We start from the raw sequence: 143,218 nt of genomic DNA, 5'->3' as shown, positions 1-143,218 counted from the left end.
CAGGCTCTGGGAGCATATGGGATGTGGGAATCGAACCCCAGGTCCATTCTTGGTCGGTCACGTGGGGGTAAACATTCTACCACTGTGCTATCTCTCCAGCCCCAATGGCAGGTTCTTTAAGAACATACAGGTCCAAGGTGTTAGTTCAAAGGGCTTTAGTTGGGGCGAAAGCAATAGCAGCAGGAAGGGTGTTTGCTTTGGACACGGCCAACCTGGGTGCAGTCTCTGGCATCCCATAGGGTCCCCAAGCATGCCAGGAGTGATTCCTGAGTGCAGAGGCAGGAATAACCCGAGTGCCACCTGGTATGGCCCAAACACAAAACACTAAAAAACAAACAAAAAAAAAAAACCAAAAAAACAAAAACCAAAAAAAAAACAACAACAAGAGGAAGAAAGGGGCATCAGTCCAGACCTGATGGATGGCACCAGCAGGGCACTCCTCCAGCCCGAGCACTGAGTTGGGCATAGCTCCCAAGATCCCACATCAACATACATTTTGTGTATCCCCCCCAAATAAATAACCTTCATACAAATGTACATTTGATACCACTTACAAAATTTAAACCAAAATAATTTTAAAATAATTCTAGCAAGGAGGGATTTATAAGCACTTTAAACTTAAAACAACAACAACAACAACAACAACAACAACAAACTCTTGGAGCTGGAGAGATAGCACAGCGGTGTTTGCCTTGCAAGCAGCCGATCCAGGACCTAAGGTGGTTGGTTCAAATCCTGGCGTCCCATGTGGTCCCCCGTGCCTGGCAGGAGCTATTTCTGAGCAGATAGCCAGGAGTAACCCCTGAGCAACGCCTGGTGTGGCCCAAAAACCAAAAATAAATAAATAAAACAAAAAAATCCACTACTTTATTTTCCTATTTATGTATTTTTTTCGGCCACATCTGGCATTGTCAGAGATTACTTCTGGTTATATGCTCAGAAATCATTCATGGCAGGCTTGGGAAAACATATGGGTCGCTAGGGACAAACCTGGGTTGGCTGTGTGCAAGACAAACACCCTCCCTGCTGTGCTATCATTCTGGCCCCTAAGCCTGAAAAATCACTTTTAGAATAGTTGAATTTTATTTTTTGTTTTTTGGGTCACACTCAGTGACACTTAAGGGTTATTCCTAGGCAGGCACGAGGGACCATATGGGATGCCTGGGATGCTGTGATTTGAACCACCATCCATCCTAAATCAGCAAGCTGTGCTATCTCTCAGGCCTCTAGAATACTTGAATTTTATAGTGAACCCTTTTCTGTAATTAAATTGGATAAGGAATGCCAGGGAGGTAACAAAGCAAAGGCCTGGCTGGTGCATGTGCTGTGTGTGAAGACCTGAAGTCAACACTCAGCGCCGTAGAGCCCCTGGAATACTGCCAGAATTGGCTCCCAAAAGAAAACAGTGAGACATGAGAGGTGGCTCCAGTTCCTGCCACAGCAAAGCCAGAACAAGCAGCCACAGTCCTGTCTCCTTCTCTGACCCTGTGCCCTGAGCCTTGAGAAGAGAAGTGCAGAAACACCTACTTTTGGAACTCCCACTCTCTGTTGTCCAGCGGACACACCTGCCTCGTCTTGAGCCAGCGGGAGATGCAGTGAAAGTGAAACGCGTGCTGGAAGAGAAAACGCTGGATTAGAGGAACTCCGGGCAGGTGAGGCCGTCTACACAAAGAATGCGAGCAGGGCAGCAGGGGGAACATCTGGACTGAGAAGAGCAACAGAGCAAAGGAACAATGGGGAAGTTTAGCCCCCCACAGCTGGGCTAGGGAGAGCCTTAGCTCAACACAGGTTGGCAGCAGCATCACATTGATTTTGGGGGAAGCTTGATCCGTGTCCGAACATCGGATTCTCTCCTTCCTCTGAGAAGAGATGAAAGGGGCTCCCTGATCCCCTTCAACTTCTGAGGGGACACTACTATTATCCCAAACTGAAGATTCAAACTTCCCCACTGGAGAATGAAAATCTCTGATGCCTCTCCTCTGCCACTGTCCTACCCCGCTGGACTCTGCCCCAGATCCTTTGCAGACGTGTTTACAGACACACCAATTCTGCAAGCTAGAGGTTCTCAACACACCTTACCCAGGTGAGGCACCTGGGCTTACAACTGAGAAGCCGAAGTGACAGTAGAGGGTAGGGTCTTGCCTCGAATGTGCCAACCTGAGTCACAAGTATCGATGGATCTGATCGCAAACCAAACACATTCGAGCAGAGCCAGAGAGAGCTTAATGGACCAGTGCTTGAATGGGGGATGCCTATGTTTGGCTCGGAACCATCAGAGCAGACCCAGTCCCACTGGGTGTGGCCCAAACCCTGTACCCCAATTAGGGACAAATCGTGACAGACACACAGCACACAGGGAGCCGCCATGGCACTGAAGACCCACGTCTTGGTTTGGGCAGGTAGTGAGGGCTGGAGCATAGAATGCCTTGCAGGAGGGCCAAGAGCTGGGTACCTTGGATGCGGGGAAGGCAGGCTGTGGGTCATCCATGCTCCGGATGAGCTGATAGCTCACGGTGTGAATCTCAATTCCTTCCCAAGGGACATTTACTCTCTCCTATTACTGAGCTAGGGACAGAGGAAAAATGCTGAGGCTCTAACAACCATGGAAACTGCTGCTGGGGTCCCGAAGGTCTTTCTGACAGGTCTGTACCCCAACAGGTCTTCCTGAAAGGCACAGATGAATGTGGAAGATTCTGGAGCTGTCTGCTGACAGAGGCAGAGTTCAGCCCTTGGGAGAATCTGCAGCACTGACAACATGGAGGCTGGACAGAACAACGTCTCCTGAGATGAAGGTTCTCGTCACTTCTTCGACTCAGGAAGGAGGGAACGTGTTTTTGAAAGCAAAGCCCCAGCAGGAGTTTCTCTCACATTAGGGCCATTCAGAACCCTCCCAATTCCCTAGGGGACATATGAAAAAGGGCAAGTGACACCACCTCTGATCCCCCAACTCTCCTCCTATTAGATACAAATGATGCATGGTTAGACCCCTCAAAAGGAGAGGTCACAACTGGTAACCTGTGACTTGATCTGGTTCCCTCCAAGTCTGTCTGGGTGGGTGGGTGGGGTGCCTATGGTCACTTTACAGACAAGAAACTGAAGCCCAAACAAGTGACCTGACTTGCCTGATTTCTGGAGGTCACTGGTTGGAAAAGTCCGGCTGGAACCCAGAATCTGTCCAAAGATGGCCTTGGAACTCATGTCCCTTACTGAGCCAGGTGTTGGGCCACGAACTTAGCTTTCCCTCCTTCCACCTCGAGGAACACCAGGGAGAGCAAAATTGTCTCTCAGCCAACACACCCTTGGGGGGGGGTGTCCCCATGGACACTTCAGGAGGAAAACAGGCATTTTGACCTGTGTGGGAATCTGTGTACATGAACTCCCTCATTGACAGACCAGTAAGTCACAATGCCTCAGGAAGGTGAGGAGCTGGGAAGAAGGGCCCTGACAGGCCCTGCAGGTGCAGCAGGAGGGAAGAGGCCTCCGGAGGATACACTGTCTCTTCACTGGCCATGCCCCACAGCCGTACTTCCTGGCATTCACTGATACTTCTGCTCCTTCTATGCAGCAGCGTTAGGCTCTAAGTGCTTCTTACCGCCATGTCATTCCTGCCCAGTTATGTCTCTGCCTCTCTCAGTCCCCTCAGAGAGCAGCGGAAAGGGCAGTCACTCTCTGCCTGATGTCACTAAGGAAGTTCAGAGATGGGTGGGGGGGCCTAGAGCTGTGGACCCTCGAAGCCCTTGGAGAGGAGGTCTGGAGCAGTCAGGAGTTCTGTTCATGTTACCAGGCCAACAGGGCTTCAGGATAAGACCATACCATACTAGAAAGATCCTATTGGATGTTTGTCACCCTTTAAAGCTACCACAGCCTGAAAACTAAAAAGTGCAGTGTGGGAAAAAAAACCCTAAAATCCAAAAATCAACAACAAAACCTGAAGTACCAACCTACCTCGGCACATTTGCAGCACAAGAAAAATAGACATCCTCCCTCTCATTTCACCAAACTTGGGAATGCAAGACACCTTTTGGCATCACGCCCAGGGGTGCGCAGGGCTTACTCCTGGCAGGCTCGGGGAACCATATGAGATGTTGAAGATCATTACCTAGGTCAGTCAAGTACAAGGTTCTCTCTGGCCCCTACCCAATATACCTACTCTTATAGATAAAAAATCTGTCAAGAAGGTCAAGGGAGGGGCTGGAGCAATAGCACAGCGGTAAGGCAAACTTTGCCTTGCATGCTGCCAACACAGGACGGACCCCTGTTCGAACCCCGGCATCCCATATGGTCTCCCGAGCCTACCAGGAGTGACTTCTGAGCACTGAGCCAGGAGTAACCCCGAGAGCAGCCGGGTGTGACCCAAAAACAAAAACAAAAAAAAAAGGTAAAGGTAGCCAGTGAGGCTAAAGCATGTACACGCAGGAGTCCCAGATATCACACAGTCCCCTGACCACCACCAGGAATGGCCCCATTACAAAAAAACAAAGACTACCAGAGCACATGGTTTACATGCAAGGGCCCTGGGTTCAATCCTCAGCAGCACCAAGGATAACCTCAAAATGAAACCAAACCAAAACTGGAGAAGAAGACTGAGCTGGAGCCAAAGTAAAGGGCAGGGTACTTGCCATGCTACCAGTTGACCTAGATTTAATTTCTAGTACCCCACTGGTACCCTGACCTTCACTAGGAGTGATCCCTGGGCACTGCTGGATGTGACCCCAAGCAAAAGACATGTAAGGATTTTCCCCCAACAAAAGCTACTCTTACAATGATATCATAAACTTTTTTTTTTTCCTTTGGTTGTTGGATCACACCCAGCAGGGCTCAGGGCATCCTCCTGGTCCTATGCTCAGAAATTGCTCCAGGCAGGCAGGTTTGGGGGACCATATGGAATGCCGGGATTCGAACCACTGTCCTTCTGCATGCAAGGCAAATGCCCTGCCTCCATGCTATATCTCCAGCTCCATTATAAATGTTTTTTTGTTTCTTGGGCCACACCCAGTGATGTTTAGTATCGCTCCTGTCAAGTGCTTGGGGGGGGGACGCTATGGGATGCCAGGGATCGAACTTGGGTTGGACACATGCAAGGTATGTGCCTTAACCTGCTATTCTATCTCTTTAGTGCTTAAATTCCTTACTTTTGGGGCTGGAGAAATAGCACAAAGGTAGGGCGTTGGCCTTGCATGCGCCAGACCTGGGTTTAATTCCCAGCATCACATTATGACCCCATGCACCTGCCAGGAGCGATTTCTGAGCATAGAGCCAGGAGTAATCCCTGAGCTCAGTTGGGTGTGGCACCAAAACAAGAACAAAAAATTCCTTACATTTTTCGGGGGATAGGGGAGTAATATGGGAGCTGGGCAAGCACACTCCTTGCTATACTATTGCTCTGGCCCTGAGTTCATAAGCTTTAAATGCATCTCCCAAAGATAATCCCCTCCTTAATTCTCTCTTTTAGAGACAAAAGAGTGCCTTGAGAGGGTTGTCCACGTTCACCTGTAACAGGCAACCACCACTGAGACTTCAAATTTGTTACTATAGGGCTGGAGTGGTGGCGCAGCAGTAGGGTGCTTGCCTTGCAAGTGGTTGATCTAGGAGAGATCACAGTTCGATCCTGGGCATCCCATATGGTCCCCCAAGCCAGGAGCGATTTCTGAGCACAGAGCCAAAAGTAACCCGAGCATTAATGGGTGTGGCCCCCAAACCAAAAAAACAACAACAAAATCTGTTTATGGGGAGAAAGGGGCTCAGGGGTTTGCACAGAAAGGGTGGGGACTTGTCTTCAGGCCACGCTGACTGGGAAGGGGGATCCTTACGTTACAGACGCCCCACGCCACTGTGCACTCTTCAGAAGTCGCGGATGCTTGGTTCGCTTGACACTCTATGCCTGTGGAAACAAGAGCAACGAGGTGACAGGAGCCAGGAGTACCACAGTACCTGTACCATCACAATGACAGCACTGGGAAGGAGGGGTGTGTGTGCAATCCTCAAGTGGTCAATTAGCCATGGTTGTTTCTGTTTTTTTTTTTTTTTTTTTTTTTTTTGGTTTTTGGGCCACACCCGAAGGTGCTCAGGGATTACTCCTGGCTATCTGCTCAGAAATAGCTGAAATAGCTCCTGACAGGCACGGGGGAGGGATTCGAACCATCCACCTTAGGTCCTGGATCGGCTGTTAGCAAGGCAAACACTGCTGTGCTATCTCTCCAGCCCCAGCCACGGTTGTTTTTAATATAGTCGGGGAAGGTGCAGACTGGAGCCGGCAGTGAACTGACTAAACTGCAGCATTTCCAGCCTCTACACACCAGTAAGGCAAGGAAAGTCGCCCTGAAATCGATGTTCCCTGATCTGTGCAAATGAAAGGGCTCCTTTAAATTCAGCAAATAGGGGCCGGAGAGATAGCATGGAGGTAAGGCGTTTGCCTTTCATGCAGGAGGTCATCGGTTCAAATCCCGGCGCCCCATATGGTCCCCCGTGCCTGCCAGGAGCAATTTCTGAGCCTGGAGCCAGGAATAACCCCTGAGCACTGCCGGGTGTGACCCAAAAACCACAAAAAAAAAAAAAAAAAAAATTCAGCAAATAGATTTTTTGGGGGGGGGGGCATGCCAATTGATACTCAGTTTAGTCCTGGCTCTACATTCTCAGGAATTATTCCTGGCAGGTTTGGGGGACCATATGGAATGCCAGTATCAAATCCATGTTAGTTGTGTGCAGGACAAACACTCTCCCTGCTGTACTATGGCTTAGGCCCTCCAAAGGTTATTTTTGCACTGCAGGGAATCAAACCTGGGACTTCTGAGACCATGAGCACTCTAGCACTCTAGTTCTTAGGGCAATTTCCTTGGCTCAAGTTTAGAAACTTTTTTTTTTTTTTTTTAGGGCCACAGGGGCTACTCCTGGCTCTGACCTTGGGGATTGCTCCCAGGATCTGGGGAACCATACCCTGCCATGGATTTAACCTGGGCACTAATTTGCAAAGCATGCATGTTTCTCTGGCCCCACATTTAGCAAGTTCCCTTTTTCTGCCACTGTCAACACTGCTCAGGGGTCATTCCTGGTTGTGCTTGGGTGACCATACAGAGCTGGTTAACTCTGATCCCTTGTACATAAAGGCTGAGCCTATTGAGGTATAGCTCAAATTAGCAAAAACTAATTTTTTTTTTTTTGCATGTATGTGAGGAGGGGAAAGAGTCTGAGTACCTGGTGATGCTCAGCAACTCATCCTGGTTCGGATGGTACTGAGCAGGGTTTACTATAGATAGTCCAGAACCTTAACCTTTTTTTTTTTCCCCAGTACCTTAACTTCTAACCTCACTCTCTGGCCCCCAAAACTTGCCTTGCACAGGGCTGACCCAGGTTCAATCCCCTGGCATCACATATGGTCCCCCGGGCATGGCCAGGGGTAATCCCTAATCACTGATGGGTTTGTCTTACCCTCAAAAAAACAATCCAGAAGATAGGATCAGAGAGGTAGAACAATATGCAGGTGCTTGCCTTGCACACCACCAATCATGGCTTGAGCCCCAGCACCCTATGTGGTATTCGGCATTGCTGGAAGTTTTGACCATCACAGGTATAGGCTCCCCAAAGCACACACATACACTTACACATACAAACTACAAATAAAATATTGAAGAAGGTTAAGGTGTAGGTCAAAGGGCTAGAGCATGCACATCAAGGAGGCCCTGAGTTTAACCCGAGTTCTGAAGTCCTCTGAGCAATGCCAAGATTAACCAGAGTAACAAAGTCAGGAGCAGCTCCTGGGCACCTCCAATTGTAGCCCAAATACAAAACAAAAAAGCACCAAAAAAAAAAAAAAAAAAAAAAACTCCAAAAAAACAAACAAAAACTACCAAGAAACAGGACAAAGCAAACTGAACACAAAGTTGTAATTGAGCCCTGCACAGCTGGAGAGCGAGTGCTAGAGAGAGGACTGGGAGAGACCATGCAGATGGAGCTCTTGCCTTGCACCCTGCCAGCCCCACCTCAGAGATCTCCAGTAGTGCCTATGGTCACCAGAGCACCAACAGGCAGGGTCACTCCCAAGCAGAGCCAGGAACAGGTCCAGAGGCCCCAGCCTGCAAAAAAGGCCAATCGAGCCAATTCCCGTGATGGAGTCCCTGACCTGGCACAGCAATAAACGCTGGTCTGCAGCTAGGAATGGAGCCATCACTGACACCAGGTAAGAATCAAATGCTAAACCAAGTTTCTTCTTTAAAAAAAAATTTTTTTTTGGTTTCGGGCCACACCCGGTGATGCTCAGGGGTTACTCCTGGCTATGCACACAGAAATCTCTCCTGGCTTAGGGGACCATATGGGATGCCGGGGGATTGAACCGAGGTCTGTCCTAGGTTAGTACCTGCAAGGTAGACACACTATCGCTTGCACCACCGCTTTGGCCCCTTTTTATTTTTGGGTCACACCCGGCAGTACTCTATGCTCAGAAATTGCTTCTGGCAAGCTCAGGGGACCATATGGGATGCAGGGTTTTGAACCACCATTGTTCTACACGCAAGGCAAATGCCCTACCTCCATGCTATCACTCCGGCCCCATGGCCCCTTCTTTTTTAAATTTTTGAGCACATTTGGAAATTCTCAGGGGTGCTGGGGACTGAATTTGGTTCAGCTGTGTGCAAGACAAGTGACCTACCCACTGTCCTATGGGTCCAGTCCCTCAGGTTTCTTTTTTTTTTGGTTTTTGGAACCACATCCATTTGATGCTCAGGGGTTACTCCTGGCTAAGCGCTCAGAAATTGCCCCTGGCTTGGGGGGACCATATGGGACGCTGGGGGATCGAAACGAGGTCCTTCCTTGGCTAACTAATACTTGCAAGGCAGACACCTTACCTCTAGCGCCACCTCTCTAGGCCCCAGCCCTCTCAAGTTTCTTTTTTTCTTTTTGGTTTTTGGGCCACACCCATTTGACGCTCAGGGGTTACTCCTGGCTATGCGCTCAGAAATTGCCCCTGGCTTGGGGGGACCATATGGGATGCTGGGGGATCGAACCATCCTACGCTAGCGCTAGCGCTTGCAAGGCAGACACCTTACCTCTAGCGCCACCTTCCCGGCCCCATCTCTCAAGTTTCTTATTTTCATCGTTAGTCTCTACAAAAATCATGATTCATTTGATTTTCTTTCTTTCTTTTTTTTTTTTTGGTTTTTGGGCCACACCCTGTGATGCTCAGGGGTTACTCCTGGCTATGCGCTCAGAAGTTGCTCCTGGCTTCTTGGGGGACCATATGGGACGCCGGGGGATCGAACCGTGGTCCGTCCTAGGCTAGCGCAGGCACCTTACCTCCAGCGCCACCGCCCGGCCCCTCTTTCTTTTTTTTTGTTTTTGGGTCATACCTAAGAGTGCTCAGGAATTACTCCTCGTTCTGTGTTCAGGGATCATTCTTGGCATTTTGGGGGATTATATGGAGTACCAGGGATTGAATCTGAGTTGGCTGCATACAAAACAAGCACCCTATCTGCTCTACTATTTCTGCAGCCCCAAAATCATGATCTATTTCTTTATCTTTTTCTTTTTTTTTTTTTGGTTTTTGGGCCACACCCGGCGGTGCTCAGGGTTTCCTGGCTGTCTGCTCAGAAATAGCTCCTGGCAGGCACGGGGGACCATATGGGACACTGGGATTCGAACCAACCACCTTTGATCCTGGATCGGCTGCTTGCAAGGCAAATGCCACTGTGCTATCTCTCTGGGCCCCTTATTTTTCTTTTCCTTTTTTTTTGGTTTTTGGGTCACACCCAGCAGTGCTCAGAGGTTAATCCTGGCTCTACACTCAGAAATCGCTACTGGCAGGCTCAGGCAACCATATGGGACACCGGGATTCGAACCACTGACCTTCTACATGGGAGGCAAATGCCTTACCTCCATGCTATCTCTCGGCCCCTCCTAATTATTTTTCAAAGAGAGACAAGCCCAACTGTATCTGTAATAAGAATGTTCTCTTTTTGTTGCTGTTATTAATTCTGGGGTCCAAATCTTACCCCTAAAATCCAATGATTTTATTATAAAAAACATTATTTATAGGCGAAAGCCCCAAGAAAGTAAAATTTTCTCTGGGCACAAAGTCTAGTGAAATGCACAGTAAAGACATTGGTGAGCATGTAATCAAAGACCTGCCTGCACACATTTTAAACCACACATGTGTTTCTCTGATAGGTTCCTTTTTATCAATATTAATCATGCTGTAAGTTTCTCATTTGCTTTGACTGTAATGTAAAAAGGAAAAGAGGTTCAGAAGTCAATGAAACCAGGAATAAAAAAGGCAGTAACCAGATATTTGATTTGTGCTTTTCAATTTATAACTTGCTATTCCCTATTTTGTATTTTTATTAATTGAGCACATTTTTTTTGTTTTGTTCTGGGGCCACACCCGGCGGTGCTCAGGGGTTACTCCTGGCTATCTGCTCAGAAATAGTTCCTGGCAGGCACGGGGGACCATATGGGACACCGGGATTCAAACCAACCACCTTAGGTCCTGGATCCTGGATCGGTTACTAGCAAGGCAAATACCTCGGGCCCTAATTGAGCAAATATTTAACATAAGAATTCTCGGGCTGGAGAGATAGCATGGAGGTAAGGCCTTTGCCTTTCATGGATAAGGTCATTGGTTCAAATCCCGGCATCCCATAAGGTCCCCTGTGCCTGCCAGGAGCGATTTCTGAGTGTGGAGCCAGGAGTAACCCCTGAGCACTGCCAGGAGTGAGCCAAAAACCAAAAAAAAAAAAAAAAAAAAAAAGAATTCTCTATGTAGAAAGACACTAAGGGAGAAAGGGAGATAGGACAAAGAGATAATACAGGGGTCCTGACACTTGCTTAGCTCTTAAGAGAGAAGAAAATCATTTGGGGGTCTGAGAGATACCACAGTGGGATAGGGTGTTTGTCTTGTGGGCAGCTGATGGGGTTTGATTTCTGGCATCCCATATATGCCCTGAGCCTGCCAGGAGTAATTTCTGAGTGCAAAGCCAGGAGTAACCCCTGATCACCACACTGGGTATGGCCTAAAAAACTAAATGAAAACAACCCCCCCCAAAAAAAAAAAAAAAAAAGAAAAGAAAAACATGCAATTTCTTGCAACATAGAACTAGAAATTACTGAGGGTTGGAGTTATAGTACATGGATAGGCTCTTGCCTTGCTCATGGCTGGTCCAGGTTTTATCCCCAACATCCCATATGGTGCTCTGGGAGTGATTCTAAATGTAGAGCCAGGAGTAACCCAAGTACTGCCAGTGTGGCCTAACTCTCCCCCACCCCAAATCCCTTAAGGTCAGAGAGGTAGTACAGGGGAGTAGATGCTAGCCTCCAAGTGGCTGACCCAGTCTGATGTTCAATCCTGGGTGTTAGAGTTTTCGGTTTTCATTCTATTCAGGATAATTTTTTACTGGTGCTTGTCACTCATGGACTGGAAGTACCTCTGGTCTGGTCCTTTACACTACCTGTTCTCCACCCTTGGGGGTGGTCTTTCTTTTCCCAATAAAGACTTTGGAGAAGCTGGTTTTGTTTTCAGTTTTCATAGCTCGTCTTCTGCCTGTTGATATTTCTTGCTAGTGAGCAAGAAGGCTTGTGGTGGAATTTTTCTGAACCTGTTTTATTTCCTTCAATCTGTGTGCATTATTTCCAGTGTTGGCATTTACTTCCAGACCTAAGCTCCCCAATCTCCAGGAATTGGGGCACGAGGATTGTGCTTCATCTGGGCACCGCCATATAGTTCTCCAAGCCACACCAGGAGTGATCCCTGAGCACAGAGCTAGGAGTAAGTTCTGGGCAAAGCTTACTTTGCCACCTTCCCTATCAAAAACACTCAGTTTAAAATTGTGATCAAGGAGCTGGGGAGATAGTATAGGGGGAAGGGTGTTTGCCTCTCATGCAGCTAACCCAGTTCAAATCCCTAACACTATATATAGGTCCCCAAGCATCACCGAGTGCAGTCCTAAGGACTGACAGAATGTCCTCCTTAATGTCCGGCATCACAGGGCCTTCACAGCACTGTATCCTCAGACCTGCCAAGAAGTTGGTTGAGATCTCCTAGGATGGATGCCCTAGGAACCGTCTTCCTCAATGAGCACCTATAATTGTTTTTACCTTTGTTTCTGCTATACCTGCTGGTGCTCATGGCTTACTTCTGACTGTCTGGGGCACTATATGGGATGCTGGGGAATCAAACCTGGGTCAGCAGAATGGAAGGCCAGACATATTGTACTACCTTTCCAGTCTTCTGTTGCCCATAATTTTAATTCCAGGAAGTTAGTAATTTTTTAGGGATCAGTCCTGGTGGGCTGAGGGGACCTATATATAGTGCCAGGATTAAACGCAGACTGGCCGTGTGCAGGCAAATGCCCCCTACCTGGTATACTATCATTGTAGTATTATTACTCAGGCCCCTCTCTGCCACTTCTGATCTCAATAATGTAACAATTTGGGACCGTGCTAGCTCAGCTAGCACAGTGTTTGCTTTACACGCGGCTGACCCAGGTCGGACCTGGGTTTGATCCCCTGGCGTCCCATATGGTTCCCCGAGCCAGGAGCGATTTCTGAGCACATAGCCAGGAGTAACCCTTGAGCATCACCGAGTGTAGCCCAAAAACAAGCAAACAAACATAACAATTTAGGACAGGACGAAAAGTTAACAGCTGTACCTGGTGACATCTATAATGAAACCTATCAACTTTGACTACTAAATAGAATAATTGGGAAATTAAACAGAAAACATTAAGAAGGTCGGGGAGACACCTGGTGGTATTCTGGGGCTACTTTTGGTCCTGAGCTTTGGCAATGGGTCTCCCTGGTGGTGCAGGGGCTGAACCTGGACTTTCTGTGTGCAGAGCACACACTCCACTACTAAATAAAAAGTCCATTGCAGTTCACTATTTTTTTTGGGGGGTGGGGGGCCACACTCGATGATGCTCAGGGTTTCACCAGCTGTGTTCAGCGATCATTGTTGGTAGTGCTGGGGGAACTATGTGGTATTGGGATAGAACCCGAGTGGGCATCTTGCCGGAGGCACGCATGCAGGCATTAAGTGCCCATTTTGATGTTCCTTAGCTCTGAAATCTGTATTCTTCAGGCTTTTCTTGTTCTTTTCTTTTTTTTAAGGACTGGAACGCACCCGAGGGACTCGAATCACCAGAGGTGATTGGTTCCAAAGCAAAGCTTTGTGTTTGTGAAGTAACCGCTGAGCTAAAGCCAGGACTTGTTATTTTCTTTTTAAGCTTTTTGGACCGCACTGGCAGTATGGTACTCCTGGCTGTATACTCAGACATCACTCCTCGTGCACGGGGAACCATATGGGATGTCGATGTCAGGGATTGAACTTAGTTTGGCCTCATGCAAGGCAAAAACATACTATTTACTGTACTATGGCTCTGGCTCCTAAGTTTTTCTTTATAAATCTTGTCCAGTAAAATCTAGCAGTGTAGATTAATAAGTAGCTTAGCTGTTTTATTTCCTTCTGAGCACAGAGAAGAGAAACACAGGCGAAGGATCAACAGTGCTTCTGTGTCCACAATTCATTCTAAATGTGGCTTCGCTCTAGTTGCCTTGAGCAGATTAATTCCGAAATGGATGGACTCCACGACAGTAAAAGACATGCATAATTCAAAGATAACTATCACAGACTGGAGGCAGAAGCCCCCAAATCCTCTATCTTCTGGGGAGACAACTGGTCACATCAGGATAGCCACAATCCCTGCACCCTTCTCAGACTTCCCCAGCCTCCTCCAATTACTTACAAAGATCCATAATGTGGTTCCTGCAGATGGCACAGTTATCGACCACAATATCCCAGGCCCAGAGGGCTACTGCATTCCACTGCAAAGAAAGAGGGGGGCAATGCATTCTCCTGTGACATATCGGCCGATGGCCCACAATCACACTGGAACTGCAGTTATTTCTCAGGCCACAAGGACCACCAACGAGAGGTTTGGACTATGACGTTCCTCTTACTTACCTCATCTGAGGGGAACTGTCAGCTTCCCTTCTCCAAGGGTTGAGTACCGAACCTCCAAATTTTAGCGAGTTGTAGTTCAATTTTATTTCTTTTCTATACTTAATTTAGCCAGCCCAATCAATGGAAGCAGTGTGGGGATAATTTCTAAGTGCCTGTTTTAGGTTTAATAAAAACAAACTCGAATTGCTGCACAGGCTCCCCTGACAATTGCTGAAGAGCACAAAATCCGCATTAATAACTACTCTTCACAGCAGCCCAGGAGGCAGGAGAGGGAAGCTAAAAGCTGGAACAGGATGAACTCAGATGATGAGCGGATCCTAATACGGATAATCGTGGGATAAGCTGGACAACAAATTACCTAGTGTCCATACACGGAACAAGATGCCTCCTTCAATCTTACGACATTACTTACGAAACTCTGCAATTGTTTGGTTTGTTTGTTTTTTGTTCCTACCATCATGTATACTGGTAATGCTCCACTTTCATAAATTCAATCTTTTTTTTTTTTTTTTTGGTTTTTTTGGGTCACACCCAGCAATGCTCAGGGGTTATTCCTGGCTCTACGCTCAGAAATCACCCCCGGCAGGCTCGGGGGACCATATGGGATGCCGGGATTTGAACCAGCGACCTTCCGCATGTAAGGCAACCGCCTTACCGCTGTGCTATCTCTCCGGCCCCCATAAATTCAATCTTATATAGTTAAGATCATAGTGATCTGAGTATCTAAAACTGGAGAGGTAGTCTGTCAACCTGCTGGTCTGCTGTACTAACTATTTTTTTTTTTTTTTTGGTTTTTGGGCCACACCCGATAACACTCAGAGGTTACTCCTGGCTATGTGCTCAGAAGTTGCTCCTGGCTTGGGGGACCATATGGGACACCGGGGGATCGAACCGCGGTCCGTCCAAGGCAAGCGCAGGCAAGGCAGGCACCTTACCTTTAGCGCCACCGCCCGGCCCCTGTACTAACTATTAACTTGGATCTAAGCTTGTTTACTTCCACTCTGGAGAAGCCAGGTCCTTTTACAGGTAGTTCCTCTTTCCTCTCACATCTTTCTTTTTCTTTTTTTTTTTGGGGAGGAGGGGTGTTACTCCTGGCTCTAAGCTCAGAAATCGCTCCTGGCAGGCTTGGGGGGAACTTTTGGGATTCCGGGATTCGAACCACCTCTGTGCTAGCTCTCTGGTCCCCTTCTCACATCTTTCTAAGCAAGTTTTGTTCAATAAAACTACCTTGCATTAATTAAAAAAAATAAGAAAAAGAAAAAAAGTCAACCTTCTCTGATTAGAAATATGCCAAACCCTTTTTATTATTTTTCCATCCACTTATTTGAACTCACAAGCCTTAGTTTCAGAGCTTGGAGCTTCTTAAGCACTTTTCACATGCCTCTAGCATCAACTTGGATGGGGAACAAACCAACCCACCCCTCACCCCAACTCGGTTCTTCTTCAACATGGCTGCTCCACAATGCACGCCCAAAGGCACCAGGAATGGTGGAGAGGGAGAGGGAGAGGGACTGTCTATACTGAGCCATTTGTTTCAGGCATAACATCGTCTCCCATCTCAGAATGCATAGTTTTTGAGCAGGTTCATTTCGCTCTTCGGTGGGAACTGACATTTTCCCTAACACTGCCGGCAGGCAGGCAGGCCACACTTTATAAATAAATAAGGCCCATGAGGCAAGAAGTCACGTTCCTTTCTTTCGCTTCCACTTTGGACCCCGATACTTTGCAACTTGGACCCCATCCCATCCTCCCTCCAAGGGCCTGAGGTCTGGACTCTTTATTTTTCCTAAAGAAAATTCCATCATGCTCCCCCCCATCCCTTGCAGACCCTTGTAAATTTGGAGGTGGATGGGAGGTGGTGGTTTCCTGGTTACAACAACCATGGGAGCAAGAAGAGGTCACCAGCCAGCGGGCCCAGAAGGCCCCAAATTGTTGCACAACTCGCTGTACAAACTGGGTTCGGGGCTGGAGCAGGGGCTAATGGAGTTAGGGCTCGAGTAGGCGAGGACCGGGTTGGGGGGCCTTCAGCTCTTTCGGAGATCACCACCAACCCGGCTCCTTGGAAGCCCTCCACTGCGGCAAGGATCGGAGCTCGGCTCCCGGCTTTTTCGCCGCACCGCCCCATCCTCCACCCACCGCGCCCTTCCTTTCCTTTCCCTTCCCTTCCCCTCCACCCGGGCACCCCCCATACCCATCCCCATCCTCATCCCCAGCCCAGTTGACAGCTCAGACGCTTGGTCTCCCGCAGTCGAGCTGCAACCGCGCACCTCCCAACAAGCTCGCCCGTGATTGGCTCCTGGGAGGCAAGACGACCGCGCGCCACTGGCCCGCGGCCACGCCAATCACCCTCAAGCCCCGCCCCCCGGCTTCCTTTCGCGCTGCCCTGGTCCCAAGAACGCCTTCAGGGGAAGCCCTTTTCCTCGGCGCCTCGGCTTCCCTCGGGCCTGCCAAACCGGATCCTAACCTCCTTAAGTTCCCTGAAGAAGTCCCGGGGGGTGAGACCCAACCTTTTTCACTTCAAAACGCTTCTTGCCCGCGCCGCTGTTGGTGCCGCTCGGGGTATCCACATCCATCGCTGCCGCCATTTTGGAAACACACGGGGGCCGTCGGGCGGACACTGCGCATGCGCACGGGCGCGTGCCGGGCGGGCCCACCCGCGCCTCCCTCTCGCACTCCGCCCCTTGCGCGGGGCGTGGACTTAGGGGTGAATGGGGCGGGGCTTAAAGCCACGCCTCTTAAAGGAGCGGGCGCCGCGCTACTTCCCCGCCCCTTTAGTGTCGGAGGGGAAGGAGGCGGCGGGGCGGGGCGGGGCCGGGCGGGGCCGGTCGTTCCGAGGGACTCGGATGCCGCCGCCGCCCTCCTGCGAGGAGCCCCCCGGCCACACAGCCCTGGTTGGGGCGGCGGCTGCTTCCTCCGCCGCGGTACGACCTGCAGCCCCGCCCCGCCTTGCCTCTCCTTGCAGAGTCCCGGGACCTCCTGCAGACTCCCTGCGGAGCCCGGCCGTGGTGCAAGCCTACCCTGCGAGGCCCAGGCCCGGGAGAGCCTGCTGGGGTTCTGGATTCCAATTCGGAAAATGCAGTTAAGGAGAGACTGAGACAGAAGGGTGCTCATACCCAAAGGTGCTCCCAAAGATAGGTGCTCCTTTAGGAATTTGCACACCCTCCCCCCAGCGCTGCTACCTTTCCCTGCACCCCTGAAGGACATGGGGGAGGCCCAGACCTTCTTTGCAGGCCCCCACCCCACACCCCCCATGCTGCCTGTCCTCACACCCTCACTAGCTGAACACACATAGACAGATCCCTTTGCTCAGAGGCTCTGCTCTTCCAGTTCTGGGCTTTCCCGTCTCCAGCATCTGCTATGTCCACTGTACTTCTTGAGCTGGGGGACTGGGGTTTTGGGGGGCTCTCTGACATTTCTCCCTGGTCCTTCCCTGACAAAGAAGCACCCTACGCTTTGCCTGCTAATGCCAGCCTTCAAACTCTTGAGAGCTCCTGGGTTTTCTCCTAAATATCGAAAGCTCTCCAACAGGGGTATGACTCAGCTGGATTACTTGTGCGTCTGTGTGTGTGTGTGTGTGTGTGTGTGTGTGTGTGTGTGTGTGTGTGTGTTGTTTTTTGCTTTGGGTTTGAACCCGTCTTGTGCTCAAGGGTCTCTCCTGTGTGATGCCTTGATGCTGGCACTCAGCATTCTCAGCCAGTTGAGTGGTCTGCCTATCTATCCGTCCAAAGGAGATTTTGGTCTATTTGGGGCCACACTGGGTGGTGCTCAGGGTATGGCTTTGGGGTCTCTCTCATGGGCCCTTGTGGAGCTGGAGTCTAACCGTGGCCTCCCCCGTGGAAGGCACCGTGGCCACTCCAGCCTCTTGAACTGTCTCTCAAGTCTCAGATCATTCTTAGTTCTTGACTTGCCTTATTTGAAATCACCTGCCTTTTTTTTTTTTTTTTTTAAATCATCAGGAATTGGGGGCAAGTAGGGTGCTTGCCTTGCCTGTGGCTGGCCAGGATTTGATCCCCGATATCCCATATGGTCCCCTAAGCTCACCAGGAGTGACCCAAGTACAGAGCTAGGAGTAAGTCTTGAGCACCACTGGGTGAAGCCAAAAAAACAAAAACCAACAAAAAAATGTACAGAGAACTGAAGTGTTGACTGCACTCCTCAGCCGGAAGTACTGGGTTGTGTTTCCTTGTCTTAACCAGAAGCAGGAACAGCAAAATCCTCGAAGCAAACCACTATCACAGCCTTTGCAGTTTCAGAAAGACAAAAATTCCATGACATAGGAAGCCCACAAACCTTTTTTTCAGCCAAAGTTGTGTTACATGAATGATGACAAGTTAGGACTTCTGTCATTTAGCTTATTCCAGGAGTAAAGGCCAGATAGGATGACTCAAAGCAAGTAGCAAAGTACTGATTGCATCATCTCTCTTTTGTGGTGTGTGCCATGTCCTGTCAGGAGCAGGAAGACAGTGAAGAGTCACGCAAGCTCCCAGGACTGGACAATCCCAAACCCACGGATAGATATGCTGGAGACCTCAGTGTCAAGACGGCTCAGGCTTTGACAGAGACCGAGGAGGACTTTTCAGCTGAAGATCTGACAAAGGCCTGGAATACTGCACTCTACCTACTCATTTTTCTGTGTTCTTCCTTCCCTCCCTCCCTTTCTTCCTTCTCTCCCTTCCCTCCCTCTTTTCCTCCCTCCCTCCCTTTCTTTCCTCCTTCCTTCTTCCCTCCCTCCCTCTCTTCCTCCTCTCTTTTCTTCCTGCCTTTCTTTCCTGTTTTGGGGCACATCTGGAAAGGCTCAAGGCTTAGAGACCCATATGTGCTACAGGGGATTGAACCCAGGTTGGTTGCATGCAAGGAAAATGTATTTGCTCCCAAGAACCATGCTTTTTTTTGGGGGGGGTGGGGTGGGGGACAACACCAAGTGATACTTGGGACTTACTCTTGACTCTGCACTCAGGAAATCCCTGATGGGTTTTAGGGGCTATATGGGGTGCTGGAGATAGAACTTGAGTTACCAGTGTACAAAGCAAGTAGTTTCTCTCCAGCCCCCCCCCTTTTTTTTAAATGTACCTTTTTAACATTTTTTTTGTTTGTTTGTTTTTGGGTCACACTGGCGACACTCAGAAATCGCCCCTGGCAGACTTGGGGGACCATATGAGACTTGGGGGACCATATGAGATGCCGGGATTTGAACCAGGTCTGTCCTGCATCAGCTGCATCTAAGGCAAATGCCCTACTGCTGTGTTACCTCTCTGGCTGTTCCAACATTTTTTTATTTACACATTAGATTTCCTGGGGTGTATGTCTAATTAGGATTTAGGAAGATGGAATTTATATTCTTTGGGCTTTCAGAGGATAATGAGTTTCCCAACACCCCCCAGTATAAGCAGGACCCCATGAGGTACAGACTTTCACTCCCACAGGGAAATAATGAGAACATCTTCCCCTCCCTGCTGGCCAATTGGGGCACAGGGACCTGCATTTTACCCAGCAATAATGAGGCCGGCCACCCCCATGCTGTGTCAGTGGAGCCCATGTGGACTTGAACTCTCTCCACCCTGCCTAGAATGAGGAACACCCTACTCTACACTGTTAGTGGGGAAGAGGGTCACCTGGACTTTTGCTGCCACCCTCCCTGACAAAGCGGTGTCAAAGGGCCGGAGAGATCGCAAGGAAGTAGGGCATTTGCCTTGCTTGCAGTAGGTTGGTGATTCGAATCCCGGCATCCCATATGGTCCCCAGAGCCTGCCAAGGAGCGATTTCTGAGCGTAGAGCCAGGAGTAACCTGAGTGCTGCTGGGTGTGACCCAAAAATGGGGGGTGGGGGGGGGAAGGAAGGCCCTTCTACTGAGGATCCAGGAGTAACCACTGAGTGCTGCCTGGTGTGACCCAAAAAACAAAACAAAAAGGCCTATTAAGGGGCCGGAGAGATAGCACAACAGGAAGGCATTTACCGTGCATGCAGCAGATTTGAACAGACAGTAGTTTATATCCCATATGGTCCCCCGTGCCTGCCAGAAGCAACTGAGCACAGAGCCAGGAGTAACCCCTGAGTGCTGGCCGGTGTGACCCCCCCAAAAAAGGCTAATTAAGGCACCAACCAGAGCCATAACACCACAGGTAGGGCATTTGCCTTGCATGCTGCTGACCCAGGTTCATCCCCAGCATCCTATATGATCCCCTGAGCCTGCTAAGAGTGATTTCTGAGTAGTCAGGAGTAACCCCTGAGCACCGCCACCATAGGTGGTGAGGTGTTTGCTTTAATTATTACTTTTTTTTTTTTTTGGTTTTTGGGCCACACCCGGCGGTGCTCAGGGGTCACTTCTGGCTGTCTGCTAAGAAATAGCTCCTGGCAGGCACGGGGGACCATATGGGACACCGGGATTCGAACCAACCACCTTTGGTCCTGGATCGGCTGCTTGCAAGGCAAACGCAGCCGCTGTGCTATCTCTCCGGGCTCTAATTATTACCTTTTAAAAAAAATTTGGCTCACACCTGGCGGCACCCAGGTGTTACTTCTGCTCTGCATTGAGAAATTACTATCCCTGGCAAGCTTGGGAGATCATATGGGATGCTGGATTGAACCTGAGTTGGCCATGTGTAAGGCAGACACCCTACCCATTGTGCTATTGCTCCAGCCCGATTCTTGTGACCAAATCCAAAACTGTCTAGTTCCAGGGTCACAGAAATAGCTCAATGGTCTGAGCACATGCAAAACATCAATCCTACCCTTGCATGGTCTCCTGTGTGCTTGCCTCACATGCAGCCTATCCAGGTGCAATCCAGGGTTCCCTGAGTAGCTCCCAACTAAAGAGGTTCTTTGGTTTTGTTTTATCTGGGGCCAAATCTGAAAGCCTGCGTTGCAAATGGGAGCCTTGAGCCTATCTCAGTATCACGTGGTATCCAGAGTGGATAGTATCTATACATACAGATAGTATATAAACAATATATAGATAGTATCCAGTATCCAGAGTGGAGCAGAGAGTAACTTCTGGTCACAGCCCTGCTGAGTGGGGCTCCAGAGCCAGAAATCCCCAAGTAAAGGATAAGAAAGTTGATTATATTGATTATTTTTGGTTTGGGCCCACACCTGGCAGTGTACAGGGTTTACTCCTGGCTCTGTGCTCAGGGGTCACTCTTGGAGGGTTGGGGACAACATGGGATACTAGGGATGAAACCTGGGCAAATGCCCTACTCACCATTCTATCACTGAATCCAGATAAGCGAGTTGAGGTTGTTTTTTTTTCCTTCAGCACTAGATGCTATTCCATATTTTTGTTTTTGGGCCACACCCAGTGACACTCGGGTTACTTCTGGCTTTGTGCTCAGAAATCGGCCCTGGCTTGGGGGACCATATGGGATGCTGGGGGATTGAACCGTGGTTTGTCCTAGGTTAGCCGCCTGCAAGGCAATGTCTTACCACTTGTGCCACTGCTCCAGCCCCTCATTTTGATTTTTTTTTGTTTTTTTTTTTTTTTTGGGCCACACCCGGCGTTGTTCGGGGGTTACTCCTGGCTGTCTGTTCAGAAATAGCTCCTGGCAGGCACAGGGGACCATATGGACACTGGGATTCAAACCAACCACCTTTGGTCCTGGATCGGCTGCTTGCAAGGCAAATGCCGCTGTGCTATCTCTCCGGGCCCTGATATTTTTTTTTTTTTTTTTTTTTTGCGAGCTACACCCAGTGGTACTGAGGTAGGGTGAAGACTCTCCTAGTTCAGGGATTGGGGGTTTCTCCTAGGTGGGGTTGCTCCATGAACAGTTTTTGTTGTTTTTGAGCTACACTGGCAATGCTCAGGGTTACTCGTGACTCTGCCTCAGGAATTAATCTTGGTGGTGTTCGGGGGACCATATAGGATGCTAGGCATTGATCTGGGATCAGATGTGTGCAAGGCAAGTACTCTACCCACTGTGCTATCTCTCTGCTCCCCCTCCCCAGTTGAGTCTGAACTCTCCACATCTACCCTCGTTTAGTTTTTTATTACTAATAGTTTAAGGGGGGGGGGGGCTTTGGTTTCATCCATAGCCAGCAGTGCTCAGGGGCTATTCTTGGTTTTGCACCCAGGAGTGACCTACTGGTTCTTGAATACTTGGGATATTGTTTTGGGATCAAACCTGGTTGGTCATATGCAAAGCCTTAGCCCCTGGACCTTCTCGCCTGTACTAGATTTTCTGCCATCCCTATTAATTTCTATTTTGGGGGGGGGGGGTCACACCTGGCATCGCTCAGGGGTTACTCTTGGCTCTGCGCTCAGAAATCACTCCTGGCACGCACGGGGGACCATAAGGGATGTCAGGGATCGAACCCAGTCTGTCCTGGGTCATCTGCATGCAAGGCAAGTGTCCTACCTCTGTGCTATCACTCAGCCTCACCTGTTCAATTTGGAAGTATGTATCTGAGGTACAGAATTAGCCTTTTGGGCATAATTCATTTAACAGGGAGTGTCCTTTTTGTTTTGGGGCCACACCTAGCAGTGCTCGTGGCTCTATGCTCAGGGATCACTCGTGTTGTTAGGGTTTACACCCAAGTTGGCTGTGTTCCAAGCAGGTGCCCTAGCCCTTGTACTATTGCTCTGGCTTCACAGGGAGTGTTTTGGTTTTGAGTTTTGGGCCACACCTGCAAGTGCTGGGAGTTTCTCACCTTGGCATTCAGTGATTGGTCCCAGTAGTGCTGTAGGGTTGTAGGGATCAAACCCAGGGCTTGCAAACACAAAACACACAGATCCAGAGCTCAGGACCAACTCCCTGACCCTGCGAAGGAAAACATTATTTTTGTTGTCTACAGTAACTTGTATTAATCTGCTCATATGCATAGAGCCGAGTCAGATCTAAAGTTCTAGTCCTGGAACAAAAAGGAGTGGAGGAGGGAACGTAGCAGAAATACCAATCTGGAACTTTTCTGGCTCGGAAAGTGAACCTTGATGGGCAGAAGAGATAGCACGGAGGTAAGGCGTTTGCCTTGCATGCAGAAGGTCGGTGGTTCAAATCCCAGCATCCCATATGGTTCCCCAAGCCTGGCAGGAGCGATTTCTGAGCGTGGAGCTAGGAGTAACCCCTGAGTGCTGCCGGATGTGACCCCAAAAAAAGGAAAAAAAAAAAAGTGAACCTTGCAACAGTTCCTTGCAACAGTTTGCAACTCAGTGTCAGAGTGAAGCCTCTAGAGAACTTTCTCAAAACTTGCTGTTCTGCCTCAGATCTGCAACCTGGCAGACTGTAGACTTCATCCTGGCATATTGGAGGGCAGAGGAGTGACTGGAAATTGTTCTAAGAGGGTTTTTACATGTCAAAACCATTACTTGCATGCTCAGAACATCATAAAATCGGCTTTCTGCCCTTTTCCTGCTCAGCTTCTAGGCTTGGGGTGGGCCTAGTAGTCAACTGTTGATGGTCTGGACAAGGCCTGTGGGACCAGATGATGGCATATCAGGGTGCCTGCTGCGCGAAGGGCTCTGGGGCACAGCCTGTGTTCTAGCTGAGAAGCATCACCTTCTTCTGTACCCCTAGGCACAGGAGGTACTCTTACTGTGATATTGCTCGTGCACCCTCCTTCCGCCTGTGAAACTGGTTCTTGATAATCTATTTTCTGTCCGTAGTATTCATGTGTGTGTGTGTGTGTGTGTGTGTGTGTGTGTGTGTGTGTGTGTGTGTGTGTGTGTGTGTGTGCCAAACCCGGCAGTGCTCAGGGTTACTCATGGCTCTGTGCTCAGAATTCACTCCTGGCAGGCTTGGGGGACCATATGGGATGCTGGGGATCAAACCCGGGTCTGTTCTAGGTTGGCTGCATGCAAGGCAAATGCCCTACCATATGCTATTGCTCCGGCCCAGTGTTCATTCACTTTTATTATGATATGCCAGGCTACCCCAGAATTCTCGGGATACTCCCAGCTATTTTTAGGGGTTACTCCTGTCAGTGCTCAGGGGACCATGCCTTCTTTGTTTTGTTTTTGGGTCACACCCAGCAGCGCTCAGTGGATACTCCTGGCTCTATGCTCAGAAATCGCTCCTGGCAGGCTTGGGGGACTATATGGGATGCCGGGATTTGAACCAGTGACCTTCTGCATGCAAGGCAAACACTTTACCTCCATGCTATCTCTCCGGCCCCTGTGCCTTTTCTTTCTTTTTTTAGTTTTGGTCTCTGGGTCACACCTAGCAGTGCTCAAGGGATAATCCTGGCTCCACGCTCAGAAATCACTCTTGGTAGGCTCGGGGGACCATATGGGATGCCAGGATTCGAACCAATGACCTTCTGCATGCAAGGCAAACACCTTAACTCCATGCTATCTCTCTGGCCCATCCTTGTGCCTTTCTAACCAGTCCAGACCGATTCTGAAATCTTTAGGTGCCTTCTGATATAAGTGGAGACATACCATATTGGTTTTTTGTGACTGGCTGATCCCACTTAGCATAAAGTCTTTTTTTTTTTTTTTTGAGCCACACCTGCTACTGCTGTTCAGGGCATACTCCTGGCTCTGAGCTCAGGAATCACTTCTAGCAGGCTCAGGGGATATGGAATGCTGGAGATCGAACCTGGGTTGGTCACATGCATGGCAAATGCCCTCCCTGCTATGCTATGCCTTCAGCCCTTAGCATAAGGTCTTAAAGGTTTATCCAAATTGGGACCAGAGAGATAGATGGAGGCAAGGAGTTTGCCTTGCAGAGAAGGACTGTTGTTTGAATCTTGGCATCCCATAGGTCCCACAAGCCTGCCAGGAACGATTTCTGAGTGTAGAGCCTGAAGTAACCCCTGAGCGCTGATGGGTGTAGACCCCCCCCCAAAAAAAAAAAAAACAAGGAAAAAAATAAAGGTTTATCCAAATTACAGCATATGGGGCTGGAGAGATAGCATGGAGGTAAGGCGTTTGCCTTTCATGCAGGAGGTCATCGGTTCAAATCCCAGCGTCCCATATGGTCCCCCGTGCCTGCCCGGAGCAATTTCTGAGCCTGGAGCCAGGAATTACCCCTGAGCACTGCCGGGTGTGACCCAAAAAAAACCACCAAAAAAAAAAAAAATTACAGCATATTTCAGAACTTCACGCCCTTTCAAAACTATTATTTTTTTGCTTTTGGGTCACACCTGGCTCTGCATTTAGATTGCTGGGGATTGAACTCAGGTTTGCCACAAAAGCCTGGCATACTGTATTACCTCTAGCCACAATAAATATGATCTGAATTTGGATATTATCGTGGGCAAGGAGTTTGCTTATCTGAGTTCCATCCCCAGTATTACATTTGGTTTCCCCAAAGCCCTGCCAGGAATGCTACCTGAGTACAAGGGCCAGGGTAATCCCTGAATACTGCTGGGTGTGACCCCAATCTACTCCCAAGTAAAAACCAAAGATGAACTGGCGCAGTTGTGCAAGTGGTAGGGTATTTGCCTTGCGTGCGCTCAGAAATTGCCCCTGGCTTGGGGGGACCATATGGGACGCCGGGGGATTGAACCGCAGTCCATTCCTTGGCTAGCGCTTGCAAGGCAGACACCTTACCTCTAGCGCCACCTCGCTGCCCCCACCCTTTTTTTTTTTGGTTTTTGGGTCACACCCGGCAACGCTCAGGGATTAGTCCTGGCTCAACACTCAGAAATCACCCCCGGCAGACTTGGGGGACCATATGGGATGCTGGGATTTGAACTACCATCCTTTTGCATGCAAGGCAAACACCTTAACTCCATGCTTTCTCTGGCCCCATAGGAGTGATTTCTGAGAGCATAGCCAGGAGTAACCCCTGAGTGTCACCGGGTGTGGACCAAAAAGCAAACAAAACAAACCCCCCCAAAAAAAGCAAACCCAACCCCTCAAAAAAAACCAAAAATATATACACACTATAGATTTTTATGTTGTCTTATAATTTATTTTTAAAATGACAGTAACAAAGACATTCCCTTCTTGGGGAATGACACATTTTCAGTGGAAGGGCCTTAAAAAAGTAACATTTTGTTCAAACTGAACTTCGAGCATCGAGCATCGCACAGTCATACAAAATACTAAGAAATGCTGACAAAGGTACATCTGCATTGTGTGTATGGGTCTCCTGTCTTTCTCCTTTGGATGTGTAAGTTCTTTTATTTGTGAGGGACCCTTGGCTTAATCTCCTCTGGAGAAGGCCCTTTTTTCCTTCTCTTCCTCCCTCATGTCCCCTAAATTAAAAAAACTGACTTTACAAAAGTTGTAACAAAGACTGCAGTTGTCTCCGACCAAGGAAGCAGCCCACCAAGGAAGGCACAGCCCCTGATGTGAAAGACACTCATGAGGTCTGCCTTGCTCCAGAGCTTGGCTCACAGCAGGCCTGAAAGAGAGTGGTCACATTTTCATTGCGCTGAGGGTCAAACACCTTCCCCTGAACTTGATTTGCTCAGGCTTAAAACCCAACTTGCTGTAAGCACAAGTTTTAGGCTACAGGCCCTACCTCAAAAAAACTAAACAAAACAAATTAAGCCATAAGACCCTTTCTATTTTTGTGTGTGTGTGTGGGGGCACCCCCCCCCCCCCCCCCGCAGTCCCTGACTCTGTGCTTAGGGATCATTCCTGGCAGTCCTTAGGGGACCATATAGGGTGCTGGGGTTTGAACCTCAGCTGGATGAATGTAAGGAAAGCACTCTACCCTCTGTACTATCTCTCCAGCATGTATTTTTTTTATTTTCCACACATGGCAGTGCTCAGGACTTAAGTCCTGGCAGGGCTTGGGGAACTATATGGGATATCAGGGATTGAACTTGGGTTGGACACGTGCAAGGCAACACCCTACCTGTTGTACTAATGCTTCTGTTTGGGTCACATTTGGAGATGCGTAGGAGTTACTTTTAGCTCTGTACTCAGGAATCACTTCTGGCGTGCCTGGAAACCATATGGGTTGCCGGCATTCAATGTAGGTTGTCTGTGTGCAAGGCAAATGTCCTCCCCACTCAACTACTGCTCTGGTTCCTCCCAGAATATGGGAAAAAGCAAGATCCTTTGTTTCTCTTACACAGACCCCCATTACATTCTTCCCCACCACAGGACAGCTGAGGGGTCCCAGGATCTTACTCAGGTTCCCACTGTTCCAGTGGCAGCATCTCAGACTTATACTAATGACTGGGGTCCTAGCTGGAGGGTGGCAGGGCTCGATGAATCTCTGCAATCTAAGCAAGAAAGCTGAAGGCCGGGGCCGGGTGGTGGCACAAGAGGTAAGGTGCCTGCCTTGCCTGCGCTAGCCTTGGACAGACCACAGTTCGATCCTCCGGCATCCCATATGGTCCCCCAAGCCAGGAGCAACTTCTGAGTGCATAGCCAGGAGTAACCCCTGAACGTTACCGGGTGTGGCCCAAAAACCCAAAAAAAAAAAAAAAAAAAAAAAAAAAAAAAAAAAAGCTGAAGGTGTTGATTATGTTTGGAAACCAAAAAGAACAAAGCTCCATTCATCCACTTTCCAATCTTCATCTGGAAATGTAATGACCCAGTTGGATCTTCATCTCTACTAAGAAACAATGTTTATGGCAGTTTTTTCTTTTTTTTTTTTTTTTTTTTTGTTTTTGGGCCACACCCTGTGACGCTCAGGGGTTACTCCTGGCTATGCGCTCAGAAGTTGCTCCTGGCTTCTTGGGGGACCATATGGGACGCCGGGGGATCGAACCGAGGTCCGTCCTAGGCTAGCGCAGGCAAGGCAGGCACCTTACCTCCAGCGTCACCGCCCGGCCCAGTTTTTTCTTTCTTGACGTCCACAAAAATTATTCAACGGTTAATTCTAGTGCTAAACTTAAATAAATTTTCTGAAATCATGATTTTCATTAAGGAGGGCCTGGTGTGTTTCTATAAAGTATTGATCTTGCTTAGATTTAGGAAGGAAAATGTAATTAGGAATCAGGAGCTGGGAATTGGCTCAAAGTATTAATGTTTAAACTGCACATTGTAGGGATCCATGGCTCAGTGTTAGAACACATGCTGTGTATGTGTTAAACCTTGTGTTCGATCCCTAGCAAGCTTGAGGACACATATACATACAGAAAATCTGTGCCATGAATGTATCAAGAGACCTGCAACACTGTTCTCTGAGATGTTTATGTGTCCTCACCCCCAGTTCTGATGCTGATTCATAGGTTTGGCCGTCAGGAACCCCAAGTACAGGCAAGATTTGGTCCTGGTCAGGCCCAACTCCAGCAGCCATGCTCGGCACTGTTCCCTGAGAAGGGATGGCCTGGAACCAACCAGGAATGAATGTCTTTTTATGCCCAAATACTGTTACTTTATATGAAAGCTACTTAGGCTTTCAGATGGGAAGCTAAAAATCATCGAAAGTTTTTAGGAAGATTTAGAGGAAGAAAAAAAAGTCCAGATTTTACGTTTTTAGAGGAACTTAGGAACTCAATTGGAAGACAGGTTGTGGGGGCCAGAGGCCTGGAAGTGAGAGGCTGAGTTGTGGGTTTACTTCAGAAATTGATGGGAGACAGGGAAGCAGGTCCCCAGGGCTGCGGACACCAGCTGTGTGCTGTTTCGCAGCCGTTCCCAGAGGGAGCAAAGCTGCATCAGTGTGGTGCTGTCGGGACATGACTGGTCACTCCGGCCTAGCGCATCTCTGTCCCCTGAGGGAGCCACATTTCCTAGGAAGCAGTGGAGAAGTGACCCCTTAGCCAGGCCTTTCTGTCTTTTCCCACCAGGCTTCCTTCTGTGGCCCCTCCTTGTGTGCTGTGGTCCTTTGAACTATTGTGGGGAACCTAGAGGGGCCTTGTGGCTTCTGGTTGAGAAATTCCGTCCTAGCCTGTTTCAAATACAAATCTCTTCTTAAAAATCCTTGAATTTTGGGCCGGGCGGTGGCGCTGGAGGTAAGGTGCCTGCCTTGCCTGCGCTAGCCTAGGACGGACTGCGGTTCGATCCCCCGGTGTCCCATATGGTCCCCCAAGAAGCCAGGAGCAACTTCTGAGCGCATAGCCAGGAGTAACCCCTGAGCGGCACAGGGTGTGGCCCAAAAACCAAAAAAAAAAAAAAAAAAAAAAAAAAAAAAAAAAAATAATCCTTGAATTTGGGGCCGGAGAGATAGCATGGAGGTAAGGCATTTGCCTTTCATGCAGGAGGTCATCGGTTCGAATCCCGGTGCCCCATATGGTCCCCTGTGCCTGCCAGGAGCAATTTCTGAGCCTGGAGCCAGGAATAACCCCTGAGCACTGCCGGGTATGACCCAAAAACCACACACACACACAAAAAATCCTTGAATTTGGGACTGGAGCGATAGCACAGCAGGTAGGTGGTTGTCTTGCACGTGGCTGACCGGGGTTCAATCCCCAGCATTCCATAGGATCCCCGAACCTGCCAGGAGTGATTTCTGAGTGCAGAGCCAGACGTAAGCCCTGAGCACTGCCGAGTGTGACTCCAAAACAAAAACAAAACAAAATCTTTAAATTTAAGTGCCAATAATCAGCACATTTGATACATCTTGAACTCATGACCAAGCTTAAAGTGAAAAGGGCCAGTTATTTGCATGCAGGAGGCTCAGGTTTGAGTCTCAGACTGCATGGTCCCCTAAGCACTCAGCTAGGAATAACCCGTGTATGTTCCCAAAACATTAAAAAAAAAAAAAAAGCTATGAAAATATTAAGTTTTTTTCAGGGAGAAAATTGGGGGCTTTGAGCCACACCTGGTGGTGTTCAGGGCTTACTTTTGGCTCTGCTCAGGGCACCATATGTTCTATGGTGCCAAGGACTGAACCAGGTTGCTCAAATGCAAGGATGAAAGGCAGGTGCCCTTACGCTCTGCTCTCTCTCTGGTCCCTTATTAATTAGTAGAGGTTTTCTCAATAACAAGGATCTCTGTGTGTGTGTGGGGGTGGGGAGGAGGAGTAGAAGGGTTGAGGTTATCCACTGCAGTGGTCTGGAGCCATTCTTGGTTCTGTGTTTAGGACCATATGCGGTGCCAGAGATGAAACTGGCTTGGCTGCAGGGGAGCACCTGTCCTCCTGTACTACGTCTCTGCACAAGGACAGCAGCTCTTGAACAAGCTGTTGCAATCATCCGGCACTTTAGTGCTCATTCTGCGAAGGAAGTCTACAAACTAACAATGTTATTAGAGGAAGCTACGATTCTTTCATTGTGCCCTTATGGCACTGATGGCAGAGAGAGAAAAGGCTCATAGGATATTTACAGCTCTTTGGTGGGCTCCCTGTTTTCCCCATCAGCAATACCGGAAATGATTCGTAAATACCAAGTACCTTTTCTCTCATGTTAATGGGGCGACTGCAGGATCTGCCCTTAGTTATGCCAAGAAGGTCAAAGAAGTAGGAATTTATTCCTCTGGATCTGATACCTGAGAAAAGATCTTCTTGAAATTCAGAGTGATGAAGGTCTACTTTGAGACAGATTCAGATAATTTTCTCTCTCTTCCACTTTTTCCCCCGTTTTTTTGGACCACACCCAGTGACGCTCAGGGGTTACTCCTGGCTTGTGCTCATAAATCGCTCCTGGCTTGGGGGACCAGATGGGACGCTGGGAGACCAAACCATGGTCCGTCCTACGTTAGTGCTTACAAGGCAGGAGTGATTCCTGAGTGCAGAGAGAGGAACAAAGTTTGACCATTGTCAGGTGAGGCCCCGCAAAACAAAACAAATTTCCTAGCTCATTACTTCTATAGAATTCTACAGAATTAATGTTATTAAAGTTCTTAACAGTTTAAAAACCAAACTTTCAGGTTTCAAGTTACTAAAAATAAAGATCACACATATATGTGTATATATAATATATATATGGCTACATGAATTCATATAGCCATCTCCTCCCAAACAGAACACACATGTCCACATACACATGCCAGCACAGGCCGTCTCGGCTGAGCAGCACGGAGCTACCTGAGGTCAAGGAGCCTTGCTGCAAATCTGCTCGATGTCATGCAGCTCCTTGGGACAGTCTGCAGAAAGGATGAGCGGTGATTCGTCAGTCAGTACCACATCATCTTCGATCCGCACACCCAGGCCACGGAACTTCTCCGGGGCATTTCTGTCATCTTCCGGGATATAAATGCCTGACAAGCAGAGAAGGAAAGTGAGGGTCAGTCTTCTGCTCTCTCCTCTGCCACCTACCCAGGAAGAAGGATGACAGTCGCCTGCATCGATCAATGAAGCTGTGTCTTGTTATAAAAACTTGGAAATGGGCCAGAGTGATAATACAGCAGGTTGAACGTTTGCCTTGCACATGCCAAAATGGGTTTTTGGAAGGCAGCTATGCTCACCACTATACCACCAACGCGTCAGTCAAAATGGGTTTTGATTCCCAGCATCCCATAGGGTCCCCCAAGCCTGCCAGGAGTAATTTTTGAGCACAGAGCCAGGAGTAGCCCTTGAGCACTGCCAGATGTGACCCAAAAACAAAAATAAAACAAAACACCAAAAGAAAAACTGGTAAACACGTGCCGGGGTACAACAGACTCTGCAAACAATCTGGCAAGGCATAGCTGGTCATCTTCCCCGACTACCAGGTCCTGAAATCCAATAGCTACACCTGCGATGGCGAACCTCTGGCACGTGTGCTAATGGTGGCACTCGAAGGCCTTGCAGCTGGCACTCAGGAAGGTCCGCAATTAAGATATGCGGTGCGTGCTACATAGTTTTTAGATACTAAAATCTTGTTATTAAGGTTTAATTGATGTGCTGACACTTTTGAGGAAATTCTTTGGTTTTGTGCGGCAGTTTGGGCACTTGGGCTCAAAAAGGTTAGCCATCACTGAGCTACACCTTGTGGGCCACAGCTGTGCTGGTTACCCCTGAGTTGGACACACCATGTGGAGAACATGAAAGTCTGTTCCCTGCCCATTCCTGGGCCAGGCGACTCTGGGTTCATCGCATCAAGAGACAGGTGAAAAGTAACTCATGCAACTCTTTACCCTAAGAAAACTGCAGGGCTGGGCCCGGAGAGAGAGCACAGAGGCGTTTGTCTTGCAAGCAGCCAATCTAGGACCAAGGTGATTGGTTCGAATCCCGGTGTCCCATATGGTTCCCATGCCTGCCAGGAGCTATTTCTGAGCAGCCAGCCAGGAGTAACTCCTGAGCACCACTGCGTGTGGCCCAAAAACCAAAACAACAACAAAAAACCACAAACAAAAAAAACAAAGAAAAAGAAAATTGCAGGGCTACCTCCTTTTGAATAAAGGGGACAGGAAGATAGCGCCAAAGGATGAGAGCATAAGCTCTCCATGCGGAGGCCTGTGTTCAATTCCAGGCACTGCATATGGTCCCGAGCACAAGGAGCAATCTCCAAGCATCAAATCGAAAGTAGTTCCTGAGCACCTCTGGGCGTGGGCCCAAATTCAACCCTCTTAGCACCCCAGTCCACAAAAGGACCCCCCTCAAAAACCAACAACTTAAGTGCTGGTTGTTCATAAATGGAGGTGATGGTAACTGGCTGAACTGGGCAGGCAAGCTAACCAGTTCTAATTCATCAGCGGTGAAGGAGGCTCAGAGTTGAAGAGATAAAACAAGATGGTATATAAAGTGTCTGGTAAAGGGGCCAGAGTGGTGGTACTAGAGGTAAGGTATCTGCCTTGCAAGCACTAGCCTAGGACAGACCGTGGTTCGATCCCCTGGCGTCCCATATGGTCCACCCAAGCCAGGAGTGATTTCTGAGTGCATAGCCAGGAGTAACCCCTGAGCTTCAACGGGTGTAGCCCAAAAACAAAAACAAAAATTAAAGTGTCTGGTAATGGGGCTGAGCCATAGGACAGCGGGGAGGGTATTTGCCTTGTACATGGCTGACCTGGATTTGATCCCTGATATCCCATATGGTCCCCTGAGCACTGCCAGGCGTAATTTTTGAGTGCAGAGCCAGTAGTAAGCTCTGATCACTGATATACCAGTGTCTGGTATATCAAATTTTGGCTTGCTCCTAAACCTTTAATTTCTGCTTTTTCTTTTCTTTTTTTTTTTTTTTGGGGGGGGGGGGAGCCACACCCAGTGGTGCTCAGGGGTTACTCCTGGCTGTCTGCTCAGAAATAGCTCCTGGCAGGCACGGGGGACCATATGGGACACTGGGATTCGAACCAACCACCTTTGGTCCTGGATCGGCTGCTTGCAAGGCAAACACAGCTGTGCTATCTCTCCGGGCCCAGCTTTTTCTTTTCTTAATTTTTTTTGTCTTTGTGCCACATCTAGCAGTGCTCAGTGGTTAATCTTGGCTCTATGCTTAAAAATCACTTCTTTTTTTGTTTGAATTTGGGCCACACCTGGCGGTACTTAGGGGTTACTCCTGGCTCTGCACTCAGAAATTGCTCCTGACAGGCATGGGAGACCTTATGGGATGCCGGGGATCAAACTGGGTCGACTGCGTGCAAGCAAGCACCCTACCTACTGTGCTATCATTTCAGCCCCATAATTTTTGCTCTTTTGATGTTAGACTACAGGTGCCTATAAGTATAACTGTTATGATTCTGTTATTTTGTAGTGACTCAATAGGCCACAAAGGGACCTTTACTACTTCTTTTATTTCTTTTTGAGTCAGATCCAGTGGTGCTCAGGGGTTACTCCTGGCTTTGCACTCAGGAATTATTCATTGCAGGCAGGTTAGCTGCATGTCCCACCTTACTATTGCTTTGGACCCAAAGTTCAGGGGACAGAGTAATAGCACAGTGATAGGGCATTTGCTTTGCAAGCGGCTGACCCAGGTTGAACTTCAGTTTGATCCCCAGCATCCCATATGGCCCCCAAGTCAGGGGTGATTTCTGAGCACATAGTCAGGAGTAACCCCTGAGATCACTGGGTGTGACCCAAAAAACAAAAAACAAAAAAAGAAAAAAAAGAGTAAGTTCTAGGGTCAGAGAGAGACAGTACAATGGGAAGGGCGCTTGCCTCGCACTTGACAGAGCTGGGTGCAATCAATCCCTGGCACCCTATGTGGTCCTCAGCACACTGCAGGGAGAGAGAGAACCCTGAACCCAGAGCCCAGAATAAACCATGATCATTGCTGGGTGTGAAGTGGTAGGCCCTAGTTTAGTCATGGTTCTCTTCCCAACAGACCATTACCTGTTCCAGGACCTTCCTTACCTGGCTCCACTGTGATAACCATGCCAGGCTGCAGCGGGAGGGAGCGGGGAATGTCTGGAGTGTCATGGACGTCCATACCCAGGTAATGGCCAACATGATGCGGGCAGTATTTTCGAGCCACCTAAGAAAGAGCTTGACAATGTTAGAACACAGACACCTGGCGGGAACCTTTAGGAGAGCATGAACCCGTGATAAACAGGTTCTTCCACTGGGTCCTTCCACTTAAGCCATCCCTCCGGGTAGCTGCCACCTCTGGACATAACCCTATGGATGGATGTCACTGTAAAGAAAATGTGCTGCCTTGCTTACTGCTTAATCAACTGCACAATTCAGAAAACCCCAAAACTATGGCAGATGGAAGATGAGAGAAAGACATATGTTAAAACAGTTCTCTTTTCGGTGTCTACGACTCCTTTTAGAAAGGCAACTCTGGGGACCCCAGGTATCTCGGAACTCTAGGGGAGTCAGCAGGAGGCATCAAACTCCAGAACAATAATTAGGTGTTTGTCAGCTCGGGCATTTCCATTCATTGAAACTACTGGAGAGGTAGGAGAGTAGGAAGGGTGCTTGCCTTGCATATAGCTGACCCAGTTTAATCTCCAGCACTCCTGTAAGGTCTCCTGAGAAAGCCAAGAGACATTCCTAAGCACATAGTGAGGAGTAATCCCTGAAAACTGCTGGGTGTGGCCCAAAACAAACCAGAACCAACAGAAAGCTCCATTAGCCTGAGCAGGACAAATTCCTGGCTTCTTTTCTTCATAAGAAAAAGACTCTGGGGGCCGGAGAGATAGCATGGAGGTAAGGCATTTACCTTTCATGCAGAAGGTCATCGGTTCGAATCCCGGCGTCCCATATGGTCCCCCGTGCATGCCAGGAGCAATTTCTGAGCGCGGAGCCAGGAAAAACCCCTGAGCACTGCCGGGTGTGACCCAAAAACCACAAAAAAAAAAAAAAAAAAAAGACTGCAGCCTGAGTGTGAAGGTGGGAATGTGGCAGTGTGGTGGCTGCATTCCCCTTGGGCCTTGGTATTCTCTAATAACTGAACCCCAAGGCAGCTCCAGGATAGTGACACTCATGAAAGGAGCTCTGGAGTGTATCACTAAAGTCTTGCTTTGTTCGTGTTGTTGGGTCACACCCGGCGGTACTCAGGGGTTTCTCCTGGCTCTGCCATCAAGAATTACTCCTGGTAGTGCTTGGAAGACCATTCGGGATGCTGGGGATCAAAGCCAAGGCAAGCGTTCTAGCTACTGTACCAGCCCCATATCATTGACGTCTTAACACGGACACGAAGTAACAAGCACCTCCCTTCTCCTCCAATGTCTCTCTCTCATAATCACGAGGAAAGGATGAAAAGTTTAACCTGTGCCCCATTGTATTCTTTTCTACCCGCTCAGAGCCTGACTTCATTTTAGGTTTTCTGAGCAGGGCGGGTTTTACAGGGTGGACCGACCAGCATGTGCTGCCATCTTCTGGAAAGAAAGAGTATTGTCTCCCTTTTTTTGTTTGTTTGTTTGTTTGTTTTTGGGTCACACCAGGCAGAGCTCAGGGGTTACTCCTGGCCATACGTTCAGAAATCGCCCCTGGCAGGCAAAGGGGACCATATGGGATGCCGGGATTCGAACCACCGTCCTTCTGCATGAAAGGCAAACGCCCTACCTCCATGCTATCTCTCCAACCCCGTCTCCCTTTGGTCCACCTCAACTCCCTCTCACAGATGAAAAGTCACCAAGACCTTTTCTGAGTTAATCTGCTCTGGATTGGAGAGAACTGAGCATTCTGCCAGCTGATCTCTAGTGCTGGGATTTAAAGAAGAGAAGAACCGGGATGGAGCGATAGTGCAGTGGGTACTTAGTTTGCATGTGGCTGACTAAGTTTGATCTCTGGATCCTGTCTGGTTTTGGAGCCCACCTGGAATAACCCGAGCTCTGAATGCATCCCCATCAAACAAATAAAAAGAGCAAAGTACCTTAAAGGCATTACCATCCATCAGGTTCCTCAGGATGCCCAGCTCTTTGAGCTTCTGCCCAATTAGGGTCAGCATCATGGAGTAGATGTTCTCTAAGCTTGTCCCGGGAGAGCAGAGCGTCAGACAATCTCGTTGGACCTCAAGAACAGCTTCATACAGTTCTGCCTGCGGTGCTGTAAATCTGGGCAGGAGAAGCCAAGAGCCTCAGTTTGGAATAATCTGATCTGGCAAGAATTTCGCTTCTCAATTTGACCCAAAAACCCACAGCCGTGATTACAGGGCCTGGCTGATAGTGAGTGGCTCAATACCTTTATGCCAGTACTGACAGGATTTAGGCCCACCTAAATGGGGGGTAGTGATAGGACAGTGGGGAAAAAAGTATTAGGGCCGGAGTGATAGTACAGAGGGTAAGGAGTTTGTCTTGTATGCAGCAAGCCCAGGTTCAATCCCTGGCATCCCGTATAGTCCCCAGAGGCAGCCAGAAGTGATTTCTGAGCACCGCTGGGTGTGGCCCAAAAACAAACAAAAAAAGGGGGAGGAGGAGGATCCAGGAGTAATCTCCAGCATCACTGAGTGGGGACCCCCCCCAAAAAAAACAAAGCTAATTAATTAATAGGTTCTGTTTCGGGTCATATCAGGGAGTGCTCAGAGATATGCCTAGCTTGAGCTTTCAAGTTGCTCCTGGCAGTGCTGCAGGAACCATGCAGTGCTGGGGATCAAATCCAGAGCTCTCAGACACAAAGTCTGACTCCAGGCTCCAGCTCCAAGAGCTCTCCCCTTATTCCAGCTAGTCAGTGCTCAAAGGAATTTTTTTCTTTTTTGGGCCACACACAGCAGCATTCAGGCAACTTAATCCTGGCAAACTTGGGGGACCCGATGAAATGCCAGGAATCAAACCCAGCCAGCCTCATGCAAGGCAAATAAATACCCTACCCGCTGTGATATGGCTCCGGTCTCCGTTATTTTTTTATTTTTTATTTTTTTGGTTTTTGGTTCACACCCGGCAGCACTCAGGGGTTACTCCTGGCTCTATGCTCAGAAATAGGGGACCATATGGGATGCCGGATTTGAACCACCATCCTGCATGCAAGGCAAACGCCTTTCTCTGGCCCCCAACGTTATTCTTTTAATCCCCAGTATATCCCTACTCCAGGTCAGATCAAGGCGAAATGGGAAAGGAACCTGTGGAACCCTACCTGCCATTGACAGGCCAAGTACGGGTGATGTCACTCACATAGCCAGACGTCTCACAGCCTCCATCAAGTAGCACCATCTCCCCATCCTGGAACAAGAGACATGTCATGACTGCAAACTGTTTCTTCTGCAAACTCTCCATGTGTCTTGTTATAGAATACACAAATAAAGGGATGCTCCTGAGGTAGAAGAAAAATGATCCTGGAGAGGCAACACAAGATATAAGAATGAGGGCCCAGAGAGATAGCACAGCGGCGTTTGCCTTGCAAGCAGCGATCCAGGACCAAAGGTGGTTGGTTCGAATCCCGGTGTCCCATATGGTCCCCCGTGCCTGCCAGGAGCTATTTCTGAGCAGACAGCCAGGAGTGACCCCTGAGCACCGCTGGGTGTGGCCCAACCCCCCCCCCCCAAAAAAAAAGAAGATATAAGAACGAAGGACTCAGGGCCGGAGAGATAGCATGGAGGTAAAGTGTTTGCCTTTTATGCAGAAGGCCATTGGTTCGAAACCCGGCATCCCATATGGTCCCCCGAGCCTGCAAGGAGTGATTTCTGAGTATAGAGCCAGGAGGAACCCCTGAGCACTGCTGGGTGTGACCCAACCTCCTCCCCCCCCCAAAAAAAGAATGAAGGACACGAAGGCAAATCTAGGCACTCTGGCGCAGTGTGTGTCTGACCTGTTCCTGGGGCCGAGGTAGCTGTGGTAGTTTAGGGCAGAACCAAAGCTCACCGTCCTCTCTGGTTACATTTCTGTTCGACACACAGAATCTGACCTGCACTACAACTTTTCCACATACACTGAAGTACTCTGAGTGGCTAGGGCTTGTTGATGCACCTTCCTGATTCACCAGAGGTCCTGGTAGTACCAGGTCACCACAGCCACACTAGGACTTAACACTCTCAACTCCATTTTGTTTTGAGCTCCCCTTCATCTACTAATCGCAACTTCTCCCCCCTCACTTGATTGTGTAGTTTTTCTTTTCTTACATTTTGTTTTGTTTTTGTTTTTGTTTTTAGGTCACACCTGGTGGCACTCAGGGATTACTCCTGGCTCTGTGCTCAGAAATCACCCCTTGCAGGCTTGGGGGACCATATGCGATGCCAGGATTCAAACCGCCGTCATCCTGTGTTGGTTGCATGCAAGGCAAACACCTTACCGCTGTGCTATTGCTCTGGCCCCGATTGTGTAGTTTTTCAAGACTGAACAATATATTGTTTAGATTCTTTTTTCTTTCTTTTTTTTTTTTTTGTGGTGCTCAGGGGTTCCTCCTGGCTGTCTGCTCAGAAATAGCTCCTGGCAGGCACAGGGGACCATATGGGACACCGGCATTCGAACCAACCACCTTTGGTCCTGGATCGGCTGCTTGCAAGGCAAACGCCGATGTGCTATCTCTCTGGGCCCTTGTTTAAATTCTTAAGCAGACTGTTGGTGGAACTGAAGAAAAATAAGGGGCTGGAGTGATTGCACTGTGGGTAGGATCATTGCCTTGCAGGCTACCAAGCTGGGTTTGATCCCCATATATGGTCCCCTAAGCCTGCCAGGAGTGAATCCTGAGTGTAGAGCCACTGAGTATGGCCCCTCAAAAAACAAAACAAAACAAAACACCAAGATTAAAATAAAACTCGAGTTAGAGATATACGCATGGGTTACGGCCATTGTCCCACATGTGGCCGATTTGGATTTAAATTCCTGATACTGCATCTGGTCCCTCAATACTGCCAGGAGCTAAACCTGAGTAGTGCTAGGTGTGTAGCTTAATTCTCCCCATCCCTCCCCAATAAGACCAAAAAAACCCAAATGCCACTTTTTACAGTTCTGAGGAATAATAGCTCAAAGAGCCACATGTGTGCTCTGCACACAGGGTTCAGAGTCAATCCCAGGTGTTGTGTGGTTCCCCAAACACTGCTGAGTTTCAAACACTGTCACCTCGCCCCCCAAAAGCAAACAGAATGAACCTAATAAAACTTTGCTCTAAAATCTGTTCAGTCCCTAGTCACCACAAATCCCTCGAGAGTTTATGAAATGACATGAGCAAAGGCATCAGAAAATATCTGGCTGGAACTGACAAGCTGTCTAACATTTTCCTTATCTATTAAGCAGGTGTGTTAACAGCTGCACGGGGACATGTTCGGGTCAAATGAGTCGATGTCTGCAGAAGCAAAGCAAACAATCAAGTCTCTTCTAAATGGAGGCTTTTTTGGATTTGTTTGTTATGGGTCACACTCACTCGGAGGTACTCGGAGCTTACTCCTGTCTGAGTTCCGAGATCACTCCTGGAAGTGTTCAGAGACCAAATAGGTGCTGGGGATTGAGCCTGGCAAGTCCTGCCTTGCTGTACTCTCCCAGCCCCTGGGAATAGTTGCTGTTGTGAGAGCGACAAGGAACCATGAATTGAGTTAAGAGCCTGGCATGGGAGGAAGCAGCACTGGAGGACACGGTGTACCTTGATAAGCTGGTTGTTCTTCACATAGTGCAGAGTATTGGAGCGGTTCCCTCCAGCAACCACAGGTGGGTAGGCGAGGATGTCTGCACCACGGGCCCGGCATTCAAATTCAAACTAAAACACAACAGTCCCGTCAGATTGAGCTTGGCTGGAGAAAGGCTGTCCCCAGGCCACTCCAGTCCAGGCCCTCAATGTCCCGGTCCTCCGTCCCCAGAAGGCATTGTGGCATCTGGGAGGACTGGTTGTCACATATAGCCCAATAGGAAGCTTCATACACCATAAGCTAGAACTCAGGTAGGGGTCCATACAGACAGTGCTCCCACACCATACCTCCCGCCACTGTAGCCTACTTATCTTTTGGGTTTTGGGCCAACCCCAATGGTGCTCAGGGATTATAGCTGGTTCTGAACTTGGGAATTTCCAGTGACTAAACGGTACGCCAGGGATCATACCTGTACCTGGGTCAGTTGTGTACAAGGCAAGTACCATACCCGCTGTACTAGCTCTCAGGCCCCTAAATTACTATGCTCATTTTTCAAATATGACCAACCTGTATGCTCTGGGAAAGTGCAAAAGGTGATAGGCAACTGTAGGGTACTTATCTGAGACCCACCCATTTCTGGGAGGGGTCTTGGGAACCGGATAATAGGTGTGACTTTACCTGCAAGACCCGGCCCATTCCTGGGAGGGGTCTTGGAATAGGTAGATAAACCCGGAAGCCAAGGGATTAAGGGCTTTGGCCTTTTGGCCCTGCTGGGCTCTCTGAGGGAGATGGCTGAAAGAGGATAAGACGCAGGGCAAGCCTAGAATGGCTGTATGTTTGAAAGGTTATGAGATAGGCCACACACGTGGTGGCTAGGGCATAAATAAAGATAATTCTTCCTGAAGCCTGCCTGTGAGTGAGTGATTTCGCGTTTCACCTGGGCCTGGACTCGCCGGCTGCATGGGGATGAAGCCACGTGCTGGGGCCTAAGCAACAAAGGCCTCCATCCATCGCCAATCCAGCTCCATCATTGAATTATTTTAACACTACAGGCAACTGGCAAATTCTACCAAATTTCATTATAGCTGAGGTATAAGGCAGGTGACTGACTTTACAAGCAATTGGACTTTACAACATGACTTCAATTCTCTTCTTACTACTCAAAGGTGCCCAACTCTGAGCTGGGAATGATGCAAATGGTCGGTAAAGCAATGCTTATGAGGTGCAGGGTGAAGGTGAAGGGGGTGGGCTGTTTGCTTTGCAGTTGGCCATCCAGCATTCCATATGGTCCCTGAGGACTGCCAAGGAGTAATTGCTGAGCAATACTGGTGTGGACCAAAACTGGCTCCTGCACCAAAAAACAAAACTAGCAAAAGGTTGGAGTGCAGTGCAGGACCCTAAGTTTTCCACATGGTACCCCAAGCACGAAAAGAATGAGTCTATAGTCCCACGGACTATAGGCCCAAACCAAAATAGGTTCACATCTTACCTCCTCATATCTGTGTAAGGCCCTTGTTCATCTGTTCTGCTTTGTAATCTTCTCTTTTTTGTGTGTGATCGAGGCCCCTGGCAGTGTTCAGGGGCCTCAGGCGCCCCACACCCAGTGATTCTGGGCTAACGGGGATCAATGAGAAGGACCAAGAAAACAAAGCTGTAGAGTTCTGTGGACAGTGCTCACCTGGACAGTACTTGGCAGTGCTTGGAGCTCCGGGCCTACAGTCAGCAATGCCCGGGCTCCATGGGATCGGCGGAATTCATAGCCAACGCCTTACCCTCAGTGTAGCTTTATCCCCTTCCTTGAAAGTGTCTTCATTTGGGGCCGGGCGGTGGCGCTGGAGGTAAGGTGCCTGCCTTGCCTGCGCTAGCCTAGGACAGACCGCGGTTCGATCCCCCGGCGTCCCATATGGTCCCCCAAGAAGCCAGGAGCAACTTCTGAGCGCATTAGCCAGGGAGTAACCCCTGAGTGGTCACAGGGTGTGGGCCCAAAAACCAAAAAAACAAAAAAAAAAAAAAGTGTCTTCATTTAATTGTTGCCCTGCATATTTTACTTTTGCTTAATAATTACCAGAAGCAAATCCTCCCATAGACATCCTGGTCTTTCATTAAAGCAAAAGTATCATATCCACATGAGCTGACTTTCCCTTTTCCTCCAACACAACTATTCCAAGTATTAGGAAGCTCACCTTGGCGTATAGGAAACCTTCATTCACAGGAGCTTTACTGGCAAACATAGTCTCTATGAAAGCCTGTAAAAAAAAAAAGGAGCATAAAAAACCGTTTATTTTATTTTGCTAAAAGAATTGTTATTAAAAATTATTTCTTAGGAGAGTGTAAAACTCAGATGTGCTCAGAGCTTGCTCCTAGACTCTGCAGAGCTCAGGCATCACTTCTGGGAAGATTTAGGGGGGACCATATGGGAGAGTGAGCTAATGTCTGGTGAGCTGCATCTCTGGCTCAAAAATTTCTGTTTGTTTTTTGGGCCACACCCAGTGATGCTCAGGGGGTTACGCCTGGCTATGCACTCAGAAATTGCTCCTGGCTTGGGGACCATATGGGATGTCAGGGGATTGAATCGTGATCCTTTCTAGGTTAACGCTGGCAAGGCAGACGCCTTATCACTTGTGCCACCACTCCGCCCCCCCCCCCTTTTTTTTTGAGCCACACCTTGCAGTACTCAGAGATTATTCCTGGTTCTGTGCTCAGAAATCACTCCTGAGATGCTGGAGATCAAACCTGGTCATCTGCATATGCAAGGCAAAAAAAACCCAACCTACTGTGCCCTGGCTCAAAATTTTCTTTTTGGGGAGGTTTTTGGGGCCAATACCCCGGTGACACTCAGGGGTTACTCCTGGCTATGTGCTCAGAAATCACTCCTAACTTGAGGGAAGGCGGGGGGATTGAACCAAATGCCCCACCGCTTGCGCCACCCGCTCTGGCCCCTAAAAATTTCTAATTTACTTTTTGGTTTGTTTTTTAGGCTCACTGCCTATATCTCGCACTGTGCTTAGTGTTTTCCAGAGTGCTCAGGGGATGATGCAGAACTGGATCAAACCTGGTCTCTGGCATGCAAAGTACTTGCTTCAGTATACTTAATTATCTCTCTAATCCAAATGTGTACATGTGTATATATATTTTAAGCAACATTTGTATGTACCCAGGGCTTATTCCTGGCTCTGCTGATCAGCCCTGGCAGATTTTTTGGAGAAACAAAAGAAATGATGGGGCGGGGGGGCCGGGTGGTGGCGCTGGAGGTAAGGTGCCTGCCTTACAAGCGCTAGCCAAGGAACGGACAGCGGTTCGATCCCCCGGCGTCCCATATGGTTCCCCCAAGCCAGGGGCGATTTCTGAGCACATAGCCAGGAGTAACCCCTGAGCGTCAAACGGGTGTGGCCCTCAAAAACCAAAAAAAAAAAAAAAAGAAATGATGGGGGAAAAAAAAATCGAAATGATGGGGGTTGAACCTGCAAGACAAGCACCTTACTATCTCTCTTGCAAGGCAAACATTTAACTCTCGCCCATTGAACTAACTTTGGTTAAGGCATTGTGGTGTTGTGAGAGCAATGACATAAAAAGATGCTCCACATCATTAAGCATTAAAGAATCACAATCAGGGCCCGGAGAGATAGCACAGCGGCAAGATGCGGCGTTTGCCTTGCAAGCAGCCGATCCAGGACCAAAGGTGGTTGGTTCGAATCCCGGTGTCCCATATGGTCCCCCGTGCCTGCCAGGAGCTATTTCTGAGCAGACAGCCAGGAGTAACCCCTGAGCACCGCTGGGTGTGGCCCAAAAACCAAAAAAAAAAAAAAAAAAAAAAAAAAAGAATCACAATCACCCCAGAGAGATAGCACAGTGGTGTTTGCCTTGCAAGCAGCCGATCCAGGACCACAGGTGGTTGGTTCGAATCCCGGTGTCCCATATATGGTCCCCCGTGCCTGCCAGGAGCTATTTCTGAGCAGACAGCCAAGAGTAACCCCTGAGCACCGCCGGGTGTGGCCCAAAAACAAAAACAAAAAACAACCCCCCCCCAAAAAAAAATTAAAATCACCAGAGAAAGTAGGGCAGGAGCAATAGCAGAGTGGAGAAGATGTTTGTTTTGCATGAAGCTAGCTGGGTTTGAAAGAAAAGTCAGTTTTTCTGCATCATACAGGATGCTGGGGATCAAACCTAGGTCGGCCACGTGCAAGGCGAACTCCCTCCCTACTGTGCTCTCACTCTGGCCCCCTCGTGATTTGTTTTTGCTGAGAAACTGAACCTGGGTCAGCTACGTAGAAAGCAAGCACTCTACCTGCAGTACTCTTTCCTATACCCAGAGAAACTCTGAGATCATTGTTAATGGGACATAAAACAGTGTAAGTGCTGTGCTATCTGTGGCAATTCCTCAAAATTTAAAAAAAGAATCATCACTTGATTCAGCAAAACTTCTGGATAGGGTCCGGAGAGATAGCACAGCAGCGTTTGCCTTGCAAGCAGCCGATCCAGGGACCCAAAGGTGGTTGGTTTCGAATCCCGGTGTCCCGATATGGTCCCCTGTGCCTGCCAGGAGCTATTTCTGAGCAGGACAGCCAGGAGTAACCCCTGAGCACCGACTTGGGTGTGGCCCAAAAAACAAAAAACAAACAAAACAAACAAACAAAAAACCAAAAAACTTCTGTATATTCCAAAACAAGAAAAGCAGATAGTTAAGCAGTTTATATTCAGTGTTTCATAAGAAAAAAAAAAAAAAAAAAAACAGCAAAATCTGCGGCTGGAGTGATAGTATAGCAGGTAAGGTGTTTAGGACAAAGCCAATTTGGGGCCAATCTCCAGCACCCTATATGGTCCCCCCAAAGCCTACCAGGAGTGATCCTGGTAGTGAGCACAAATCCAGAAGTAACCTTGAGGCACTCCTGGGTATGGCCCAAGATAAACAAAAAGTCCCTCCCACAAATAACAACCATTTATTTCAAAATGTTTCGTACATCATCTATGGCTCCTGTTCCATGAAATGCTATCCTACTTCTGGCTTCTCAGATTCTTGCTGTGAAATAGTAAATGGCTGTGGCAGGATTCTTTATTTTGGGGGCTGTGAGGAAAAGAGAGTAAGGATCACAATTTGGTTGTGCTGAGGGGGGACTCCTAGGGGACGAGTATGCAGTGCCAAGGTTTGAACCTGGGTTCAACATGCAGAGGCACATCTTTGACTCTCTGGTATGTTTCACTATTAAAGTTATAGTACTATTGGTACCTATGTATATATTTTTTTGGTAGTAGGGGCCTACTGAGCAATGCTCAGAGGTTACTCCTGACTCTGAATGCAGAATTACTCCTGATGCTCGGGGGACAATAGCAGGGATGCCTGGGATCTAACAGGTTGGCCACACGCTAGCCCAAGAATCCTACCTGTTGTTTTATCTATTCTAGGTTTCCTAGCTGTACTCATGGCTCATAATGAATTCTAGACTTGTAAGCATGGACATGTTGGATCCAAGGGTTAAGATGGGTTAAGAAGGAAAGGAGAAGTGACTCAATGTTCTAAGGGGAAAATAACGAAGATCATAGGAAAAGTTCTAAGGCTTGACTTGCAGTGACATTATATTGAACACATTTCTAGACAAGTTCATTTAACTTGCAGATAGTAAGTCAGGAAATTACCGCATCAAATATATGGTCCAAGGTGCCAGTGAATCTGAAGTCCTCAATTTGGAAAATGCCTTCGAAGTAGGAATCATACCTCTGAAGTCAGCTTGCCAGCAATCTGCATTCGCCCAATTTCTGCAGGAGATTTGATCAGCCGGAGGCGCTGGATCAGCTGCTGGACAGCCCGAACCTTGTTCCCGCTCTTGGCTTTGATCTCAGTCAGAGGCTGCATGTAGTCAGAGTGAAGCTGTGCGTGGCTTGGTCTCATCCAGTCATACCAGACCGTATTTGTCTCAGCTTAAAATGAGAAGCCAAAAATTATAAATAAAACGGTAACTCAAGAAATAACGACGATCAAATGACTCGAACAAGACTCAGTAATCTCGGGCCCAGAGAGATAGCACAGCGGCGTTTGCCTTGCAATCAGCCGATCCAGGACCTAAGGTGGTTGGTTTGAATCCCGGTGTCCCATATATGGTCCCCCGTGCCTGCCAAGGAGCTATTTCTGAGTAGACAGCCAGGGAGATAACCTCCCTGAGCACCAATGGGTGTGGCCAACCCCCCCCCCCCCAAAAAAAAAGACTCAGTAATCTCTGAAGAGCACAGCACCAGCTCTCCCAAGATTAAAGTAATTTGGGGCCAGAAGATCGTACAGTGGGCAGAGCAGTTGCCTTGCAGGAGATTTCCTTATATCCCATATGGGTCCTTCAAGCAAGGTCAGGAGTCATCTCTGAGTTCTGATCCAGGAGTAAATTCTGAGCACTGCCAGGTATGGCTCCAAACCAAAAGACAAGATATGGGCTGGAGCAATAGACAAAGGGGAGGGCTGTCTTGAATGTGGCCAACCTGGGTTTGATCCATTATCCCATATAGTCCCCAATTCCGCCAGGAGTGATTCCTGAGTGCAGAGGCCAGGGTAACCCCCTTAGCATTAACATTGTGTGACTCCCAAACCAAAACATAAACAAAAATCCTCCAAAGAGAAAGAGAATTCTAAAGTTGTTTCCAGGAATTATGGACTCCATTAGATATGTTTTCTACAAATACCACTTTAAGAGATAATGTTCAGGAGCTGGAGTGACAGTAAGGTGGGTAGGGTGCCTGTCTTGTGGGCAGCTGACCTGAATTCAACATCCTATATGGTCCTATGAGCACTCCATGAGTGATTCCTGAGCACAAAAACAGGAGTAAGCCCTGTGCCCCAAAGGGTATAGTCCCATAACAAAAACAAATAAAAATAAAGACTTGTGAGAATCACATAAGAGTATGGAGGGTTCTCAGTAAACTAAGATTTGATCTGCTATATGACCCAGCATTCCTGTTTTTTTGGGAACTATCCCCCAGGACAGAAAAACACTGATCCAAAAGGATGTATGCATACTACTATTAATCACAGTACTTTGGTACAATAGCTGAGAGTTGGAATCAACCTAGATGTCTAACAACAGTATGGGACTATATTAAGGCTACGAAGCTTCTGCACCTCAAAGGGAAATAGTGCCTATGATAGGGAAAGCCACCCACATATTGGGAGAAACTATTCACACCAATGCCCGTCAGACAAGGGGCTATTATCTTAGATATACAAGTTACTGACAAAAACTGAACAAGAAAAATACATCTAACCCCCATCACAAAATGGGAAGAAATGAACAGATTTCCCAAAGAAGAAATACAAATGGCCAAAAGACAACATGAAAAATTGCTCCACATCACTAATTACCAGGGGGATGCAAATCAAAACAACAATGAGGAACCATCGGCACACCACAGAGTCTGGCATACAGAACAAAGAACAAATAAGTGCTAGCGGGATATGGGGAGAAAGGAACTCTCATTCACTGCTGATGGAATGCCGTCTAGTCCAGCCCTATGGAAAAGAATATGGAGATTCCGGGCCCAGAGAGATAGCACAGCGGTGTTGCCTTGCAAGCCAGCCGATCCAGGGACCAAAGGTGGTTGGTTCGAATCCCGGTGTCCCATATGGTCCCCCGTGCCTGCCAGGAGCTATTTCTGAGCAGACAGCCAGGAGTAACCCCTGAGCACCGCCGGGTGTGGCCCATAAACCCAAAAAACAACAACAAAAAAAAAAAAAAAAACCCGGCCAGCTTCTAGCAAGACAAGTGCCTTAACTACTGCAACTATCTCTCCAGCCCCACATGATTATAATTTTACCACAGAAGTGTAGAGACAGTGACTCATATGCGGGATTAAATTCACTGCATGGAAGAATCATTTGAGAATATCATTAATGCACATTCTTTTTTTTTTTTTTTGGTTTTTTTGGGCCACACCCGTAACGCTCAGGGGTTACTCCTGGCTAAGCGCATCAGAAGTCGCTCCTGGCTTGGGGGACCATATGGGACGCCGGGGGATCGAACCGCGGTCCGTCTCCTAGGCTATGCGCAGGTAAGGCAGGCACCTTACCTCCAGCGCCACCTTTAGCCCGACCCCGCACATTCTTTTTTTTATGTCTTTATTTTAAATGCACGTTCTAAGATAGTAGGCCTCCGATTTTCATAGTCCCCTTCATCTATTATGGCATTTGCTATTTCCAATAGGCAGCCCCACGTGATTTTGAGGCTGGTGACACAGGGATCAATCTTTGAACATATGGCCTGTGTCTGCAGAGCTGGCAAGAGCAGGGGAGAGGCAGTGAATGAAGCCAGTAATCTGGCTGGAATCCTCAATTGGCTCCTGCCCATCTTCTGCTTTACAAGGAAATCCTGTGGTATCTCAAAGGAAGACAATGAACAACCCTCTGTGAAGAGAGAATCTAATGAACATTTAACAGAGAAGGAAATCACTAATGCAGGGGTCCAGAGTGATAGCAACAGCGGGAGGGCATTTGCCTTGCATGCAACCAACCCGGTTCAATCCCCGGATTCCTTAGGGTCCCCCGAGTCTGTGAGGGAGTGACTTCTGAGCACAAAGCCAGGGAGTAGCTTTAAGCACCACTGGGTGTGGCCCCCAAACAAAAACACTCAAAAAAACAGGCCTAGGACGGACCTCGGTTTCGACCCCCCCAGCATCCTATATGGGTCCCCCAAGCCAGGATCGACTTCTGGAGTGCATAGCCAGGAGTAACCCCTGGGTGTCACTGGGTGTGGCCCCAAAACAAAACAAAAAATCAAAAAACACCAACGCAGCCCAATCTTCTGGGAAATGGTACTATGAGATTTTAAGAATTTTAGGATTGAAGAACTTTTTTTTTTGTTTTTGGGTCACATCCAGCAGCGGCTTAGGGGACCATATGGGGATGCCGGGGATTCGAACCACTGTCCTTCTGCTTGCAAGGCAAAACACTTTACCTTCATGCTATCTCTAAGGGCCTCAAAAGAACTTGGTCTAAGTAGGCGAGAGAAGTCTAAAACTCAACTGGCCCAGTTAGCTTCTGTTCCCATTCTCTTCTTACCTTTCATCCTGGGGATCAGATTGCTGGAAACTCTTCCAGCATGTAGGCTTCGTCCACCCCAGTCAGAGCTATGGCCCCATCGGCCCCCAGACCTTTGGGCCGTCCCAAAGTTCTCGACTGGGGTCTCTCCGTGGCACAAAAAGTACTGCCTTGTGTGCTGGGTAACTGCTTGCCAGGGAGGCTCTGAAGGACCAGAAAGCTGTCAGGCTCTTGGAACCCTCACAGGTACAAGAAGTTGTTGTCCTGGTGGAAATGTGTAGGGGATGTCGTTGCTCATGTAGTACGTAGTGTTTGACAGTAGCACACACCCGTCTGGTCTGTCCCACTCTGCCCCTGTGTCTCCTTGTGATCAGGGACATCAGCGTGTGTCTGCGAAGTGCATATTCCTCCTGGGACAGTTCCTGGCGTTAACTCCCCTAGAAATGACAAACAATAGTGATGGTTTACATTTCTTTGTCAAAGTCCTTTGGGCTGACATCAGCAGGAGAAGCAGCAAGTTCTTTTTTTTTTTTTTTTTTTGACTTTTGGGCCACACCCCAGTGACGCTCAGGGGTTACTCCTGGTTATGCACTCAGAAATTGCTCCTGGCTTGGGGGACCATATGGGAGCTGGGGATTGAACTGTGTGGTTCGTCCTGTGTCAGCTGTATGTAAGGGCAAATGCCCTACCACTTGCACCATCGCTCTGGCCCCAAGTTCTAGTCTTTGATTTATACCATATTTCTTTCTTGAAGGAAATCAAGGAGATAAGCCATGTTTAAATGACGATTCTCCTGTGGCAGTTTGGAAGAAGTGGCAGTTTTCTGACTGAAAACCAGAGTCATGACTCTGTAAAGGGACCAAGGGGAGGGACTTAGAGGGTTGGAGTGAATGCTTTGGCATTGTGCTTCACCTCTGGAATTGCATGGTGCCCCAAGATGCAACTGTGAAGAGATCCCTGAATTCCAAGCAGCCTTTAGAACTACTGGGTATGGCTCAAAAACACACAGAAAAGATCCCTTCTAGCTCTTTGGTTCATTTAGTCAGATACTATAGAATATATTGATATGGAAGATACATAGGATTATACTTTAAGCATCTAAGTTTAATCCACGTGGCTAAAGAGCAGGGAAGTGAGCTGTGTGTGACTGTCCTCCGAAGAATGTAAGCTCCATGAGGGCTTCCAGTGTTGATAGGTATATGTATTCCATGTTATAGGATCAGGACCTAGAACAGCTAGGGGTTAGTGGGCATTTGACAAAAAGGACTTAAACGGTCTTACTTCAAGAGCTAGAATAAATTTGTTCAATTCCTAAGCCCTAAAAATAACTTTATGGGGCCAAAGTAAGACGCTTGCCTTGCATGGAGATGACCCAAATTCAAACACTGGTATCCCATATGGTCCAGGAGTAAGCCATGAACACAGATGGGCGTCGTCCCCCACACCACCAAAAAAATAATAAAGAGAAGATAATAAATGTCAGAGAATCTCTAGTTTCTTCTTCATTTTGGGTGGGGAGCCTGTTTCTGTACAGGATTTGATTCTGACAGTGCTTGGGGGACCATTTGGGGATGCCAGGGATCAAACCCAGGTTGGCTAAGTGCAAGGCAATAGCCCTACACTCTGCTATTTCTCCAGTCCCAGAAGTGGAAAAAAATTTAGGCCAGAGTTAATGCATCAATAACGAGGCTTGTTGCTGTGAAAGAATATTTATTTTGCGAAAGAGTATTTATATTGCGTGAACTGGAAACTTTCCAAGATTGGGTAACGCTGATGTACTGACCAGGAACAGGGAGACAACTGGGCTGTTCTGTAGCTCTGGCTCAAAGTCAGAACCTGCCCAAGAGCCTCAAGGGACTCAGTCAGCTCAATCCAGTAACAAAGAAATTGGCAAGAGCTCTTCACGGGCCCTGTCTTGTTTTAACGAAGTCCCCCATAATTGCATTACCATTTGCTTACAACCAGACCATATGAAGTAAATTATTCGTACCTGCCAACAGGGTAGTCTCGGGGGAGAGTGGGGAATTGGGCACAATGGTGGAGGGAATGTTACAGTGCTGGTGGGATTGGTGTTGGAACAATGAAAGCCAGAAATACCAACACTATATGTAAACCACCGTGTTTAAAGAAAGAACAAACAGGGCTGGAGTGATAGCACAGCGGTAGGGTGTCTGCTTTGCATGCAGCTGACCAGGACAAATGGTGGTTTGAATCCTGGCATCCCATAAGGTCCCGGAGCATTGTGCAGTGATTTCTTTCTTTCCTTTTCTTTTTTTTTTTTTTTTTTTTTGTTTTTGGGTCACACCTGGCAGTGCTCAGGGGTTATTCCTGGCTCCAGGCTCAGAAATTGCTCCTGGCAGGCACAGGGGACCATATGGGGCGCCGGGATTCGAACCGATGACCTCCTGCATGAAAGGCAAACGCCTTACCTCCATGCTATCTCTCCGGCCCCTTTCCTTTTCTTTTCTTCTTTTTTTTTGTTTTTTGGGTTACACCGGGCAGTGCTCAGGGGTTACCGTATTTTCCGGCGTATAAGACGACCCCCTAATTTTACAGTTAAAACATAGGTTTAGGCCTATATTCACTGTATAAGACAGAATGTTCCTGTGCTGCAACTGAATGTACCACAGTGAGACAATCACAACAAGCAAAGGTTCAGAGGTTCTACTGTAATAGACTTCCCCTCTGACTCTGGCCAATCTGAGCAGGCTTTTGACAGTGTAGATTCGGTACAGAACGTTGTCTAATTTGCATGCATAAAAAGCCTGCTTGGATTGACTGAGTTAGAGAGGCGGTCCGAGCAGCCTTGCAGTGATTGGTGCAGGATCGAATTGGAAAATTCGTTTTGTGGCAATATTCAGACAACTTTCGTTTAGAGTAATATTGAAACATTTTTTGGGATATACTCGGCACATAAGATGACCCCTGATTTTCGGTTGACTTTTTTTTGTTTTAAAAGTCATCTTATATGCCAGAAAATACGGTACTCCTGGCACTACACTCAGAAATCGCTCCTGTTAGGCTCAGGGGACCATATGGGATGCCGGGATTTGAACCACGGACCTTCTGCATACAAGGCAAATGCCTTACCTCCACGCTATCTCTCCGGCCCCCGCAGGAGCAATTTCTGAGTGCAGGACAGGAGCAACCCCTCAGTGCCGCCGGGCTTGATCCAAAAACAAAAGGACAAACAAAAAAGAAAGAACAAAAACAACCCAACACCCCTCCCCACAAAATACCTCATTTCTCATTTCCATATATCTAATGAGTGCCATTTTGTTCCTAAAGAGCAGCCTCTTCAAGCCTAGATTTCACTTCCTTCTTAGGGGCCACTAGGTTATATGTGCTGGGGATTAAATTCAGGGCTCTGCACATGCAGGGCATATGGTTTTAGCATTGATTCTCCTCAGGTCCAATCTTCCTCCTTCATTTTTTTTTTTTTGGGCCACACCCGGTGGTACTCAGGGGTAACTCCTGAACCAACCACCTTTGGTCCTGGATTGGCTGCTTGCAAGGCAAAAGCTGCTGTGCTATTTCTCCGGGCCCCCTCCATTTCTTACCAACCTCAGACATTAAAATGTTTTTTTTTCCCCTATTATATGAAAATCTATGTGTGCAAATGAATTCACATACATTACTTAGTTAATAGACTTGTAACATAGGAACAGCCCATATGCAGAAATCATGACCTTGAAAATGATTCTGAGCAGAGGCCCCCAGACTTCTTAGCCCACTTCTTGGTACAGACTTCTCAGTGTCTCGGCCCACACGTTCAAATCTACCTTCCCTTGGTTGTTTGCTTTGTTTCTTTTTGCAGTGCCAGGGATCAAATCCAGGTTGCATATACGAAAGACATGACCTTGGCCACTAAGCAATGCCCTCCATACAGAACATACCTTCCTTAAGCAAACAGAGCAGAAAGCACCCTCCTCCTATTGCACCTGAAATTGCTACAACCTCCCCACAATGGATCATATTCCAGCAGCTTGAGGATAGGATGGGAAGAATGGGTACCATCCACTCTGAGAAAGTCAGACTGGAAAATGCCTTTTGAAAAAAAATCTCACCACAAAAAAACAAGAAGTTTCAAAGCTGTATAAACTTAATATCAATTCCATTAAAAAAAAATCAAAGTTGTAAGTGGGTTCATACAACAAAGAAATACTGAAATCAATACTGACTGAACTGCTATTAAGCTTACCTTACAACTTTGAAAAACTGATTTCTGGTGTTTCAGTGGTGAGATGCATTTCCTGAGTCTCAGCTGCCCTCCCGCAGCAAGTGCAGTCTGACGAAGAGTCACACAGGGAAGCCCTCACTGACACATACTGGTATCCTTCACTCTTTCACTGATAGTGAAAGAGCAACACGTGTCTAAAGGCAATTCAGACCAAGAATTCATCTGCTTACATAGTCAATAAGCTCTGACTTCCCATGGCCACAGCAACATTTTTTTTGTTTTTTTTTGGGGGGGGTCACAACCCGCGGCACTCAGTGGTTATTTCTGGCTCTGCGCTCAGAAATTGCTACTGGCTGGCTCAGAGACAATATGGTATACCAGGATTTGAACCGTTGTCCATCCTGGATTGGCTGCGTGTAAGGCAAATGCCCTACCGCTGTGCTATCTTTCTGGCCCCCACAGCAACAATTTATTTCCTTTAAAAATGATTGATTTTGGGGGCCGGAGAGATAGCATGGAGGTAAGGCGTTTGCCTTCCATGCAGGAGGTCATCGGTTCGAATCCCGGCGCCCCATATGGTCCCCCGTGCCTGCCAGGAGCAATTTCTGAGCCTGGAGCCAGAAATAACCCCTGAGCACTGCCGGGTGTGACCCCCCAAAAAAACACCACAAAAAAAAAAAAAAGATTGATTTCCTCCACTTCCCCACAGACATTTGGTTTGACCCTATCTACCTTCTTGGAATGATCATCTATGCACCTGGACCATCGCTTAATTGTCATTTTTTTAGTTGTTAGTTTTTGACCATACTGGCAACTATCAGAGGTTACTTGTGGCTCTGCATTGAGAATGACCATGTGGGATGCTGGGGATCAAACCCAGGTTGGTCATGTGAAAGGCAACACTTGTTGTAGTATCACTCCAGTAATTGGAATGTGATGACAGCTCTCCTAGCATCAACAGGGCTAAGTTACCAAGAAGTAAAACCAGTGAGGCAGAGCTCAGAAGGTGGCTTGGTGGTACAGTGCCTTTCAGCCACACAGAAACTGGGTTTAATTCCCAAGATCTAAAAAATAATAAATTGGTGAAAATAAACCCTAGTCAGTATTTTGCACCAACTTTATCATATCTTAAAGATGAAAGACTAAGATCTAGAAATTTTGCATAATTTACACAGAGATATTTTGCTAACATTTTGAAATAAGATTTTGGGGAGGTGGGCAGAGCAGGTGGCTCAGTGGTAGGGCATTTGCCTTTGCACGTGGCTGACCCAGGACAGACTGCCGTTTGATGCCCTGGCATTTCCATATGATCCCCCGGCCTGCAGGAGAGATTTCTGAATGCATAGCCAGGAGTATAACCCCTGAGTTGTCACCACGTGTGGCCCAAAAAAACAAACAAACGTGTCTGTCTTACAAGCGCTAGCCAAGGAAGGACCGTCGGTTCGATCACCCTGGCGTCCATATGGTCACCCCAAGCCCAGGGGCAATTTCTGAGTGCTTAGCCAGGAAGTGACCCCTGAGCATCAAACGGGTGTGGCCCCGAAAAACAAAACAAACAAAAAAAAGAATTTTGTTTGTTTTTGGGCAACACCCAGCAGCACTCAGGGGTTACTTCCTAGATTGTGCTTAGAAATTGCTCCTGGAGACCTCGGAAGGTGACAGGGAAGGGTCTGTGTTAAAAAAAAAAAAAAAAAAAAAAGAAAGAAATCACTCCTGGCAATCTCAGGGATCATATGGAACAACGGAGGATTGAACCTAGGTCTGCCTGGGATGGCAATATGCAAGGCAAACACCCTACTGCTAATGCTATCACTCCAGCTCCTGAAATAAAAATTTAACATTTCAGAAAAAAAAAATTTTTTTTTGGATTTTTTGGGCCACACCTAGTGATGCTCAGGGGTTACTCCTGGCTATGCGCTCAGAAATCACTCTTGGATGGGCCAGAGAGATAGCATGGAGGTAGTGCATTTGCCTTGCATGCAGAAGGATGATGGTTCGAATCCCGGCATCCCCATATGGTCCCCCGCAGCCTGCCAGGAGCGATCTTCTGAGCATAGAGCCAGGAGTAACCCCTGAGCGCTGCCGGCTGTGATCCAAAAACCAAAAAAAAAAAAAAAAAAAAAAATTCACTCTTGGCTCAGGGACCATATGGGATGTGTGGGGAGGGGGTTGGCAGCCACATGCAAAGCAAATGCCCTACGCTGCGCTAATTGCTCCGAACCACAGGAAAAAGTGTTTTTTGTTTTTTTTTTCTTTTGTTTTTGTTTTTGGGCCCTACACCTGGTGACGCTCAGGGATTACTCCTGGATATGCACTCAGAAATCACTCCTGGCTTGAGAGACCATATAGGTAGGACGCTGGGGGATCAAACTATGGTCCATCTTAGGCTAGCATGACAAGGCAGATGCCTTACCGCTTGTGCCCACTGCTCCGGCCCCCCAGAAAACTTTGTTTTTTGTTTTTGGCGTCACACCCAGCAGTGCTCAGGGGTTCTCCTCCTGCTCTATGCCTCAGAAATCACTCCTGACAGGCTCTGGGAGCCATGAGATGATGGGATTCAAACACAGTCCTTCTGCATGCAAGGTAAATACCTACCTCCATGCTATCTCTCCGACAACAGAAAAAAATTTTTTTTGAGAGGACAGGAGAAATGTTATAATGATTATGATGCTTAATCTTGCATGCTGTAAACCACTGGTTTGATTCTGAGCATGCAGGAGAGCAAGCCCCTAGTCCAGAGTAAGGGTAGCACACGTGTTACTGCTGGGTGTGATTTCAACCTCACAAATGAATAGGAAAAAAAGTCCTCTTCCCCCAAAATTTCACAGTTCAACACATAGTGCAGTAAGCTGGAGAGCATCGCTCTGCCTGTGGGAGCCTAGTTACATTTCCTGGCACTGCAATAGCCAAGGACCACCAGGACCAACTTCCAAACTCTGAGCTGCTCCATCCACCAAAAAAGAAAAGAAACATGCTCCAAGCTGTCTTCAACAAAGTATGCATAAGGAATCACAGTGAAAGCACAATTCAAGAAACTATGTCAAGTTTAACAATTTTTCTTTCTTTTTTTTTTTTTTTGCCTACTTGGCTTTGTTCTGGGGATACTTCTGGCAGCTTTTGGGAAACCGTGAGGTTTCCATTGTGTGCACCCAGCCCAGGGAACTCTCTCTCCAGTATCCAGAACTTTTCTTTAAAAATGCAAGAAAGGAAAAACAAAATCATACACTTACTGGCAACAGGGATGGAACTTGAGGATAACATGATTCCTTTCTGCATTCGGCCAGAAGGAAAAGAATTAAGTCAAGAAAAATCTCACTCACGAGGTAGCAACACCTTGGAAGAAGTGATCCGCAAAACTGAGTTGGTGGTGGTGAGATTGAATGGTGCTGAGGTCCTTAAGGGGTAAGAAGATGGGTACCCTGATGTTGGTGGCGGAATTATGAGTATGACAAACCATCATTAGCAGTATTATAAACCACAGAATTGGGATCAATTAAAAAATGTTGGAAAAAATCTAATACCTGTTTTGTACGGGTGAAATACATACATATCTTCACTGATATGCATAATAAACCTTATTATTAATATTATTTTCACTATTGGACCACAGTTGGTAGTACTCTGGGCTTAGTCCCCGCTCTGCATTTAGGAATCTCCACTGTTGGTTAGGTGTGTGTGAGGTGACATACCTCATAAGGGGAGGACAGGGATCAGATCAAACCTGGATTAGCTGCATACAACAAAAGTCCTTATCTATACTGTCCCATTTCTCCAACCCCTGGAAGCCTTATCATGGTTAATACTCTAGACTGGAATTGTCAGAACAGTATTAGTATTCACATGTGGAGATTTAAATTGAAATTAAAATTAATTAAAAATTTAGCTCCTTGGGGCCGGCGAGGTGGCGCTAGAGGTAAGGTGTCTGCCTTGCAAGAGCTAGCCAAGGAAGGCCCGAGGTTTGATCCCTCCATATGGTTTCCCGCAAGCAGGGGCAATTTCTGAGCGCTAGACAGGAGTAACCACCTGAGCGTCAAATGGGTGTGGCCCGAAAAACCAAAAAAAAAAAAAAAAATTAGCTCCTCAGTTGCACTAGCAGCAACACTGTAAGTATACAACAGTCATTTGTGAATTAATGACTACTTGGATGGCTGGAAAGTCATAGATTCTAGAATATTTTCTATCCATGCCAAAATTTAGGCTGGCTAGCACTGTTCTAGACAAAGCACCTGAAGAGCAATAGTCATTGGAATCCGGAGACAGCTCCTGCTTAGCTTGCAGGAGAGGCCCAAGAACCCCTGAGCAATATTCCTCGAGCAGGACCCAAGCACCACCAAGTATGGCATCCTTACCTGGCCTGAGGAGGTAGTGGGTGTGTGAAAGGGCTGGGCTGGCCCAAGTAGCGGTTTGGGAACTCTCCTCTCTGGGATAGGCCTGCCAGGGAGTATCTTCGCTGGCAACAGGCCCTGCATCCTGAGGGGGAAAAGAAATGAAAGCGATGAGTAGATAGAAATAGTTTCCAAGATATATTGTTTCTTTCTCTCCCCAGGTGGGTTATCTATGTCTCTAGTTTTAGAAAAATGAACTAGTTTGTCCTTCTATACCTCTTTCTTTGTGCCAGCTAGGAATAAAATTAAAGTCAATAAAGCATAATAGAGGTTTTCTAGTGGATGGCAAAGACTTGTGAAGGTGCTAAGAGAACAGCAAGGCAATAAACAAAAGCAGTCAAAGGTTTTGCATGTAAAGGGGAAGGAATGGAGAAATTAGGATTGAATCCAAGTTTATATCCTGCCCAAATCCTCTTTTGGAACTGGAGAGATCAATGGCTGAGGACATGTTTTACATGTAGGAGGCAGGGGTTCAATACTTGGAATGGGTCCCAGGAAGCAAAAGGTGTGACCCCGAAAAACAAACCCAAATCAACCTAGAGGGCCAGAGAGTAGGCTGAGAAAGTTGAAGCACATGAGGGAGGTCCTGATTCAGTCCCAGTAACCATGGCAACACTACATCAGAAACAAACAAAAGTCCAATCTAAGACTCTTTTCACTCTTCAGACTCAATTTTGGGAGGGAGGGGGAAGGACAACAATTGGTTCTCTCGAACACAATTATCTTAAATTATCTTATTATTCATACCAACATTTCAAATACCATGGAGAGAGGCCAGAGTGATAGCACAAAGGTAGGTCAATCGCCTTGGATGTGGCTGACCCAGGATTGACCTGGATTTGATTCCCAGCATTTCATATAGTCCCCTGAGCCTGCCAGGAGCAATTTCTGAGTGTAGAGCCAGGAGTAAACCCTGAGCACTGCCAGGTTTGGCCCAAACCAAAATCTAAACCAAACCACAAAATACCATAAAGAGGTAGCTTTCCTACTACCTTTAAGTGGATTAAACTGTGCTTTCAATAGAGTAAGTATTTACTATTACACATCAATACATAACCAACCAGTCTTCAAAATCCTTACATTTTTTAATAGTAGTAAATGTTAATGAGCAAAGAGAACTCGAAAGCCTGGATAGGAGGCTCCTTCCTTGGAATCCCGTCTAGTGCTTAGGTGTCTCACCTTGCTTTTTCCCATCAGAGCTGATCCTACAGCACATAAATTATTTATTCACGTCTCTTGCTGAGCAGTTAACTGAAATCAGGAAATCTGTGAACTGCTTACTACCCTCCTCCCCCAATTCTTCATTTTTCCAATCCAAAACAAAAGATCTAAGTGGACTAAGGAGGGGCATATGGTGGCCAACCAAAGACAGGTCCCTTTGGGTTCATTAAACATTGCAGGCTTCTAAGAAAACATGTAGGGACTAGTCCTGAGTGTAGGATGGTTTCACATGACTTAGCTTCTTTTTTTTTTTTTTGGTTTTTGGGTCACACCTGGCTCTGCGCTCAGAAGTTGCTCCTGGCGGGCTTGAGGACCATAAGGGATGCCGGGATTTGAACCATCCTGGGTCCTGGATCAGCTGTGTGCAAGGCAAACGCCCTATACCACTGTTGCTATCTCCCCGGGCCTGATAAGCTTCCTTTGGAAGCTTACCTTTGGAAAAAATCTAGTTCATTACCCTCAGCCCCAGAGTGACAGCATTAATGCAAGCCTTCTCTGACATAAGCTGCTAAGTCTGCATGGCACAGAGTCTCCTAACCTCTCTGGTAGGGGCTCCTGGTGAGACGGTAAAGGTCTTCAATCTAAGAATATGTCTAGCCGCAGTCAGTCACTGCCGAGAATACCACCGGCAGCACAACCTGAGGTGAAAGGAAACTAGGTTCCTGTTACTCAGCACATTTTCCCAGCCCTCGGCGAAAAGATGTTGAATTACTATGACGTTCTAGGAGTGCAGAGATACGCGTCAGCTGGGGAAATTAAAAAGGCTTACCACAAAGTGGCACTTAAATGGCACCCTGATAAGAATCCGGAAAACAAAGAGGAAGCCGAGAAAAAATTCAAAGAAGTAGCGGAGGCATATGAGGTACTATCAAATGACGAAAAGCGAGACATTTATGATAAATATGGCAAAGACGGGTTAAATGGCAGAGGGGGAAGCCATCTGGATGATTCTTTGAGTATAGCTTTATATTCCGTCAACCAGATGACGTTTTCAGAGAGTTTTTTGGGGAAAAGAGGTACCATTCTCCCTTTCATTTCTTTGAAAACTCATTCGACGACCTTTTTGGCAGTCCAACAAGCTGTTATGGATGCAGATGCAGAGGCTCAAGATCCTTTCTCTCTAATGCCTACGAAGAGCCGGTTTTCGACAGACTTTCATGCGACGTGGAATATCCGACATACGGTTCACTGGGCCGCGAGGACCTTAATTCACCGTCTTCCCTGCTGTTCAGTGACATGGGGATCGGCAGCTACATGCCTTTCTCTGAAGTTAAAACTGCAGATCAAATTGTTAATGGCGGCTATGTCGATACAAAGAGAATTTTTGACTATGACCCAGAAATAGAAACTGAGGAAGACAGTGAGTTCAAGTCCTCTATGTACCTGGCATAGCAGATGAAGATAGCCTCCTGGAATGTGGGTGCAGGCGCGTCAGCAACTGCCCAGCAATGTGCTGCAGCCCCAAACACATCCCACAATACACTTTTGTGGACAATGAGGAGCAAGGTATACCTTGGGTCCACCAGCAGCTGGGAATCCTTCTCTATTCTCAATGGGGTTCAAAGAAGGAGGAAAGAGGAAGAAGAAGAAGCATAAAGAGGCGAAGAAGCAGTCACCAAGGAGGAATCGTTAATTTGGCTCTTCAAATACTCATTATGTTCATATAAATTTGAACACGATTCTTTGTGTTTTGGTTAATCCCTGAATTTTTTTGATAATTGTGTTAATACTGTATTGTTTTTAAAATTTTTAGCAGGTTTATGGGAAGAGGTCAGTAAATGAATGAGCTGTCAGTAATAGTACAGGAGGTAGGGCACCTGTCTTTCATGAAGCCAACCTGGGTTCGATTCCCAGGGTCCTGTAGGGTCCCCTGAGCACTGTAAGGAGATATTTCTGAGTGCTAATCCAGTAGTAACCCCTGGATACTGCTGGGTGTGTGCCCCACCCCCCCAAAATAATCAAACAAAAAGTCAGGCATATTGGTACATCTATATTCACAGTTCAACTTGGTCAAAAAGATGGAACCCACCCAAATGTTATGTTAGATATAAATGGAGTAGTTATATATAGATATGTATATATTTGAATATTACTCAGGGGCTGGAGAGATTACACAGTGGTAGGGTGTTTGCCTTGTATGCAGCTGATACAGGACAGACCGTAGTTCGAATCCCGGCATCCCATATGGTCCCCTGAGCCTGCCAAGGAGCAATTTCTGAGCGCAGAGCCAGGAATAACCTTCTGAGGTGCCGCTGGGTATGACCCCAAAACAAAACAAAATGAAACAAAACAACAACAACAAAAGAATATTACTCAGTCTTAAAAGGAATTCCTGTTACATTATCATTATTTGATTGGTTTTTGGGCAAAACCTGGCAGTGTTCCAGGTTTACCTCTGGCTCTGTATTCAGGGATTACTCCTGGTAGGGTTTGAGACCATATGGGGGGGGTGCCAAGGATTAAAACTCAAGTAGGCTATGTGAAAGGCAAGCACCCTGTCTGCTATACTACTATTCCAGCATCCTTGTTATCTACAGGACAAATGATGGTTAATATTAGGTTAAGTGAAATAAACAAATACTTTATGATTCTACTTACCAGGAGCCAAATTCAGGCTGGAGAGATAGTAGAGGTAAGGAACTTGCCTAGCATGTGGTTGACCCACAGTTTGATCCCTAGCCATGACATTAGTTCCCTAAGCAGTGCTAGGGAGTCACTGCTGAGCAGAGAACTAGGAGTAGCTCCCAAGCACTGCTGGGTGTGGCCCAACACCCAGATAAATATTAAAAGATTTAAAAGATAAATATTAAAAGTCAGGATTCATAGATGTAGTTAGCAAGTTTGTGATCATATGGGGTTGGGGCTGAGGGTTGATATATAGTTTTAGACTTATAATATGAAATGGGCCCAGAGTGACAGTACTGGAGATGCGGTGCTTGTCTTGCAAGTGGCTAACCCCGGCTCAATCCCCTGCACCATTTATGGTGCTTAGGACCTACTACTGGTGTTCTCTGAGTATTGCTAGGTGTCGCTCAAAACCAAAAACCAATAGAAACTCCTAAACCAGATTTGTATTCCACAGAAATTTGCCATAGGAGGTAGGCAGGCAATCAATGAACCTTTTTTTTTTTTTTTTTTTTTTGATCACACTCGGCAGTGCTCAGGGGTTATTCCTGGCTTGACGTTCAGAAATCGCCCCCTGGCAGGCTCAGGGGACCATATGGGATGCAGGGATTCGAACCACCATCCTTCCGCATGCAAGGCAAATGCTTTACCTCAATGCTATCTCTTCAGCCCCTCAATGAACCATTTTCGATTAAAAAAAAAAATTAGGGCCAGAATGATAGCGCAGCTGGTAGGAATTTGCCTTGCAACTCGGTCAACCTGGCTTTGACTCCCAGCATTCCATAATGTCCACCGAGCCTGCCAGGAGTGAATTCAGAGGGCACAGCTAGGAATAACTCCAGAGAGTCACTGGGTATGGCCCCCACCAGAAAAACAAAACAAAGCAAAAAAAAAAAATAACCTTTCTATTTTCTTTTTTATTTGCACAAAGGAGTTACAAATAACTCTAAAATAGTGCTTTTAGGGAACAGATTGCTCAACAACTGATTATAGGCTTTGCATGCAGGAAGCTTGGGTTCAGTCTCTGGCATGGCAAGGTCCACTGGGCACAGAGTTGGAAGCAGACCCTGAACACTATTGGGTGTGCTACAATTCAACTAAATTAAAATACTTTTTTTCAGCCACTATAATCTAGGGCTATGGGTGGAAGGAAAACAGATGAGTTACAAGGACAGCAGATCTTACTGGAGGGAGCGAGTGTAATAGGGTCCTAATTCCCAGTGCTCAGCAGAACATTGCGCCAATGTGTTTATTTAAGCACTATGAACTGCTCCCTGGCCAGCCATGTATGTTGGAGGTTGGTGCTGAGAGCATCTATATTCATTTAACATATCACAGCTGAAGTGTTTAGAACTTGAGGAGCAAATTTTGTGCACTGGACAATCATTTTATTTGATTTTTTTCAGAGTATGGTAGTAAATATGACATTTACAATACATTACAATTCTCAATAAATTCATGTAGACCCACTTAGGTCAAGACATACCTTTGAAAAATCAAATTGGCTCACACATCAACTTATTCAGCTTCCAAAGCCTAAATAGGGTGCGAAGGCAGATCCACTTTGATGTATGATGGTTTATTTAATTTCCACTATTCAGTTTTATGCTTTGTTTATCAGATGAATTGCTCGCAATAGAGGGACACAGTTGCCTATCCTACTTGTATACAGTTTATTTAGTCTTCACTGATTCAGGTTTTTTTTTTTTTTTCTTTTTGGTTTTTGGGCCACACCCGGTGGCTCCCAGGGGTTACTCCTGTCTCTCAACTCAGAAATTGCTCCTGGCAGCACGGGAAGGGGGACCATATGGGATGCCGGGATTTGTGAACCACCATTGGTCCCTGGCTCGGCTGCTTGCCAAGGCAAACACCCTACCGCTATCTCTCTGGCTGCACTGATTGTTTTATGCTTTGTGTTTATCAAATGAATTGCTTACTATAGGGACACAGTTCCCTAACTAAAAGAAAAAAAGAATTTGGTGCATTTTGAAACGCTGCTAAATGGAAACAACTGCTCCAAGAGTTCATGTCGCTAAACATGAGTTTTATATACTGATTTTATTTTGGGGGCACACCTGGCAGTGCTGGGTTTTATACATCCCAGCTCTGAGCTCAGGGATCACTCTTGGTGATGCTTGTGGGGGTAGGAACCCGTCGCTGCGCCCCCCCAATTCTTGTAATATTCTGAAGCCAGTCTCCAGATGACTTTAAAAACATAAAAGTGGGGGCCGGCGAGGTGGCGCTAGAGGTAAGGTGTCTGCCTTGCAAGCGCTAGCCAAGGAAGGACCGTGGTTCGATCCCCCAGCGTCCCATATGGTCCCCCCCAAGCCAGGGGCGATTTCTGAGCGCCTAGCCAGGAGTAACCTCTGAGCATCAAACGGGTGTGGCCCCCCACAAAAAAATCCCACGAAAGTAAGGGCCGGAGAGATAGATAGCATGGAGGTAGTGCGTTTGCCTTGCATGCAGAAGGACGATGGCAGGACTGATTTCTGAGCGTAGAGCCAAGGAGGAACCGTGAGCGCCGCCGGGTGTGACCCCAAAAACCAAAATTGGGATTTCGGGGTTTCACCTAACAAGAGACACTTTGGATTCTTTCAACACACTTTCAGAGTCCGGTTGACTTTGCTGTCATTCCCTGGGGGGGGGGGTCGCACACACTTTTCTCTCCACGATCAGTCTCGGACAGTTCCCCAAGACCTCAAGGGCGATCCCCGAAAAATGCACGGCCCAGGCCCAGATCCAGAAACTTGCAGGGGCAGGGGCAGCGGCAGCAGCAGCAGCAGCCGGCGGAGGCCCCATGCATGGGCGGAGGCCCCAACGTGGCTCCCGCCGGGGGCCAGGAGGGAGGTGAAATCTAACCTGAGAGGCCTCGGGCACCTGCGACGGCGGGAACCAGCTTGGAAGCTGAGAGTAACCAGGCGGACATGCTTGAGCTCACGTGCACGTCCAGGTAGAAAAAGGAAGAAGCCCCGCGGGACCCGGGGAGGAGGCGCGGCTCCGCGCCTGGAGACGTCTCCCGGAAACGCGGCGCGAGGTCCCCGCCCCTTCCCGGTCGGCGCATTTTCCGGGCTTTCCTTACGCCGCAGCCCCCGCGTGATGACGTCATCATGCGCCCGCCGTAAAGCCTGATTACTTCTTTTATCCATCATGGCGTCCTGCTCCCCCGAGGATAGCCTCATCTTCCAGATACAAGGCTTTATTTCTCCCAGGCTTTAACACCATCCAGACTATAATTGAAGACTAGAAAATTGTCCTACCAAAAAAATAAACCAAAAACAAAAAAACGCAGAGAGGCGGGCATTAGCGCGGACAGCTATGAATTCCGGAAGATTCGAGAGTGCGCAGGCGCGCGAGACCCAGAGTGGGCGGAGCTATCGAAGGGCCCCGGAAGTCACGAGACCCTCGGGTGGGCGGGGCCAGCGGCTCCTTTGGGGGAGGTTCCCACTGTGTCCGCCTGGCCTCGCGGCAACCGCCCCTTGCTCGCGCCCTCGCTCTGCTGCACACTCGAACCCCGAGCCGGGGCCTGAAATCGAGTTCGCGCCGCCGCGTCCCCGCCGTGACGCCATGGACCCCCGCAAAGTCAACGAGCTTCGCGCTTTCGTGAGGATGTGCAGGCAGGACCCGAGCGTCCTGCACACCGAGGAGATGCGCTTCCTAAGGGAGTGGGTGGAGAGGTGAGTGAGACCCGGACAAGGCTGGAGGCGGCGCTGGGGGTGGGGGTCCCCTTGGCCGCCCTTCGTGGCTCGCTCCCGGGCCTCAGGGGGGAGGCCAGCCTGGAGGGAAGCTCCAAGTGGCCTCCTCGGGTTGCGTTGCGGGGCGTCTGCAGCTTCCCCCGCACACCCGAGATCGCCGCCAGGAGAAGCCCAACGAACTGCAAGAAGCAAGACCCCGCTGGACACCTGCAAGGAGGACCTCGCGCGCCCGCCGGTGCCTTGGTCTGTCTGTCTGTCTTACTGTCCCAGGCCCTCGGATCGGAGGTCACTGTGACATGCAGCGCCTTCCTCGCGGCCCCTGGGGGCCATTTGCAGAGAAATACCCCACCACCATCGCCCAGGGAGCTCGGGGGGAACATCACCACCAATGAGAGAGATGCATGGTGGCATCGTTGTTGGCAGAGTTGGTGGCAATACTTAAAAGTGCTTTCAGGAAAAAGTTTTTTTTGGGGGGGGGTGTTTTAAGTATTTTGGGGGTGGTGGTGGAGGGGTTTGGGCCCTATCCCGAGGTCCTCTGGGGTGCTCCTGTGTGCTCTGGGCTCAGGAATCACTCCTGGCAGGCAGAGGGGATTCTTAGGGGATGATGAGAATCGAATCCCCGTTGGGCCACGTGCCAGGCAAACAGCCCTCCCTGCTGTGCTCTTATGGCAGTCTTTTTTTTTTTTTTTTAATTTTTGGGTCACACCCCACAAGGGCTCAGGGATGACTCCTGGCTCTACGCTCAGAAATTGTTCCTGGCAGGCTTGGGGGACCATATGGGATGCCAGGATTCCAAACACCGTCCTCCTGCATGCAAGACAAATGCCCTACCTCCATGCTGTCTCTCTGGCCCATGGCAGTGTTTTTTCAACCTTTTTGTGTCAAGGCACACTTTTTATTCATGCAAAAAAAAAAATCACGAGGCACACACCACCATTAGAACATGTTAAAAGAAATTTAACTCTGTGCTTATATTGACTAACAGTAATTCACTTGAATAAGAATCAAGCATAAAGAAATTGTTATAATGAACTTTATTATGAAATTAATCTAATGATTGGTCTGTTTGTGAGCCGAAGTTGCATGTTAGGGATGAATGAATTGGATTTTTTTTCCACTGCACGACCAGGCAATATTCTCACAGCCCACTATTGACTGAAAAACGCTGCCCTATGGCTCCCGCCCATGAGGTCGTTATCTTTAGTTCTGAGTACTTCCTGCACAGACTTTAGTGAATCTGGCACTTACAGTGCTAGATTTTAGGAAGCGGTGTAAGTAGTAGTAGGACCTATTTAGGGAATATAGGTGAATAAGGAATTGTTTGTCTAGATGCTTCCCTCACTAGAGAGGAGTTCCAAAATACTAGGTAATACTAGATATATTAAGCAACAGCCCAATTGCTGTATTTCTACCCTGGGGGGTAAGGGCTTAACATTAAGCCTAAGTTCCTTTCTTTCTAAGGAATTTGAAGGTGAAAGAGAAAGCTTCCTCCCCAAGATTTTTTCTTATTTCCTTTTTTTTAATTTTTGGGTCACACTCGGCAGCGCTTAGGGATTCCTCCTGGCTCTATTCTCAGAAATCACTCCTGGCAGCCTGGGCCAGGTGGGGGGGGGGGATAGGGATGCCAGGATTCCTTCTGCATGCGAGGGCAAAAGCGGCTATCTCCATTTTATCTCTCCGGCCCCCTCCCCAAGACTATTTTTTAAATGCTGGTAAGGAATATTAAAAGATGCGACACACTAATTTTCCCCCGTACTAGTAAATAGTGACAGTGCAAAGTAATGGGACTAATGAGAACTAAACTGTGAAGTTTTTTATTTGGTAAAATCCCCTTTTGTCCCTGGAATTCATGGCTATTTTAGTTTTCTTCCCATTTTAGTGTCTGGGACTTTTTTTTTGGGGGGGGGCAACACCCATTTGATGCTCAGGGGTTACTACATGGCTAAGCGCTCAGAAATTGCCTCTGGCTTGGGGGGTCCAAATGGGACTCAGGGGAATCGAAACTGTAGTCCTTCCTAGGCTAGCAGTCCTTTCCTAGGGTAGCGCTTGCAAGGCAGGACACCTTACCTCTAGCGCCACCTCGCTGGCCCCCAGTGTCTGGGATTTTTTTTTTTTTTTTGCATACAACACTAACACCACACCCATCACTATTGTCTCAGTCCTGTGGAGAGGCCTTGCCATTCATTTTATTTCATTTTTAGGACACACCCAACTGTGCTCAGAATTAAACTTTTGCCTCTGCGCCAGAGTTAAGCTCCCAAGTGTCTTCTGGGGACCCACCTTGTGGGGTTGCTGGAATTAGAACCTTGGTTGGCTGCATTGAGGGAGGCAACCTATCCGCTTGCTATTTGTACTATGGCTATACGCCCCCCTCCACTTTAGTAATATGTTTGTTAGGAAAGATGAGCCCAATGTTACTAAGTATTTGAAATAATATTTCTTCTGAGGCTTGTTCTACTTTTGGGGAGGCCCACACCCAGTGGTGTTCATCGGTTACTCCTGTATCTGCGCTCAGAAATCACCCCTGGCAGGCTCAGCTCGGGAGACCATATGGGGTGCTGTGGTCAAGGTAAATGCACTAGCACTGTGCTATCACGCTGGCCCCTTCTGAGCTTGTTCTAAGGGAAACATTTGCTAACTTGTTTATTTAAAACATGGGGCTGGAGATATAGTACAATGTAAGGTTGATACTGTAACTTCTTTTATTCCTTTATTATTTTTTGCAATTCTGTAAATTTTCCTTTTTTGGGGGGGTCAGATCTGGTGGAGCTCCGGTTACTCCTGGCTCAGCACTCAAATATCGCTTCTGGCAGGCTCCAGGGACTATGTGGGATGCCGGGGATTGATCCCGGGTCCATACCAGGTTGTCAACGTGCAAAGCAAATGCCTTGCTGCTGTGCTATCACTTCGGCCCCATTTTTACATACTTTTTATTTTATTTATTTAATTAATTTTTTGTTTGTTTGTTTTTCTTTGGGTCACACCCGTCAGTGCTCAAGGCTAACTCCTGACTCTACACTCAGAAATCACTCCTGGCAGGCTCGGGCTACCATATGGGATGTCAGGATTTGAACCACCATCCTTCTGCATGCAAGGCAAATGCCCTACCTCCATGCTATCTCTCTGGCCCCACTTTTTTATTTATTTTTACTTGGGAGAAGGGCAGAGCAATAGTACATCAAATAGGGCATTTTCCCTGCAGCTAGCTGAACCAGGTTTTGAACCTTGTTATCCCATCTGGGCCTTTGAGTACCATCCAAAGTTATTCCTGAGTGCAGAGACCCAACTAAGCCCGGAGTACAGCTGAGTGCCCAAAAATCAAAGCCAGGGCCCGGAGAGATAGCACAGCGGTGTTTGCCTTGCAAGCAGCCGATCCAGGACCAAAGGTGGTTGGTTCGAATCCCGGTGTCCCATATGGTCCCCCGTGCCTGCCAGGAGCTATTTCGAGCAGACAGCCAGGAGTAACCGCTGAGCACCGCCGGGTGTGACCCCCCCCCCCCCAAAAAAAATCAAAGCCAAAAGTAAAAATGTTTTCTTTTAAATGTAGGGCTGGGGGCTGGGTCAAGGGCACAAGTCTTGCATGCAAAGTGCAAGTGCTCAAGGTGCTGCTTTGTGTGGCCTCAAGGTTGTGGCCTTGAAGGTCCCATCATTGCCAGGTCCTAGCATTGAACAGTATGACAGTTGGCAGAATGTCAGGGGTGGCACATTGGCACTCTGAGCACTGTATTGGAGACCATGAAAAAAAGTTTTGCTTCTTGTTGGGGCCGGCGAGGTGGCACTAGAGGTAAGGTGTCTGCCTTGCAAACGCTAGCCAAGGAAGGACCGCTGTTCGATCCACCAGCATCCCATATGGTCTCCCCAAGCCAGGGGCAGTTTCTGAACTCTTAGCTAGGAGTAACCCCTGAGCATCAAACGGGTGTGGCTGAAAAACCAAAAAAGAAAAAGAAAAAAGTTTTACTTATTGTTAATTTACTAGTTTAGGACCAGGGAGAAAGTTTTCCTACACTGTGGAGTTGGATGGTGCTCAGATCTTATTCCTGGTTTTGCTCAGAGCTCACTTCTGGTAGGGCCAAGGGGACCATATGGAGTGCTAGGGGCCAAATTCTAAGGTTTGTCTCATGCAGAACAGATACCCTGCACACTATACTATTAATCCACTCCCGCCCAATATCTAATAATTTAGTTTTGGAGCATTCTAGCTTTCCGAAAGATAGAATTTTGTTTTGTTTTGTTTGGGTCACACCCAGCAGCACTCGGTTACTCCTGGTTCTGTGCTGAGAAATCGCTACTAGCAGGCACGGGGGACCATATAGAATGCAGGGATTCGAACCATCATTTGTCCTGGATCAGCTGCATGCAAGGCAAACAAACACCCTACTGCTGTACTATCTCTACGGCCCCAGATTGAGCTTTTTAATATTCCCAACTGGTTGGTTGTAGAATTTTCCTCAATTTGGATTTTTTTTTTTTTTTTTTTGTTTTTGGTTTTTGGGCCACACCCAGCAGTGCTCAGGGGTTACTCCTGGCTGTCTGCTCAGAAGTAGCTCCTGGCAGGCATGGGGGACCATATGGGACACCGGGATTCGAACCGACTCCTTTGGTCCTGGACTGGGTGCTTGCAAGGCAAACGCTGCTGTGCTATCTCTCCGGACCCTCAATTTTGATTTATCTGGTTTTTGTTTTTGGGTCACCCCCGGCAGCACTCAGGGGTTACTCCTGGCTCTGTGCTCAGAAATCGCTCCTGACAGACTCAGGAGACCATATGGATGCCAAGAATCAAACTGGTCTGTTTTGTGTTGCCCCATGCAAGACAAATGCCCTACTGCTATGCTATTACTTAGGCCCCTACCCATTCACTATTAAAGCCTCTTTTTTTTTTTTTTTTTGGTTTTTGGTTTTTGGGTCAGACCCGGTGGTGCTCAGGGATTACTCCTGGTTGTCTGCTCAGAAATAGCTCCTGGCAGGCACGGGGGACCATATAGGACACCAGGATTCGAACCAACCACCTTTGGTCCTGGATCAGCTGCTTGCAAGGCAAACGCCGCTGTGCTATCTCTGCAGGCCCTAAAGCCTCTTCTTGAGCGTGTGCACGAAGGTGGCTGTTTGTACTTACCTTCACCATCATCTCAGGTTGCTGATACTGGAATAAATCTGTTTCTCCTTGTATCAGCTCTCATCTCTGAGTATTGGTCTTCAAACAGAAAACCTTTATACTTGGATTCTAGCTTCAGTAACATGAGCACTGACCTTCATAGAAGAGATTGCTTGGGTCCAAAGAATTGGATTGCTCATTCTTTTTTTTTTTTTTTTTTTTGGTTTTTGGTTTTTGGGTCTCACCTGGCAGTGCTCAGGAGTTACTCCTGGCTCCATGCTCAGAAGTCGCTCCTGGCGAGCACGGGGGACCATATGGGACGCCGAGATTCGAACCTATGACCTTTTGCATGAGAGGCAAACGCCTTACCTCCATGCTATCTCTCCGGCCCCAAGGAGTTGCTTCTGCTTCTTTTTTTTTTTTTTTTTTTTTTTTTTGGTTTTTGGGCCACACCCGGAAGTGCTCAGGGGTTACACCTGGCTGTCTGCTCAGAAATAGCTCCCGGCAGGCACGGGGGACCATATGGGACACCGGGATTCGAACCAACCACCTTTGGTCCTGCTTGCAAGGCAAACGCCGCTGTGCTATCTCTCCGGGCCCTTGGATTGCTCATTCTAATTGGTTGGTTAAATACATGCTTCCCATACATGTGTGACATTTGGGTTTGATCTCCTGCTCTCTTGGTAGAGTTCGAAGCACAAAGTTGGGAGAAACACAAATCAGGGCCAAAAAACCAGCAGCAGTTGGGGGAAAATGGGGGATGGATGACCACGACTCAGGATGATAGCAACAGCAATCTGCAGGAGATGGGACTCTGCTCAGTCAGATGCTGCTATACCCTTATCAGATTGGTTGCAAAGGGCTGGAGAGGTGGTGGAGAGTTAACCCGGGTTTATCCTGAGTACCATACATAGTCCTCTAAGTACTGTAAGGTGTGGCCCCAACCCCTCAATTAAAGGGCCAAAAACTCAAAGATAGGGGCCGGAGAGATAGCATGCCTCAAATCCCTGCATCCCATATGGTCCCCCGAGCCTGCCAGGAGTGATTTCTGAGCATAGAGCCAGGAGGAACCCCTGAGCGATGTCTGGTGTGACCCCCCCCCAAAAAAAATTCAAAGATGAAGGAAGGGTAAAGTATATGTACAACCAGAATTTTCTATGTTCAAAGAAGTGTAACTTGGTAAAGAACTTGACCAATGAATGTTCATTTTTATCTATTGTATGTGTAAAATTCAGGAATTTGGCCCCACTGAAATGAATAGACATTTATTGAAAAGAACATAATTCTTGTTACGGTGACAATGGTTGTTTTAAGATAATATTAAGCGATAGTTTCTGATAGTATGGCAGATAGGGCATTTGCCTGCCACATAGCTTGCCCAGGGATGATTCCTGGGTGTAATTCAGGGAGTAACCCAGAAATTGCTGGGTGTGACTTCCCCCAAGAAAACTAAATAATACATGAGACGGGAGAAAAAGTGCAGTGGGTGGGGCACTTGCTTTGCATTTGGAATATCTGGGTTTGATCCTCAGCATCCCATAGGCTCCTCTGAAGAGCCAGGAGGAGCACTTGAGCATTGCTGAGTAGGGTCCCAGAACAAAAATTACAGTAATAGTAAACAGGGCTTCGGAGTCGGTAGATAAATGCTCCGACTCCGACGCCCTGATAGTAAAGCATCAGATTTATAATTTAAAGGTCGCCATCTAAAATGACTTCTCTAGTATAAATGTCAGTTGGCTTAGTAAATTTCTAAACAAACCCTTTTTTTTCTTTAAGCATGGGGGGTAAAATACCACCTGCTGTTCACAAAATGAAATCAGAAGAAAATATAAAGGTAAGAATTTCATTTTTATTTTTTAGTGATAAAGTACTATTAACATTTCTTTAGGAAAAAAAATATTTCTTTAGGATTGTGTTCTTTGCTTTTTTCCTTAAATTGTTCATAACAAAATATATTCATTGCTGACTCCCCCAAGGTCTATTCCTTTTCTTTTTCTTTTTTGCTTTTTGAGCCACACCCGGTGGTGCTCAGGGGTTATTCCTGGCTCTGTGTTCAGAAATCGCTCCTGGCAGTTACCGGGGACCAAATAGGATACAGGGAATCAAACCCAGGTTTGTGCTGGGTTGTGCAAGGCAAACACCCTACCACTGTGTTATCTTTGGCCCCATGGATCTATTTCTATATGAACACCAAGTCTCAAGACTCAGGGCTGGACCATGCAGCCAACCCTAGATGAACCCAGGTTCGATTCCTGGCACCCCATATGATTCCAGGAGCGATTTCCGAGAGCAGAACCAGGAATGACTCCCGAGCGCCACTGGGTATGACACCCCCCCCCAAAAAAAAAAAAGACTCAAATTTGAAACAATTTGAGGATGAATATTCACAACATTTTAGAATAAATGAAAGGAAGTGCACTTAGTATATCATACATTTGCTCTTACATGCTAAGTACAGTGGCTGTATTGTACAGTGATTGTATCAGCACCTGGTGTGCTGTTTTATGTATTATATTCATATATGCAAAATAAGCTGATCAGTAGCCTTATCAATATCTAAATATATATATATATATATATATATATTTTATTTTGGATTTTGGGCCTCACCTGGCAACATTTGGGTAACTCCTGGCTCTTAGCTCATAAATTACGCTTGGCAGGCTCAATTGACCATGTGGGATGCTGCAGATCGAACCTGGGTCAGCCTTGTGCAAGGAAAACGCCCTCCCCGCTATCGTGATTACTAAGGTCCCAAGCCTTATCAATATTTCTCAATTCTTTCTTACGGCCCGGGGGATAGTATTTTTGGGTGTGATACTTGGTGTTGCTGTAGCTCACTCTTTCTCAACCTTTTCTTTGACTTCTTGCCTTGTTTTCTTCCTGTGGCCTGCCACCCCCATTCTGCTGGTTGGTTGTCTTGTCTTGCATTATGGCCCCACATTTACACGATTCTCAACCTTGGCCCTTGCTTAAGAAACATTATGTATTTGCCAGAAGGATGTGTAAGATCAGGAAGAGGCCACTGGTAGTGAAATTGCAGAGATTGGGGCGTGGGATGGGCTCTCAATGTTTCCTCAGGGAGCCAGCTCGGTAGTAGAAGGTAAGTTGCTTGCTGTGCCACGTGCCATCTCCGTTTCCAGAGATATTCCCAAGCACACCTCCGGGAGTGATCTCTAAGCACCAAGCCTGGAGTAAGCCCTCAATACCTCAGGGTGGCCCAGAATCCAAGCAAAGAACACTTTCCTTTGGTAGAGTCTCAGAGGCAGAACATGTGCTGCATATGAAAGAGGCTTGCTGGCCAGAGAGATAGCACAGTAGTAGGGCATTTGCCTTGCATGCAGCCAATCCAGACAGACAGTGGTTCAATTCCCAGCATCCCATATAGTACCTCGAGCCTGCCAGGAGTGATTTCTGAGCACAGAGCCAGGAGTAACCCCTGAGAGCCTCTGGGTGTGAAACCCCCCCCCCCCAAAAAAAAAAGGAGACTTCCGTTTAGCCCTAGCTCCACACAGCCCCCACCCACTCTGGGCAATTCTGAAGTAGACATTGATCTTTTACGGGTGTGACCGTAAAATAAAACTAAAACTAAAACTAAAGGTTCCTTCTGGGGCCATTCTATAGCTCAACCCTGTACTTCACTCCTGAATGGCTGGCTCCCAGTATTCAGGTACAACTCACAAGCCCCTCAGAAGAACGATCCTTTCAGAAATATTATTTTCCCCAGTTGTAGACTTATATGTCGTAAACACTGAGAGATGTTCTGATTAAGGTTTTTTCTTTTGTTTGTTTGTTTGATTTGGTTTTTGGACCATACCCGGTGGTGCTCAGGGGTTCCTCCTGGCTCTACGCTCAGAAATCACTCCTGGCAGGCTCAAAGGACCATATGGGATGCTAGGGTTCGAACCTGGGTCTGTCCTCAGCAGCAGCAGCATGTAAGGCAAATGCCTTCCTGCTGTGCTATCTCTCTGGCCCCTTATTAAATCTTAAATTGATAAGATTTGCTGTTTTAGTATTTGTAGGTGTGAGTGTTTTCTCTTAGGAAAAGGCATTATTGAGTAGTTGAAATGAAGGGACTTAAGCAAAGCTCTCAAAGTAGTTACTTTCAGCTTTGTCATTCATCAGACATACAAATGTTTGACATACATGAAATCCAAAAAATGACAATAGAAATAAAGTTTGCTTCCAATCGTCCATTTGTTAGTTTTCATTTTCTTTTTTTGTTTGTTTGTTTTTTGTTTTTGGGTCACACCCGGCAGTGCTCAGGGGTTACTCCTGGCTCTATGCTCAGAAATAGCTCCTGGCAGGCTCAGGGGACCATATGGGATGCTGGGATTTGAACCACCGTTCTTCTGCATGCAAGGCGAATGCCTTACCTCCATGCTAGCTCTCTGGCCCCGTTAGTTTTTATTTTCATCATTTGTATTGCATTTCGCCCTTAGGATGGGCTTGGATGGAGAAGGATGGAGGCCTTTATTCTTAGGCCATGGCCATGTGGTTTCATCCCCCATCAACCGGCGGGTCTGGGGTCCAGGAAAGCAATGGGTATTGAACTCACTCACAGGCAGGCTTCAGGAAGCATCAACTTTATTCATGCCCTATCCACCACATGTGTGACCTATATCATAACCTTTTAAGCATTCAGCCATTCTTAGCTAGCCCTGCATCTTAACTCCTGTCAGCCATCTTCCCTTTGACCTCCATGCTGGCAAAAGACCAAAAGGCCCTAATCCCCTCAAGTCAAAGCCTTATCTACCTTTTCCAAGACCCCTCCCAGGAAATGGGCGTGGTCTTGCAGGTAAGGTTACACGTAATATCCTGTTCCCAAGACCCCTCCCAGAAATGGGCGGGTCTCAGGTAGATACACCTAAATCCAGGGTGGAGTTACAATCTGTATTTCCTGCTTAGGTTACCTCTCATCCACCCTTGTCCTGCCCCCTTAGTGATATCACAGATTTTTTTCAGATTACTTGGTCCAATAAAAATCAAAGGAATAATAAAAATCAATTAATGGTTTTATACACACACACACACACACACACACATATATGTTTTTAGCCCTTTTTTTTCTTTTTTTGGGGGGTGAGGCTACACCCAGCAGTACTCCCGGGTTCTCCACTCAGGATTCACTGGGACGACCATATGGGATGCTGAGCATTGAACACGGACGGGTTGGGTAGATGCAAGGAAAATGCCCTAATTGCTGTAGTTTATCAATGGCCCCCTATTTTCAATCATTTTTAATCTAATAGAGGACAACCAGATGCTTTATTAGTGAGTTTTGTACTGAGTGTTGCTTGTTGTGAAGTTTGTCCTGTTTTTAGAAAAGTTCTATTGCCTCTTGCAAAACTTGTTTTCAAGTCTACTTTAGAAAGCTGTTGCCTGTCCATGAAGCTCTGTATAGTTCCTTCAGACCTGGAAAATAATCTAGCTGTGGATAGAGCACTCTTTTTTTGTTTATTTTGTTTTGTTTTGGGGACACACCTAGTAGTGTTCAGGGGTTTTTCTGGCTCTGCTCTAAAAAATTGCTCCTGGCAGGCTCAGTGGACCACATGGGATGCCAGGGATGGAACCTGGGTCAGCCCCGTGAAAGGCAAGTGCCCTCCCTGCTGTGCTATCGCTCCGACTCCTGGATATAGTATTTTTGGTGGGGAGTTCATTTTGTTGAGTTTTTATATCATATCCCTTTATTCTTCTGGCTCATAGAGACTGGTTTGCTACATCTGCTGTATAAATTTCCGGCTTTCCTTTGTGTGAGAGTTCATTTCTGATCTTGCTGCTTTCAGTATTCTGTCTCTGCCTTTGGATTTTATCCACTTGAGTGTCATGTGTCTTGGAGATTTCCTAATTGGGTCTATTTTCTATCCAAGTTCTCTTGGATCTTAGTTGGGGGCCTAAAGTCTCAATTATGGGAAGTTTTGATTGGATTTCTTTTTTTTTTTTTTTTTTTTGTTTTTGGGCCACACCCTGTGACGCTCAGGGGTTACTCCTGGCTATGCGCTCAGAAGTTGCTCCTGGCTTCTAGGGGGACCATATGGGACGCCGGGGGATCGAACCGTGGTCCATCCTAGGCTAGCGCAGGCAAGGCAGGCACCTTACCTCCAGCGCCACCGCCGGCCCCTTGATTGGATTTCTTTAACTATTGGTTCCTCAAGTTTACCTTCCTCTTCTTCAGAAACTGATGATTTTTGTATTGTTCCTCTTGAACCCATTCCATAGTTCTCTATTTTCTACCTGTTATTTCCTGGCTGTTTCTATTTTTCTTTTTTTTTTTTTTTTGGGGGGGGGGGTTGGGTCACAGCTGGCAGTGCTCAGGTTACTCCTGACTGCTCAAGAAACACTCTGGTGGGCGAGGGGGGAGCGGTAGCACAGTGGCTAGGGCATTGGCCTTGCATGCGGCTGACCCAGGTTTGATCCCAGTTCTATCTCCAGCATCTCATATGGTTCTCCAAACTCACCAGGAATATTCTGAGTTTAGAACCCCTGAGCATTGCTGGCTGTAGCTCCAAAATCAAAAAACATAACAAACATACAAACACAAAACCAAAAAAATGCAACAAAGTTAAGATTAACTAAAACAAGAAAGGGAAAATGATTGCGTATTAACTATGTGCATTTTAACAGTTTCTCTAATTCTGTGTGAGTTGGTATATATTTTGAATATGTAACATTTGATAAGATATTGATAGCAGTGCTTGCCTTCCCTTTGCTAGGAAGAAAAAGTGGACAGTAACAAGGAGGAGGAAAACACAACGGCAGAGGCACCTTCCAGCGAGGAGAGTGATCTAGGTGAGGGGATGGTGCTAGTTGTGTGGTTCTCCGAGAAACACTAGGTCATTGCTAACAGTGACACGTGACTACACAATCAACTAACAACAGTAACAAAAATGAAACAGTGGATTGAAGCTAGTAGATCTTAGTAGATCTTAAACATTTCAGTCTGTAGTCAGTGTTGATTATTGAGGTTTTTCTTTCTTTATTCATACTGTCTTTAAAACCCAGAATGTGTTTTATACCTAATGTTCATATATATATATTTTTTTGTTTGTTTGATTGATTGGTTTTTGGGTCACACCCGGCTGCTCTCGGATTTACTTCTGGCTATGCACTCAGAAATTGCTCCTGGCTGTCTTGGGGGGGACCATATGGGATTCTGGAATTCAAACCCAGGTCTACCGTGGGTTGACTGCGTGCAAGGCGAACGCAGAAAAACAAAGAAAAGTAACTACACTTTATTTTTTTTTTAATGTATTTTTTTAGTTTTGTAACTTTTTTTAAATAATATTTTATTTAAACATCTTGATTACAAACATGATTGTGGTTGGGTTTCTGTCATGTAAAGAACACCCCCCATCACCAGTGCAGCATTCCCATCACCAATGTCCCAATTCTCTCTCCTCCCCAACCCACCTCTGCCTGTACTCTACACAGGCTTTCTATTTCCCTCATACAGTTTCATTGTTAGGATAGTTCTCAATGTAGTTATTTCTCTAACTAAGCTCATCACTCTTTGTGATGAGCTTCATGAGGTGAGCTGAAACTTCCAGCCCTCCTCTCTTTTGTCTCTAAAAATTATTGCAAAAATGTCTTTCATTTTACTTAAAATCCATAAATGAGTGAGACCATTCTGCATCTTTCTCTCTCTGACTTTGTAACTACACTTTCAAGCCTTTTTGTGTGTGTGTGTGGGGGGCACACTCGGTGATGCTCAGGGTTAATCCTACTTGGTACTAAGAAATCTTCCTGGCTCGGGACTCCAGGGATTAAACTGAGGTGTCCCTCCTGGATCAGCCACATGAAAGGCAAATGCCCTATGGTTGCACTATCGGTCTGGCCCCTTACTTATTGATTGATTGATTGGTTTGGGAGCCATACCCTGAGATGCTCAGAGGTTTTGTGCTCAGAAATCGCTCCTGGGGGCCGGGCGGTGGCGCTAAAGGTTAGGTGCCTGCCTTGCCTGCGCTAGCCTTGGATGGACCGCGGTTCGATCCCCCGGTGTCCCATATGGTCCCCCAAGCCAGGAGCAACTTCTGAGCACATAGCCAGGAGTAACCCCTGAGCGTTACCGGGTGTGGCCCAAAAACCCAAAAAAAAAAAAAAAGAAATCGCTCCTGGCTTGGGGGACACCGGGGACTGAACCGACGTCTGTCCTGCATTGGCCATATGCAAGGCAATCACTGTGCTATCTCTCAGGCCCCCTAGGAGTGATTTCTGAGTGCAGAGCCAGGAGTAACCCCTGAGCACTGCTGGTGTGATACCCTCCCCCCCCAAAAAAAAAAAAAAAAAACAACCACCACAAAATAAACCATTGGTTTGTTGGTATATAAGCAAAAATATTTAAAACAATAGAAAATTACTTGGGCTGAATGAAGTGTTTTAAATTAAAATAAAATACTCAGTTCACTAGTTGATCTAGCCATATGTAGTTCATTTATTTTTAATAGTTTGAAGTGACTGGCTATGACTATTGGACAGCGCATGTCTTACCATTTTCCTCACTTTGGCAGAAATCGACAATGAGGGTGTCATTGAACCAGACACTGATGCTCCTCAAGAAATGGGAGAAGAAGATGTAGAGGTGAGTTCAGCAGCTTTCTGCTTAAGGAATTTGTTTTGGGGGTCACACCCAGCGAGGCTGTGAGGACCATAAGGAATCCTGGAATTGAGCCTAGTATTCGTGTCTGAGCTCCCTGTCTTACACTCTATTCTCCCTCCAGCTTCCATGATATTTTGTTTTGTTTTGAGAAGGACTGCTTAGCTTAGAGACCTGGCAGACCTGAGGGGACCATACGTAGGGGGTGCTGAGGCTCAAACCTGTGTCAGGTACTTGCAAGGCTAGGTGTTCATTGTGCTCCTTCCATCCCTGAGACCCACTTAAAATTATTTCTGGCTTGGGGCCATAGTCATAAGCAAGCAGAGAGGACACTTGCCTTTGTTAGCTCTGACCCAGGTTCTGCTCTGGCGTCCCTGAGCACGGGGCCAGGATTAAGCTTTGTTGAGCACCACTGCCGTGGTCTAAAATCAGAGATGGGGGAGAGGGAGGCAATTATCAGCTTCACATATCAGCACAGGCTTTGTGTGCTGTAGACTTGGATTCCATCCCTGGTGTCATAAAGTTTGTGAGCACTGCTAGTGTGTGGGCCTCTGATCACAAATAAATAAATATCTGAATATTCCAGATGATTTGTTGATTACACAAAAGAGTAAATTCCTTCGATGTGGCTGGCTTGAATTTTCAGGGTTGTTTTTCTTTTTTTCTTTTATTTCTTTGATTGTCCTTTTTGTTTTGTTTGTTTTGGGGTTATACCTGGTAGTGCTCAGGGATTACTGCTGGCTCTACACTTAGGAATCACTCCTGGCAGGCTCGGTGGACTACCTGGGATGCCCGGGATTGAACCCAGATTGACCACATGTAAGGCAAACACCTTACCCTGCTGTTACTATTTCCTTACTTGGTGCAGGTGTATTTTTGTATTTACTTCCACCTTAAATTGTTTACAAATACTCATGAGCCATGAGCCATGGAGTAAGTGTCAGAATACTAGAGCACTTTCTTTGCAAGCTGGAGGCCCTGGCTCTACCCTGTGCATAACTCCAAAACCCTCCTTAAATTAAAAGAAACAATTGGAAGATCATGTGGTTTGCCATTCCCAGGGTTGAGGCAGATGGAACACTTGGCTGCCTTGCTGTATTTCAAGCCCTCATTTTGTCTTGTTCACTGAGGAGCTCTACATTTTTAGGTCAGATGGTTTTTGAAATTTATTCTTATTTTATTTTAAAACATTTTAAATTTGGGGGCCCCAGCTATTAGCACTCAGTATCTATTCTTGGCACTGTGCTCGTGAGTGACCCCTGGTGGTCCTCGGGTTTTAAGATGCAAACTGGCGCCAGACACAGGCAAGCACCTTTCTTTTTGTATTTTCTCTCCAGCACCTTGAAGAGAGTTTTTAGGCTTGTAGAGACTAGAATAGCACCAACTTGTTATAAAATGAAGTCATCTTTAGTTTTTGTGGTCCTTCCTCTTAGGAGTTATTAAAACTTCTCCCCAAATTACAGGAATTACTGTTGGAATTACTTTGGCTATATTGAGTTTGTAGATTTATTGAGATGGTAAATTGCAGTTTGTCTTTTTAGGCTGGACAGTATAAATAGGGCAGGCACTGGCTGGTGCATGATGACCCAGGTTTGATCCCTAGCACCACATGTGGTCTCCACACCCAGCTGCTCACACATAGCCAAATCTCTCACTCCCTCCAAAAAGTATTTCCTTCCATGAATATGCTGTGTAGCTTGTGTTCTTCAGTAGAGTTTCACTTGCTCCATGAAAATATTGTGACTTAAAAAAAAAAAGAAAATATTGTGACTTAAAATAGCGTCTTGTTATGGCTACATTACTTAATGGATTTTTGCCAATATGGGAGTTTTATGTTTATTTGGTGGGAGCATATCCTCTAATGAGAGGGACTAATTCTTTGGTTTGGGGTTTGGGGGTCACTGTGTAATCAGTCGTAATTATCCTCTTCCTTGGAGAAAATGAATGCAAGTGGCTGTGACTACCTCATTTCTTTTTTTTTTCTTTCTTTCTTTTTCCTTTTTAGGAGAGGGAAGAGAGGGTTTTTTTTTGGGGGGGGGGTTTGGGTTTTTGGGTCATACCTGGCAGTGCTCAGGGGTTACTCCTGGCTCTATACTCAAAAATCGCTCCTGGCATGCTCGGGGGACTGTATGGGATGCCGGGATTTGAATCACCATCTGTTTGCATGCAAGGCAAACGCCCTACCTCCATGCTATCTCTGAGGCCCCTGTTGTTTCTATTCTAAACCAACCTTCAATCTTCCCCTAGATCACTGAGGAGATGATGGATCAGGCAAATGAGAAGAAGGTGGCAGCCATCGATGCTCTGAATGATGGTGAGTCGTGCGCTGTCTTCTCTGTTCCTTGCTGTTTGTTTCCATTGTGTTCTGAATATTCCCTTCTCCACTGCAGCAAATGCAAAATAGTGGGAAAGTAGATGGTCGGCTATTTACTATGTCATCCTGGAGAAAGCATGCTAAATTGATAAGGAGGCTGGTAGCACTCAGCTCTCAAGAACAATGTTGCTGGGTAGATAAGAGAGGAGACTCAGGTATGACTATCCTGTTGTGTCTCCATTAAAAGGTTTTATTTTTATTTTTTAACTTGGGGATTTGGGGTCACACTTGGGCTTACTCCTGGCTCTGTGCTCAGGGATCCTTCCTGGTGGTCTAAAGGAGCTGTATGTGGGGCCACGGATCAGATCTGAGTCAGCCATGTGCAAAGCGAGTCATGTCCTACCTGCTGTGCTGTCTCTTCAGCCCCTAAATGAGTTGGGTTCCTTATTTGTTTGTTTGGTTTGTTTTTTTGGGCCACAACCAGCAGCACTTGAGGTACTCCTGGCTCTGCACTCAGAAATTGCTCCTGGCTTGGGGGACCATATGAGATGCTGGGTGATTGAACTGTGGTCTGACCTAAGTTAGCGTGTGCAAGACAAATGCCCTACCACTTGCGCCGCCGCTCTGGTCTTACCATCTAAGCTTCTATCTCTACAGCTATTGTTTTGTTGTCTCCTACATTTCTGGCAATTTGTGTGTTACTCTGCATTATTTTATTGAAACCATACGACCATACTGCTCTCTTTTTACAGACTAGCAAACCTCAGGATTCTGGGATTTTGACTTTTCAGGAACTTAGAAATTCTTGTGTTTTTGCCCCACTTATTTTAGCATGTTCAATTATAGTTTACATTTTAATTTCATTATACTTATTGCCTCCTCAATAAGAACTTACTACTTTAATAAACTACATTTTTCTTTCTTTTTTTTTTTTTTTTTGGTTTTTGGGCCACACCCGGTAACGCTCAGGGGTTACTCCTGGCTATGTGCTCAGAAGTTGCTCCTGGCTTGGGGGACCATATGGGACACCGGGGGATCGAACCACGGTCTGTCCAAGGCTAGCGCAGGCAAGGCAGGCACCTTACCTTTAGCGCCATCGCCCGGCCCCACATTTTTATTTCTTGCCTGGTATGTGTATGTTTAAATTTATCCTTCCTAATTTTAGATAGGTTAAAATTTTTTTTCCGGGGCCGGAGAGATAGCATGGAGGTAAGGCATTTGCCTTTCATGCAGGAGGTCATCGGTTCGAATCCCGGTGTCCCATATGGTCCCCCCGTGCCTGCCAGGAGCAACTTCTGAGCATGGAGCCAGGAATAACCCCTGAACACTGCCGGGTGTGACCCAAAAAAACACACACAAAAAAAAATTTTTTTTTCCTTTCCTCTCTCCTTCCCCCTTTAATCCAGATAGGTTAAAATTTTATAAACTAAATTGGGGAACCCCTACAAATATCTAAGTCAGGGATTGTGAGTTTTGGTCTCAACTAGGTTTGAAGTGAAAGTAATACTGTTAAACACTAGACTTGAGAAACTAAAGTACCTGGGTTTCAACCAGCTGGCATTAGCTAATAACTAGAAGTTATTTTGCCTCAATTTGTTTTCTCCTTTGTAAAAATAAAATAATAATAATAATGGTACCATCTGATAGAGTCACAAGGAATAAATTAGTGGGAACATATAAAATGTTTAGAATAGCACCATTATTAAGTTCAGGTATCAACTACTTTTTGTCAGGATCATGTTTAGGGCTGGAGCTATCTAAGATCAAGCTGATAGGGTGCTTGCCTTGCGTGCAGCCAACCTGGTTTGATCTAAGCACTGCCAGGACCCCTGAGCATTATTGTGTATAGTCCCAAAACAAACTGATCTCATTTTCTCACCGTCACACCAACTGTTTTTCCCATTTGTTTTTGTGTATGTGTGGGTTTTAGGTCAGACCCAGAGGTTCTTAGGACTTATTCCTGGATTTACATTCAGGAATCACTCCTGATTGGGCTTGAGGAACCATGGGCACGCTGGGAAGCAAAATTGTGTCAGCCACGTACAAGGCGAGCACCTACCATGACTCTGGCCCATGTATTTAACAAATGCTTTGTGAGGGCTTCCAGTGTATGCTGGAAATTAATTTAGGTCCTTCACATTTTACTGGACTGTTTTTGTGTCCCCTAATCCATTTTTAGCTGAAGAAAATAAAAAATTAAACAAGAATTTAAGGGTTTTTTTTTCTGGGGGGAGCCACATTTTGCAGTGCTTAGGGGTTACTCCTGGCTTTGTTTAGAAATCACTCCTTGCAGTCTTGGGGAACCATATGAGATGTTGGGGATCAAACCTGGGTTGGCCACGTGTGTGGCAAATGCCCTACCCACTGGATGATCTCTGGTCCCAAGAATTAAGTTTTTGTCATTATTTATTTATTTATTTATTTATTTATTTTTGGTTTATGCCATACCCAGTGGCACTTGGGAGTTACTCCTGGCTCTGTGCTCAGAAATCGCTCCTGGCAGGCACGGGGGACTATATGGGATGGTGGCATTTGAATCACCGATGGTCCTGCATTGACCGCTTGCAAGGCAAGTGCCCTACCGCTGTACTATCTCTTGGCCCGCTTGTCAGTATTTTTTATCTTATGAATATATATTTTTTTCTTTTTTTTGGTTTTTGGGCCATACCCAGTGACACTCAGGGGTTATTCCTGGCTATGCGCTCAGAAATCACTTCTGGCTTGGAGGACCATATGGGACTCTGGGAAATCCAACTACGGTTAGTCCTAGGTTAGCACAAGCAAGGCAAACGCTCTACCACTTGCACCACTTCTCTGGCCCCTTCTGAATATTTCTTTTTTTTTTGTCTTTTTTGGGTCATACCAGCAGCTCTCAGGGTTCACTCCTGGCTCTCCACGCTCAGAAATTGCTCCTGGCAGGCTCGGGAGACCATATGGGAAGCCGGGATTTGAACCACCGTCCTTCTGTATGCAAGGCAAATGCCTTATCTCCATGCTATCTCTCCGGCCCCATTCTGAATATTTCTTAATGACTTGTTTCCCTACAGGTGAACTAGAAAAGGCCATCAACTTATTCACAGATGCCATCAAGCTGAATCCTCGCCTGGCCATTCTATATGCGAAGAGAGCCAGGTGAGAATTTAAACAAAACAGCAGACATCCCTCAGCATGCTATTTCTCCTCATTAGGCTTGCTTCTGTAGCATTTCTAAATGTCTGTTGAACATGAATACTTTCCATGTCCTGCTTTTTCAGTGTCTACATCAAGTTACAGAAGCCCAATGCTGCTATCCGAGATTGTGACAGAGCTATTGAAATTAATCCTGATTCAGCTCAACCTTACAAGTGGAGAGGGAAAGCCCACAGGTAATAAAATTTAATTTCTTTTAGAACACTTAAATTCGATGTTTGAAAAAATGTGGAAGGGTTTTATTTCAAAGTAGTTCTATAATAATAATAATAATAATATAATAATATAATAACATAATAATAGGAAGTATTGAATATCATAAAGGACATATGAGAAGGTAAAAATTGCTTATTTTTTCCATGTAAAGAAAGTCACCCTTCACCATTTTTATTTTTATTTGCTTGCTTTGGGTTTACACCAGGTATGCTAAGGTGCGCTCAGTGGACGGTGGGTGCTGGGCATCGAATCAAGGTCTACTGCAGGGCAAGCACGCTACATACTATACTATTCTAGCCCTTCCTTCAGGTTTTGACTAGATATTTTTCTTAATTTTTTTGTTTTTTTGTTTTTTTTGGTTTTTTTTTTTTTTGGCCACACCCGTTTGTTGCTGAGGGGTTACTCCTGGCTAAGCGCTCAGAAATTGCCCCTGGCTTGGGGGGACCATATGGGGCGCCGGGGGATCGAACCTTGGTCCTTCCTTGGCTAGCGCTTGCAAGGCAGACACCTTACCTCTAGCGCCACCTCGCCAGCCCCATTTTTCTTAATTTTTAAATACAAGCTAAGGGTGCTTTTTAAAATTATCTGCGAGAAATGCGAATGCTAGAGCTGGAGAGATAAGTAAGGGCAGGGCACTTGCTTTACATATGACCATCTAGTCTGATTCCCAGTACCACGAAAGTCTGTGTTTCTTTGCTATATATGGAAGAGATTGTTCTGTATCTGATTCTCTCCTGCTGATACCTTCTCACTGCCATCTATGTAACGGTAAATTGCATGGGTTCCTCTTTATTTAGAGCCGAGTACAAGTCCGTGTGTCTTTATATATATATAGACCCCACATTTCATTTTCTCTTTCTGAGACTTTGCCAGTTGTCAAAGTCTTTATCCTTGCTAATGTATTTGCTTGTATCATCATACAATATACATAAAATTGTTTCAGAATACTAAAATATCTTCTAAGTGAATCTTTTTTTTTTTTTTTTTTGGTTTTTGGGCCACACCCATTTGACGCTCAGGGGTTGATCTAACCGAGGTCTGTCCTGGATGAGCAAGGCAAATGCCTCACTGTTGAGCTATCTATCTATCAGGCCCTAAAAACTCAAATTTCTAAGTCAAATTGCAGGGATTCTGGCTCAATAAGCTAAGTGGCACCACTGGATAGATCTTTTGTTTGTTTTTTTGTTTTGGGCCACACCCTGTGACACTCAGGAGTTACTCTTGGCTATGCGCACAGAAATCGTTCCTGGCTTGGGACACCCAGGATCAAACCTCGATTTGTCCTAGGTTAGTGCATGCAAGGCAAACGCCCTATCGCTTGCACCACCACTCTGGCCCCCTAAGTCAATTTTAAGTTTTCCCTGTTCTTCATGTTCTTGTCACTCTTATTTTTTATCTTTGGTTTTTGGGCCACACCTGGTGGTGCTCAGGCATTACTCCTGATGGTGCTCAGGGAGCATGAGGGCTCCATCTCCTGTCTTTGTCACTCTTAAGCCACCTAGTCAGCAGTGGAATTGATGGGGGAGACTGAAACTATTATGAACACCTTGGTAAATCATGATCTTAGAATAAATATTTTAAAAGAAAGGAATAAAAAAAGAGACGTGTGCATCCTGGAAGGTGGTGCAGAAGACTAGAGGGCATTCTTTTTTTTTTTTTTTTTCTGGTTTTTGGGCCACACCCGGTGCTGCTCAGGGGTTTCTCCTGGCTGTCTGCTCAGAAATAGCTCCTGGCAGGCATGGGGGACCATATGGGACACAGGGATTCCAACCAACCATCTTTGGTTCTGGATCGGCTGCTTGCAAGGGAAACGCCGCTGTGCTATCTCTCCAGGCCCTAGAGTGCATTCTTTATTTTTTTGGTTTTTGGGTCACACCCAGCAGTGCTCAGGTTACTCCTGGCTCTATGCTCAGAAATCACTCCTGGGGCCCGGAGAGATAGCACAGCGGTGTTCTTTAGACCTTTATAGTAATTAAACATAGTAATTGAATTATGATTAAGTTAGATAACAGAATTGAACATTTATATTTCAGTGAACTCTTCTGTATCATACTTTTAATAATAAAGAAGAAAGATATAGTGCAAAAGAAATGTCTTTGTGTTATTAAAGCTCTGAAAATGAGAAATATTTTTTTTCAGGCTTCTGGGCCATTGGGAAGAAGCTGCTCATGATCTTGCCCTTGCATGTAAACTGGATTATGACGACGATGCTAGTGCCATGTTAAAAGAGGTCCAGCCCAGGGTATGTGAAAGTGAGAAGAGCAGTACTTCTTGGTGGTGGTGCTTCCTTTGGAAATAATTTATCTGTAAAACCTATCCAGAAACAAATATTTGGGAATTCTAATATTTGTAATTTCTTGAGATGGTGCTCATTGGAAATTGATGTTTCTGTTTCTCACGCTGATTATGATAACTGTTTGCAAAACTGTAATAGACTATATTTAGCTAAAATGCCTAAGACATCGTAGAGTAGGGAAGGTTTTAACCTCACTTGAGTCCCTAGCACCATATATGGTCCCTGAGCACCCTTGGGGTGGCCCAGGAAAACAAAAGCAAACAAACAAAATCAACCCCCCAAGTCCCTGGCAGTGAAAGTTAGAAAAGAAAAAAGGGTTGTCATGTTTATGTATTTATAGATTTATTTTTGTTTGTTTGTTTTTTGGGCTACACCCAGCACTCAAGGGTTATTTCTGGCTCTGCACTCAGAAATGACTCCTGGCAGGTTCGGGGGACCATATGGGATGCCGGGGATTGAATCCAGGTCAAGCGCATGGAAAGCAAATGCCCTACCTGTTGTGCTTTCACTCAGGTCCAATGTTTATAGCATGGAAAAAGAGAAGAGCTTGGGCTGGAGAGGTAGCTCAGCGGTTTGGCATGTTTGCTGTTGCATGGTGGTAGTCAAAGTCAAAGCTTAAATATTTTAAGAAAATTTCAGCTAGTGATCTGGAAGGATAAAGTATAGGATCAGACGCTTATCTTACTACACACAGCCAACTCTCGTTGTAATTCCCGGGCATTACATATGCTCCTTCCACCTGCCCCCCCCCCCCCAGGCACTTCGACAAGTGAGCCTCAAGCACATCCCTGAGCTTCACTAGGTGGGGCCAAAAAAAACGATAAAAGGGCTAATAACTTCTCATGTTTTCATGTTCAGTCTACTTTGTGAGAGGTTCTAATAAATTTGTCCTAAAGCTCTTGTGAGGAATTTCCTTAACATTTATTACCATATATTGTTTGATTTTTCTTTATTTAAATCATAGAGCCAATTCAGTAGTACTATTGCATGAGATAGGAGATATTCTAGGGGCTGGTGAGGTGGCGCTAGAGGTAAGGTGTCTCTGTCTTGCAAGCACTAGCCAAGGAAGGACTGTGGTTCGATCCCCTGGCGTCCCATATGGTCTCCCCAAGCCAGGGGCAATTTCTGAGCTCTTAGCCAGGAGTAACCCCTGAGCATCAAACGGGTGTAGCCGGAAAAAAAAAAGAGATATTCTAGATCATTGGGGTCCTAAACATAATTACAAACAGCTTTAGTAGTTGATTGTGAATCTCTAACATATATTGCTTGCCTTTTTTTTTTTTTGGTGTTTGGGCCATATCTTGAGATGCTCTGGGGTTACTCCTGGCTATGCGCTCAGAAATCGCCCCTGGCTTGGGGGGACCATATGGGACGCGGGGGGGTGGGGGGGATCTAACTGCAGTACGTCCAAGGCAAATGCCTTACCTCTAGCGCCACCACTCTGGCCCCCACATATTGCATTTTTGAATGAATAATCAATTTCTTTTTATTTATACAGTTTGTATACTATGATTTCCTGGTGTGTGTATTTTCTCTTAATATGTGACCTTTTTTTTGTTTCTTTTTACCTAGGCCCAGAAGATTGCAGAACATCGGAGAAAATATGAGCGAAAACGTGAAGAACGAGAGATCAAAGAAAGATTAGAAAGGGTTAAGAAGGCTCGGGAGGAACATGAAAGAGCTCAGAGGGTAAAGTTCTTTAGTTGAACCTTTTAAGAGGAATAGAGCAAATTACTGTTTTTAATGTATCACTGTAATTCTTGAATCTCATAGAATGTTGCTGCTGTTCTCTAGAATAATGGCATTATGTAGGGAAGATTGGGTTTTACTGCCCTTTTGGTCTCTAATTCATGGAATTTTTTTTTTTTTTGTCACACCCGGCAGTGCTCGGGTTATTCCTGGCTCTAGGCTCAGAGGCAGGCACGGGGGACCATATGGGACGCCGGGATTTGAACTGGTGACCTCCTGCATGAAAGGCAAACGCCTTACCTCCATGCTATCTCTCCGGCCCCGATGAAATATTTTTAATCATAGAAATTTATTTATCTTGCAGTGCTCAGAATCAAATTCAGATCTTTGATATATAAGGCAAATCTACCACTGAGCCAGGTGCTTTAGCTTTTTTAGTTTTTTTTTTTTTTGGCCTCACCTGGTGGCACTCAGGCTACTCCTGCTCTTTGGGCCGGAGTGGTGGTGCAAGTGGTAAGGCCTTGCACGCAGCTAACCTAGAACGGATCACAGCTTGATCCCCTGGTGTCCCATATGGTCCCCCGAGCCAGGAGTGATTTCTGAGCGCATAGCCAGGAGTAACCTCTGAGCATCACCGGGTGTGGCCCAAAAACCAGAAAAAACAAACAAAAAGAAATCAATACTTTCTGAGAATCCAACTGGAAATTATTTTGGGATGAAAAGAGTGTATTTTTTGGGTCAGTTTTGTCAATTGAAACTTGTAAAAAAAAGTTTTTTTGTTTTTTTGGGTCACACCCGGCAGTGCTCAGGGGTCACTCCTGGCTCCATGCTCAGAAATCACTCCTAGCAGGTTCGGGGGACCATATGGGATGCTGGAATTTGAACCACCGTCCTTCTGCATGCAAGGCAAATGCCCTACCTCTATGCTATCTCCGGCCCCAGAAACTTGTAAATTTTTTTAACTAGCTTGTTTCTTTTTCTTTTTATATTGAAGGAAGAAGAAGCCAGACGACAAACAGGCTCTCAGTATGGCTCTTTTCCAGGTATTTCTAAGCGAGAATTTTATACTGTTAATATTATAATTAATTGAGATCTGGTTTAGAGGCTCAGATATGTACATTATATAATTTGTACCTAAATATCATCTTCTGGAAAGTTTCAGATCTTAGTAGTTAAAACACAATATATTTCTTGTAATTTAATAACTATATTTTTTGGAGTGGTACGGTTTTGATTCACACCCATTTATGTTCAGGATTTTTTCCTGATTCTGTAATCAAATCACTTCTGTGGTGCTCAGGGGACAGTATCAGATGCCAGGGATCAAATTTAGTTCAGCTACTTGTAGAGCAAGTGTGCACTGTCCTATCATCTGTTTCTTCTGAGTCTGAGAATAGTTATAGAGCTGGACCAGAAGAAGTGGGTGTGGGTGAGTGCTGGGCCTTTTAGCAGGGCAGTGACTCGGCCCATCCCCATCTAGAGAAGGCTTGAGGTCTCAGTCTGGACCAACTCAGCTTGCTATCTTTCTTCATAGCCACATTTCACATTTGTTTTGTTCTCTTTTGTGTTGGGGGGGTGGTAGAAAGGCATTCTCGGAGCTACAAATATTTGGCTTACTTCTGACTACTCAGGAATCACACCCACATGCTCTGGGACCATTTGGGATGCTGGGGATTGAACATGGGTTGGCTGTGTGCAAGGTAGAGATGACGACATGATTCTGGTCCATAGAAATCCTCCCCTTTTACTTATTTAGGTTTTTGTGCCACACTTGATGGTGCTCAGGGGTTTTTCCTGTCTCTACCTCAGGAATCACTCTTGGTGGTGCTCTAGGGACCTTATGGGATGCTGGGGATCAAATCTGGGTCAGCCATATGAAGGCAATTGGCTTACCCGTTGTATTATTGCCCTGGGCCCTTAATTGTTTTTTAAATTAAATATTTTTGGTTTTTGGGTTGTACTTGGTGTGCTCAGTGGACTATATGCAGTGCCAGGGATCGAATTGGGGTTAGTATGTGCAAGGCAAATGCCTTACCTTTTGTACTCTCACCCCATAAAAAGAAATTGTTTAATTCAGGCCTCCTAGGGCAGTTTATGCTGTGATTGTACGATGTTTGAGGAACGGGGCTGCTGCAATTACCATGGCATTCGCATCCCTCTGCCCTGTCTTAGTCCCCTTCCCTCTTAAGTTCTTACTTTCGTGGACATACTTGAGTTATTGGGTTATGTCGAAACATTTTGTTAATGCAGTAACTTTTCATGTTTTTAATAATGCCAGATTCTCTAAGCTGTAATTGGTATAAACAAGTTAAGTTTTGACCTGGAGCATAGAGCTGGCCTAGGTTTGACTATAGGTACCACATAGTAGTGACAAGCCCTGTTCAATCAGGACTAATCCTTGAGCATAGCCAGTGTAAAACCAGAGCAGTCTTTGTGGCCTATAAAAGAGTAGCTTACTTTATTTTTTGTTTTATTTTGAGGATGGGGGCAGAAGGACCCGTACTTCAGACGCTGTTTAGGAATTACTCCTAGTGGTGATTGGGAGCTGTATGCAGTGCTGGGGTCCCAAGTAGATTGATTATACAACGTTTTTTTTTTTTTTTTTTTAATTTTTTTATTTAAGCACCATGATTACAAACATGATTATATCTGGCTTAAGATTGACTATACAACTTAGTTTCTGTTTATTGCTGTGGATCAGCAGTTAAGTTTTTACTCTATATTTCTGACCTCAAAAAACCAAATCTTAGGGCCAGAGAGATAGCACAGCGGTAGGGCATTTGCCTTGCACGCAGCCAACCCGCAACTGTCCCAGGATCTATTCCCAGCATCCCATATAGTCCCTGAGCCTGCCAGGAGCAATTTCTGAAGGCAGACCAGGAGTAACCTTTGAGTGCCGCCAGATGTGGCCCAACAACAACAACAAAAACCCTTGAGTTTTATTTAGTTAAATGGTATCTATGTACTTGATCCATGTATGTATTTATTTTGGGGAGGGAGTTGGGTCACACCAAGTGGTGCTCAGGGGCTACTCCTAGTTCTGTGCTCAGAGTCGCTCCTGGCAGGCTTTGGGAAACCTATGGGATGCTGGAGATCAAACCCAGGTCTGTCCTGGGTTGGCTGCATGCAAGCAAATGCCCTATCCCTGTGCTATTGATCTGGCCCCTTCTTTTTTTTGGAGGGTGGGGAGTATGCTATTTTAATCATTAGGAAATGGTGTATTTCCATGCTATTTGGTAATAGCCTTGGTTCTGTGTGGCTCTTTTCATTCCTGTAGGTGGCTTTCCTGGAGGAATGCCTGGTGCTTTTGCTGGAGGAATGCCTGGAATGGCAGGAATGGCAGGAATGCCTGGACTCAACGAAATTCTCAGTGATCCAGAGGTCCTTGCAGCCATGCAGGTGAGACTTTGAGAAACTAGGTCTTGATGAGCCAGGGTTCAGAGGACAAGTCTTATGCTCGGCATGTGTGAAGCCTGAGGTCTGTCACTGAGCGTGTTTGGTCCCTGAGCACTGCCAGAGGTGACTCAGAGCACTGAGCTGGTCGTAGCCCCTGCAGACCGTTAGATGTACCCAAACAAAAATCAGTCTCTATGCCTGTAAGACTCCCTACCCACCTCCATGTCTGCTCAGAGATAAAGGCTGGTCTTGACCATGTTTTATCTGATCTGAGTTCTCAAATATCTGACTATGATTGTGGTATTAATTTTTGGTTTCCAGGGTGAATATTTTTTGTATTTGGGGGTAGGAGGGACTTGGGCCATACCCTGCTCTGTCCAGTCCTATTCCCAGCTCTGGTCTCTGGAGTGACCCTTGGCAGTGCATGTGAGAACTTGTGTTTTGCTTAGCACTTGCCTGCCTTCTGTGCTCTCTAGGGGGCTGGGAGGATAGGATTGGTGGTAAGGCACTTGCCCTGTGTGCAGCCCGAAGACCTCCTTTTGACGAGGTCTAGCGTTTTGGACTCGGCTGTGATTATATGTAGATGCTGACCTTGCTCTCCCAATGGATACTTCTTAAATACACCGTTTTTCCTCCAGGATCCAGAAGTTATGGTGGCCTTTCAGGATGTGGCACAGAATCCAGCAAATATGTCCAAATATCAAAGCAACCCAAAAGTTATGAATCTTATCAGTAAATTGTCAGCCAAATTTGGAGGTCAGTCGTAATGTCCTGTCACAGAACGCCTGCTGAGGGAAAAGCAACTTAGATCACTGAATGGATGTCGCAATAATAGAAACCAGTGTACCTCTGACCTCATGAAGAAAGCCGGGGTGCTTTGAAGATAATCCTTAGCCCTCTACCCTATATGCAGCTGAAACAATTTACAGTGGTTTGCCATTTAAGATACTCATTCAGATAATGTTTTCCTACTAGGAACTATACATTTCAAATATTTTCAAACTTTAAAAATATTTAAGACCTATTAAAAGGATGTGATAATCACCCTGTATTTTTCTCTCTAATCATTTTGAGTCTTTTTTAATTTTTTTTCTTAGTTTGGTGAATAAAAAGCTTAGCAGCTGGGGATTTAATTTTTTTTTTTTTTTTTTGTTTTTGGGCCACACCCGTTTGATGCTCAGGGGTTACTCCTGGCTAAGTGCTCAGAAATTGCCCCTGGCTTGGGGGGACCATATGGGACGCCGGGGGATCGAACCGCGGTCCGTTCCTTGGCTAGCACTTACAAGGCAGACACCTTATCTCTAGCGCCACCTTCCCGGCCCCAGCAGCTGGGGATTTAAATAGAGAAATTTTGAGTGGCTATATGATTCCGAAAGTGTTTTAATTTACCTTTTTAAGTACTTTATTGAATTTTTTTTTCAGCAACTCTTTAGGACCTACCAGTATTGCAGTAGGACATGGGGAGGGACTGGCAGTCCATGTCAGGTGCAGCAGTCCCGCTGCTTATTAACCTGTACAAGTGCATTGAAGTCTATAGGGACGGGATAATTTTTATAACACTGCAGATAGAGTTGGATTCCTTTGCTTTCTTGTCAGGTACAGAAAGTAAATATTTCCACATAAGGGATAAAAGCAAATACCTTTTATTTTTCTATGTTTAAAATTAACCTCTCCTTAGCAAATGTCATTTTCAACATATAGTATTCAGTTTCTACATTGAAGAAATTTTATATCCAAATATGTTATGTTGGAAGGTTGGACCAGAGTTTGATCCCTGCATCCCGTAGGTCGTCATTCAAGCTTAGGAGTGATTCCTGAGTGCAGAGCTAGGTGTGACCCCCCCCCCCCCCAACAAAAGAAAATTACATATTGCAGTTATACTTTATTTTGTATCTTCATTGTATTTTGAAGAGTATGAGCTTTGAATTAATCGATAAATATCATGACTTCTGGACCCAACATGAATTATGCATCATAAAATCTGTGTATTGTTTTTTGTGTGTGTTGGCATTACGAAAACTCATTCTCTAACTCTTAAGTACTGCAACCATATACCCTCCTCCCTGTTCTTTCTTTCCCTTTCTTCCAGGGATAAAAAAAAATAAGTTTATGTTATACATTTAATTCTAACAATAAATGTTAAATACAGGCTTTATACTAGGAATTGTTTAATTTTTGCCTTTAAAATTTAGTTTGTTTAGTTCTGAGGAATTACCAGTGAAAAATTCCATCTGTGATGGAGACCAACAAAAATAACCAATAAAACACAAAGAGCCTGCCTTTGAAAATAAAATAAAATTTAGTTTGTGTTTCAAAGCAGTTTCAAAGGATTGAGAGCCTCTGCTTCTTAAAAGAATGATAGGGGTCGAGTGATAGCACATCAGTAGAGCGTGTTTGTCTTGCACGTGGCTGACCCAGGACAGACCTGGCTTCGATTCACAGCATCCCATATGGTCCCCCAACCTTGCCAGGAGTGATATCTGAAAACCACACACAAAGCACACACACACACCACAAAACAACAACAACAACAAAGGATAGAAGAACTGAAATTATGACATACATTTCTGAAATCATAAGTAAGTTGATTTAGGTCCTAACCCATCGCTATTCACAAGCACATACAAATGCATTTATTATATAAATGAGAAAAGGTTGTCTGCAAATTGAGTGTGTTTTAAATCCTTTCTAGCTCTCAGCATATAAACTTTGAGCTTGCCAGTATACTTTTAGTTGCTGCTATATTTTAATTTTTCATTATTTCCATTGTGTGCTGTGAATAACTCAAGAGCAGTTGCTTCTGGATTTCTTCCTTGATTTGAACTGTACATGATCTAAGTATATTGAATACTGCAGATATGACCACAAATGAGTCAAAACAATGGTCTACTGAATGAACTACTGAAAATGAGCCTTATTTTAGAATTTTAAGTTCCACAAATGGAAAATAAATTCGTTTTCATAGTCTTCATTTTCATAGAACCTTTATGAAGTTCTCAACTATTTAAGCCAAACGTGTTACATTCTTGTGTTTATGATGTTACATGAAGGAAAAGTAAAGTTTCTGCTTAAAATAAGCATTTAGTTAGTGGATATTTCTAGGATTGTTAAAAATAAAATATTTCAAATGGGCTTTGACTTCCCTTTTCCCATTTTTTTTCCCAGCAGCACCTTTTCCATTTCTTGCATGTCACCATTATTCATCATAAGTTATTTAATGGACATAAAATATCACACAACATAGTTGTCCTTGCTGTAACACATACTCCTCAAAATACATTGGCTTAAGCCAAACTGAACCTGAGTTTTCTTTCAATAGCAGTTTAAGCAGATTTGCCTTGTTTTAAATGAAAGCTTCCATTTCTTTCCTTTGGTGCTCACCCTTCTTGAAAATGGGCAAGGGATTATGTAGCAACTACACCCGAGACTGAGAGGAGAGAAACTGGGTATCTTTTTTTTTTTATTCTTCCTGGAGTCAAAGGCCACCTAGAGGTTTCTGAGAGACAGAGATGAAAATTCATCAGCCAGAGGGCCTGGTACAAAAAAAAAAAACTATACAAAACAGGCAACATCTCTCTTTTTTTTTTTTTTTTTTTTTTGGTTTTTGGGCCACACCCGTTTGACGCTCAGGGGTTACTCCTGGCTATGTGCTCAGAAATCGCCCCTGGCTTGGGGGGACCATATGGGACGCCGGGGGATCGAACCGCGGTCCTTCCTTGGCTAGCGCTTGCAAGGCAGACACCTTACCTCCAGCGCCACCTACCCGGCCCCTGGCAACATCTCTCTGATGCTTTATCTTTGGCGCCCTCCTCAACCCCTGCAATAGTCCAAGTTTTTACTTTTTTACCCAGCATGACAGAGGCTGTGTTCAGGTTTCACAGTCATTCGGTGAGGTTATCCAGGGGGCGTGTCCAAGTCCAGCTGCCTACCATGCATCAACAGGATGCCAAGGAAACATGCTGAGATAATGAGGGTAATGCATGGAAGTGCTAATTTTCTTCTGCCCGTATTCCCCCTTCTTATTTTCCTTACAATGTTGTAGTACAAAATAAATGTCTGTGGCATATTGTTATGTGTCCAACACTAACTCCCAAGAAAGGAAGAGCTGGGCTGGCACCTGGGAGATAGAGCCTTAGGTCCCTGATGTGTGCTGGCATGCAGGAGTTCCAGATTGGATCCCACTGCTGCATTGTCTTCAGGCACAACTGAGAGCAGTGCCCTGCAGTACACAGTAGCCCAGGAGCACCTCCAAGTGTATATAGCCCAAGGTTATGAAGCAAAGCAAGGAACTGAGCTAACACTTGTGGTCTGCCATCCAAAATACTGCCTTCATGGGATAAGGGAGAAATCACTTGTATCTTAGTGACGAATAACAATAAGACAGGCACATTTATTGCTATAGTAGCACTTTGCATTGAGAACTGTAATTTGTATTAGGGTAACTTTCTAGATATTGAATTACAAAGTCACGTGTGTTTGGGTTTCAGTTTCGATACCAATCCCTTCACCAGTGTCCCATTTCCCTCCACCAATGTCCCTATTTTCCCTCCAATGAATGCCCCAGCCTGCCACTATGACGAACACTTTCAAAATAAAAATTTATTTTGGGGGGGCCACACCCAGCTGCACTCAGGGTTTCTTCTGATTCTGTGTCAGAAATTGCTCCTGGCAGGCTTGGGGGTTGGGATATGGGATGCTGGGCATTGAACCCAGGTCCGCCACAAGCAAGGCAAAAGGCCACCGGCCGTGCTAAGCTACTGCCCTTTCCTCAATGCACATTTTTAGTCATAATTTTGAGTTCCATGCTTACAGTAGTTGGATCTTGTGGTGTTTATACAACCACCTCCCCTCTTTACCACCATAGGGCTCAAGACCCCTGACATTTGCCCCTGTGTTACTTCCACATCCCCTCTTCTTGGTTCCTCCCCACACCCCAAGTCTTTCATTCTGTGGCAATTCATTCCTGTAATCTAGAGCTAGTGAGGAAAGTTTGCCCAACTTTGTTACCTTCCATTTCCCAGACATAACGTTCTATGTACTACATACAGATTAGTGAGACCCTCCGTTAGGAAACCCTTTTTAATGTGTTGACTGGCATATGAGTTCCCTGATGGGTATGGTTTCCTCACCCAATACACTTTATATAGTGTTGGATCCGATGTTTATGACTTTAACATACTTGGCTTAACATGGCTCGTACTTGAATGTGGCCTAACAATTGCAGTACCAGTGTCAACATGCTAAGGAAGGAGTGGGGGCGGAGGGAAATGGGGGGGCATTGGTGGTGGGAAGGGGGGGGTGTACTTTTTATGACTAAACCCAACTACAAACATGTTTGTAGTCATGGTGCTTAAATGAAGATATTAATAAACAAAAATAAAATAATTAAAACATGCTAATGAATAATGATGCATATCAAGTTGGATATAAATGTGGAACAATAGCAAAATGTGTTTGTATGGGAAGCGTTTTTACTGAAACTTACTTATAAAGCTGTGAAGGGAGAGAACACAAGTTTCTTCAGATTGGAAATCATCAAAGAAACACAAGCAAACGAGGTATGTGAACACGGGCAAGCCCCAAATATGAAGATTTATTTTATTTATTTATTTTTCCAAATACGAAGATTTTTAAAAAAGCGAAAATATCAAAGATCTCAGTTCCAGAAATTATTCCATTTAATAAACTGATAGGGATAGAACCAGTCCTGTACTTTACTCAACTTTGCAGCATGGAAAAAATATTTCCTTCCGTGTAAATTCTAGAACATGTACATTACATGAATTCCCTTTTTGTAAATTCTCGCGTCAAAATAGGCTCGACACTCATCTTGGTCATTTCCTCATTAAAATGGACAAACCCCAAAATTGTAGTCTGTTCTCACGTTCATCTATCTGTGTATAATCCTGAAGATCATCGTCTATTATCCTCAAATTCTCTGCTTTTGCTTTTTAGAAGAGGGAACATCGCCTAATCCCTACATATAGGTCCAAACGTAATTTGGGTGCTAGCAGCGAGGTTTAAAGGGCGCTGGTTAATTGTAGGGAAACTGACAGGTTGGGGACCCAGCCGGTCGCACTGACGTCTTTGGACGGACGCAGAACGCGCGGGAAATGCCCGCGACCTCGGAGAACGCTCCGGTGGGCGTGGCCTATCGCAGACGACCAATGAGCCAAGAGGGCGTTCCCAGTAGCCCCGCCCTCGCCACTGATGGGGGCGGGATCGCGCAAGCGCGCACGGCACGCGACCCGGAAGTACTTTTAAAAGGGGCGGGACGACCAAGTGACACTCGCTCCGGGGAGACCCAGACACTGCCGCTCTCTCTGTCAGTGGGCGTCCGTGGTGCCTGGCTTCTGCCGGCGGAGCCGTGCCCATGGCTTCCGTGCTGTCCTATGAAAGCCTGGTCCATGCCGTGGCCGGAGCCGTGGTGAGGAAGGGGGTCTGCACGGCGGGGCGGGGGGCGGCGTGGCGGGAAAGGGGCCGAAGGTTGTGGCCGCCGTCCGGGCCGTCGGGTTCCGGGGCGGTAGATCGGCCCTCGCGCACCCCCCTCGCGGGGCCCCGCACCCGGCCTGCAAACCCCGCACCCCACGCTCCGTCGCACCCGGCACACTTGGCCTCGCCAGGGCCCCCAGGAGACCCGGGCGCGTTGCTTCAGCGCGTGTTGTTGCTTAAGTGACTCGGGGTGTGGGGAGTCATCCCCTGTGACCGGGCCAGGAGAGAGAGTTGGGGGTGTCCTTGGCCTAAACCCACCTTCCTTGTTCCCACTCTATCCCCCTGCGGCTCCCCCTTTTCTGGGCCCTTCTGTATTGCCTCATCACCACGACCCCCCACCCCACCCTACATGCCCCATCTCCAGTGCTGATCAGGGTTTAGCCCCCTCTTGCACTAGGAACCCCTGAGCCCGTTGAGCAATAGCCCTGCCCACCCCCCACTCAGTGGATTAGCCTTCTGTGCACACCCATGGGAATTGGACCCCACTAACGTTTTTGTGTTACAAGTGGCTTTAAACTTCACTTGCTGATTTAAAAAAATTCCTTTCTGGGGCCGGAGAGATAGCATGGAGGTAAGGCGTTTGCCTTTCATGCAGGAGGTCATCGGTTCGAATCCCGGCGCCCCATATGGTCCCCTGTGCCTGCCAGGAGCAATTTCTGAGCCTGGAGCCAGGAATAACCCCTGAGCACTGCCAGGTGTGACCCAAAAACCAAAAAAAAAAAAAAAAAAAAAAAAAATTCCTTTCTCCGGCTACTCCGCAGTCTCCCCAGAACTAGGGGAGTGGGGCCCTAGATTTCATGGAAGGGCCTGATGAAGGAACTTTGGAACAGTCCATTTATTTGTAGAGACGCAGAAAGGGAGACGAGTGTAGCTTATTGCTAGAAAGAGCAGGAGGGTCCAAATTCTTGGAGAGGAGGGAATAAGACTTAAGACGGAGTTCAGGGGACCACAATGCCCAAGACACCCAGTGGGAAGATAGCCCCCAAGGTTTTTAACTTGCAGCCGGCTTGCTGACTTACACTTTCAACATCACCATGAGAAAACAAAAACATCACCCAGGCTACTCTTCTGTTGACTGAAGGGAGCTAGGCTGGAGGCCGGCAAACTGTTGGCACGTTTACATCGTCCTGATGAAAAGGTGGTAGTGCCCGGACCCTTTGGGTAGTGGAGGTGGTGAGAAGTCTTCATTAACTTGTACCATCCAAGGTAGTCTGGATCCGGCGTTAACAGAAGAATCTCTTCTCCAGTTGTTCGTGACTTGGCCCACTGGAAAAATTATTTACTACATCATTCACATTTACTTAGACAGACAGTGAAAGCAATGGAAGAGTTTGCTTGGGGACAGAGATAGATTTTGTTTCTGTTGGTGATTCATTTAGTTTTATTTACCTGTGAGTAGGTAAGATTAGATTAACTCATCAAGGAATATGAATGTGATTTGAAAAGTTTCAGTGAATGCTGAAAGAGCACACCAACATCAAGAGGTTGGGACAGCGGCCAGAGCGATAGCACAGCGGTAGAGCATTTGCCTTGCACATGATGGACCCGGGATAGATCTGGGTTCAATTCTCAGCATCCCATATGGTCCTGCAAGCCTGCCAGGAGTGATTTCTGAGCACAGCCAGGTGTAACCCCTGAGCACCACCGAGTGTGGCCCCAAAACAAAAGAGGTTTAGACAGGGAGATGGCATCAATAAAGAAACCAAGAAAGGTCCAGAGAGATAGCACAGGAGAGATAGCTCTGCGGTAGGGCATTTGCCTTGCACGAGGGCAACATAGGATGGACCTCAGTTCGATTCCTAACATCCTATATGGTCCCCCGAGCCTGCCAAGAACGATTTCTGAGAGCAGAGCCAGGAGTAACCCATGACCCATAACAAACAAACAAACAAACAAAAAAGAAATAAAAAAGGGCTAGTGAAATGGGAATCTAGAGGAATGTGTCTCTCTCAAAGAAAGTGAAGGCTGATAATTAACCTTTTAAAAATTTTATTAACGGGCCCGGAGAGATAGCACAGCGGCATTTGCCTTGCAAGCAGCCGATCCAGGACCAAAGGTGGTTGGTTCGAATCCCAGTGTCCCATATGGTCTCCCGTGCCTGCCAGGAGCTATTTCTGAGCAGACAGCCAGGAGTAACCCCTGAGCACCGCTGGGTGTGTCCCAAAAACCAAAAAAAAAAAAAAAAAAATTATTAACATATCGAATAACGTGGTAAATCCAGTGGCTAATAACAAAGATACATTTTGGTGAATTGGTTGAGTGAATAGTTGCAGTGTAACTACAAGACTGGGAAGAAGGGAAAAGTTCTCCTTAAAACCATTGCCTTTAGGGCCCGGAGAGATAGCACAGCGGCTTTTGCCTTGCAAGCAGCTGATCCAGGACCTAAGGTGGTTGGTTCGAATCCCGGTGTCCCATATGGTCCCCCGTGCCTGCCAGGAGCTATTTCTGAGCAGACAGCCTGGAGTAACCCCTGAACACCGCCGGGTGTGGCCCAAAAAAGAAAAAAAAAAACATTGCCTTTCAATACTTTATTGCTTTTTTGTGATGCTGGAACTCACCTGGTACTCACATGCAAGGCAGATGCTCTAACATGAGCTACATCTGTGGCCTTCTGAACTCTTCCTCTTTACTGTGATACATGGAGCAAAATACTATGTTTTTCCATTGAGTTTTGTATTCTGATTGGGTAGCTAGACAATAATTGAGTAGACAATTGTTAAGTGCTATAAGAATAAAAATCTAGGGGCTGGAACAGTGGCTCTAGGGTAAGGCATCTGCCTTGCCTGCGTTAACCTAGGGCAAACTGTGGTTGGATCTCCTGGCGTCCCATATGGTCCTCCAAGCCAGGAGTGATTTCTGAGCACATAGCCAAGAATAACCCCCAAGCGTCATCGAGTGTGGCCCAAAAACAAAAACAAAACAAGACAGGCTTTTTCTTACAAGGTGGAATAGTTGATTTTTTGATTCTGAGTGGTCTCAGCTCCTCCACACTGCCTGGGTGATGTGGAAGTAGATACTGGCAGTTTTGAAAGGGCACAGCAGGCATTCAGTAAAATGCTATTTACTTCAACCCTGGGGTTAAATTTAGCCTTAAGACCCTTATTTACTTATTTCTTCCCTTTTTTCTTTTCCCTTTTTCTTCTTCCCTTCCCATCTCTTGTGCCGTCACGGATGTGCTCTAGAGCTACTTGCAGCTTCATGTTTGGAGCTTGCTTCGCAGGTGCTGTGGATTGCACCCAGGGCTCTGCATTCAAAACTTGCTCTCCAGGGGACTGGAGAGATAGCATGGAGGTAGGGCATTTGCCTTTTATGCAGAACAACGGTAGTTCAAATTCCAAATTCCAGCATCCCCGGAGCCTACCAGGAGCAATTTCTGACCCTTGAGCCAGGAGTAACCCCTGAGCGCTGCCAGGTGTGACCAGAAAGCCAAAAAACAAACAAACAAACAAACAAACAAAAAAACTTGCTCTCCAGCCCACTGAGCTATTGTCCGAGCCACAGTGTTTTCTAAAATTGACACTAGTAGAGCTGACATATCTATTTAAACTATGGAATTTTTTTTTCTTCTCTCCTTGTTACTCTTTTATTCCTCTTAAAGTTCTGCTTGAAATTGTCTTTTTGTTTTTGTTTCGTTTTAGTTTTGGTTTTTGGACCACATCTGGCAATACTCAGAGGTTACTCCTGGTTCCTCATTCAGGAATTATTCCTTGTCAGGAGACCATATGTGATGCTGGGGATCAAACTCGGTTTATGCAAAGCAAACACTCTCCTTCTTCCCTGTAATGTTGCTCTTGCTTGAAGTTCTTCGCTCTGAATTTGCCTTCTTCATTATATTCCAAAATATATTAGACAATTTGATATGCTCTTTTCTTTTTCCTTTTTTTCATCAGGGAGTCACATTTGGCTGTCCTCAGGAAGACTTAACTTCTGTGATCATTCCTGGTGCTGCTCAGGGGACCATAAGTGGTGCTGGGAATTAAACTAGTGTCTGTACTCTCTAGTACCAACTAGTCACTGTACTCTCTCTGGCCCCATCTGATGATGCTCCTGTAAGAAAAATTGCTTTTCTCTTTCAGGACTATAGTGAGAAGTACTTACTTGAGAAGCTGCATTGTGTTTTTTTATTTGTTTGTTTGTTTTTTGGTTCATCCCGGCGGTGCTCAGGGGTTACTCCTTGCTCTATGCTAAGAAGTTACTCCTGGCAGGCTTGGGGGACCATATGGGATGCCGGGATTTGAACCGCTGTCTGTCCTGGATTGCTGCCTGCAAGGCAAACACCCTTTTTGTTTTTAATATTGTGCTGAAGAGTGGTTCTCAAAATCTTTACAAAATTCTGTAATAAGGTTAATTCATAGAACCAAAGAGATAATATAGAAGTTAAGGTGTATACAGAGAGGACCAGTTACACTAGCAATTCGGGGGGCAAGAGGGGGAGATATGGGATGCATGCTGGGAACGGGTCGAGGGAGGACAACATTGGTGGTGGGAATGGCCCTGATTCATTGTCACTGTATACCTTAAATATTATTGTGAAGATTCATAATTAACCTTGGTCACAATAAAAATTATTTTTAAAATAAAAAGTTAAGGTGTATATAAGGTGTATTGGTATGTATACCAATCCAAGTTTGATTCTCAGATCATGTGATCCCGCAAACACCTCCCAGTTTAGTGTTGTTAACCAGGAATCACTGGAAAGAGTCCCAAGCCCCCATATACTACTTCAGAAACCTAAGAAAAAAAGAAGAAAAAAAATGTTAATTTTATAACACAGATCCTGCTTTTTCTGATTGCACCAAAGGGGGGGGGGAAGTCACCACAGAATATTGAACTTAGTGTTAATGTTATGATGTTGTGGTGAAGACTTCAGTGTTTATTTTATTTATTTATTTATTTATTTATTTATTTATTTATTTTGGTTTTTGGGCCATACCCGGCGGTGCTCAGGGTTACTTCTGGCTGTCTGCTCAGAAATAGCTCCTGGCAGGCATGGAGGACCATATGGGACACTGGATTCGAACTAACCACCTTTGGTCCTGGATCGGCTGCTTGCAAGGCAGACACCGTTGTGCTATCTCCCCGGGCCTGACTTCAATGTTTAAATGAATCTCCTGATCACTATATCCAACCGAAGTTTAGATATATTCAAGGAGAATCACGTTAAAGTGGTGTATTAGAACACTTGACTATCTGAGTGCCCAAACTTTGCCAGGCAGCTTGGGTTGGAATCCTGCCTGTGCCCCTTTTCTGCCATGTCGCCTTTATTTATATAAACTTCAAGACTATCTAGAGTAGTTTTTTTGTCCCCTCAGGATTGTTGCATTTTTGTTTAAGAGGTTGTCTTACAATCTTTTTTGAGTTGACATTTTCTATTTGCTTATTCGCTTCCAGTTTCTACACTCTCATTTCAAGCGGCTATTATAGGCAGAGTGCACAGAGTCACCTGGCAGAGCTCAGAGAGGACTATGATGGAAGGGGGGATTCTGAATCTGGACGTTCTGAATGTAGAATAATGTATTCCAATTTATTTAGCTTCCTCTCTATACCTATACCCAACACACATTTTAGAAATAAATAAAATTTGGGGCCAGAGCAATAGCACAGTGGTAGGGCGTTTGCCTTGCATATGGCTAACCTAGGACTGGCCTCAGTTCGATCCCTGGCGTTCCATATGGTCCCCTGGGCCAGGAGCGATTTTTGAGTGCATAGCCAGGAATAACCCTGAGCGTCACCGGTGTGGCCCAAAAACCAAAAAAAAAATTGGGGGCCAGAGTGGTGGCGCAGCTGTAGGGTTTTTGTCTTGCATGCAGCTGACCTAGGACGGATTGTGGTTTTGTCCCCCGGTGTCCCATATGGTCCCCTAAGCCAGGAGCGATTTCTGAGTGCAGAGCCAGGAGTGGCCCCTAAGCATCTCTGGGTGTGGCTCAAAAACCAATAAATAAGTAAATACAATTTTAAATAAATGGGAACTGGAGAGATAAATAAAGATGGGGTGCTTGTATTGCATGTCCACTACCTAGGTTAAATCACTGGCACCCTATATAGTCCCCAGAGCCCTGCCAGGAGTGATCCTTTTTTGTTTGTTTTTTGGGCACACCCGGGCATCACTCAGGTTACTCTTGGCTCTGCACTCAGAAATCATTTCAAACTGGGGGCCATATGGGATCAAACAAACCCTGCTCGGTAAATGTCTTAACCACTTTACTATCTATCTGGCTTCTGCCAGGAGTGATCCCTGAGCACAGAATCAGTAGTTAGCCCTGAGCATAGCTAGCTATGGCCCCAAAACAAACACAAAAAGTACATTAAAGAAGTCATGAATTTGGAGTGTTTTGTGGCATGCCTTGGGGTTCCTGCAGATAAAATCAAGGATTTCAAAACCAGTAATAACCCTGAGTTTGACTTTAGTTGCTCAGATTCTCATGGGATTAAATTTGGTGGGAAATTTCCTCTCATGTGTTTTCTGTTCTTTCCCTCCAGTAGTGCCAGATGATTTCACCTTTTACTCTGAACAAAACAGGCCACTCAAGGTGAACTTGCTCACTTTTCAATTTTATCTTTTAATTTCAGAATCAATTGCAGTTACTCCTTTATTGCCCACATTTTTTTGGTCTCAGGAGAAACTGATCTGCATCCACTGTCGACTACCTCCTCCCCTACTCGCCTCACTCTGAATTCTCTTTTAGAGTCTTGTTTGATTTATTATTAATTTAAACCACTTTACTAGAGCTTCACCGTTTCTCCCGAGCTCACTTTGCTTTAGTCCTCAAACATGCTTAAACATATCCTGTCATAAAACCGTATAGGATTAATGGACAGGCGGGAGACTGTCATCTTAGTTGCTGCTTGTTCTCCGTTTATGCCAAGTTTATATACAGAACATTCTGTACACAATTCCTCTTCGTCCTTTTCTTTCTTTGATCAATGGAACTGGCTTCTGACTGGCTTAGTTTGCCATCCTTCTACCATTATTAGCCTATTAGACTCCTAAAAGAGTTCTTTCTCATTAAAAAGTAATTTTTAAGTAATTATTATTATTATTATTATTATTATTATTTTTTTTTTTTTTTGGTTTTTGGGCCACACCCGGCGGTGCTCAGGGGTCACTCCTGGCTGTCTGCTCAGAAATAGCTCCTGGCAGGCATGGGGGACCATATGGGACACCGGGATTCGAACCAACCACCTTTGGTCCTGGGTCGGCTGCTTGCAAGGCAAACCCGCTGTGCTATCTCTCCGGGCCCAAGTAATTATTTTTTTTAAAGCTATTATTCTTTAGGAAGGAACTTTACAATTACTAAACTTGGGACTCTGATTAATATTGACTTCAGGGCCCGGAGAGATAGCACAGCGGCATTTGCCTTGCAAGCAGCCAATCCAGGACCAAAGGTGGTTGGTTCAAATCCCGGTGTCCCATATGGTCCCTCGTGCCTGCCAGGAGTAACCCCTGAGCACTGCCGGGTGTGGCCCAAAAACCAAAAAAAAAAAAAAAAAATTGACTTCAGCTTTAAAAGGTGTCATATAGGAATTGATGTTTGGTAAGTGCCAACTGTTGCCTGTTAGGTGTTTTCTATAAATTCTCACTTTTGGGGGCCGGAGAGATAGCACAGTGGTAAGGCGTTTGCCTTAGATGCAGAAGGATGGTGGTTCAAATCCCAGCATCCCATATGGTCCCCCCGAGCCTGCCAGGAGCGATTTCTGAGCATAGAGCCAGGAGTAACCCCTGAGTGCTGCTGGTGTGTCCCAAAAACTAAAAAATCCCAAAACATTCTCACTTTGATAGTTAAAACTGAGATATGAAAATTTGAAGCAACTTTTTATATATTATGGGCTATAACTGGAACCTGAAACTCATTATTTTGCTTTATTCTAAAGTTCAGAATCTTTTTTGGGGGGAGATGGAGCGGGATGAGGAGGCAGTAGCCTACACCACTGGGGTTACTCCTATCTCTAAACTCAGAAATCACTCCTGGCGAGGCATGGCTGATCTTATGGGATGCCAGGAAACGAATCTGGATTGGCCCTGTGCAAGGCAAATACCATACCCTCTGTACTATCACTCCGGTCCTAATACTTTTTTTCATTAGATACTCAAGTTTGTTATCTTTGAAGCCAGTATTTGTCAACCTTTTTTTTGACCATGTCCACCTTCCAATCTTATTTGTTCATGTGGCCCCTTAAATTGTCCTGGTGGCTTAAGGAACCATATGACTCCCAGTTAAGAAATGCTCCTTGGGGAGCTTGAGTGATAGCATTGCAAAGAGGGCCTTTGCCTTGCATGCGATTGACCTGGTTTTGATCCCCAGCATCCTATAGGGTTTCCCTAGCCTGCCAGAAGTGATTTCTAAGTGCAGAGCCAGGAGTAACCACTGAGTGCCTCCAGGTGTGATCCAAAAATCAAAAAAGAAAATAAGTGCTTCTCAGGGCTGCAACTATAATACACTGGTACAGCATTTGTCTTGCACATGACCAACCTAGATTTGATCCCTGCATATACTACCAGCAGTAATTCCTGAGCGGAGAAGCAGGAGTATCTGATTATTGCTGGTTGTGTGCCTCCCAAACCAAACCAAAACACTTCTTTAGATCTTTTACTTAACCTGTATCTCTATAATAGGATAGAGAATTACTTTGATTTTTATGTCAATGGATAGACTTGTTTTAACTCAGTTTAGATGAATAACTTTCAGTTTGGTGGTGAGCGTAGCGGTAGGGCATTTGCCTTGCATGCTGCCGACCCAGGACGGACCCGAGTTCAATCCGATGCATCCCTTATGGTCCCCTGAGCCTGCTAGGGACGATTTCTGAGGGCAGAGCCAGGAGTCACCCCTACGTGCAGCCGGGTGTGGCCCCAAAATAAACAACAACAACAAAAATCAATTTGGTGGTGATACTGGAAGATTAACATTTATTTTGAGGAATATATCGTTTAGGACTTGGAGCATCAGGTGATGCCATGGGTCAAGCTTTCCATATGCAAAGTATGCATTCCAGACTAAACAATTTTTTGTTTTGTTTTGACTGTACTCAAGGGTTACTCCTGGCTCTGTGCTCAAAAATTATTCCTGGCAAGCTCGGGGACCATATGGGATGCTGGAGATCAAACCTGGGTCAGCTGTGTGCAAGGCAAACACCCTCCCTGCTTTGCTATTTTCCTGTCCCATATTAAACTTTTTTTTTTGTGTGTGTGGTTTTTTGGGTCACACCCGGCAGTGCTCAGGGGTTATTCCTGGCTCCATGCTCAGAAATTGCTCCTGGCAGGCACGGGGGACCATATGGGATGCTGGGATTTGAACTGATGACCTTCTGCATGAAAGGCAAACACCTTTCCTCCATGCTATCTCTCCGGCCCCATATTCAACTTTTTTTTTTTTTTTTTTTTTTGGTTTTTGGGCCACACCCGGTGACGCTCAGGGGTTACTCCTGGCTATGCGCTCAGAAGTCGTTCCTGGCTTGGGGGACCATATGGGATGCCGTGGGATCGGACCGCAGTCCGTCCTAGGCTAGCGCAGGCAAGGCAGGCACCTTACCTCTAGTGCCACCGCCCGGCCCCACATTTTTTTATATAAAAGCCACGCCAGGGGATTTGAGTGATAGTACAGTAGCGGGTGTTTGCTTTGCTACAGCCAGCTTGTATTCAGTCCCTGGCATTCCATTTGGTCCTTTGAGCCCACCAGCAGTGATTCCTGAGTGCAGAGCCTGGGGTAACCCCTAACCACCACTCAGTATGACCCAAGAACCAAAAAAAAGATGGGGGGACTGGAGATAAAAGCCATATAGAAAACTTTTTTAAATTTATTTACCTTTTTTTGGTTTTTCAGCCACACCCAGTGATGCTCAAGGGTTACTCCTGGCTATGCGCTCAGAAATCGCTCCTGGCATGGGGGACCCTATGGGATGCAGGGGGATCAAACTGCAGTCCGTCCGAGGCCAGCGCGTGCAAGGCAGATGCCTTACAGCTTGCGCCACTGCTCTGGCCCAGCTTTTTATTTTTTAATTTGTGTTGTATATATGTGGTTTCCAGGGGTTGAATTTAGGGCTTCCCACATGCATATCATTGAGCCATATAATTGGTCCTTTGATTCCATGCACTCCATCAGTTGATGAAGCATGTATTTCAGTGATGCAGATATGAGTCCACAGCTTCTGGACTCTTCGCTGGAAATAGACTTTGGAACTAGCATTTAGTTCTTTTAAAACAAAATATTTGGGCCCGGAGAGATAGCACAGCGGCGTTTGCCTTGCAAGCAGCCGATCCAGGACCAAAGGTGGTTGGTTCGAATCCCGGTGTCCCATATGGTCCCCCGTGCCTGCCAGGAGCTATTTCTGAGCAGACAGCCAGGAGTCATCCCTGAGCACTGCCGGGTGTGACCCCAAAAAAAAAATTTTTTTTCATCCTGTAAGTTGAATAAACATTTTGGAAATGATTGAATTTGGTGACTTGGTGGCCAGCCCAAACATCATTGTACTTAAAAGGTATGACACTTTTAGTTTTATAGTTATTTTTGTCCCTGCCTATTATTTCCATGAGATTTTCTATGGGGTGGTGGTGGTGGTGGCAACTCTTGACTTGATTAACCCTATAGTTTTTGTTTTGCTTTTTGAGCCACATCTGGTGACGCTCAGGGTTTACTCCTGGCTATGTGCTCAGAAATCGCTCCTGGCTCAGGGGACCATATGGAACACCAGGGAATCATTCTGTGGTTCGTTCTAGGCTAGCGTGGGCAAGGCAGATGCCTTACCATTTACGCCACTACTCTGGCCCCTCTATAGTTTCCTTTTAAGAGTGTTAATTATTTCAACTCAACATGTCTGCTTGTGTCTGTATACTTCGGTGGTTTGTGAGTGGAGTAGCCTAGGTGTAGAGTGTGTGCCTCGTACATATGAGGTCTTGGGTTCATTTCACAGTAATCTCCTGCTACCAATACTCCAATCGCAGGTAAATTTCAGGTATTTAAAGGGAAAGCATTGTTAAAAGCAATAAACAGATAATGTTTTAGATATATAGTCTAAAATGTAGATGGTGATATATTATTAAGGCATTGTTCTTTTTTTTTTGTTTTTTGTTTTTGGGTCACACCTTGTGACCCCCGATGGGGAACCCCCGACCCGCAGGGGTGTGGGAATGAAGGTCGCTAGTAATTTGTGGGTTCCCTCGAGCAGAGCCGATGATCTGTGAAGTAAACTTGAGAGGTTAGTAAGGAGAGAGCTTAAGACAACTCACGCTGTTCAAAAGGATTTATTGCTCGGAGAGACTGGCATTTAAAGGCAAAATACGTCATGGGGGGTGTTACAAGTACGTCACTCAATTTTCCACCAATGACAGCTTGCAAGCGCTTATCAGCATAAGCTGGGGGCAGGAAATAGGGAGGGGTAAAGAGGTAGGCTTGAGCACATGTAAAATGCTAATCATTATCTTGTTTGTACTGAAAGCACGAGTCATGTAAAACGTTACCAAACAGGATCTTATAAATTTTACTCAGCAAGCATAAATAAAACATCAGCTGTAAACACATTAATCTTTTGCTAACACAAAGGCAAGTTGTTCTATATGGGTAACTTCTCTCTGGCTGGGTAGATGGCTGCTTTGAATATATTTTAGAGTTTAGCTATTTCCTTTGTTTTCAGGCCATGGGTGCCTCTGGTTGTATGTAGAGTCTGAAGTTTCAGAGGTTCCGGTAATGCTCAGGGTTCAAGCAGCCCCCAACAACACCTGGTGCCACTCGGGGGTTACTCCTGGCTAAGTGCTCAGAAATCGCTCCTGGCAGGCTCCAGGGACCTAATGGGATGCTGGGATTTGAACCACCGTCCTTCTGCATGCCAGGCAAATGTCTTGCCTCTATGCTATCTCTCCGGCTCCAAGGCATTGTTCTTAACAGAGAAAATAAATGCTTAACACTTTGGCTAAATAAAAAAGGATTAATATAGTTTTGCTTGTTATCTGTGACTTTCTCCTAGAATGATATTGCCAACTGCTCATTAAATTTTTATTTTTTCCTAGTGAGTCATTAATTGTTAAGTTCGTGCTCTTAAGGTATCCATAGTCTAGTAAGGAAGGCATTCATTAAAAACTCATGACTGTGAGGCTAGAGTGATACACAATGGTTAGAGTATTTGCCTTCTACACAGCTGACTCGGGTTTAGTTCCCGACATTAATACAATCCTCAGAGCCTACCAGGAATAACCCCTGAGTGCCACCGAGTTTGGCCCCAAAACAAAACAAAAAAAAAACACCCCTTATAAACAGGGACCAGGGGCCGGGCTGTGGTGCTAGAGGTAAGGTGCCTGCCTTGCCTGCGCTAGCCTTGGATGGACCGCGGTTCGATCCCCCGGCATCCCATATGGTCCCCCAAGCCAGGAGCGACTTCTGAGCGCATAGCCAGGAGTAACCCCTGAGCGTCACCGGGTGTGGCCCAAAAAAACCAAAAAAAAAAAAAAAACAACAAAAAACAGGGACCAGAGAGCTAGTACAGCTTCTAGAATGTTTGCCTTGCATGTAGCCAATGTTTGTTCACTTCACAGCATCCCACATCGTCCTCTGAACCCTTCCAGGAGTGAATCCTGAGCTCAGAGCCAGTTGTAACCTTTGACCACTGCTGGAGTGGCCCCAAACCAAAAGAATAAACAAAACCAACTGATAAATATCAAAAAGGTAGCTCAGTAATAAAGCTCATCTATACCTTACATTTATTAGTCTGCTTTTGAGCAAAAACATACAAACACAGACACAAACACATGCATAAATCCTGTAATGTACCAATCATTATCTGATGGCATTTTGTGCACAGAATATATGATACAATTAGAAGCCAGATGAGAAGGTAATTATTCATCTCATATTATGCCTAAGGTTAGTAATATTTTAAAACTGTGCTTTTTAAAACCAGTGATAATACACTGGGTAGGGCATTTGCCTTGCTTATGGCTCACTTGGATTTGATCTCTGGCATCCCATATGGTTCCCTGAGCACTGCCAGGTGTAATTTCTGTGTGCAGAGCCAGGAATAACTCCTCAGCATTGCAAGGTGTGGCCCAGATAAAACAAAAAAATTGTTCTTTTGGGGTCAGAGCGATTGCACAGCAGTAGGGCGTTTGCCTTGCATGTGGCCAACCTGGGACAGACCCAGGTTTGATCCCCAACATCCCAGATAGTGCCCCGAACCTGCTAGGAGCAATATCTGAGTACAGAGCCAAGAGTAACTCCTGAGTGCTGCTGGGTGTGGCCCAAAAGCCCAAAATAAAAATTTGTCCTTTTGACTTTCTTGTTTCTGACAATTGTATATCTTTGTTCCTGCGACTGCCACTCTTTTAGCTGTCTCTCAAATTGATTTAATATCTTAAAATCAGATATTTTACTAACGTGGTAATTGTATTTAAGTTCTAGTCTTTTCAAGATGAAAGTTCTTTAGTTGGATGACCCTCTGTGAAGCCTCATCCACCCATTCTTCCTAGGTAACTTGACTTTACCTGCAAGACCCCGCCCATTTCCTGGGAGGGGTCTTGGAAAAGGTAGATAAGGCTTTGACTAGAGGGGATTAGGGCCTTTTGGTCTTTTGCCAGCATGGAGGTCAAAGGGAAGATGGTTGACAGGAGTTAAGATGCAGGGCTAGGGGCCGGGTGGTGGCGCTGGAGGTAAGGTCCCTGCCTTGCCTGCGCTAGCCTAGGACGGACCTCGGTTCGATCCCCCGGCGTCCCATATGGTCCCCCAAGAAGCCAGGAGCAACTTCTGAGCGCATAGCCAGGAGTAACCCCTGAGCGTCACAGGGTGTGGCACAAAAACCAAAAAAAAAAAAAAAAAAAAAAGATGCAGGGCTAGCTAAGAATGGCTGAATGCTTAAAAGGTTATGATATAGGCCACACATGTGGTGGATAGGGCATGAATAAAGTTGATGCTTCCTGATGCCTGTCTCTGGATGAGTCTAATTCCGCCGTTCACCTAAACCTGGGACCCGCCAGCTGAAAGGGGATTGCGGAGCCACGTGGCCTGGGATGGCAGAGAAAAATCCCTCCATCCATCCACCTCTATCCAGCACCATCGCTAATTATTTAATTCTACACCTCTGAAAGCTCTTTCATGTGTCTTTTAATCAGTTACTTGTGTATAAAGGGCATAACTTCAGATTAGTGGTGTTTGCTGGGTTTTCTTTTTTTTTTACTTGCCCAATTTTCATGCCCAAGGATGAAATGGTAGCTTTTGTTTTGTTTTGGGGTCACACCAGCAGCTCTCAGAGGTTACCCCTGGCTCTGTGCTCAGAAAGCACTCCTGGCCAGTTCAGGGGACCAGATGGGATGCCAGGGATCAAACCTGGTTTGGTGTTTAAGGCAAACATCCTCCCCGCTGTGCTATTGCTTCGCCCCCCCTGGTAGCAATTTTATGTTTAGCTATTTGCTTCTGTTTAGTATATTGCTCTACCAAATATCGCAAACTGTTTTGAAGATGGAATTAAATTAGGAGTGTGTTTCATAGTTTATTAAATATCCAGGGTATGTAAAAGAATGGTGTTAGATCTTGTGTGGGAGGCTGGTGATGTGGTTGAGTGGTAAAGCACATGTCAAGTTTGTCTAGTGTCGTTTGATCTTCAGCACTGCAGAGAGAAAGGGAGGGAAGGAGAAAAAGGGAGAGGGAGAAAGGGGGGCGGGGCAGTTAGAGTGTATTAGCTTCTAAACCTTACTATGTTATCAACCTGTCTTTATACAGTCTTTATACAGTTCTTTTTTTGTGGGGGCCATACCCGGTTGTGTGCAGGGGTTACTCCTGGCTCTGCACTCAGGAATTATTCCTGGCTTTTGCTAAGGATGCTAGGAATTGGAATGCTAGGGATTGAACCTGAGTTGATCATGTGCAAGGCAATAGCCCTACTCACTGTGCTCCAGCCCCTGTGCAAATTTTTGATGAGAAATGAATAAGATAAGCAAGAATGAATAAACACACTGACCAAGATTTAAAAATATTTACTTGTGGGGGACAGAGGCATAGTACAGCTGGTTATGTGCTTGCCTTGAATATGGCCTACCCAGGCTTGACCTCTGACACCCCATCTGGTCTCCGAAGACCAGCCAAGAAGGATCCCTGAGTGCAGAGCCAGGAGTAGGCACTGAGCACCATCAGGTGTGCCCCCCCCTCCAATATTAGGATTAAAATGACTCTAAAAGTCACAGAAATATATGACAGCTATAAATAATGATGAACAAAATGTTTTGGTTAAAAGGAGTGCACTAGAATTTTTACTTTTAACATGATCTTGTTTATAAAAGACTTTAAAAGATGAGAATGCAGACAGTATTAAAGTGAAAATATGAAAAGAGACCTGCCAGACAGTACAAAAACTGCTGGTAAAGCCATTAACAGCAGACAAAATAGACTTGATTGTAGTGCCATTATTAGAGATTGGGAAAATGATGTAGGCTGGAACGAGTTCAAAGGATAAGGGTCATTTCTTGCATGAAGCCAACCTGGCTTTGATCTCCCTCATACTATATATGGTTTCCGTAACCCTGCCAAGAGTGGTTGCTGAGTACAGAGCAAGGAGTAAGTATTGAGCACTGCCAGATGTGACCCAACCCTCATTCTCCACCCACAAAAGATTACATAAAAACAAAAGGCTCACAGTACTCACAGTGAATCGGGAAAATAGCACTGGTTTAAATTTGTGTTTGTGTAATATCTAGAGCAAAAATTAATAGAAAAAACATGAAAACATTTAATTCTAATGGAAAGCTTTGTACTTTGAAGATACTATTACAAAAGTAATGCCAAAATCTGAGACCATATTTGTAAATCTTACCTTATATCTGCAATATATAAAGAATGCTTTTAACTCAATAATGGAAAAGATGCTTGACAAAAGGTTAAATAATGAATGGGGGGGGCAGAGAGATAGCATGGAGGGTAAGGAGTTTGCCTTTCATGCAGAAGGTCATCGGTTAGAATCCCGTAGTCCCATATGGTCCCCCGAGCCTGCCAGGAGCTATTTCTGAGCAGATAGCCAGGAGTAACACCTGAGCATCTCGAGGTGTGGCCCAAAAAAAAAAAAAATAGGGGAGGGGAGGGGCTGGAGAGAGGAGAGATGGCATGGAGGTAAGCTGTTTGCCTTGCATGCAGAAGGTTGTTTGTTCGAATCCTGGCATCCCATATGGTCCCCTGAGCCTGCCAGGAGCAATTTCTGAGCATAGAGCCAGGAATAACTCCTGAGCACTCCCGGGTGTGACCCAAAAAATAAAAAAATGAATAAGGGAAAAAAATTGAATAGGGTATGGCTAGAGAGATAGCATAGCAGGTAAGGTGTTTGTTTGCCTTGCACGTGGCTGACCCAGATTTGATCCCTGGCACTCCATGTGGTGCCCTGAGCTTTGCCAAAATGATCCCTGAGCTCCTCTGTGTATATTACCCCCCTCCCACAAAAAGGGAACAGGCCTTGGGCTGGAATGCTTGGGTAGGGTGCTTGCATTATACACAGCTGGCCAGGGTGGATAAGCTGCACCCCATAGGCCCCCCTGAGCCTCTCCAGGAATGATTCCTGAGTGCAGAGCCAAGAATAAGCCCTATGCATTGTCAGGTGTGGCCCCAAATAAAAAACAAAATAACATGCTCAGTAGTAGCATACTATGCATGTATAACACCCTGAGTTTGATCATTGGGAGACCCATCCTTTCTCCCCTTGTACCCTTCAAAAGAGAAAGCAATAGACAAAATTTCGAGTCTTTATTTTTCCATGAAGATATTTAAGTGTGTAATGAAAATGTGAAATGACGCTTGACATAAGGTAAGCATCAGTCATCTGGGAAATGTAAATCAGAACCTCAGTGAAATATTTTAAACCACTTGAGAGGATGTAATTAAATGGACGGTAAAGTTATGGAGAAATTAGATCTCTATGCGGTGGTGGAAAAATAAAATTGTGCAACCACTGAAGGAAGTTGTTCAGTATTACTTTAAAATGTTAGAGGACCAGGCCAGAGAGATGGCATGGTTGGCAGGGCGCTTGCCTTGCATGTGGCTTATCTGGGTTTGATTCTTGGCACCCCGTGTTGCCCCCTGAGCCCTGCCAGGATTGATCTTTGAGCACAGAGCTAGAAATAAGCCCTGAATATTACCAGGTATTTTCCAAAACAACAACCAAAATGTTCAGAGGCCCAGGAGAGATAGTTCGTTTTCTTACACGTGGTGGATCCATGTTCAATCCCCCAGTATCCTAGTATCCTGGATGGTCCCCCGAAACCCCCAGAAGAGATCCCTAAATATAGAGTCAAGATTAAGTCCTGAACACACACACACATGCACACACACACACACACACACACACACGCACACACACACACACACACACACACACACACACACACACCAGATGTAAAGGAGTTAAGGAACATGGTTCACACACACACACCAGATGTAAAGGAGTTAAGGAACATGGTTCAAGTCCCATAACCGCATAACTCCCAAAGCTCCACTAGGTGGCCCAGGTACTCCCTGGTGCCATCAAACTACATTAGTACCACATCTTCAGACCTTGGCTGACATTGCCAAGAAGCATAAGGAGGGGCCCCTGGGCCTCCTGAGGACTTCTTGAAAGACACTCCCCTTCCCAAATTTGTTTTATCTTTTTGTTTCTTTTGTTTTTGGGTCACACCTGGCAGTGCTCAGGGGTTACTCCTGGCTCTATGCTCAGAAATCGCTCCTGGCAGGCACGGGGGACCATATGGGATGCTGGGATGCCTCCATGCTATCTCTCTGCCCCCCCTCCCCAAATTTTTTTAAAAAGAGGATTGGGGAGAGAACTCAACAGTTGAGCATACATTTGTCATGCAAGAGACTAGGATCCAGTTGCTAACACCTCCTGAATGTGGCTCCAACATTTCCCCCCTCCAAAAAAAATTTTTTTTTTTTGTTTTTGGGTCACACCTGGCAGCGCTCAGGGGCTACTCCTGGCTTCACGCTCAGAAATTGCTCCTGGCAGGCACAGGGGACCATATGGGATGCTGAGATTTGAACCACCATCCCTCTGCATGCAAGGCAAATGCCCCACCTTCATGCCCCCTCTCTGGCCCCTCCAAAAAAATTTTTTTTTATTTTTTTATTTTTTTGGTTTTTCGGGCCACACCCATTTGATGCTCAGGGGTTACTCCTGGCTAAGCGCTCAGAAATTGCCCCTGGCTTGGGGGACCATATGGGATGCCTGGGGATTGAACCTCGGTCCTTTCTTGGCTAGCGCTTGCAAGGCAGGTACCTTACCTCTAGCGCCACCTCTTCGGTCCCTCCAAAAAAAATTTTTTTTTAAAGAAAGGAAAACCATTCTATAACTAAGCAGTTCTAGAGGATTGAAAATATATCCATTTAAGAGCTTGTAAACAGCTCACAGCTTGCTCCTCAAGCGCATGTTTTCCCTGAACATATCTAACTTTTATATTTCTTTGCTTGCTTGATTTCCACTCTGGAGAAGCATGTGTTCTCTCAAGCATTTACTTTTCTCTTCCCTCATTTTTCTCAATGTGTTTCAATAAAAATTGTCTTGCTTCACCATTTTGCCTACTGAATTCTTTTCTGTGGAGGGCAAAGGTGATTTTTTTTTTTTTTGTATGTGGAGGGTCCTCCACACATACAAAAAATAAAAAGACCTTGTAGAAAGTCTTCTAAGCAGCATATTCATAAAGCAAGAAATGGAAGCAGCCCAAGTTTATAAACACGTGAATGGATAAAATGGTGCATCTATGCAATAGCATCTTAATTATAATACAAAACAGTTCTAATTATGTATGACTGATCTTAGAAAGAAGCTAAGTACACACATACACAAAAGAAAGAAGTATTTTTTTTTTTTGGTTTTTGGGCCACACCCTGTGACGCTCAGGGGTTACTCCTGGCTATGTGCTCAGAAGTTGCTCCTGGCTTGGGGGACCATATGGGACGCCGGGGGATCGAACCGAGGTCCTGTCCAAGGCTAGCGCAGGTAAGGCAGGCACCTTACCTCTTGCGCCACCGCCCGGCCCCAGAAAGAAGTATTTTTATTCGATTTATGGGAAATATATGTGGTAGAAATAATAGAAAAAGAACAGAGAGAAGAAAAATGTCTGCCCCAGAGGCATATGGGGGAAGGCGGGAGGGAAATGGGGGATATTGGTGGTGGGAATTGTGCACTGGTGAAGGGTATTGAACAGTTTATGACAAACTCAATCATGAACAACTTCGTTGCTGTGTTTCTCATTATGATTCAATTAAAAATTATTTTTAAAATATAGAAAAGTCATTAGCCAGACTTAGGGATAATGTTTACAACTTTCCCTTGGAGATACTAAAATGTCCTGGAATAGTAGTGATAGAACCAAACCTGCATAAGGTGTGTTTCCTCTCAGTCCTTTGAGCTATCTCCCAAAACCCACTGAATCTTGAGGAAAGGTAAAACTTATCAGATGCTGCTTCACGTAACTGAAGAGAAATGAGTAGTGTTTTTATTTTCTGTTTTTGTTTTTGGGCCACACTCTGCAATGTTCAGGGGCTGTTCCTGGTTCTGTGCTCAGGAGTGACCCCTGATGGTGCTCCAAAGACCATGTGCGGTGCTGGAATTTGAACAAGGGTCTGCAACATGCAACTTTAGCTTCAGTAGTCACTCTCTCCAACCCTGAATATTTTTTGTTTGAGCCACGCCTGGCAAAGCTCAGGGCTTACTTCTGGCTCTGTACTCGGAAATAACTACTGGCAGTCTTATGGAACCCAAGTCCACTATGTGGAAGGCAACATCCTAGCCACTGTACTATCCAGCCCCTTGAGTTTTTTTTACCCCCCTAACACCCAAGCAGTGCTAGGGACCACTAGTGGCAGTGCTCAAGGGCACATATGTACAGTACCAGATGTAGAACCAGCATCAGTTTCAATTGAGGCAAGCACTATAAGTCTTGTTCTCTCAGGCCTCATCACCTTAAATTTTCAAATTAGAAATCTAGGAATTGTTTTATAAGTTCTTCATCTGCATTTGCCTGTGACTAGAATAATCTGTATTTTTTTGTTTGTTTTGTTTTTGAGCCACACCTGGTGCTGCTTAGGGCTTACTCCTGGCTATGCGCTCAGAAATTGCTCCTGGCTTGGGGGACCATATAGGATACTGGGGAATCGAACCATGGTCCGTCCTAGGTTGCCAAGCACCAGGCAGATGCTTGCGCCACCACTCTGACCCCTGACTAGAATAATCTTAATGTATGTGTAGCAAAGCCTCAGACTTCAACCCTTCCTCAGACATACTTTGAGAATCCCTGAGCTATAATTATTCTTAGGTATTTCTCTTTCCCTATGCCAAAACTCGGGTTTTTTTCATTTGTTTGTTTTGTTTTGATGGGTGGGGTGTTTGGTGAAGGCACACTCCTGACTTTGCATTAAGGGATCACTCAGCAGGTTCAGGGGGACCATATTTAGTGCCCAGGATCTAACCCAGGTTGACCACATTCAAGGCAAACATTCAACCCCCTGCACTATCACTCTGGTCCATAAAACACTCAGAAAAAGAAACTAGGTGCTAAGCGGTGGAGCAAGAGGTAGGGCATTTGCCTTGCATGTGCTAACCTAGGACAGACCACAGTTCGATCCCCCTGGCGGCCCATATGGTCCCCCAAGCCCCAAGCGATTTCTGAGCACATAGCCAGGAGTAACCCCCGAGTGTCACAGGGTGTGGCCCAAAAAGAAAAAAAAGAAACTAGGGTCAGAGTGATAGCACAGCTATAAGTGCTTTGCACACGGCAGATCCTGGATGGACCCTAGTTCAGTCCTTGGTATCACATATGGTCTTCCGAGCCTGCCAGGAGCAATTTCTGAGTGCAGAGCCAGGATTTACCCATGAGCATTGCTGGGTGTGGCCCAAAACAAAATATAACAAAAAAGACTGTCATTTATGACCAAAGAGATAACTAAATGGTCTTTGCATGTGGGAGACCAAGGTTTAATCCCTAGCCACTCACTACTGATCCCCAAGTACTGGGTGTTGCCGCCTCATAAAACCCAAATAATTTATTGTTTTGTTTTCCGTGTGTGTGTGTGTGTGTGTGTGTGTGTGTGTGTGTGTGTGTGTGTGTGTGTGTGTGTGTGTGTTCCATGTATACCTTTGTAAGCAGAAGAAAACAGTCAGGTTAAAGATCATGTACTTTCTGGGGTCAGTAATGTAACTCAGTGGTGGATATGAAGCCCTGAATTGTTCCCAGCTGCAACAAATTCTTCCACATCACCAAAATATAAGGCGTTTATGTTTTGATGGAACTATGATGGAGAAGTGAGATAAAGCAATGAACCAATGTAGTCCTGAGAGAGACCTTTGCTCTACGTTTGCCACCCAGCTCTGGTATGACTTCTTTACCTTGGTTGAGCCTCCCTACTTCCCAGTGAAGGAAATCTGGTGGTCCCTCATTCCACTTCTTTCTCTAGGTGCCCTTGTGATCAGCAGTTGGTTTTCCCACCACCAAGTGAATCATTGCCAAGAGATGATTGTAGAATGTTGTGATTAAAACTGGTTTCAGTGCTATACAAGAGAATGTTTCTTTGGAAATGGATTCTTTTACATTGTAATTATTGTCAGCAGTAGAACTCCCATTCAGATGGTTAGAAATCTTTGGGGCTCAAAATAATGGTTTTATTTTTAGTCCTCTCTGGTACAAAAATATATGTGAACAGATATTCTAGAGGTGGATAAACACTCAAGCATATGAAAAGAGGAATTGAATTCAAACTTTAAAATATGTGCTTTTATATAGCTTGGCATAAGACTTGAACATATAATAAATATTTTCCTTCAGGTAACAGCTGCTTATAAAAAACAGTCATCTGTGTGTTTGCTTGGCAAGGACACATTAAAACTAAACCTTAGTATACAGAATAGTCAAGTTATAAACTTAACTTTAGCATTTGGAATACCTTTCCTCACAGATACTGTTCTTTGCACATGAATATGAATTTGTTAGTACTTTCACATTAATAAGTTCAGGGATTTATGCTGTTCCAAACTCTATGCTTAGTCCAGACTAGTCCATAAAAATAAGGGCATTTTCCTGGCTCTCTACTAAAGAATCACTCCTGGCAAGGCTTGAGGGGCCAAATTAGGTACTGAAGATTGGACCCAGGTTGGCCCTATGCAAGCACCCTACTGCTGTAATATTTCTCTGGCCCCACTTTGTAGCATATTGTCTAGGTCAGTGTTTCTCAGCCTTTTTGTTTTGTTTTGTTTTGTTTTTGGGCCACACCCGGTAGTGTTCAGGGGTTACTCCTGGCTGTCTGCTCAGAAATAGCTCCTGGCAGGCACGGGGGACCATATGGGACACCGAGATTCGAACCAACCACCTTTGGTCTTGGATTGGCTGCTTGCAAGGCAAATGCCGCTGTGCTATCTCTCTGGGCCCTGTTTCTCAGCCTTTATACAGTGGACTATAACCCTCCCCTGACCTTCCCACATCACCAAAATATAAGGAGTTTATGTCTTGATTGAAATACAGTGGAGAAGTGAGAGAAAGTAGTGAGCCCCTCTTCCTTACTGTGGCCCTCCTGTCTTACTGGTTGACCCCCTAGTCTTGTGCCATGGCCTCCCAGTTACATGGTCTCTTACTTCTGGCCCCCTTGGAACATCTTGTCTCAAGATGTCTCAAGACATCTCATGTCTCTCAATTGGGAAATGCTGGTCTAAGCCACCATAATGGTGGAAATAAAAGCCCAAATTTCACCCTTAAACTTTAACACTTAATAGTGGTTTGGTTAGGTGCTTGTCTAGCACACAGCTGACCTGGGTTCAATCCCTGACTCACATTCCATCCAATAAGGTCTCCCAAGTCCTATCATGAGTAATTCCTCAGTACAGAGACAAGTACTCTTTGAGGACCTCTGGGTTTCAGTTTCCAAAAACTGAAAAACAAACAAAAATAATAAAAAACCCCACAATAGGGGCCGGGCGGTGGCGCTAAAGGTAAGGTGTCTGCCTTGCCAGCACTAGCCTAGGACGGACCGCGGTTCGATCCCCCGGTGTCCCATATGGTCCCCCAAGCCAGGAGCGACTTCTGAGCGCATAGCCAGGAGTAACCCCTGAGCGTCAAATGGGTGTGGCCCAAAAACCAAAAAAAAAAAAAAAAAAACCCACAATAATTAAAAAATATTTTCTCCAGAGGGGCCAGAGCAATAGTAGAGCTCATGCAGTTTACCTAAATTTAATCTCTGGCATCCCATATGGTCCCCCGAGCACTGCCAAGATTGATTTCTGAGCATTGCCAGGTGTGGCCCAAAAACAAAAACAAAAGCAAAACAAAATTTTCGCAAGAAACTTTTTTAATAAAGCCTCGAATAAGCAGAGGAGGAAGGGACAGAAGTCTAATGCAATTTCACTGAGCTGAAGTTGTGTTTTTGTCAAGGCTATGTTCTTAACTGTGAGGTCTCAGGGAGCATTTTCTTTTTTCTTTTTTCTTTTTTTTTCTTTTTGGGCCACACCCGGTGACGCTCAGGGGTAACTCCTGACTATGTGTTCAGAAATCGCTCCTGGCTTGGGGGGTCCATATGGGACACCAGGGGATTGAACCATGGTCTAACCTAGGTTAACACGTGCAAGGGAGACGCCCTAATGCTTACGCCACTGCTCCAGCCCTTCATTTTCTTGACTTTTCAAGCTTCCTTGATTAGTGGCTCCTTTGTCCATCTACAAAGCTAATAGTGGTGAGTTGAGACTTCATGTCTCAATTCCACCACTGTTTTGTGTGTGTGTGTGTGTGTGTGTGTGTGTGTGTGTGTGTGTGTGTGTGTCTGTGTGTCTGTGTGTATCTGTATGTGTGCACATGCCCGTGCCAGGAATGGAGCGTGGGGCATCATACTTGCAAGTCAAGTATTTTATCACTAAACTAGATCTCTTGCCCCTCCACCTAGTTCTGCCTTCCTCTCAGACTTGTGATTATATTGGCTCACTCAGATCATTCAGAATTATGTCCCTATTTTAAGGTCGGTTCGTTAACAGTCTGCCGTATCATATACTCATGGGTATATGAACATTGGTATGAGAGAACTTTATTTTGCCTACTATACTTAGTTTGGACAATAATAATTCCAGTAAATTAAAACATTGTATGTATTTGATCACTGAAGATATTATTTGGCCTGTTGTTAATAATGGAGTTTTATTCATTTAAAATTTGTGGCTCATCCACCACCAGGAGTAAACCCTGAGCACCACTGGGTGTGGCTCCAGGGTTGGAGCAATTGCTCAGTGGATAAAGTAATTGTCTTTCATGTGGCCAATCCCAAAATCAGTCCCTGAGCACCACCAGGAGTCATCCCTGAGTATAGAGCTAAGAGTAAGCACTGAGCACTATTGAGTGTGGCTCAGAATGGAGGGACAGGATAGAAATTCAGGCACTTTCCATACAAGCAGCTAATCCCAGTTCTATATCCAACATGGTTCTCTTAGAACCCTGAAAGTAGCTCCTGAGCACAGAGCCAGGAGCTATCCAGGAGCACTGCTGGGTGTGGTGGTGACTCATTTTTATTTATTTATTTTTTTTTTTGGTTTTTGGGCCACACCCTGTGACGCTCAGGGGTTACGCCTGGCTATGCGCTCAGAAGTTGCTCCTGGCTTCTTGGGGGACCATATGGGACGCCGGGGGATCGAACCGAGGTCCGTCCTAGGCTAGCGCAGGCAAGGCAGGCACCTTACCTCCAGCGCCACCGCCCGGCCCCTGTGACTCATTTTTAGAATGCTATAATAACTAAAGCCTTTTCCAAACCTTTCAGGGAAGTGTAACAGCAATGACGGTATTTTTTCCTCTGGATACCGCGCGTCTTCGACTTCAAGGTGAGTATATTTTTGTAGTCATCGTCTCCCTGTTTTTGTTGTCAGTAAGTTACAAGTCAGGGCCAGAAAGATAGCAGAGCAGTAGGGCTTTTGCTTTGCACGCAGCTGATTCAGGATGTATGGTGGTTCGAATCCCAGCATCCCATATGGTCCCCTTTACCTGCCAGGAGCGATTTCTGAGCACAGAGCGAGGAGTAACCCCTGAGTGTGGCCCAAAAACGAAAACAAAATCATCCATTTGAGACTTTTTAGGTGGGTTTTGGAACCATTTCAGCTGTATTCAGATTCTTCTCTAAGCTTTATATTGGGTGTTCCCTTTCAGGAGTGCTAGGGGTCTATGTGGTGCCAAGTATTGTTAGGAATTGGTAACACCCGACAATCATCGAGTTCTGAAGTTAGCTAAGGAGATGGAAGAATACAATAGGAGGTTGTTCATACAAGAGAAATGGCAGTGCACTGAAGCTGCTGAAGATCGTTCTCAGAGGATAATCTCTGAAATTTATACTCTTTGGTCTTGTAGTTGATGAGAAAAGAAAGTCCAAAACCACACACATGGTGCTCCTGGAGATCATTAAGGAAGAAGGCCTGTGAGTACTACCTAACTCATCTCTGTTAGACAAGGAAGTTCATTAGGATTGTTAGGAGACTCATCTTCTGTCCATTCTCGTAGCCTTCTCATGTTACGAATCTGTAATTGCCTGCTTTATCAGTTTATCAGTTTCTATTTCCTTGAAGTTCTATGTTGTTTTCTTTTTTTCTTTTTTTTTTCACACCCGGCATCGCTTAGGCGTTACTCCTGGCTGTCCGCTCAGAAATCGTCCCTGGTAGGCACAGGGGACCATATGGGATGCTGGGATTCAGACCACCATCCTTCTGCATGCCAGGCAAACACCTTACCTCCATGCTATCTCTCTGGCCCCAAGGTTCTATGGTTTGCCCTTTTTTTAATCACAGAACTTGTTTTATGGAAAACCAAGTAAAACCAAGAATTTGATATAGGTCTTCAGAGACAGATGAGTGAACATGTTACATGTTGCGTGTGGGAAGCCCTGGAGCCCAGTGAGCCAGGACTAGTCCTTACCTCTGCTGCATATGGCTTGGAAATCAGAACAACTACAAGTTGTTGGCTTGATTCCTATCAAATGCATTCATATAGATTAGCATTTTTCTTTTTTTTTTTCTTTTTTTTTTGTGTGGTGTGTGTGTGTGTGTGTGTGTGTGTGTGTGTGTGTGTGTGTGTGTGTGTGTGTGTGTGTGTGTGGTTTTTGGGTCACACCCGGCAGTGCTCAGGGGTTATTCCTGGCTCCAGGCTCAGAAATTGCTCCTGGCAGGCACGGGGGACCATATGGGGTGCCGGGATTCGAACCGATGACCTGTATGAAAGGCAAATGCCTTACCTCCATGCTATCTCTCCGGCCCCAGATTAGCATTTTTCAAACCTTATGGGTGTCCATGTGTTCCAGGGTATTCCAAAGAGACTATCACCTAAACAAATGGGAACAATGGCACAAAACTAGGAGGCCAACTGGTAGCACAGGAAGAAAACAAAGTCAGTAGGGGCCACAGTTGAAAAAAAGATTAAGAAATGCTGATGTAAATCATGCACCTCTTTTTTTTTTTAACTTTTTTTGTTTTGTTTTGTTTTGTTTTGTCTTTGGATCACACCCAGCAGTGCTCAGGGGTTATTCCTGGCTCTCCGCTCAGGAGTCAGTCCTGGTGGGCCATTGGGATGCTGCAGATCAAACTTGGGTTGGTCACTTGCAAGGCAAGCACCCTACCCACTCTATTATATCTCTAGTCCCCAGCCTCTGTATAATTTCAATTTTCCCATTTTCAGTTTATAAACAGTCTGGGCAGATATGGTTTTTTCTTTTTTTTCTTTCTTTCCCTCCATGGTGGGGTGATGGCACATTTGGCTGTGCTCAGCCTACTCCTGGCTCTCTGCCTAGGGATCACTCCTGGTAGCAATAGGGGGACCAAATAGGGCACCAGGTCATGAACTGGTCAGCAGGTACAGTCTTACCTGCTGTATTATAGGTCCAATACAGCAGATACGTTTTTCAGTATTAGTGTAATGGGGGAGTAAGGCTCTTTCCTTGAGCAATACTGGTATGGCTCAAAAAAAAAAAACCAAACAAACAAAAAAAAAAACCCAACAAGTTCTTGGTTCATTGTAAAATAAGTCCCCACATTGTGTCACACATTACCCCCCCCCCCCATGCCAGACCATGTTTCTACCTTCAGGCAGATGGGTCTGAAGAAGCAGAGTAGAGGCAAAGAATTAATAAACCAAGCCAGTCTGGAGAGAGTCGTGGAGTCAGTCGCCTCATGGTCTCTAGCACCAAATTAAAACTCACTTTTCTTTATTCTCTCAGTACAAAATCCACCATCTGGGGAGGGTTAATCCAGGTGGGCTTCTACAGATCAAAAGGGATAAGTTTAAAGGAAGGAGGATGATGGGAGTATGCCTTTGTTTTGGGTTAATTAGCTGGGTGTCGTCTAACAAAATAAATGGTTATTTTATTATTCAGGTGCTTAAATTGTTTTTGATTTTAACTAGGACAGTCCATTTAGTTCCTGGCTTTATCATATGATCATACCCCGTAGATTTCAATTCACTTAATTTTAGGTATTCTTGCCTATAATAAAACGTGAATGTTGCTTTGTCAACTAAAAGCTGTAGCTAAGTTGTCTCTAATCTTGTCTATGAATGCATATTGTTTCTTTGATACCATTAATACTAGAAACTATCTTTTGCTTTGAGCTTCCTTCAGAATATAAGGCATGTGTACAGTTTGGAGTATTTTGAAGTGTAGCAGTAAGAATATGTAAATGATGATAAGCCTAGGGTCCTCTCTGCTCATTTTTAGCGGCTTTTGTCCTTCATCTTTATTTTCTTACCTTTTTTTTTCCTTTAGCCTGGCACCATATCGAGGATGGTTTCCAGTTATCTCCAGTCTTTGCTGTTCCAATTTTGTCTATTTCTACACTTTCAATAGCCTCAAAACCGTCTGGGTGAAAGGTCAGCGTTCTACTACTGGCAAGGACCTGGTAGTTGGATTTGTCGCAGGTAATACGGTTCTAAACAGCTTATGCTTCTTCTTGAAAATGTATTGGACTTGCTTGTCTCTGTGTTTCCTTGCATATTTCATTCTGAAGAAACCTGTGTCTCCCTTGAACATATATTTCCTCTCTCTCTCTTTCTCTCTCTCTCTCTCTCTCTCTCTCTCTCTCTCTCTCTCTCTGTGTCTCTCTGTTTCTCCTCTCTCTCCTCTCTCTCCTTTCTCTCTCTCTCATTTCTCTCTCTCTCATCTTTTTTTGTTTGTTTGTTTTGTTTGTTTTATTTGTCAGCCAAAGAGGATAAAAGGATGTCGGAGACATCGTACAGTGGGTAGGGTGTTTGCCCTGAACAAAGCTGACCTGGATTTGCTCCCTGGCATCCCACATGGTCTCCTATCACTTCTTGGAGTGATTAAGTGCAGAGCCAGAGTAACCCCTGAACATCATTGGGTGTGGCCCCAAAACAGAAACAAATAAGAACAAAACACAGGAGAAGCCTTATTCACAATTTGGGGGTAGGGTTGAGCCAAATCCAACAGAGCTCAGAGATCTGTGAGATAAAATATAGGCACCCCCTAAAAAAAATAATTTGCTGTATCTTCTAATTATGATGCTGTATCTTCTAATTATGATTTTGTTTCCTTGGTTTAAAAGTGGTGGAGGACAGAGACAGTACAATGAGTCAGGTACTTAAACCTTGCACGTAACAAACCCGGTTTGCTTTCCAGAATCACATTTAGTCTTTCAACACTACCAGGTGTGGTCTCTGAACACAGAGCCTTAGTAAGCTCTGAGCACCACCAGGGATGGCTCCCCGCAAAAAAATAATATCCCTTGAGTTAGAACAACAATCATTAAGTAAGTAGTATGTTAATGTTTCTCTGGGAGCTGAAATAATAGCCACAGCTTGGAATGGGATGATTTACGTAGCCTCATAAGCAGACAGTGTTCTCTATTATTCAGCCATATGCATCAGGCATGAGTAAGCTTGACTTTTCTTCCATGGAATGTTACGAGCTTTATTTTTCTTAAGAAATGCAAAATTTAGTGCAGTTTTGGATTCTCAAGCATTTTGAGTATTCTCAGAACTCATAAAAGTGATGCAGTTAAAAAATATCTAGCTCCATCTATTTTGGCTTAAAAGATGTGAAAAAGTACTTGAATTGCTCTTATAAAATTTTGAACTACAACATGTTTTTACAAGGACATTGTGTTTATGTCTTTACATTACTTTTTTTTTTTTTTTTGTAGTTCAGATTGTCCTTAGAATCCTTAGTGTTTCAGCTCACTTTAATAGAATGTGAAAGTGGGGCCAGAGAGATAGCATGGAAGTAAGACGTTTGCAGACGTTTGCCTTTCATGCAGAAGCTTGGTGGTTCGAATCCCAGCATCCCATATGGTTTCCCCGAGCCTGCCAGGAGCGATTTCTTTTGTTTTGTTTTGTTTTTGTTTTTGGGCCACACCCGTCGATGCTCAGGGGTTACTCCTGGCTGTCTGCTCAGAAATAGCTCCTGGCAGGTACGGGGGACCATATGGGACACCAGGATTCGAACCAACCACCTTTGGTCCTGGATGGGCTACTTGCAAGGCAAACGCCGCTGTGCTATCTCTCCAGACCCAGGAGTGATTTCTAAACATAGAGCCAGGAGTAATCCCTGAGCGCTGCTAAGTGTGACCCAAAAAATAAAATTAAAAAAAAAAGAATGTGAAAGCAGAATATTGTATTATTCAGGAAGTTTTGATTTCTAAATAATTTTTTTCTTCGTTATTGGGCCACACTTGAGTGTGCTCAGAACTTATCCTTTACTCTGCACTCGGTGATTACTTCTGGCAAGGCTCAGATTAGATGGTGCTAGGAATTGAACCTGAGTCAGCTGCATGTAATGCAGGTGCCCTACCTGCTGTACAGTCCTCTCATCCCATTAATTTCTGAATAACTTGATGGGCAATCTTTGTTCTTTATCTAGGAAAATATGTGGACTCCGCCTCTTCTCCCAACCCTGTGATCTTGGGGTCTGAGTGCAGTAATCTGATTTGGGTAGGAGGAAGCTATTGATTTTTCTATAAAGTGATGTGTACACTGGCAGAAATACATCGAAACATCTGGGAAAATGGGCATTTATTACCATTCCATCCTGATCTTATGAGCACATACACTTTTTGAAAAGGAAACAAGAATTTCTTTGTTTTGGTTTTGGTTTTTGGGCCACACCCAGTGACACTCAGGGGTTACTTCACTCAGAAATCGATCCTGGCTTGAGGGACCATATGAGATACCAGGGGATCAAACCACAGTTCTTCCTAGGCTAGCATGTGCAAGGCAGATGCCTTACACCCTGCACCACCGCTCTGGCCCCAGAAAACTAGAATTTCTTGATAAAACATAGATTATGATCAGAGCGAATTTTAATGTATGAGTGTACTAAGTTATAACTGAATATGACTTCCTGGTATTACATGAATCAATAAATTGCATAATAATTACAATAATCCAATTATATAAATCAATAAAAATATAACCAGTAATTCATAAAATGCCTTGAATGTCCACCATCTTGAGAAATGTATGTTCACGGTATTTCTTAGAGAAAGGTGTCAGGTTGCTTAACTCTTGCATCTCTGGTGACAAATGAAACAAATAGAATTTGAATCTGTACTCTTTTGCCAAGTTTTTCTTTGATTAAGTAGTGTTTTTTGTAGTATATTTTGAGATTCTTTAAATCAGAGCATTCTTTGTGCTATATTGTGTTTAAATTATTTTCACTGAAGAATTGTCTCGGATTGTCTCTTGGTTCTTTAGCAAGAGTCAATAGCTCAATGTATGTCTGTTTGTTGAATTCATAAATTAATTTGCTGCTCACTGAATATTTATATAATATATGGTACTATGTGTTTAGCATTTTGTTTACAGTCCTATAGGGCATTTAAAATAAATTTATAATCTTTTCAGGACTGAGGAATATTTTAAAATCTCAAGATGTTAAATTGAGATCATATTTTTTCAGGAAAAAAAGATCCCCCATTATTTAGTTTGGTTTTACTTCTGGTTATATACTCAGGTCACTCTTGGTAGGGCAAATCAGCCATGTTCAAAGCAATCACCTACCCTCTATACTACAGTGTCAACCCTTTCTATTTTTTGGAGGGCACACCCAGTGATGCTTAGGGCTTATATGCTCAGTAAACACTCATAGTGATTCTTGTGGGGACCATATAGAGTCCCAGGGATTGAACCCAGATCAGCCTCGTGCAAGGCAACAGCCTACCATTGTACTATCTAGCTTACCACTGATTTCCCTTTTATTTAAACACATAATTACAAAGTTGTTCATGATTGAGTTTCAGTCTTAAAATGTTTACCACCCTTCACCCCTCCACATCTTCCACCACCAGTGTCCCCAGTTTCTCCATTCCCCACCTCTTCCTTTTTTTCTTTTGCCTTTTAGGCACTATCTGTGGTTTACACTGTTGTTAGAGAAGGGGTACTATGCATATTCCTGGATCAACACCGAGTTGATCCCCATCCTTAAGCTTTTTAGGATCATGATGCTTGTGAAACTCACATGTTCTTGTTGACTTTAGGTTGTTTTTTGTGGTTTATGTAAAATCAATCCCCACATTGTGAAATCACCCCACGTCCCATATTTCCAACCCCGGGTGAACTGGTCTGAACTCTCCTGAACCAGTCAGGAGAGACTCATGGAATTTGTTTGCTTCTTACCTTGTGGTCTTTTTGCCTGTGCCAAGCCAGACTGGCTTTTCTCTATTCTCCCAGTCAAATTATACCCAAAGTGGGGAAGGTCCAATGATCCAGGTTGACTTTTATATATCAGGGCTTCTACATATCAAGGGAGGATATATTTAAAGGAAAGAGGAAGATGGGGGAAGGCTTTTGTTTTGGGCTAATAGCTGGATGTCATCTTACAATTTGACCCTTTCTGTTCATAACAAAAAAAATTAGAAAAAGCTAGAAGAGTTTTGTTCTACTGTTCTCCGCCAGAGGTGGGAACCCCAGATCAGAACTTATAAAAGTGGTTGTTATTTTGCAGAGGCACAGTAAAAGTTGGCTGTAAAAGCGTCAAAGATTAGATTGTATACATCATTCTCAAAACAATCAGCTTTTTCCATATCCTTATCTTAGACATATCACAAACATTTTTATAGACTTCTCTGGAATATAAACATTTTAAGGTGAAAATACTGTGTGTGGGGTGATTTCACAACATGGGGATTGATTTTACAGGACTGGTGCTCTGTGGAGGAGGAACCGGGATAAAACTAAGAGCTTCATTAACAAAGCATGAACTCTGTCATTGAGTCACAGCTCTGGCCCTGAGACATCAAGATTTTGTTGTTTATTTTTTGATTGGTTCTCTCCATCTAACCCAGGGCCTCATACATATAAAGTGTATCCCTTTACCACTGTGCTACCTTGTTGAACCATGTTTTGTGAAGTTGCTACTGCTTACTGACAGCTTATCTTTTTTTTTTTTTTTGGTTTTTGGGCCACACCCGTTTGATGCTCAGGGGTTACTCCTGGCTATGTGCTCAGAAATCACCCCTGGCTTGGGGGGACCATATGGGACGCCGGGGGAATCGAACCGCTGTCCGTTCCTTGGCTAGCGCTTGTAAGGCAGACACCTTACCTCTAGCGCCACCTTCCCGGCCCCATTGACAGCTTATCTTAATTCCTTAAGGGATAAGGAACTCCTAAACCAGGCTGAAACATTTTCAGATGTCACTACTTTGTTCTGTCTGTCACCTTTTGAACCAGATCTGTGCTCTTGTAAAACCATATGAGCTCATACTGTATAGTTGTAACTGTATTTTATCTGATCTTAGCATGTGATCTGATGCTAAAGCCATTTCTTCTCATTTAGAGCTGATATTTAAAAATTACCTTTAAGGGCCAGAGTGATAGCACCAAGGTACAGCATTTGCCTTGCATGCGACAACCTGGTACGGACCCAGGTTTGATCCCCAGCATCCCATATGGTCCTCCGACCCCGCCAGGAGCGATTTCTGAGCATAGATCCAGGAGATAACCTTAAGCACTGCTGGATGTGGCCCAAAAAAACAATAAATAAATAAATAAATAAATAAATAAATAAATAAATAAATAAATTGTCTGTAAAATTTGGGGGGGGGGGCTGAGCATTTACTTTGCACACAGCTAACCTGAGTTTGATTCCTGCCATCTCATATGGTCCCCTGAGCACAGCCAGGAATGACCCCTGGAATGATTGCAGAGCCAAGAGTAACCTGAGCACTGACTGCCAGGCATGGCTCCAAAACAACAACAAAAAATAATCTTTAAAATTTTCTCAAAATTACCTCTATGTAAATTGAGAAGTAGAGTGCCTCCTGCTATAAAATGGGGAGAACGTATTATCCTTTTCATGTGGAGTGCTACTGCTGCCAGGCCTTTTGATATCAGCAAGGCTTCTGGATTGCTTCTAACAGGAATGGCTTGTGTCAGATCCTGGCACTGAGACGCCTCAGCTTAGTTCTCGTATTAGTGGTTGAGATATAAATTGAACTATTTAGCTTTAAGAAAACTTTAAAAAAGTTACGTTTTGGGGCCGGGCGGTGGCGCTAGAGGTAAGGTTCCTGCCTTGCCTGCGCTAGCCTAGGACGGACCGCGGTTCGATCCCCCGGCGTCCCATATGGTCCCCCAAGCCAGGAGCGACTTCTGAGCGTATAGCCAGGAGTAACCCCTGAGCGTCAAATGGGTGTGGCCCAAAAACCAAAAAAAAAAAAAAGTTACGTTTTGTGGGGCCTGAGCAATAATACAGCGGTAGGATGTTTGCACGCGGCCAATGGATGGACCCGAGTTCGATCCCCAACATCCCATAGGCTCCCCCAAACCTGCCAACAGCTCAGATTTCTGAGCTCAGAGCCATGAGTAAGCCCTGAGCACCACCAGATGTGTCCCCCGCAAAAATGAGTTATGTTTTGTTTTCCCTTTGTCTTCTCTCTGTTTTTAAAGGAGTGGTGAATGTGTTGCTGACAACTCCATTATGGGTTGTAAATACCAGACTGAAGTTGCAAGGGGCAAAATTTAGGAATGAAGACATTGTACCCACCAACTACAAAGGTATTATTGGTAAGTGTCTTCTTGGGAGAGTACCTGTTTAAATATTTCTTTTCTCTTTATTTGGAATTTATTGCCACAGTTAATTAGGAAACAAACACCCAAAGGTCGGTGTAAGAATTTGCTAGTTTATGTGTCTGTAAATTGACAGGCATTTGACTTACTGTATTTTCTGGAGTATAAGACGACTGGGTGTATAAGACAATCCCCTAATTTTGCCGTTAAAACTTAGGTTTAGGCCTATATTCGCTGTATCAGACAGAACGTTCCTGTGCTGCAACTGTATGTACCACAGTGAGCAATCACAACAAGCAAAGGTTCAGAGGTTATACTGTCATAGACTTCCTCTCTGACTCTGGCCAATCTAAGCAGGCTTTTGACAGTGTAGATTCGGTACAGAACATTGTCTAATCTGCATGCATCAAAAGCCTGCTTGGATTGGCTGAGTTAGAGAGGCAGTGATTGGTGCAGGATCGTGTTGGAAAATTCCTTTTGTGGCAATATCCAGACAATTTTCTAGCGGCATATTGAAACATTTTTCGGGATATACTCGGCGTATAAGATGACCCCCGATTTTCGGTTGACTTTTTTTTGTTTCAAAAGTCGTCTTATACGCCGGCAAATACGGTACCTGTGCTGATCCCAGACAAGGCATCTCAGTACCTCCCCGTGTCTCTTCTCCTTTTCCTGGAACCAGCCCGATCCTTTATTTCTGTGATGGCAAAAGCACAAGAGGAAACTCCTATTTGTATACCTTTAAGCCAAGCCCTTGCTTATATAATATTTCTTTCTTTTTTTTTTTTCTTTTTGGTTTTTGGGCCACACCCGGTAGCGCTCAGGGGTTCCTCCTGGCTCTAGGCTCAGAAATCGCTCCTAGTAGGCTCTGGGAACCCTATGGGATGCCAGGATTCAAACCACCGACGTTCTGCACGCAAAACAAACGCCTTACCTCCATGCTATCTCTCCAGCCCCTAAGTCACATTCTTGGTCCCCTGCTTATATTTGTTCTTTCTTTTTTTTTCTTTTTTTTCTTTTTACCACACCCAGCAGTGCTCAGGGCTTACTCCTGGCTCTGCATGCAGAAATTATTCCTGACAGAATTGGAGTACCACATGGGATGCCAGGGATTGAACCTGGGTCAGCTGCTTGAAAAGCAAATGCCCTATTCACTGTTCTATCTCTCGGCCTCCCATTTATATCTTGTCTGTCAGGCCCCCTTTCTGTTAGCCTCCTCTTGGCCAAATCATATCAAGTGACCAATGACAAATAGTAGCAGTATATTTATACAGTGCATCTTATAGCTGAGAATAAATGAATAGCCAAGGAAATATGTGATATACTCTTTTCAGGGTTGTTTTTTGGTGAAGATAGATTAGATTAGTTTTTAAAACCGTTGTGTCTTGCTTTTTAATTCGCATCACATTGCAGAGTATCCTTTTCCAGGTCACCATCTTTGTTCTGAGAACAGTGATTTTTTTCTTATAATGTGAACCCTAGGGAATTATCTTACTGATTTACTTCACTAAGCTGGGTTGCCAAATATGTGGGCTGTCAACTGGCAGTTTATGCTAACACAGGGCCCCCAGCGATGATAATAATTGCTCAAGAAATCTTGGCATTCTAAGCCTAGATTGTTTGGAACAGTTCACCATGATTGAAACTGGTCTCTCACTGTCTGATGTTTATCAAAAAGTAGTTAACTAATGATTTTGCCCCTACAGTATTATTGCAGGAGCTGGGAGATAGCTCAAGTAGTAGAACATGTGCCCCCTTGTGCAAGGCCCTGAGTTCTATCCCTGGCAGCCACATGGTTCATGGTCCCCCTCAAGCATCACCTCAAGTGGCCCACATGGTCCCCATCCAGCATCAGTGATAATGGGTTTGGAGCAATAGCACGGTAGTAGAGTGTTTGCCTTGCTCACAACCGACCAGGGACCTACCCAGGATCAATCCCCAGCATCCCATATGGTCCCCTAAGCTTGCCAGAGCAAGTTCTGAGCGTAGATCCAGGTGTGGCCCAAAAATTAAAAAATTTAAAAATAACTGAAGAGATAGTATGAAGGTAAGGTGTTTGCCTTGCATGCAGAAGGACGGTGGTTCAAATCTCGGCATTCCATATGGTCCCCTGAGCCTGCCAGGAGCAATTTCTGAGTGTAGAGCCAGGAGTAACCCCTGAGCTCAGCTGGGTGTGACCCAAAAAACCCAAAAAAATTTAAAAAAATAAACCCAAAATCAGCATCACTGGATATGGCTTTTGAAGAAAATAATAAATATTGCAAGATATTTACTAAATAAAATTTAATTATTGAATTAAAATTAAACTTATTAAATTAAATACAAATATTGCAAGAAGTAGGACAGAGTGCTAATATAGCAAGGAGGGTGTTTGCCTTGCATGTGTTCAATCTGGGTCCAATTCCCAGCACCCCATGTGGCCCCCGTGCCCACCAGGTGTGATCCCTGAGCAGAGAGTTAGGAATAAGCCCTGTGTACTACTTAACATGGCCCCAAAACAGAAAGAAATATGGCAAGAAGGAAATTTTGGTAGAATTGGTGATCTGTGTTGAATATATTTGAACAGAATTCACGTTGCTTCCTCTAGTTGGGGGATTGTCATGACAGATCCTTGATTTCTTGCTTAGATGCTTTTCACCAGATCATTCGAGATGAAGGAGTCTTGGCCTTGTGGAATGGCACGTTCCCCTCCTTGCTGTTGGTCTTCAATCCTGCCATCCAGTTCATGTTCTATGAAGGTTTAAAACGGCAGATTTTAAAGAAGCGAACCAAGGTGATTACTGATTTTGAAAACAGCAATTATCTCTGATACTTGCTTGTTGCTTGGATTGATGTGGTTGATTTTTTACTTGCTTTCCAGCTTTCTTCCATGGATGTGTTCATCATTGGTGCAATAGCCAAAGCCATTGCCACCACGGTCACCTACCCTCTGCAGACAGTACAGTCGATTCTGAGGGTGAGTGCTTGAATTCTTCCTGTGTTCTCATTTTTGGTGGTTTTGCCACACTCAGCAGTGCTCAGGGGTTACTTCTGGCTCTCCACTCACACTCTTACTGGTGGCTCAGAACCATATGGATGCCAGAGATTGAACCCATGTCAAACGTTTCAAGGCAGATGCCCTCCTCACTGTGCTCTCACTCTGGCCCCATAGTCAACGTTCTCAAACATATAGTTACACTATTTGTTGTTGTTGTTTTTGTTGTTATTATTTGTTCGACACTCTCTGGTGCTAAGGGGTTATTTCTGACTTTGGGTTTAGGGATTACTTTCAGCAGAACACAAAGAACTATATGTAGTCCCAATATTTGAACTGAGTTGGTTGATTCAGTCAGTGTTGGTTCCTTGCATGGCCATCCTATCACTTTGGCTTCAATATATTTTGAACTTCTTAGCTAACAAAGTGACCCAAAAAATACGACGTTGGGGGGCTATAGTGTAGTTTTTTGGGTTTTCTTTTGGTGGGGCCACAACCAGTGGAGCTCGGGTTACTCCTGGCTCTGCACTCAGAAATCATTCCTGGCAGGCTCAGGGACCATTTGGGATGCCTTGGATTGAACCTGGGTCTGTCCTGGGCAGCCTCTAGAGTAATAGTATAGTGTATTGGGTGCTTACTTTGCACACATCCTACCAGGCTCAATCCCCGGCATTTCATACAGTCCCCTGAACCCTCCAGGAGTGATTCCTGAGCTCAGATCCAGGAATAGTCTATGAGCACTGCTGGGTGTGGCCCCAAAACAAAAAGAAAAGGAAAGGAAAGAAAATCTAAAGTTGGAGGAAGATTCGCTTAAGAACCTTATGAAAGATAAACTCTCTTCCTTCTCTCTCATTCAAGTTTACTTGCTTTATGCTCAGAGTAGGTAATGCTTTACAAAACCAAGGTTTATTTTTTTAAGACAGCTGGGAAAAATTAACGACTTAACTTTTTCTGAAACACATTTGAATTTCTCTGTTTTTTTTTTATCTAGTTATAAATTTGTTCACATTTATTATGTACTCACACTCTGCAAAACTGGGTATATATATATATGACTAGTATAGTCATGGTTCCTCCCCACCTATGGTCCATAATGGAGAGTGTAAATGGGTAAATAAGTAACCATGAAAATGCAAGTACAGGGGCCGGGCAGTGGCGCAAGAGGTAAAGTGCCTGCCTTGCCTGCGCTAGCCTTGGACGGACCACGGTTCGATCCCCCGGTGTCCCATATGGTCCCCCAAGCCAGGAGCAACTTCTGAGCGCATAGCCAGGAGTAACCCCTGAGCGTCAATGGGTGTGGCCCAAAAACCAAAAAAAAAAAAAAAAAAAAAAAAAAAAAAAAAAAAAAAAAAAAAAAAAAAGAAAATGCAAGTACAGATTGAGAGAAGTGCTCTATGGGCAGTAAACACATTCCGTGATAACACGGAGAGAGGCTTAACTGCAGATGGATTCCTCTGACCCAGCCCTGCAGAGAGGAGCAGAGAGTCATCAGCATTCAGGGACTGTTTCGTGCCTTGTGTGAATCCTAGGTACTAAAAGCTTGAAGTGCTTTCAAACACCAAAAGCTTGGTGAGTTCTCAGGACTGAAAGGAGGCCTCTAGGGCAAGAGAACAGGAAGAGATTGAATCTGTAGGGGAGGCTAGAAGTGAGGACTAGATTTTCTTCACAGTGGGAAACCTTTGGAGGACTGTGATTTACTAGTCAAGAACATCACTGCAGCTGTCATGTGGCCATTGACCTGAAGACAGAAAAGGGATGGCGGGTAGGTTGGGTGTCTTTGCTGTAATTCTGGTGAAAGGTAAAGGTACTTAGACCTTTTTTTATTCTTCTCTCTTTTTGGACCATCGAGGGGTAGAGTAAGGACAGTGGCTCCTTAGAGGTGCTCAGGCAGTCCTGAGGTCTCTTTTGGTGCTTCTGCCAGGCCAGTGGGTCAGTACAAGGGCAGAAGGAGACAGTGCTGTTCTGACTATGCTCTGGTCACCCAGAACTGTACCCCTGGACTTCATGATTCCCCAAACACTGCCATGAGTAGTCACTGAGCACAGAGCTCAGAGCAGCCCCATGCATTGCTTAAGTGTGACCCAAAAGGTAACAAATAAAAACAAACTAATAAAACCCTAATAAATAGGAATAAATAACCAGAGATAATAGGCTAAGCACTTGCTTTATAGCAGGGGTCTCAAACTCAATTTACCTGGGGGCCGCAGGAGGCAAAGTTGGGGTGATCCTTGAGTGCAAAGTCAGTAGTAAGCCTTTAACATTCGGGGGTGTGACCCAAACAACTAAAACTAAACAAAACAAAAAAAGATTCCTCTAAGGCAGGGCCACAAAATGTTTAAGGAAGGGCCGTTTGCAGGCCTTGGGCAGCGAGTTTGAGACCCCTGCTTTATAGCAAAGCAAGAGGCATGGGTTGGATCCTTGCCAATACATATTCCTCTGAGCACTAAATCTGGAGTAGCACCAAGAGGTGTTGTTCCTAAATAAAACAAAGCAAAACAGATTAAAAAAAAAAAGAATACTAAACAGTAATGATCTTTTTCTTCATCCCCAGTTTGGACGTCACAGACTAAACCCAGAAAACAGAACATTGGGGAGTCTTCGGAATGTTCTCTATCTTCTGCACCAACGTGTAAGGTAAGCTACGATAGTTGTGTTCTATTCTGTCCTGTCTTTGAACAGCCATTTCTGCCTGAAGATGGTTTGGATTTCTTTAACATTTTGTTATAAAACCTAGAAATTGCCATTGTAATTTGTGAGAAAAAGCATATCGTTGGTCACCCCTGACAAGAGAGCTTTTAAGGGTGGGAGTGACTTACAAAGGGACATGAAAATGCGTTAGTGATGATGGATGTGCTCACTGAAAGTGATGATAGTTATCAAGTTTAAGTCAGTTAACACAGGCACACTTACTGCTTTCTCTCCAGCCCTTTTCCAAGAAATGTTCAAAGTTAAATGGTTCCAGATTACATAAATCTGTATTTTGTGTAGTCACTTTTATACAACTGAGATCATATTTGCAACATTCTTTTATTTTTGGGTCACTGTGGCTGTGCTCATGGGTTACTCTGAGCTCAGGAATCACTCCTAGCAAGCCTTGAATCCTGGTTGACTGCATGCAAGGAAAATACCTTACCCGCTGTACCATTGCACTGGCCCCAAGAACTTTTTTTTTTTTTTTTTTTTTTTTTTTTTTGTTTTTGGGCCACACCCAGTGACGCTCAGGGGTTACTCCTGGCTATGCACTCAGAAGTCGCTCCTGGCTTGGGGGACCATATGGGATGCCGGGGGATCGAACTGCGGTCCGTCCTAGGCTAGCGCAGGCAAGGCAGGCACCTTACCTCTAGCGCCACCGCCCAGCCCCTCCAAGAACTTTTTTTATGCACATTTTTTTTGTTGCCAAAGACAGAACCTCAAAACTCAATATGTGCATGTAAAATGTAAATTATATTCTTTGTTACTGACCTACATCCCTAGCCTTTTTTTTGTTTGTGTTTGTTTTTTGTTTTTTTGGGGGGCCACACCCGGCTGTGCTCAGGGGTTACTCCTGGCTATCTGCTCAGAAATAGCTCCTGGCAGGCATGGGGGACCATATGGGACACCGGGATTCGAGCCAACCACCTTAGGTCCTGGATCAGCTGCTTGCAAGGCAAACACCGCTGTGTCCCCTAGTCTTTTTTTTTTGTAGACATTATCACAATTCATATCCATAGATTTTTTTATAGTGACTGCTTTTTTCAGTCTCATAATATATTATCATTTATTGACTAGTACACTTAGAATGAATTATTACTTTTTCCTTTGGCGACATCGATGAATGAGCAACTCATTAATTTAGCTCTCCACACTTAAATGGTTATAATTGTAGAGAAAATTTCTTGAAGTAAAATTACTTGGTTAAAGAATTAGAATATAAACATTCTGATAGACTTTGTCATATTGATTCCCCAGAAGGGATACCAGTTTTCACTTCTGTAAGATAGTTAGGAAAGATTAGCTCAAAGTAAAGTTAAGCCAGGGGGCTGGACTGATAGCACAGCAGGTAGGGCATTTGCCTTGCATGATGCTGACCTGGGTTTGATCCCCAGCATCCCATAGGGTCCCCTGAGCTTGCCAGAATTTCAGAACAGAGTCAGGAGTAACCCCAGAGCACCACCAGGTGTGGCTCCTTCAAAAAAATAAAGTAAAAGCAATCCAGTAAGGCACTTGCCTTGTATCTGCTCAATGCTTGTTCAACTCCCCAACATCACATATGGTCCCCTGAGCACCACCAGAAGTGATTACTGAGTGCAGAGTCAGGAGTAACCCCTGAGCATTGCCAGGTGTGGCCCGCTGCCCAATTAAAAGTAATCAGATTAATTAGCAGTTAATCAGTAACCAGATTAATTACTCTAATTAATCAATTGGAACTTTATAGGGTTATGTAGTTTCAAATCCAGGGTGTTTCACATGTTTTATGTGGTTTGTTTTTTTCTTCTTTTTACAAACTAGGAAACAACATCAATTTGGTTTTGGGATCATGCCCAGTGAATGGTGCTCAGGAAGGACTCATAACTGTTCATGAGTTGCTCCTGGCAGCACTTGGGGGATCATATGCAGTCCCAGAGACCTAACCTAATCCCTCTGAATGCAAAGCATGTGCTCAATCTTTTGAACTGTCTCTGGTGCCAGAAAATAATATTTGAAAACTAAAGTGATTTGCCCAGCACTACTCTATGAAAGATCTAGTTGCATGTTCAAATGTGTACTCAGTAGCACTCATTGAGTGTTCTATGAATCAGGAACTCTCTTTCATCCACACAACATATTTGACAATGATGGACATGCCTTGACTGTCCAGTAAAATTGCCACTAATGACATATGACCTTGCAATGTGGCCAATGCAATTGAGAAATTGAAAGCTTTCTTTGATTTGTTACCAGGAGCTGGGAGGAAAGTAGAGAGGGGAGTAAGAATATTTTTGTTGGGGCTGGAAAGATAGCACACTGGGTAAGGTGCTTGCCTTGCACACAGCTGACCCAGGGTCAATCCCTGGTATCCCATACATATATTTCCCAAAACTCACCAGTAGTAATTCTTGAGTGCCGAGTCAGGAGTAACCACTGAGCACCGCTGGGTGGGTTCAAAAACAAATGAAAAAGAATGTTTTGCCAGGGACAGAAGCCAGGCCCCATGTGTGCAGAGCAAGTGCTCTTTAATTTTAATTGCCACATGTGGTTAGTAGTTACCATAGTCAGCAGCGCAGTTCTGCTTGTAATGCCTCTTTGAACTTCAGATTTATGAAGTGCTTGTTAAAATATTCCTCTGAGGGCCAGAGAGATAGTACAAAAGCTTAAAGTATTTGCCTTGCATTCCACAACCAAATTCGGTACAACATAATCGGCCCCTGAGCACTGTCAGGAGTCACTCCTGAGCACAGACCCAAGAGTGTAGAATAGCCCTTAAGCTAAAACCAACAATAAATAAATGGGTGTGGCCTCAAAACCAAAAGTAAATCATAAGATATGCCACTGAGCACCACCGAGTGGGGTTCAGAAAACCTAAAATCAAATATTTAAACAAAATTTTTAAAAAACCCACAGAGGTGGGGCCGGGCGGTGGCGCTAGAGGTAAGGTGCCTGCCTTACCTGCGCTAGCCTTGGACGGACCGCAGTTCGATCCCCCGGCATCCCATATGGTCCCCAAGCCAGGAGCAACTTCTGAGCACATAGCCAGGAGTAACCCCTGAGCGTCACCGGGTGTGGCCCAAAAACCAAAAAAAACAAAACAAAAAAAAAAACCCACAGAGGGGCCGGAGAGATAGCATGGAGGTATCGCATTTGCCTTGCATGCACAAGGACAGTGGTTCAAATCCCAGCATCCCTTATGGTCCCCCGAGCCTGCCAGGGCCGATTTCTGAGCATAGAGCCAGGAGTAACCCCTGAACACAGCCGGGTGTGACCCAAAAACAAAACGAAACAAAACAAAGAAAGCCCCACAGAACTCAGATGTGTCTCCCAGCATCAATTGGGTACTGTGGTGCACCCAGTTGGGCCTCTTACAGGCAAAATATGAGCTGCAGCCCTTTAAGCTTGCTCCAAGGCCCTAAAAATGAGAATTCTGAGCCTCATCCAGATTTAATAAATCAGAATGGGATGGTTCCCAGCAGTCTGTTTAACTAGGCCCTTCGGTGCATCTAACTGAATTTACATTATGAATCACTGGGTTGGAAGATGCAGTGTATGAGTAAACCAACAGGGTAGTTTTAAAATTTTTGTCACATTCTGGGTCCAGAGTGCTGATAGTACAGCCTTCTGTCACTTTCCATCCAGCGCAGTAATACTTCTGATAGAGTGTGCCTTGCACACAGCTGACCTGGGTGTCATCCCTGACGTCCCATATGGGTCCCTGAGCATTGCCAGGAGGAACCCCTGTGGCCTAAAAAAATGTATTTCATTTTCTTTAGATTTATTAAAACTAATGTGACCTAAACCAGTTGGTAAAGGGACTGTTAAGTTGAAATAACAGAGTTGGGAGAGCAAAAAGATACTCAACTTTTTGTTGTTGTTGTCATTAAGCTCAGATTTATGTGTTAAGGCAGTTTTAAGAGATTTTAGGATTTGCATCTTTTCTGTGGGATAATGTCAGCATTCCTCTGATTAATGATCACCATAAAGAAACAGTATTAGGGCTGGAGAGACAATAGCAGGGAGGGTGCTTGCCTTGCACACAACTAACCCGGGTTCAATCTTTGGCATCCCCTATGGTGTCCCGAGCACCATCAGCAATGATCCCTGAGTAAGCCCTGAGCACTGATGAGTGTGTCCCCAAAACAAAACAAACCCACACACACACACACACACACACGCACACACACACACACACACACACGACAAACTTTTGCAAAGTAACATGTTGAATTGATACAAGATTTAACCTCAATAAAACCTTTTACTTTATTCAAATTTGTCTCCTTACAGGCGATTTGGAATTATGGGACTCTACAAAGGCCTGGAGGCCAAATTGCTACAGACCGTCCTCACGGCGGCCCTCATGTTCCTTGTTTATGAGAAACTGACGGCTGCCACCTTCACAGTGATGGGGCTGAAGAAGGCGCACAAACACTGAGGCACCACCGACTTTGTGAAGCGTGGAGAGATGCCTAAGTGGGGGTTTCCTTCCCAGGAAGAAATGTAATTCTCCCCTTAATCTTGCCCCATGCACTTGAGTTTTACCCACACTGACTTGAAAAACATCTGAGAGTAAATACGGAATGTAGCCAGCTAGACCCCCCAGCAGCCTCATTTTTATGTGAGGTTGAAGTTGTGGATGAGGAGGAGATGAACTAAAGGTCATAAAAGAAAATTATTGAAAGCCTAAAAATGAATCTTACGGGAATTTATTGGTCTCCTTAAGAGACATGGACTTTTGTTCATGTATAATTTTTCCAGTTAGTCTTTCACAAGTTTACAAACTATTGTCTTTCCATGCATACTTCGCCAGATTCTAGAACAGATTTAATACTATGTAATTTTCCTCCTATGTCTCAATCTGTGAATTTTCCTTACTAAAATTAATATTATGATTGTGCCACATGCACATTATTTTTGTCGGACTTTTTATCTTCTGCTTAAGAAAGTTTTCTTCTTTAATACACAAGCTATTTATTTTGTGGAGGAAATGAAAATAAATTATTAATGCCTAATGATTCTCGTATAGTGTATTTGTTTTTGTTTTTCATATAGTGTATTTGTATATATCACTTACTCATTTAGTATTTGGTGTGACTTGAATCAACCCTTTCAACCAGGTTTAAATATAAATTTGTATCCGCCCATACAAAACTTGAAGCTTTGGAAAAGGGCTAGAACACATGCTCTGTATGCCAGAGCCCAGGTTCAGTCCTCAGCACTGCGTATTCCCTGCGCACCATTGGGTAAGACCCCCACAGCGAACCAACCCAAAGTAGAAGGTGAAGATCCTGTATTTATACTCTTGGTTATCATATTGCATTTTAGACTCTTCATGGAGAAAGTATTCATGGAGAATTAGCCTCTGGTTGAGATTATTTCTATTTGGAAACATTTCTGGGTTTTTTGTTTTGTTTTCGATTTTTTTTGGGGGGGGGGCCACACCTGGAGGTGCTCAGTGTTTACTCCTCACTCTGCACTCAGAAATCACTCCTGGCAGGCTTGAGGGACCATATGGGGTGCCAGGGATTGAATCCGGTCGAACGTGTGCAAGATAAAGGCCCTACCCACTGTGCTATCGTTCTGGCCCTATATTTAGAAACATTTCTCAGGTCCTGCTACTCAGTATGGTGCATCAAGTATTAGCATTGACACCACCTGGGAGCTTTCTGAACATGGCATTTAAGAAGATCCCCAGGTGAGCCCTACTCACCT

General features: G+C 45.5%; 5 protein-coding genes across 5 annotated transcripts in view; 3 read left to right on the top strand and 2 right to left on the bottom strand.

Annotated features, from left to right (window-relative positions):
- Positions 1 to 16,557, bottom strand: part of RBX1 (ring-box 1) — a 20,077-nt gene extending 3,520 nt beyond the window's left edge. Inside the window, exons 1-4 of the mRNA XM_049771742.1 lie at positions 16,450 to 16,557; positions 13,725 to 13,803; positions 5,811 to 5,881; positions 1,528 to 1,613 (exon numbers count right to left, since the gene is read on the bottom strand). Coding sequence (XP_049627699.1) covers positions 1,528 to 1,613; positions 5,811 to 5,881; positions 13,725 to 13,803; positions 16,450 to 16,527 — 314 coding nt within the window. The 5' untranslated portion in view covers positions 16,528 to 16,557. The remainder of the gene's footprint in view (positions 1 to 1,527; positions 1,614 to 5,810; positions 5,882 to 13,724; positions 13,804 to 16,449) is intronic.
- A 14,193-nt stretch (positions 16,558 to 30,750) lies between these two features.
- XPNPEP3 (X-prolyl aminopeptidase 3) lies at positions 30,751 to 63,935 on the bottom strand. Its single transcript, XM_049772476.1, is given in 18 exon segments — positions 30,751 to 30,917; positions 33,928 to 34,048; positions 35,894 to 36,074; positions 37,090 to 37,175; positions 39,529 to 39,642; positions 41,695 to 41,757; positions 45,222 to 45,424; positions 48,543 to 48,567; positions 48,570 to 48,632; positions 48,635 to 48,697; positions 48,699 to 48,794; positions 48,796 to 48,849; positions 48,852 to 48,889; positions 48,892 to 48,940; positions 48,942 to 48,958; positions 57,051 to 57,066; positions 57,068 to 57,171; positions 63,792 to 63,935. Coding segments are annotated over 18 exon segments (1,527 nt in total). The 5' UTR covers positions 63,859 to 63,935.
- On the top strand, positions 59,008 to 59,940 carry DNAJB7 (DnaJ heat shock protein family (Hsp40) member B7). Its single transcript, XM_049771679.1, is given in 4 exon segments — positions 59,008 to 59,254; positions 59,257 to 59,679; positions 59,682 to 59,827; positions 59,830 to 59,940. Coding segments are annotated over 4 exon segments (927 nt in total).
- Positions 63,936 to 64,486: 551 nt separating the features above from the next.
- ST13 (ST13 Hsp70 interacting protein) lies at positions 64,487 to 92,460 on the top strand. The gene is made up of 12 exons (XM_049771654.1): positions 64,487 to 64,606; positions 71,493 to 71,550; positions 76,430 to 76,505; positions 78,224 to 78,294; positions 80,557 to 80,623; positions 83,671 to 83,755; positions 83,878 to 83,988; positions 86,168 to 86,270; positions 87,897 to 88,013; positions 89,008 to 89,056; positions 91,291 to 91,412; positions 92,048 to 92,460. The coding sequence occupies exons 1-12, from the start codon at positions 64,497 to 64,499 to the stop codon at positions 92,174 to 92,176; spliced, it is 1,098 nt and encodes a 365-aa protein (XP_049627611.1). The 5' UTR covers positions 64,487 to 64,496; the 3' UTR covers positions 92,177 to 92,460.
- A 5,278-nt stretch (positions 92,461 to 97,738) lies between these two features.
- Positions 97,739 to 142,518, top strand: SLC25A17 (solute carrier family 25 member 17). Its single transcript, XM_049771680.1, has 9 exons — positions 97,739 to 97,836; positions 122,633 to 122,693; positions 123,214 to 123,280; positions 125,612 to 125,763; positions 131,743 to 131,859; positions 134,490 to 134,635; positions 134,723 to 134,818; positions 137,388 to 137,470; positions 141,794 to 142,518. Exons 1-9 carry the CDS (start codon positions 97,783 to 97,785, stop codon positions 141,939 to 141,941), a joined length of 924 nt encoding a protein of 307 aa, XP_049627637.1. The 5' UTR covers positions 97,739 to 97,782; the 3' UTR covers positions 141,942 to 142,518.
- Positions 142,519 to 143,218: the final 700 nt, after the last annotated feature.

The sequence above is a fragment of the Suncus etruscus genome, chromosome 4 (genome assembly GCF_024139225.1).
Source record: "Suncus etruscus isolate mSunEtr1 chromosome 4, mSunEtr1.pri.cur, whole genome shotgun sequence".
Lineage (NCBI taxonomy): Eukaryota > Metazoa > Chordata > Mammalia > Eulipotyphla > Soricidae > Suncus > Suncus etruscus.
Note: the sequence above shows the minus strand (reverse complement) of the source record. Positions and strands in the feature narration are given on the sequence as shown.

Bases quoted from the DNA above. Each gene is read 5' to 3' on its own strand.
- ST13 (XM_049771654.1), top strand. From the start codon at position 64,497: ATGGACCCCCGCAAAGTCAACGAGCTTCGCGCTTTCGTGAGGATGTGC. The intron at 78,295-80,556 runs GTGAGTTCAGCA...ATCTTCCCCTAG, and splicing joins TGGGAGAAGAAGATGTAGAG to ATCACTGAGGAGATGATGGA. The intron at 80,624-83,670 runs GTGAGTCGTGCG...GTTTCCCTACAG, and splicing joins CATCGATGCTCTGAATGATG to GTGAACTAGAAAAGGCCATC.
- SLC25A17 (XM_049771680.1), top strand. From the start codon at position 97,783: ATGGCTTCCGTGCTGTCCTATGAAAGCCTGGTCCATGCCGTGGCCGGA. The intron at 97,837-122,632 runs GTGAGGAAGGGG...CAAACCTTTCAG, and splicing joins ATGCCGTGGCCGGAGCCGTG to GGAAGTGTAACAGCAATGAC. The intron at 137,471-141,793 runs GTAAGCTACGAT...GTCTCCTTACAG, and splicing joins CTTCTGCACCAACGTGTAAG to GCGATTTGGAATTATGGGAC.